Genomic DNA, 144,179 nt, shown 5'->3' on the forward strand with positions numbered 1-144,179 from the left:
AATACAAGTATGAACCTGAAAATGAGCACAATACGGGATCTTTAAACGACTGCAGATGAGGAAGTTGTATTGTTTTTCTCTATATAAATACCATAAAATGAAAAAGATTCACAATTTTTCCTGTGTGAAAGTTTCCACTGTTTGGATATTAGGAATTATTGGTTAATACAATATTATCAAATCATTCACAAGGAGAGTTAATTTATTTCTTAAGGTGTAAGAAGACACAGATTGCATCGTGGGGGATACAAGTAATTAAGGAGTTTAATGAGCTGGAAGCAGTAAGTACAGTAACACTGTGTTTAACAAGTTAATGCCTTGGTTTTATAAAGGTTTTTTGAACATATGTAAACATGTTCTAGTAGAAACATAAAAATACAAGTATGAACCTGAAAATGAGCAGGATATGGGACCTTTAAACCACATCAAATGTGTTGACATCACATGTGCAGTATTTTGATTATCATTCTGTAGTTGCTTATAATATATGTATTTTATTTTGAAGGTTACCAGCGGAAGTGGTCGTCATGTTGCGTCTAGCTGGTGTTGTGAGCTGCCAGGCTGCCTGCAGACTGTCCAGCAGTAACAGCAGTAACAGCATGGCTTACAGTGCGAAGATCGGTCCGTCCATCCTCAGCAGCGACCTGTCCTGTCTGGGCAGCGAGTGCGTGCGGATGATGGAGTCCGGAGCGGATTACCTGCACCTCGACGTCATGGACGGGTCAGTTCATCAGCTAACATAAACCAGCATGCTAACAGGAAGTTCAGTGTGAGAGCTAAAGTTGGCTAACATCAACAAGCTATAAGCTAGCTTTCCATGAAGTTAATACATATTTATGTTACTGGGTTTATCTGGCTTAAGGTTTGCTTTCAAAACCTCAAGGTGTCAAACATTATAAAGTCTTAACACAGCATACTTCCTCCTTCCTGCATTGCCAGTGGAGTCTTTGTTTACCTTCCTCTTGTGCAAGGCGTTTGTTTGTCATGCAAGAAGAGAGAGACAGTTTCACCACAGTTTAGAAAGATAAGTGTCTTGTTTTTGTTTCCTCTTTTTGAAGGCACTTTGTTCCCAACCTCACATTTGGACATCCCATGGTGGAGTGCCTGAGGAAGTCAGTAGGCCAAGACCCTTTCTTTGGTGAGAGAAGAGACACATCCACAAACATTAAGCTAGACTTACCTTAAAGTGGCAGTAGGCTGAATGTTTTTTGGCAAAAAAAATCCATAATAACCTTTCAGCATATTGTAATTTAGGTGTTATTAGCCCCTGTGGCCAATCACAGGTCATTTCAGAGAGAGAAAGTGTTCCTATTGGCTGTTCATTCAACAGAGGCAGCTGTCAATCACAAACTCTGAGAGAAAGTTTGCTCCGTTGTGGGCGGTGCTTGGTATTTCCACAACTGATCTCAACATCAGCGCTGCCTAGTTTGACCGTTTGATCCATGGATGTATTAAGAGAACTGGATACAACGTTGGAGGCGGGGCCCCGGTTATTCCTAGGAGAGTTGCTCATTGGCGCATGACGCCTAAATGGCTCGACTTCCGTCTGGAAAAGTACCCGTATCTTGGCGGATCTTGGGCAACTGGGACATGCGCAGTAGCGTCCGCTCGGTCACATGACTCGGTCACGGGGTCCCAACGTCACGCCGTCGTCACGGCTTGCGCTCCAGCCTCGGTCTGGGTCTCACTCGCATGAACCGAGGAAGGGAAATAACTGGATTCGGCTATTAGTGCATTTTACAACTTTAAAAACTTATTTTTTTAAATAAGGGCTATTAGAGTGTTCGTACTGGGGAGTTGATTCACCTAAAAAAAAAGTATCCGCTGAGTTACAGACGTCTCTTTCCCAATGTAAGTCTATGGGAGAAAGTCTTTTTGGGCCCAACGGCATCACGTGACGGACATGGAAGTGTCAGTACCGCCACCTACCACCAGCGCACTTCCTGGGGGCTTGGTTTGATCGGAGTTCACAAGTGATTAGGCTCGTTCGAGATGAGCTAGGCCTGCGCAGAAACGATCACCGTCGATCGCCGCGCAATGCATGCCGGTTAGATTTGTGTCCGACTTGATGCCGACTTGCTCTGACGTCACGCACAAGTGGGCAACGATAACCTCACGACATCGAGGCGGCCGCAGTTTTTAGAGCCAGGCGCCGCAGTTGCTCTCCAACGACTGCAATACCCCGGGCATTATGGGAAACGCCTGGCTCGCGTCTGATCAAAGAGCTGATTGGCTCTTAGTTTTGACAGCAAACACCACGTGTTGTAGAAAGTCACATCTTTCTGTGTAATTGTAGTATTTAACATTAGATTGTATTAGTCTCATGTTGTGCAATGAAGGTTTCATCTGTTAACAAACATATCTTGTGTGGTTGATAATAATAATAATAATAATTATAATAATGAAGGTTATCTATAAATAACACTTATCAAAACGAGTGCTCATTACAAAGTGCTTTACAAGGCGGACATTAAAAATAATAAAGGATAGTATCCAATGCCAGACACACGCACATTTCCACATATATTTACAAACAAATATAAATAAATCCCAACGGGGTCTGAAAACTACAAGTGGCCTACAGATCGGATCTAACAGGAAGTCACTTTTTCTGTGACTTCCTGTAAATTCCGTGAAGGCTGCTCGAAACGGCTGGAACCTGTCCGACTTGACCGCAGCTTTTTGTCTCCGCCCTCTGCTGCTGCCGCCTGATCTCGTCTACTTTCCAGGCGAGGCGCAGCTCATCTCGAACGAGCCTATTGACAGCTGCTCATAGACGGCAGGCTCCAGCTCAGCTCCGATTGGTTGTTTTCCTCCGGTCTGTGAAATCTTGCAGATGCCATTAGGAGCACCGGAGGACACAGAGGCACATTTTCTTTTCAGATTACCTGTCTCATGCACTACTGTCAGGATATAGTGACCATTTTATAAACTTTTTTTAATCACATGCTCCAATTCTACCAACTGCTGCTTTAACCCAGTTATCCTATATCTTGATCATGAATGCCTCTGCTGCAGTGGAGCAGTATTGTGATCGTGTTAATGTTGCAGACATGCACATGATGGTGTCTCGGCCGGAGCAGTGGGTGAAGCCCATGGCTGCAGCAGGAGCCAACCAGTATACATTCCACATAGAGTCCACCACCAACCCCGGTAACCTCATCAAGGAGATAAGAGAGAGCGGCATGAAGGTGAGAATGCTGCAAAGCAAGAGGCGGAATAGCATTAGTGTGCAAAATATGAAATATTAATGTCAGCTTCAGACATAAGTGCTGAGGTGACTGTATTTTACATGTCTTCATATTAACCCTGTGTGAGTTTTGTAGGTGGGTTTGGCCTTAAAGCCTGGTACTACTGTTGAAGAGCTCGCACCCTGGGCTAACCAGATCGACATGGCTCTGGTCATGACTGTTGAACCTGGCTTTGGAGGGCAAAAGTTCATGGAGGACATGATGCCCAAGGTAAAAGACAAACCACTGGAGCCTTACACACAACCACAACAACACAAACTAGGCTTCAAAGATAACCACACAGTGAATTAAGCACCCCTTTGACACATAATGAGATACATACCGAGCCATAGAGGAGAACTTGCTACTGATTCAACATTGTGCCGCGCAAGAGAGCAGAGATAATCACCAGTATGGCAATATGTTTTTTGCTTTTTCCCTAATGTATACCCTATCACACACAAATTGTCAACAAAATAGCACGTATGAAATGTTCAGCGCATTGACAAAAATAGCACCATTTGCACATTGTGTGTGCTACACTTTTGTGCCTTGTGTAAACAGGGAAAATAACAAGCATGCTATGTAGCATTATGGAGGAAACATAAACAAGTTAACCTTTGTGAAACAAAAATAAATAAACTCCTGTACCAATTCTCTTGGGCATGCAGTTACAGATGCATGCGCCATTCATTGCATATTAAAACAGTTGTTGTTAGGGGAGGGAGATTACATAAGTGCCAGGTAAAGTTTCACTTTCACGGTGAAGCGAGGCTCAAGTTCCATACAAGTTTCTGCGAAACCACAAAACTTTTCAGTGCTGTCTTCTCTCTCGCTTTCTCTCTTTCTGTTTTTAGTAAAAGTGGGGAAGTTGGTTAGATGTCATTTAAATGTCTATAACAAAGTTGTATTTCTGTGCATGTGTCCAGGTGAGCTGGTTGAGGAGTCAGTTCCCTTCATTAGACATCGAAGTAGATGGAGGAGTTGGCCCTGACACCATTCACAAGTGTGCAGAGGTAAAGAGCACAAACACACATATATCACTCTAATAAAATAAACACCTAAAATTCAAATCCAGTTTCTTTTTACAGTAAGTTTATGCTCATGTTTCCTGCAGGCAGGAGCCAACATGATCGTGTCAGGCAGCGCCGTGATCGGCAACGACGACCCCCGTTCCGTCATCGCTCTCCTGCGCACCGTGGTTTCTGAAGCAATCCAGAAACGTTCGCTGGACCGCTGAGACGTCCTCTTTGTTACACCCCCTACCTGCCCGTCCCAGCAACACAACGCAGCAGCCCGTGGAGCAGACTCAATGCGGACATTTTCCGAGGTTGAGGTCATTGGTCACGGTCAGAGCAGGGGGGGGGGGCTGATGGCCAAATCCAGATCACTTTGACGTGAATGAAGCTGCACCGTGCCTCTACTAAACTTTTTGAACTTCATCCTGTCCTGCCACAATCCTCCTCTCTGAACAGTTAACTCAACGCGAGTCTCATCTCAGCATGGGGAAAAGACTGGAGCTGAGGTTATGCTTATTTCACATCTGTAAACATTCCTGAATATTGTTTGACGCTGTTTTAAGTATAAATTAATTATGGGAATAAAAATGGTCCAGGGAGCACTGTGTTTAGCAGATCTTCTGTTTTGCAAGTCATTTTCCGACTTCCTTCTGAAATCATGTTTCATACCTCATTAAACAGTTTTTCACGGTTTTGTTGAAATGAACCATTCACAACTTGCTACACTACTGAGCATAAATAATGTGCGCTTCTAAATTCTATGAGATTTGGTTATGCAAATTAAAAAGACTCCAGTGAAATGAAGTGTGGATTCTCTGCAGTTTGCCCTTGAGTGTGGTTCTTACTATCAAATTGAAAAAAAGTGTTGAGAGACCTGTGAAAGGACTGAATTGAGCCTATTGATCTTTAACATTTAACATCAATGATGTGGTGGTACACTAACTTTTTATTTTGAGATACAAATAAACCTCAATGAAAATATATACCTTGCAATTATGTCTTTAAAAAGGAAAGCAATGTTTTGTGATCATCAAAAACAAAAAACAATTTCAAGACATAACCTGAAGTTAAACCAGAAGATATGTAAGAAAACCGTAAACAGAATTAATATGTAATCTGCATGTATATTCACTGCAGTGGTGGAATGTAACTAAGTACGTTTACTCAAGTATTTAACTTAAATACAATTTTTGAGGTACTTGTACTTAGTATTTTACTATTTAGTACTTTCCATTTTATATTACATTTCAGAGGGAAACATTGTACTTTTAACTTTATTTGACAGCTATAGTAACTAGCTACATAGCAGATTAAGATTTTACGTAGAAAACGGGATTTTAGAAATGATGCGTTGTAGATTAAACTGTAAAACAGTATATTAAGTGTTGAAATTAGTTCCACTTTGACCGAATACATACCAATATCAGCAATAACACTCCAATAATATAATCTATAATATAACATAACACCGCCAGGGGCATTTTATTTGACTTGTAATGATAAGTACATTAAGATCTTAATCCTTCAGTACTTTAATTTAAGACTTTGAATGTTGCAGTTTACTTAAAAGCAGTGTTACTGACTTTTACTCCTCTTTCATACACTAGATGGCGAGTTTGGGTAAAAACCCCTTATAGTTAGGGGGATTCCATGTCAATGTAAAAAAAAAAAATCAATCATTTAATTCAATAATTAAATTGTAAGCATATATTATTAATTTGTAAGCATGAACAAATATTTTACACAACTCTTGATTAGAAACGCAGTGCTGTAATCTATAACGCATTCAATTCCATAGTGTGAACAGCGCCACTAACATCACTGCAAAGAATTGGCTACAGAAATCAAATTATTCACAAATATACTATTGCATATACGCTACAATAAAACCTAACTTAAAATATGATATCTGTTGGCTTACAGATTAAATTGGATAATGAGAAGAAATACCAAAGGCATTTTCAGAACTGTTTTCTCAGCATTAAACTAGCTATGTGCTTAGGCAGGTGTTTAGAGGTGCGCACCTAGACTCACCAGGATGTGGCGGTACACTATAAAAAGTAAGGGTACTCATGTGAACAAAAATCAGAAGTGCCAGTACTCAGTACTGGTGAGTACTGGCCCAATTCAGGCACTGGGTGCCATAGGGTATGAAGTCTGGAGCTGCTCCATAGACAATGAATGGGAGGCTGATTTTGTGGACCCACAGAATGTTTGTTTTCTTTTTTTTTATACTCAAATGAGCTTTATTCTATCGTAGTGTTCTCAGTTGTGAAACAGAAAATGTTCCCATATACTCAGATCATCTTCCCCTATTCATTGTCTATGGAGCAGTTCACTTTCTACCCTATGACATCACAAGTTTGAGTTTTAGCACTAGTTTTTAGATTAGGGAGAGAGTTGTTTATGTTTAGACCAAAGGAATAACATGTATAAATTTTGAAAATGGGTGTAGTTCCCCTTTAACTTTTGCCCCTTTTTCTCAGTAACTCTAACAACGCTGTCAATTTAAATCAATACATTAATAAAGTTGTGCTTTTGTCAGTTTAAGTGAATCATGTAGCGCTGCCACTGACCATTTAATTGTTACAGAAAGAATTGTCTGTGAACAAGATGCGTTTTCAGGAATCAATATGTAATATTGCATTTGTTGAGCCAGACTGAGCTACAGATCCCATTTTCCTGAGGACACCCACAAAGACAAAAGACACGTCTACAGCATCTCTCATCTCTTTGTGTGCTGAAAGAATTCCTCCTGTCAATGAGAATCACCCATGACACACTTCCAACCGCAAGCAGCTCGCTCTTAATAATGCAGCATATGTCTTGGAGGCAATTCACAGACCAGTTGAAATATTGATGCCTGAAATCTGTATTTTCATTTCAACGTCACATATAATGGCAGAAAATGTCATCATTTTTGCTCATCCGATCATTGTGTACGTGTAAGAGAGGTTCGTATAGAGCGTTTGCATGTGACGAGAGAGTTTGTGTATAATACAGGCGTTTTTTCTACAACATGAGGGAATCTCCCGTGACAGACTTGTGTTCTAATAGATGATGACAGCCGTTTTGTACGCCGTTGTCACTGCCAGCTTGCAAAGACAGGGACACAATTCAATGTGAGGGAGCACCTACACAAGCTCCACACTCCTTAAGCCATGTCGCAGTCTCATCATCACTTAATTGACAGCTTCTCTCTCCAGATTACTTTGCACTACATGTTTACTCGCCATTTGTTGATTCATTATGAAACAAGAAATACAGAGAAATATGAGTAGCAGTGACAATGAAAGAGTTACTGAGACGTATCTCACATACGGGGCCCTAACTTATACATCAAAGTCACTCACTGAGAGGCTCTGGTGCCATGGCAACCATAACCACAGGTGCTGTCATTAGCGGTTTAAAAGCAGTAATAGATGGGGGATGGCGGGGATAGAGAGTAGAACGGATCAGATAACCATCAGCACTTGGCCTTTCCTCCTGATCACACGTGCGAATCGCCTACATCTTTCACAGCATGTACGGAAGAAAATTGAGAATACACACACACACACACAAGGTAGAGCGGCAGAGAGAGCAGATATTAAAAGTCCAGAAAAGATTTTACACCAAAATGAGTCAGACAGCCATCATGTGGTGCTTTTGATCTCCAGAACAGTGCCGTCAGTCCTTGGCAGAGGTGCTGCGTGCATGCTTCAACAGAGTACCACAGCTTGTACAACCACGCAGCGAAGGCGGTCAGATCACCAAACAGCAGGTCCCTCCCAAAGGCCGTCATCTTAATGGGCCGCGGGGGCTACTACTCATCCACAGGAACACAAACCACTACAGGGAACAGCTAGATTGAGCAGGTGTAAAATCCACATCTGGATATTTTTACACCAGGGTCTCAAGCAGTCTGCTACCAGTATCTTTAACCATATCCATGATCATGATACAGATACATCGCTGAATGTGGAACCCTTGTACATTATACGCTGTCAAATATTCAACGGGCTCATCCTGTTTGAAGTAGCCGTTTGTCTCGGGGGAACATGGTTTTCTACATTTCCTCCCTTTATTTCTTCTTCTCTTGCACTTATCTGCTGCCATTCATTTTGTCCCATCTATTCTCTACTGCCTTCTCTTCGCCTCCCTGACTCACCCTTCCCCCCTTCTGGGATCATTATATAGTAGAATTATATCTTTCTACTTCTCTCCTCATCTTCAGCACTAAAGGCACATTAGTGAACTCGCTTTGCCTTCTCTCGCTCATTCATAATTACTCGGCTTCCCACAGGAGAACAAGATGCACATCGCTGATTAGCTCGCTGTTGTTACCAGCTTTACTTATGCATAAAGGCCTCATCTGATTGAGTGTGCACAGTCGTATTAACAATTAAAAAACAACTTGCTTGGAATAATATTACAAAAGATCTCTTTGCTTTGCCCTGCAGCGAGAGGGGCTACTGTACAGTATATATACGGTACCTATGACGGATTGACTGAGCTCTGATTCACAGAAGGGGGCACAGTGTCAAAGGGCAGCTACTGTATCTGCCCTGCTGCTTCTCAGCACCCGTTTATTATACTGCTGCGTAAAATGCCTAAAGGCATTTACTGTAGTGCTTATATCGTGAGCTTATCTTTTCTCACAGATGGTAATTATTCATTTGCTTGTATGGATCTCTTACTATATAGCCACAACTCTGCTTAGCAGGTCTAGGATGGATTCAAGGAAATGAAAGTCAGTACTCCATCTTCTTAGATGTACAATACATCAAAGCCAGGTTTTTAACGACGTGGCTCTGGGGAGGGAAATGTTGGTCGGCCCATCACTTTGGTCCAGACTCGAATATCTCAACTATTGGATAGATTGCAATGTTGTGCAGATATTAATGGTTCTCATGGATGTTTTTCTAATGACTTTGATTTTCTCCCTTACTAAAAAGAAGTTTATTCAAGTGCACTATTAGTATACTTCTTTTAAACTTAAAATAAGAGAGTATGCTTTCAGTTTACTTTTTATGTATATACACACATAACAAAATTATACTTAAGTATACTTTGCTTATACTGACAAGTATACAGAAAAGACTAAGTATACTTGGCTTATACTTACTTTTCTTGGTTTATACCTACTTTTTGATAGATAAGCCTATTAGAGTGTGTGAGAGTTTTGTAAACACATGTCTTGATATGAATTTACTTAAATCTATCAAGAATGTTCAATGTTTTTGCAATCTCTGTTCACCCTGCAGGCATGGGAGAAGAAAAAAAAAATCTCATCACAAAACATCAAGTCAAATAGCAAAAGGATGGTAAATGGTAAATGGACTTGGATAGCGCTTTTCTAGTCTTCCGACCACTCAAAGCGCTTTACACTACATGTCAGCATTCACCCATACATTCATACACTGATGGCAGAGGCTGCTAAGGTGCCAACTTTGCCCATCAGGATCTAATCTAAATACTCATTCACACACCGATGGCTATGCCTTCGGGAGCAATTTGGGGTTAAGTGTCTTGCTCAAGGACACATCGACATGTGACCCAGAGCAGCCAGGGATCAAACCACCGACCTTACGATTGGTGGACAACCTGCTCTTCTCTCTGAGCCACAGCCGCCCATCAATCAAGTCTCTTTATGTAATGCATAAATCACTGGCTAAGTACTATAAATCAAAGAATAGTTGCAGGAAAATCTATTAAACTAGTAGTTTAATGGGAATATACTTTAAAGTGTACTTTCATAAACTAAAAAGTGTGCTATAAGTATATAACTAGTAAACTAACATTATACCTATAAGTTTAACCTGTAGTATAGTTCGCTTCATAGTATAGTTGTTTTATAAAATAGATTTAAACTAGTTGTGTACTCAAAGATTAATATTCTTACACTTAAAGTTTCATACTACTGCGCCTGACTTCCGCTGGTGCTCCTGTCATAATTACTTCGGTCGCTGTCGTGTTCTTTTATATCTTCTGCCGTGACCTACCATGAATAACTTAGTAAACGCTAAACATCCATGTTAGCATTGTCATTGCGAACATGCCACCATACCATACTGTTTGCATTAAGCACTGCTGAGCCCGAGTACAGCATCACAGAGTCCGTAGCATGGCTGTTGACTTTAAAAATGCCTCAGGACTAGTATCTTCCCTCCATCTGCTCCTGTGCACTGAAGCTACCTCTGGTAAACCCACCCTTGGATAGTGAAAAGTCCTACATTGCATTGACCGAGTTCGAGATTAGTTTTAGTGGGAAAGGTCAGTAGAAAAATGGCCTTGGCAAAATTTCCCTAATACATTATACATTTTAGCAAGGGCGTCCCACCTATCAGGTATTTAAATGTTCATTTAAATTCTCACTAAAACAAATAAAAGAACAAATGCCTGGCCCAGTTAATTAGCTCTACATCTGAATCTCCAGGCTTTCACGGGGCCTCAGAGAATACAGACTAAATGTAGAGGTCCCCGGGGAGTGCTGCCTTAGTAGCAACCTTAGCATCGGTTTACTCCATCGGAGGCAGAGCCAGTGGAACTACAAACACACAATTTTAGAGTTTATCAATTATGGATGGAGTGAGAATATTTTTCCAGTGTGCTTGTCAGTTTGTGTGTTTGTATATTTGTGCATGTTTGTAATCCATAATGAATGATGTGTGGGACCATCAGCGTTTGTGTTGTTTTCATGTCAGTAGGTGTCTTGTGTGTTTTGCGCTCCACGTGAATCATTTGATTCGGTTTCCAATAGCAAACTCTGAACATTTTTTTTCCCCAATGAACAGCCTTAACTAACAGGCCCATAATACAACTATTGATTATTTTTTTCCCCAGCATATTTCACACAGATGCCCTCGTGATTACCGACTGCTGCTAATACATCAACGGCACATTGCAGTGCCATTTTCAGCAGCGCAGGTGGTACATCTGTTCTTCTGCTTTACTTAGACCAAGCCAGCGCACTACTCGATACTCGTTACAGTTTGTGTATTAACAAGATTACTCGCTGTTCTTATTGACTCATCACAGTGAGTCATACCACACAACGCAATGTGGAATCCTACAAAGGTGAGTGCAACAAGCTGTGCGCAGGCCTCAAAAGACCAGTCACACTCCACAAGCTGTTAATCTTGCCTCCCTTATCTCTTCACCTCCAGGAACAGAACATATCCTGCTCATACATAGCAGATGCTGAGCATTGTGTGCTGTAAAGTCAACATGTTTTGTACACAAGCACTATTCACACCTGTGTGCTGTTCATCTGTAACAATCTTCATGGATTTTTCTCTCTCTCTTGTCCTTATTATGATGCATCCAATCTCGCCACAGTGAAAGCAGGAGACGACATGTCCTGTCCTTGCATCGTCTTCCTCGCTTCCTCGCTTCCTCCCTCACTGGTAATAAATCATAATCTATTTGCCTGACTGCTGCCCTGCTGGTCTGGATCGTTAAGTACTGTCTGCCCATGTGTGCCCTCTGGTGTCTGCATCGGCGTCAGCGAGGAGGACTATGGATTTGTGAGCGTTGCTTACTTTTATGCAAAACAGATCTTTCCTCACAGGGCGTGCGCTTGAGAAAATGGAGACAGAGAACAAAAAAATCGGGGGGGGAAAGTGGGACAGGAAGAAAGTGCTCCAAGGGGGGGAGGATTCAGTGTTTCTTTGCATCCTATGAAGTTGTGACGAAGCCGGCTGACAATAACATCAGCAGTATCAGTGGGCCCGCTATCAGCGCCAGCAGCATCAATAGATCTTTGAATGTGGGGGCTCTTTCAGTCGAGACAGATTGTTTTGTCAAAAGTCGACCAAAAAGCTATTTCAGGGGAACCGGCACGCCTCACAACCCAGAAAACAATCCAGCAACTCCACAAGCAAACACCAAACTATGATTTTTCTTCCACTGAAAGCTGTTTTCCCCTTCGTGGCACCGTGATTTATGGAATGGGTGGCAGCATTATTTGTTCCTGGCTTCATTGGGTATGCGTGCATCAATACGAGTTAATATGAATTCATGGGAGAAGGAGTCAGAGAGCAGTTATGAATGCCCTGGGCTGGTGGAAGACTGCAGTTTACTGCTGGGGAGTTATGTGTGTGTTTAGGAGAGAGAGGAGGAAGAGTGAGCAAGTCCATCTGCATTGGATGAGTTATGAGTGGTGAGATGTGATTTGCTGAGGCTGTCAGAAAAAGTGCCCGGTTAACTTGCATGAGGCTCTCGAAGCATCATTTATCCTCTGACATGCTGACCCAATCCTTCTCTCTCCACCTCTCAAAAACACACGCAGACCCAACTGAACACACGGAGTAAACAAACCCTCATGCTGAGGGGCTCCGAGGTCAAAATTCAACACCAGACTCAACAAGACCCTGCCGCCTGCAGGGCATTAACCTTGAGTTTACGGTTAAAGCAGATAGTTGGGAAGGTGCTGCTAGTATTTCAATACATCGTGGTTGTTGTGTCCAGACAACTGGATCGATATGTTGTTTTAATAACCTAATACTCCTAATACTGCAAAATGCATAAGGAAAACAGGAAGATGCACTGAATGTATTTTATTGCAATAAACTGACAATAGCAAAGTGCCTTTTTAATGGTCACGATGGCAACTATTTGAGTAACAAAAGAAAAAAATAAACAAACCATGGTCATATAAAAATACATCACTGAAAATAAAGCATCACTGGCTGAACTGAAAACATCACCACAAACTATGTTACACCTAAAATCTGGAGCCAGCACACAGCCGTTACATGCAAACGCCCTCAAAACGCAGCTACAACACTGTCAGAACGTTCGGAGGAATCTTGGGGAGGCAGCTATGGATAGTATTAATATTATTATTATAAAAAAAAAAAAAAACACCATTCAGAGTTTGACTGTACAGCCCCCCAATGACGGCGGCAGCGCTTTGACGTCACACGCCACGCCACTGCATTTCCTGACTCAAGTCTAGAGAGAGGAAGATGATTTAAGTGTAGGATTATGTGATTTCCACGCTGAAGCTGAAGCAGCTGTTCAGTGGCACCGTTTACACAACCTGCATCTCTGGGAATGTTCAAGATTTATAAAAGGCAATCATTCAGCCAATAAACACCCTCCTGTAGATCTTTTCTTTTCTTATGAAAAACTGAATTCAGCTCCATACTAGTATTTACTGCCAATGCAAATGCAAGTCAGTAAGACATGCAACCATTACTGTCAAAGCACACAAGTGCGTTCCAGCCGGTCCATCAGTTATTCTTGGTGATACTCGGGCCGGAAAAATGCACAGAATGGCTTTCCTGCAGCTTTGATATACACAGTATACACACTTTGACTTGCACTGGCATCACATCAAATAGCAACAGGAGGCTAAAGACTGTTTATAATGGAAAAAGAGAGGTCGTCCACACACTGAATATTGCATTCTAATGAGGCAATATTTCAACCAAGAAGGTCTTTGTTAGGCAAACACCCATGCGTGAGAAAAACAGGCGATATGCACAAAGGAAATGACAACTCCACCTCCAATGAGGAGATCACGACATATGATCACAAACTAATTTTTCTCATGCAAAATCACAATATTGTACATATTTCTGTAATTGTACATTTGTTAAAAATGTATAATATACAGTATATACCTCTAGGCTATTAGTCAGTTTTAGCATAGTTGCCATTTGAGTTTATGTATATAGTAGGGCTGCCAAAGTTAGCATGATTATAACGATTTGAAGCAAATTCACCATTAATTTCATTAACGTATTAAATTCAATCCATCTTCCGGAAATCAAGAAAACCTAAGAAATCCATTGGTACCAACCATGTCATTATAGCTTGTCGCGAAGGAGGGTAAATAATGCTCCAAACTTGCGTGAAATTTTGCTGAGGAAAAACTGTCAAGGCCATTCTCAAAGGGGTCCCTTAACCTCTGACCTCATTTTCATTCAAGATATGTGAATGAAAATGGGTTCTATGGGTACCCACGAGTCTCCCCTTTACAGACATGCCCACTTTATGATAATCACATGCAGTTTGGGGCAAGTCGTAGTCAAGTCAGCACACTGACACACTGACAGCTGCTGTTGCCTGTTAGGCTTGAGTTTGCCATGTTATGAAGTAAGTATTTGTCAAGTATTTAATACCTGACAAATCTCCCTTTAAGGTACAATTTGAACAGATAAAAAAAAAAACGTATGATTAATTTGCGATTTATCGCAATTAACTATTTGAATCGACTGACAGCCCAAGTATAGAGTGGATCATTTTTTGGCTTGTGAAAATTCTTTTATGTATCATGTGTTCTTGTAGTTCTCATTTTCTGTTTTTCTCTGGATGTTTTGCCCGACTTTGATAGTTGAAATGTTGCTTCATTAAGTACTCGGGAGCATGCATTATCCAGTGTGTGTACTACTTGTCTTTATCCGTTGTGCGCCGCTTTTGTCCGTCACCTTGTACCCCTTGAAGACACTTGTAAACACATGGTTAATAATGAGTGGACTTGCTGGCAGCTAATCGATGGGCCTCTCCTTTGAAGACACTGTCGTAGCTGAATTCGCCGCATCACATTTCTAACTCCCCTGACTAAATAGCACCAGCCTTACCCAGCTTGGTATAGTGTGGTCTACTTGAAATGGACTGGTCACCTTGAAAAACAGCAAAGGAAGCTGAAATCTCATGAACTCGGTTGCTTGTGTCAGTACCAGCTATACGTACTTGTTTTTTTTGGACATAAATCTGTTTAATGAAGTGCTGCATAAAAGCAAAGCATTAAAAAGACAAATATGAGCAATAATATCAAACACAATCTCCACAACACCCATTCTTGAAATAGATTACTTCACAGGTTTCAAAGGGCATCTGGAATATTTGGCAGTCAAATATTGTAGATGGCGAGGGACCGGGGCTTTGTGTTGACTCTTGGCTCAGGAAGTCGGTAGAGGGGTGTGGTGGGGGGGTGGGGGAGGGTTGGGCACTGCTCTGTCACACAAACACAATGCTCAAAGAGTTCAAAGTTTACAAAACATCGAAATTCCTCCTGCAGTATTGTCATGCAATATACATGTTGACACGATTGAGACGACAAGTTTTTCGAGAGTTTTCATGTGTCCAGTCTGGCAGTGAAAGGGTTAGGCCCAGGTTGGGTACCTCTCCTGGCTGTTGCATTTCCAGGGAAGGTGACGCACGTTTGCAACCCTCCTGCCTTGCATCAGGGGAGCCGAGGACGACGCCTCCAGCTAGAATCCATGATTAGACGACGCCTGCAACAGTTCGGCTTCAGCCGTCTTTGATCAAACGTCCTACCTAGGTGTTACATCACATTTTCACTAAATAAACGCGACTCGAGCAAAAAGCATTAAGTGAATTCATTTGTGTGACTCGTCTGTTCAACTATTGTACATGTAAAGCCACGGTTTCAGTATAGCTATAGATATACAGTGTTTTGACACTGAACCAAACTTAACAATCTGGTATGAAATGCTACAAGACTGCAATGCGCAGGACGAATCTAGCATTTCTACATCTACCACATTGCCAACACACAGGCTATTGACATAATCTGCTTGGTGCAGTTGCCTGGCAACACAAGCAGCACAGTTCTTAGAGAATTTCAAAGCAAAAAAGAAAAAATCTTACAAAGCTATGCGAGTAGTACAAAAAACAATAAATAGAAAAATCTTTAAAATAAACACAAAAGTCAAACATTTGCCCCCCGGTCAGCAATTTGTCTTCTTATAATGTGCAGATAACATTTTTAAGTGTTTTACTACACATCTTCAGTGTGTCTCTTAACCAGTCAAAAGTCTTTTTTAAAACAAATACGCATCTTTTGAAGACTGGACGGAGTGGTCAAAATGGGCGACTTAAAGAAATGTGCAAGAATTTAATTTCAGTCAATTCAACTGTTCTAACATGAGTGTAAAAATCGCCCTTTTTGCCCACAAGGCCCATAAACCCACAGCAGGAGGCAAGCAGACATATCTTACAATCTGCTTCAATAAAAACAATCCGACTCTCTTTAAAACTTCAAACATTAGCTGCAGAGAACAGCGTTGGAAATAAGGACGTCTTGGCGCTGAAAAAAAAAATCTCTTATGTCAAAGTATGTATATCCTCAGCAGGAGAGCGCTGTTCATTCACTCCCCGTCCTTTCCGACGTTCCTCCCTCTCGTTCTCTTGTTGGGAGGATAGAGGAGGAGAGCGGAGCAGCCTCTCGCTGAGGCCAGAGTGTCTGGCAGTGTTTAAGTGGCGCGAGAGGACCTGTTTCTGTCTGCCAAGGCAAATTCATTGTGGAGGCAGGTGGGCCAACACACATACATCCTCACTTAGGACACAGACTTGTGTGTCCTTGCCTTTGTCTCTATGCAGGCTGGCAACCAAGTCAGCAGCTACGGACTGAGTCAGTGGGCGCAGAGAATCACTATGGCAACCAACATAGTGGGCCAGGCTGTGGCTGCTCTTGGATCAGTGCAGAGACTTTTTTTTGGCATCCACTCAGTGCCGGAGTCGATTATAGAGTTCCTTCTCTTAAAATGTCCTTCCCAGGAAAGGCCGATGATCTCATGTGCGCAGTTTTTTTTTTCTATCTCTCTTGAAAAATAGACAAATATTCAGAGTAACGAAAAAAAAAAAAATGCAGCTATGAGTTTCACAAAAAATAAAAAATAAAAAAAAATGAGAGAGGCTTGTGATGCTCTCTTGTCCTTCAATTCGCACTCGCACAATTAATCGTGCTAACATGGCACACCCATACTCGCACACACGCACACACACACGCACACACACACACACACACAAACACACAGTTAACGTAAAACAGGCAGCCACCAGGGTAGGGTTTTTTAAACTGATCAACTAATTCAACACAGCAGTGAACGACAGTAAGGTCTGAAGGTGGAGTCCAGATCTGCTCCCTGGCATTGTGTTGGCTGGATCCTCGATGTGCGCGAGGCAGGGGGAGGGGGGGAGGGGCTCACTTAGTCGACAGAGCCGGGGTGCAGGCTGAGCGCAGGTGGGTCCAGACAGGTGGGAGAGTAACTGAGGTGAGGTTCTTTAATCCACAGGAGGGGGGCTCCGTTCTTGCCCTCTTGGCTCTTGCTGTTGCTGCGGCTCTTGTAGCGCACCATCAGCACGGCGATGAGCAGGATGCCGAAGATGGGGAAGGGGTAGAAGAAGACGAAGTAGAAGAGGGAGGACTTGGAGCACACCACTGACTGGACGGTGGACACTGTTGACAGAGAACGGACAAGTCCTTCACAGATGCACAAGTCGTCCTGAAATCACTTAAATTGGACTAAATGAATGCTTACAGTTACACATGATATGCATGTAGTTATTGACACTGGAGAATGAATGTGTTTGACATCTTTAGATCCAAGCGCTGCTTTTGACAACATTCATCACTCAGCTTTAATGCTTAACAGTGGGTGGCCATCTCTGCCTCTGCTTCTAACTGTCCCTATCTTTAAAATAAATGCTGCAAGTGGGGACGCCAGATCATCCAAGGATGACATCTAGAGTACCTGAGAGCTGCTTAATTGGCCCATAATATTCTCTCGTTACGTATACTGTAACACAGAGGACCTATTAGGATTGGGCAATATGACAATATATACTGCGAGACGAAACATCAGAACGGAAGCAGCAGTTAATTACATCTTGTGCCATCAGTGAAGAGGCTCCCCAGTCTTCAATTGCCAGTATAATATTAGAAGACAGCCATTGATACAAGTATAATTTTGTAACAGTGTTCACTGTCACCTGCATTCAGAGAAGCTTAAAGGATTTAGTTAATTAAGGACTTACCTTGCTGCATTACGTTGACGATAGTGAACCCGGAGTTGTTGGTAGCCAGGCGGTACCAGGCATTGCGGGGGTTCAGCAGCCACTCCTCTACGTGGCAGTAGTATCGGCCCACGTCTGTCGGCCGTGCTCCCTGGATAGTCAGGCTGTATTGGTCAGAGGTCATCCTCTCAAACTGCAGGCGGGAATTAGGCCCCGGCTCCTCTCTGGGGCTGCAGTTTCCGTTTCCGAAAACGGCGTCATGGCCGATGGAGAACACGCACTCCTTCTCTCCCTCGCCCTGCTGTTCCTCGTCGTCCTCGTCGTCGTCGTCGGAGCGCTCCACGTACCAGGACACGGAGAAGCGGGAGTCTCGGGACGACTGGGAGGGAATGCTACAGCCCAGTCGGATGGAGGCGGACTCTTCCACCGTCACGTTTGACTCCGATTCCTCCACCTGCAGTCGGATCTCTGCAGGAGGTCAAAGAAGATAAGAAAGGGAAACAGATGGGGGGAGAAAAAGTGGAAATGTATTGAGATGTACAGTATTTCTTGGGGCTTAGCAATAGAGCACCAAATCACTTTTTTTCCACGCTAACTGACGACCCAGAAATACCATGTGATACCAACGTTGTTTTATTATTGGCTCACAAGCCTTGTTAGAAGTGTGAATCAAACATCAGATATCTTCCACAGAGATAAACAAAACATTCATTTTGGACCCGCCAACATTTTTTAAATGATTAATTCACAATCATAATAATTTTCATCTTTCTAAAGGCTCTGTAGATGTATTATTTAAAAAAAAAAATGTGTCTACATAATTCAATAAGACCTTTAACTAGAGCTGAGATGGTTAGTCAATTCATGGATTACTGGATCGGTGAAAAATTAATCTATTTTGATAATCCTTTAATCATTTGAGTCATTTTCAAGCAAAAATGCCAAACATCTGCTCGGTTCAAACTTCTCAAATGGGGGGATTTTTTTTGGTCTTTTATGATAAATGTCTGAACATATCTGTGTTTAAGGCGGTTGACCAGACAAAACAAGCGATTTAAAAGATGTCAACTCGGCCTCTGGGACACCAAACTTTCAAAATGTGCAAACAGACGACAAAAATAAATAAATCCCACAGTGCCGCCCACAGCTATCAGCGGTCTTTCAGCTCTCCAGCAAGGTTAGATCCTGCCCCAAGGCTAGTGTGTCTGTTTGTCTGTCTGTATGGGTATGCTACAACCCTTCAGGGGTGGTACGATGACCCAGTTTCACTGCAGTTAACAAAAAAAAAAAAGACGGCAGTGAAGACCTGGCTTGCTTGGGCTGCTCTCACACACAGTTTGGAGCGGTCCTCTTGTTAAAGCAAAACGAGAAGAAGAAAGGACAGCAGGAGAGCAGAAAAAAAGGCGAGCGCTGGCACATATCTCCCCTCATCTCTCCTCCCGACAGGCTGATTTCTGGACGGCTTCCCGAGGTGAATGCATTTTTTAGCACCTTAATGAATATCCATGATGTTTGTGCAGCATATTCTATTCATCATATATACATCTTTATGTATCCTTAAAAGTAAAAACCTATATATATAATATACTTTACTTTCCTCAGTTAAATATTAACCAAGGTCCCTGGTGAGCTTCCTTAAACAACTAAACTAAAGCATGAAAGGAATCAGTGCCTTACACAACATAAAGTCTAACACGAGGTGCTCATATTCCCAGATCTCTGCATTTGTATGGGTGCTGTAGCTCAATTAATTGTTTGCTTCACCGTCTCCATAAAATAAAAGCCTTTTCCTTGCCCTACTGGCTCGTGACCAGACGTTTTTGATCCTCACGTTCTAGTTGGGCTGATGCCTCATCAGGGATTTCACTCTGCATTATAAACAGGACAGCTGGCAGATGAACGGTGCTCTCAGAGACGTCTGAGAAAAGTCACCTTCAGCTGGTGTGTGGAATAAATTCACACAAAAAAGGGATTATTTATTTGCATTTGGGGGAGTTTGTATGTAAAGGAGAATATTGAATATGGGCAGAATAAGGGGAATTTGAGGACAGGAAAAGAGAGTTCTTAAGATTACTGTCATGAGGTAAGATGTCAGGGTTTGGGTGGCGGTAGGTACATCGTGGCTTTGAGCGCTCTGAAAGTTTTTGAGTACTGGACAGGTGGATTAGGTTCTCCATCTGAGCCAGGCTCTGCCCTCTGGTGTGGTTATGACAGCTGGCACGACTTCAACCCATTGTTTGCCACCTGAGCTCTACCCAGAGCAGGTGTAAGGTCATCAGAGCGAGACGGCCTTGAGGCCTTGGGCAGAGCATGTGGGAGTGGTGAGAGCAGAGCAATTTGGAAAGGGGTGGTGGATTGGGTTAACAACTGGTCTAAAGCAGGTCAGCACGTGGGGCTAAAGTGGCAGCTGCTGCTTCCCTACAGTGGGAATAAATAAGCATTTTGTTTAAAACAACAGTTCTGACTGCTTGCTCACCTGGCTGTCTGACCAGAACCTGCGTGAACCCCGAGGACTCCCGGGAGAGTCGATACCAGGCTCCATCTGGATCACTCAGCCACTCTTCCACAAGGCAGTAGTATGTCCCGGAGTCGCTGTTCTCCGCCCTGTTCAGCGTCAGCGCGTAGAGACGGGGCGACAGCCTCTCGGCCTGCACTCGCCGTCGCAGTCTCTCCTCGTCCGCGTAGGCGCCGTACTCGAAGGCCCCCGAGCGTTCGATTCTCAGCAGGAGCTCGTCGGCTTCTGACCCGGTGGCGCGCCTCACGTACCAGAGCACGGCGTGCTGCGAGTCCTGGCTGGTCTGGGAGCTGATGGAGCAATTGATCCTGACGCGACTATCCTCCAGGTGCACCTGAGACTGGTTGGTCTTTTGCACTCGCAGCTTGCTCTCTGCAAAGAATTAGGAGAGAGAGAAAGGGGGAAAAGAGCAGACAGTCATTCCTTTGGGTGCAGGAGAATGTGAGCACCGGTGACAGGTACACAATGCAATTTCTGTTTTGTGACAGACGACCTGTAGCTGGGTTTATTTCTGGTGGCAGCGGGGCAGGAAAAGATAGTGGTGCGTGGGAGGGTGAAGCAGGTGACAAAGAGAAAGAAAGGGAAAGGGAAAGGAGGAGGAAATGTCAGGCGAGTCAAAGCCGAGGGGATGGTAGGTCTGTTGGTATCAAAGCAGAAATGTAAGATAAGATGCAGAACAGCAGAGGAGACAAGGGTGAAGGAGATGGGGGTGGATTGTAAAGTTAGGTTGTGGATATTATTATGGAAAGAGATACAAGACAAAAGCGGGGCAGGAGGTCTGACAGTCTGCCAGAAAGAGGAGGAAACAGAATGAAGAAGGAACACATTTTATATAAAGTCGAGCGAGGATGGGAAGAGAGCCGATAGGAGAGGGAGGAGATGATAGAGAGGTGTGACTGAGATGTCAGGAAGGAGCTGGGGCTGCCCTGAGTGCTGTGACAGGATTGGTTACAGCGACATCGGTTGTGGGATGGGATTAGCTGCAGGTACATCAGGTGTGACCGCGGCCAGGGCCCCGCTGTCAAATGCTTGGGGGGAGGATTAGTTCAGCACAGAGCATGTAGTAAACACACACACACACACACACAAGAGATGAGATGTATAAAAACATAGGATCACAAAGCAAAAGAGAATTCACAACATGCAATTCTCAAGCATGAGATTCATATATTTGGAATATAACAGTGACAATTTGTCAAACAATTATAATCAAACAAGCAAATATCACGCAGTTTGAATTGAAATGTAGAACAATTCCACACAGGTGTGCATCTCTAACAGCGACTTTAACAATCTATGACCTGAGCAATAACGATTTGATTGGTAGCACTAGTCTTTCCGGTGTTGGCACACTGGCGGCGAGCCAGGAGTTGTTTGTTGGCTGAGTCCAATTTGGGGAAACAAATTCCCTTAATTGATCTCAGCAGCAGACATGCAACTGCAGAACGCCATATTGCTGCCCCTCTCCCCCCCAACATGAGAGAGGAACACCTATTTTTGGATCAGAGCACCGATGTCTGCCAGAATTGTCAAAATAACAACTTTTACGTAAAGTTAAGTACCAAAAGCTTCACCAAATCCGTACTTGGATTCTCTCATTCATGTATTCTTTAATCAGACTGTTTCTGATCAAATGTTTTTTTGTTTTTTTTACCAATGTGTAGATGTTAATGCATTATATTTAGGCAAACTTCTTGCACTGCTTGTGTTTATACAATGTTGACTTCTTTTGCCAAATGAAATACAGGTTTTGTAGCAAAATGTGCTTACATTCCTCAATGTACGATACCAAAAAACAGCCCGTTCTCATTCTCAGGGCGTCAAATAACGACGCTTTGTCACGGCCATTGGCGTTCGATACCAGGCACAAGGCACCTTTGAGCGCCAGTATGAGACCGGGCTTTCCATTAACTACAATGTGAACTAGGGCTGTCAATCGATTAAAATATTTAATTGCGATTAATCAGAGATTAATCATAATTTTTTTATCTGTTCAAATGTACCTTAAAGGGAGATTTGTCAAGTATTTAATACTCTTATCAACATGGGAGTGGACAAATATGCTTGCTTTATGCAAATGTATGTATATATTTATTATTGGAAATCAATTATCAACACAAAACAATGACAAATATTGTCCAGAAACCCTCACAGGTACTGCATTTAGCATAAAAAAATATGCTCAAATCACAACATGGCAAACTCAAGCCCAAAAGGCAACAACAGCTGTCAGTGTGTCAGTGTGCTGACTTGACTATGACTTGCCCCAAACTACATGTGATTATCATAAAGTGGGCATATCTGTGAAGGGGAGACTCATGGGTACCCATATAACCCATTTTCATTCACATATCTTGAGGTCAGAGGTTGGTACCTATGGATTCCTCCGTTTTTTTAGTTTCACATGATACCAGCATCTTCACTCTAGCTTTAAAACTGAGCCCTCTACAACGTATAAATCGCAAGTTGCACTAATATGTTAAAGAAATTAGTGCCGTTAAAACGCATATGCGTTAACGCGTTATTATCGTGTTAACTTTGACAGCCCTAATGTAAACCCATCCACAGCAACAGTAAATGCACAGGGAAAGTGCTGTGGTGACGTCGAAAGAGATGTGGTGGATGGGTCCAACAAACACAAGGCTTTCATCCAGGAGACCGCTGTTTGTGTCCCGTGCGTTAAGTTCCACTTCCACGTTACAATCAGCTTTTCGTTCGTGTCCTGCGTTCACAACGTTCAGTTTCATTTTCACTTGACAAACATAGTAGTTTTAAGCCCAACCATGTAGTTTGTTCCTAAACCTAACTAAGTGGTTTTGTTGCCTAAACATAAAGTGACACAAAGGGGCGTGACAAAGCGGCAGTATGTGATGAGTTGGGATGAGTGTTGCAAAAAAAGTATGGTTTTGGGATTGGTAACGAAATTCAGCTATTGTATTGGTGCGACAATTATCAAACGATATCCAGCCTTGATCAGGAATATGCATTTGTAAATATTGCTTTCTGATTGATTTACTGACACAAATATGGCCCAATATAAAACTTTAATTTTCCTCTCGACGCGTCTCCTGCATTCTTAAACAACCCCCTGCATCTCCAATTCCATGTTCCCATCCCAGCTCACGCTAAGCTTTGCTATGACTGACTGACTGATTGACTGCCTAGGGTCACAGCCATCTGCCCTGAAAACCTCACTAACCTTACCAACAGATTGCTGCGAATGCTCAAATGATAGTGGTTACATCACACTATACATACAGTATGCACACATTTGGTAGCATTCAAAAGATACATGGCCGCAAGGCATCGCCAGACCACCCTGCTCGAGCCAGCGTCTGAAATGAGTCATTATCACTGCCTCGGTAGCCGCTAGAGACTTGGTAGGAAGCCTGACAATCTCCCCATCCGGAATTACTGCCGAGCCCTGCGGAATCCTGGCAATCTTTTTTTTTTTCTTTTTTGCAGGAGAATTACCTCCGAACCTACTGAAGTGGAACCATGCAGGATTGGATTGGCACAGGACAAAGCAATTCTCTGCCGTTCCCATTTGAAGTTTGAATCCGCAGCCAGGAGGAAAAAAAACAGGGGGCTGAAAGCCTGTTGCCGTACATCAGTGTTTACAGAAATGCCTTTTCAAAGCTAAAATAGGCTAATTATTCAAGCCCTATTAGGTAGCATCATGAGCTATTACAAGTTATCATAACTGAGCACTGAGACAGGGGGAGACAAATAAAATAGGAGAGCAATTGGCAGAAAGGAAGAGACTTATGTCCCAGAACAACCTTAAAGTCTTCACTCCCTCCAGAATCCTCTCGCTGTGAAACGCCTCAGTAAGAGAACAGCGACTTCACAGACCAGCCTGTCACATCCTCTGACACGTGTCCACTCCCTCTGAGGTTTTCTTCCTTCAGCTACAGCACACAGCCATCCTCCACTGTTACATCAATGCATCTGCTGACGCAAGCAGCAGAAAACAGGCAAAAATAAAATTCGATATGATGTATTTAATTTTGTATAAGGGGGCACTGATGAGAGCAAGAGACCTGGCGTATAGGAAGCCAGTTCAATCATGCAGCATTCACAAAGCCATTCCTCATGTATGTGCATTCCCTCAACAGCAAGAGGAGCTCTGTGTTCTTGTGTGTCAGGCTGTCAATACCTATTTTAAGTGTGCTTCTTTGCTACTCTGTTTCTGTAATGAGCCTCAAGGGCGCATCCACAAAGTAAGACAAATCCGTAATTGGAAACACTTGTTCTCCTCACTGTTTTGCATTAGTTCATGTGCCAGTCAAACCTGGCACACGAGTGCATGCCCATTATATACGCAACCGCCTTTAACTCCTCTTTTTTTTTGTTTATTTTCTCCACAAGAAAAAAGGGGCAAAACGGTATAATCAAGTAGAAGAAAAAAAACTAATTTTGAAGTTAACCTTGAGCAGAAATGCTGACAGCCTCTCATACGCGTCATCTGCCTCTATGGTTTCCAGGGCAACCTCGTCTCCATGAACAACGTGGCTTGGCTAAGATACGTTCAAGGACCTCGCTGGTGTTATGTTTCAGTCAGAAAGGGCGAACTCAATTAAACAAGGCCATGATTAAATAATTTTAATTAAAAAGCCAGATTCTTGCTCTGCAAAATAATAATGACAATAAATAATAATAATAATAAAAAAGTAATGATATGAGCTGTATCCAGACAGAGTGCCTCTTTCCCCCCTTAACTATCGCAGCTCCACTGGAGGTGCTTGTGTTGCAGCAGTTTGCTGGGCATGTGGTGTCATTACGGTACACACGAACACACCGAGATCCACACAGTACAGTCACTAATTGGCTCATTGAACCCTCGTCTCACCCGCTTCCCATGTGTGCCCAATTTGTCTCGTTTAATAGCTACAGGAGCTGCAGAGTTGAGACAAAGCTGTCTGTATTCCTTTTATTTATCACTGGAGGTAAGCACACAAAGGCTGCAAAACGGCAGCCCAGTTTTGATAAGGAAGACAGCGAACAAAGTGCACCCCCCAAGCCCCAAAAGCTGCGCCGCACAACTATTGTTTATGAAGCGGAGCAGATGAAAACAAGTTTGAGTCCGGGGGGAGGAGGAGTGTACACTAAAGGATGCTACTGTGGCATGTCAGCGCACACTAACTACAACTCTCTCTCTCTCTCTCACATACACACATGCTTGTAATAAAATTTTACTTCAAAGGAGCTCGGAAACTGCTTGGCCGATGGTGTTCAGAGGAGGAGAATACAGCCCGAGATAGTAAATCAAAGAATGTCATCCTTTATTCTTTGTATAGAGAGGAGATTCGATTCATTTCCCATCTCGTATCTCATGCTGCTGCTCCAGGTGAAGTCTTTTAATGCAAGACTGGCTCTAAACGTTCGGGTTGAAATGTCCACTTCACCCTCCACTCTCATTTCCCCCTTCATCACATCACGGTGTTTTGACCGATCATCACTCCCTTTCTGCGTTTCCCAATCTCTCCTGATCACGTCCCGTCTAATCGCCTGACACCGACATGAATATGCAGCGGCCTCACCTGTGGGTTCGTGCATATTTATGAGGCCTAAATTAAGTGCGAACACTAGAGGTGCTGGTGGGGTATCCGCCTAACATTTTGGCTCTTTTTTAAACATGGTCTAATATGCACTTAATGACCACTGAGCTGACATCCTATCCACTGGGCCGCGGATATGTAACGCTTCCACTTAGTTAAAAGGAGGCCAGAGTGGAGAAAAGACAGGGAGAAAAGAGACATAAAGAGATGAGAGGGATGAATAAAAGTAGAAAAAGGTAGACACAGGGAGAGGGATGAGGTTCTTTAAAGGAGACATGATGGGAGAAAAGTAGGGAGAGTTAAGGGATATATCACCGAAACTGAAACGGATATTCACGAGCGTCTACCAACAGCGAGCTGAGGAGTGAGAGAGTGTGCAGAGAGGGGGGGGAAGAGAGCCTGGAAAAGATGAGAGAGATGTAAAAGACAGAAAGTGAGAACATGCTCCTGGAGGGATTTTGGGAAAGCAGCAGGCAGTCTCTCCAGCTCCACTCCAGAGGACTTATAGTCTTAATGGCTGCCTGCTCCGCCTTTAGCGTTAGCATTAGCACAGCCACTGGCTAATCCACGGCCAGGACCCCGAGCATGTCAGGACTGAGGGCTTTAGACACGCCCTGATCCCCTGCAGAACGGCTTACTTTGGCTTGCTGCTCCTTGCAAACCTCTGCAACTACGCACACACAAAACTGTGCACACCACTGGACCTCCGTCACAGGGAGCACAGATCAGAGCACATGCTCGTCAGAGGGCGACGAGGGTTCCCCTGACTGAAAAGTGTCTCCTCTGCTGAACCGGGAGCCTAATTTCCATGCTAATGACTGCGATGTATCTATGATCCCATTGTGTCAGTGGGATATTAGCGCTCCTCATTCCTCCCCCTTTCCAACTCCCACTACAATATCATTAAGACCGGGCTAATTATGGCGATCTGTGCGCGAACCGGCAGCCTTAAACACACCAAAGACAAAAGCCACACACACACACATGCAACCTCCACTCCTCCATCTCTACCATCGAACACACTGATGCACTGACTGCACTTTTCCCTACTTCCTGCCTGTCTGTCTGAGAGAGTGAGTGATCGCTGGACGCCGGTTGGCCCAACGGGGAAAACGGATGCACAAGAGAGGGGTGAGACAGGAGGTCAGGGCAGGGGAACTCTGGGAGATTAATGGCCCTAAAAGAAGCTGGCACGGAGGGGGAGAGCATAAAGACATATCAGATCGAGCCGTGTGTGTGTTTGAAAGAGGGGGTCTGTCAATAAGCATAAAACACATTATGCTCATTAAACCACAGAGAACAGTGGTCATTCAGTTAGTGCAGGCTAGAGGCTGCTTGCTTCTGTGTATTCAGGAGCCGGCACTGCCGAGCCTCTCCTGCTCTGCTCTCTACTATTAGCCGCTGATTTACATGGGGAGCAGCAGCACTGTAGCTAGCTCTGAGTTACGACTTCAATTACAGCAGCAGCAGGACACGTGCACGCGCGTGCCGTGCACGCGCGTGCCGTGCACACGCGCGCACACACACACACAGGTGCTTAAGAGAGACGCAGCACAGAGAATCTCATTGTGTCTTCAGATTGGGCTGGACAAGGAAATGAGGCCCAGATTGAATTGGATTTGACAGAAATATGTGCCTGTGTTCTCGCATCAGAGAGAGAGAGAGAGAGCGTCGGGGTTTGCCCTTGTGAGGAAGAAGAAGACACAGGGAAGGAGCCTGACCTTGAATGTCTGAAACAGGCGTGATTAATCAAAAAATCTTTCACGAAATTATTTTCTGTTTCAGTGCGCCCCTCAAAGGCTCTTCATTCATCACCCATTACGACCCCGTGTGTTCATGTGCGCGTGCAGCAGACAAAAACGCAGCGAGTGCACTCTGTTTTTTTGTATATGCATGTACACTAACTGTATAAATAGGAGGGACGGGGCATGTCTGCAACACACAGAGTGCTGCCTCAGGTGAGCTTGTGGGCAAACCCGAACTATATCCGGCTGCAGCCGAAAAAACAGGGCGCAGAAAAGATTTACAACCCCGACACGAACAATAACACTGTGATAAAGGCGCTATTGTGTGCAAACAAGCACGGCTGCCATATCCCTATTATTTATGAAACACGGACAATGGTGAAGAAGCTATTTGATGAAAAATGTAAACATAATGGAGAGAATTATGAGGGGGAGGAGGAGGAGAGAGGCAGGGAATTATAAAATATTGAAAAATCACAAGAGTGAGAGAGGAGCTGGGGGCGTGCGAGGAGGGAAACATGCAGCTAAGTGAGAGTGAAGGGGAAAGAAGACATTAAAAGAGACTTATGGGGAAGAGCGAGAACAAAATGTAGAAAAGACAGCGTTGGAGCGGGAGCGAGAGAAAAGGAGGACGTGAGGGGCGATAGGACGGGCCTTAATGAAGATAGGCAGCTCCTATCCCTGCGCTGATAAGCAGGAATCTCCAATCGCCGCGGCGACGCCAACGCTATCAATAACGGCTGGGTGGCAAGTACTTCGCTGGCATGAAAGGAGAGCACATGCGGCATCTGCTTGTGCCAGCCCATATTAAATGGGAAGATACCCTCAAGAGCTATCAGAGAGAGACGGCGAGAGCATATGAGGCAGGACAAGATAAAGTAGGAGAAAGTAGGAGGCATATATCCTCTAATTCAAAGAGAGAGAGTGCAAAACAAGAGAGGGGGATAAGAATAACCAAAAAAAAAAAAAGGCATCCATCCCTGCGTCGTGATGTTTGATCATGTGAGCGAAAGGTAGCCAGGCATGCGTAGGTGTGTGAGGATGAGATGAGGAGAAACTCTAAGTGGGACACCCCACCTTCCCCTCCCCTCCATCATCACCACCATCATTCTAGCTCAGCCAATAACCAGACGGTCTTAATATCCCACTCCTCATGCCAGACACACGCGCACAAAATGTGCACGTGCACACACTCGAATGATGAGAAAAATGTCTTGAACTCCCCAAACCATCATTAATCTAAACTCCGGTTCCATTAGGGAGATTCAGCATAATTAGTTTTGCGTGTTTTCTCTCTCTGTGTGTGCGTGTGTGTGTGGTGGAGAAATGATGAGTGTGTGTTTGAGTTATGAGAAGATGATATTAGATTGTGTTGTAGAGACTGAGGCTTCCCTGGTGATCTTCCATGCTGAACATGTGTTTGCCATTATTGCGTTTCAGACGGAGAGACAAAGAGAAAACTCAATCAGGTGAAATCTAATATTATTGCCGCCACCACTGTATGTGGAATTGTATACTACCGCATGTTTATGTTGTTTTTGTGTGCGTTTGTGGGGATCCTCTGCTGTGAGGGATGATATTGAATCGTGTTCTAGCATAAGATAATTACACTTGAGCTCTGGGAGGTAACCCCCCCCCCCTCCAGTGTGTATACACTGCATGTTTGTGTGTACATGATGGTGTTTGTGCATGAAGTCTGTGGTGGATAATTCCAGCACCAGGCTGCCCTCGCAACGAACATAAAAATACTGTATGCGTGTAGATGTAGTGGTGAACTCCTCTAATATGACCCGTGGGACTTGGACACAGACATGCAGGCAGTGTGCTGCTAATGCAATCTGGAACAGGAAGTAGGCCTGGGCTGGGCTGCAGGCACCTCGCTCGTCTGAGGGAACGCTGCGCTGACCGGCCGAGTGCTTCTGTGTGGGTTCGGTCCTGCTTTTATCTGCGTCCAACATCCGACAACTTCGCTTCTGCTAATCTGGGATGCACGGATGTTGGATCAAGGGGCGCTATTTCTGATGCTACTTTTCACTCTCCGCTTTTGAAGTCCTCCAATAATTTAATGAGGAGCCGTACCTTCAGCGAACCTCCTCGTGTTAAGGCACACGCATGCACGTCTTTTCTTCTGAATACAACATGGTGGCGTAATGGACCGTCAGAAAGCTGAGGGGAAAGGGTTCTGCTGTTGAGTCGCCGGGTATGAGGAGCGAGGTATAATATGCACAGTAAGCACATGGAAGCTCTCAGAGGAACGTCACAATAAACACGGCTGCAGCGGCATTCATGCAAGACATGCACACAAGTATGTATGTATGTATGTATGTGCACACGTAATGCTGGCGAGGCAGCTTATGCATATTGAGCAGGTACCTCTGGAAGCACGACTTAAAGCCTCTCAATTATGAATCTGGTCAGATGCCGTGTTTGCTCACACCTCATTACACACACACTCCCCTTTATCCCACTTCTTCTTTGAGAAGAGGGGAGCTGAAAATGCCAGCCACTTATTTAGCCATGAGTGGTTAACATTTAGGAAAACAGAGAGGAAAAAAGCAGATGGGGAAGAGAGGCGTGGGGCAGAGAGGGAGCGAGAGAGAGAGAGAGAGAGAGACGTCCTACATGCTGACAAATGAATCATCAGGCTAAATGAAGGTCTGAATGGTGCACAGCTGAAAAAAAAAAAGGAATAACACAGAAGGTGGAGGAGACGAACGCAGCATGACCGGGACCGAACCGAGATAAAGGAATTACTCACTCGCCCTCCCCTGCGAGATAGTGCCCTTACACGCAGAATGATGGCACCGTTATGGTTACTGATTGGCTCTTGGCCGGCAACTGATCACATCGTCACGGTTACTGATGGCATTACCAAGGTAACTGATCACTTTGTCATGGAGACGCTGCTAGAGACGGGAGTGGGAGGAGGAGAACCGGTGTGTATTCCCCTGCAAAATGTGTGTGCCCTTTTTCGGGTTAAGGATAAACAACGTAAACTGCACACAGGAGGGGGAAAAGGTAAACGAGCATTCAGGGTGATAAGTCGATTTCCAAATAACTCCTGAAGGGCCACGGGGACCCTCTGTGTGTTCTGCGTGAATGGTTAAGGTCAGAGCACAGTCAGTCAAGCAAGCAAGTAAGAGCAATGTCTCTGAACTGGGGGTGCTTCTGTGTGTGTGTGTTTACATCATTCATGTGTTTCTGTATCAATAGCAGCGGGGATTGAGAGACTATCTATACCGTACTTGTGACTACATTCCACCGCCTCACTTTTAAAGTGTTATTGATCACCACCGCAGTCTCAACTCAATACGGCGTCTTACTTATCCCCACCTGAACATGGAAGGCGAAGCTCTCGCACATCTCTATTCATACTCACGGTCACAAATAGAACGTTACCGGAAAAAAACATTTCAGAAGTTGAAAACCTTCCTCTCGTTCCTCCCACGCACCTTGCTCATATTTCCTCCCGCCAAATCCAACAAATCCGGACCCCATTGGCACTTCAGCTACCATAATGCTTTGCTGGACCGCTTTGAAAGCCAGACTACATTGGTGGAGGTTTTTTATTTTTTTTTTGTCTTTTATCAGCGGGATGAATATTTGCCTCAGGCACATTCACCTGAATAAATGAAGCATCATACTGTTGAGGCACACCAGGCTGGGCTAAATTGGGCCAGTGTGAGTGTGTGTGTGTGTGTGTGTGTGTGTGTGTTTGTGTCCGCTTGTGTTTGTTGTTTCGTGTTCAGCCACTAATTGGGCTGTGTCTGAATGGGTTTTTCTCTGCGTATGTGTGTGAGCGCAGAGGGCCAATGAGGGGCGGTGTAGACAGTTTAATGCCTCCGCTGAGGAAAAGAAAGGTTCAAGGACAGATCGCTCACTCTCTTTATCCCACTCTCTCACTCTCTCTGTCTCCGTCCTTTGCTTCCCTTCTCTTTTCTACCTCTTTCACTCAGTTTTCTCTCGCTTCCTGTTGGATGTTTAGCAATCCATTCACTGCGCTCCATTAGGAGACTCCACCCTGCCCTGCACACACACACACACACATGTCCACACACACTCCAATTAGTGTCTAAACCAGAGACTAAGAGCAATTAGAGCAGGCAGACATCCTCTAAGCTCTGCTGAATTCACTAGATGTGTATGTGTGTGTGTCTCAATCGGTGTTTATCCCTGTTTGTGTGCTGGTCTGTGTCCGTTCCAATTAGGTGTGTGTGTGTGTCTGCCTGGCAAGCAGCCATGCAGCTTTACCTGGCTGTAGGACGCTGATGCCGAGCAGGTTTGAAGTGCGGTTGGCCACTCTGCTCCAGCTGTTGTCGTAGTTCCTCCTCCACAGGACGGCGGTGCACTGGTACTTGCCCGCCTCGCGGCGCCCCGCCCGGGTCACCGACAACCGGAAGTTGGTGTTGGAGTGGGAGCGGTCCACCGTGGTGCGGGTGCCCAGCCCCAGCAGCTGCTCGCCCCACTGCAGCGTGCCCTCGCGGGTGAAAGTCACCAGGTCCTTGAACTCGCCCTGATCCTCGTCGCCGACTTCTGCGCTGGCCGGCATGAAGCGCCAGGTGACGGAGGTGGGCACGCGGGGGTTGTGGCGAGGCTTCACCAGGCACAGGAGGTCAAAGGAGTCTCCGAAGGTGACGGACGGCGTCCGCGACGAGGCCGACACCATGAAGGAGGACTCTAGAAAGCGGAAGAAGAGAATGTTAGGAAGTGTTTGACTAATGATGAACCCTTCAAACAGAGTACCGCTGATTGCATGTAACAGCACAACACAGCCTGGGTGTGTGATTGAGTCTGTTCTCCGAAAGCTCAAAGCTCAGCGAATGATGTGGGGATTCATAATCAGTTCCAGGAAGGAACTTTCCTTTTAAGCATAGCTACAGAGAGGAACAAAGCCCCCTGCTGGAACAAATACAGACAGTATTTACTTAAAGTGCACTGACTCTCAACATGCATTTTTCCTCTATCATTAAGCGCCGAAAGACAACGATTTAGCTTATGCATGTGTGTGCATGTGCCACCGTGTGCAAGTATGAGTTTGAGCGCTTGACTGTGTGAGCGCGCCTCAAAATTAATGGGTGATGCAACAAAGAAAAAACCCAGGGGAGAGATTTCCTCTAAGCGCCGATGTTCGATCTACGCCCAACTCCTTGCCAAGTCTAAACTATCCTCATTAAACTAAAAACGTTCACCCAAGTCCATATGTTACTGCCAAGATACATCTACACCAGGGAGCGAGGGAGTCAAGAGAGAGAGACAGACTCCACGGACCTTTAACAACCCGGCCCTGCTGTGCCTATTTCAGGGCATTTCAATGAATGTGAGTGATTGAATATGAGAGATGGTCATACGAGGGAGGTGGAATGTGTTTGATGAAGTCTGATTTCTGCCAGATCTGATCATTCATTTCCTTGAGACTTTGCAGATTTTCTCCATTATGTTCTTGTCAACAGCCACGTCGCTTTCCCCCGCTGTCCCTCACCCTCTCTCTCCCCCCTCTGACAGCCATCACCCCCGGTGTCCTTCAGGGTGTGTAATCGATGGCTCTCTGTCCAGACTTGGGACGGCCGCCTGGGGACATAATTCTCTAATAGACAATAACTCTCCCCTCTCACTCTATATCTCTCATCTCCCTTCTTCCATCCATCCGTTCGCCTCACTGTCTGCCTGCCTCTGTGACAGAAAAGAGGATTTCACGCCGATCCATTTTTCCCCATACAACTCCTCTATCTTTTTGTTTGTGTGAATAAACATGAATGCGTTTGTTTCGTTCACTGTACAAAGTGCTAGTGGCTGAGTGGGGGACTACTATACATTGGTGTGTGTGTGTGTGCGTATATAGGCTTCTCACTTGCACACACCAGACACCCCGAGGGCCCCTTAAGCCAATCAGCTGGAAACAAGACTCTCTACCGAACATATTTGTCTTCACTGTGGCAACAGAAACACAAGTCTCCCAGAAGACATCCCTCTCCCATCCCCTCCAGGTCCTGTTAGCGAGCACAGCGAGTCTATGATCTAAATTAAGATACAGTGACCATATACAGTAAAATATCTTGAGCTTCAAGTCTGTAGAGCAGTACGCTCAGAGGACGGGTCAGTGTGTGAAGCAAAGGAAACTGGAGCACAAGTTTTTTAATTCATTAGGTTTAAGGACTAAAGAAATAAGGCAGAAGTAGCAGAAGATAAGAAAGTTGAAACAAAAAAGTTCTCTATCTGCATGGCAGGTTTAGGTCCAATAACACTGAAGTTGGAAGTTAAAGTGAGAAAAACGAGCACCGAAATCGGAGACGCGGTGAAACGCACACGTTGACCGTCACACAACAGCGCACATTTAGAAAAATCCTTTGATCAACAAGCATGGAGGAGACGTTCGAGGAGCGTAGCCGAAGAGACACGAGCAGCTTCGGACTCCTATTTCCCGATTTGCATAATGCGTCCCTTGTTCCTCAAACTAATGTTTCTGTTGTTGTCCGAACTTAACAAATGGCCACTTAAAAACCGACATCTCTTCTCTGCAGCACCGCTGTGTGCTGCTGCAGGGAGTTAATCCGTTGGTTGTGTGTGTGTGCGTGTGTGTACAGTATATGTGTGTATTGAGCTCCTGGTCTGCCAGCTCCTCACTGCTCCGCTCCAGTGGCTTCCTCAGCCTGTACCGAGGATGTTCAGCTTAACTCAGCACTGACAGAGGAGACCCACAGACTGTGAAACACATTGCCACTGCATTTCCATTCTAATAATTCTGGCTAATCCATATTGGTGTGTGTGCGCCTATGACGGGTGTCACGGAAGCACTGCTCTTGATGTGTGGCAGGTGGTGTGAGTGTGTGTGTTTGTTATAATAGCTCTTTCCCCTGAGCGGTGCATGAATAAACCATGGTGTATTCTACTTTGTGGACTGCGTGTTCTGCCTGTGCCGTTCATCAGTCTTTAGCAAATCACAAACCATATGCCTCTCTCTGATTTAGTGTGCATGTGTGCAGACACACTGTCTCGTAAGAGGGTTTACACACAGGAAGGTATTTTCTTTACTTGCGTTCACATATTAATGTGTAGAAAACATCAGCTGACAGATGTAGTACACTCTTTGCGGTTAAATCTGAACCTTGAGTGGAAATAATATTATGGCAGGATAAACAGTACGGTCCATATGATCAAGGAAACCTGTGACAAGCTCAGCGGCTGCTCATCTTAAACATACAGGCTTAGCATGTGAAGGCTGATTAACACTTACTTACACAGCATGAGAACCGGTGAACCTGGGGATCTACACATAACATAATGTAGTCTGATATCTAATGGATCCCTTTTATCCATATAGCCTATTTTAGTTACTGAGTCATGTTTTGTAGCACCTCTAAACTTTTAGCAGAGACAAAGGGCACGCAGTCATGTCAGGATACTGAATTAGAAAATCATATATGTTTGTCGATTTGTTTTCACATTTGAACCACAACAGAATAATGCATTCACAAGCACATGAACAGAAGCTGTTAAAATTATTTTTTATCAGATATGATTTAAAGTGGCAGCAGGCCGAATGTTTTTGGCATCATTGGGCAAAATAAATCCATAATAACCTTTCAGCATATTGTGATTCAAGTGTTCTGAGAGAAAACTAGACTTCTGAACCTCCTCATGGCTCTGTTTTCAGGATTTCAAAAATCTAGCCCGTGATGGGAGACTTTGGCCAATCACAGGTCATTTCAGAGAAAGAGAGCATTCCTATTGGTTGTTCATTCAACAGAGGCAGCTGTCAAATAACTCGCAAACTTCGATCAAAATGCACTACAAGATGTTTCTAAAAATATTTTATGTGATAAATAGGCATTACAGTAACAGAATATTGATTTATATTTGATCAGCGCTGCCTAGTTTGACCGTTTGATCGGAGTTTGCGAGTGATTGACAGCTGCTCAGAGACAGCAAGGCTTCAGCTTAGCTCTGATTGGTTGTTTTCCTTCGGTCTGTGGAATCTTGCAGATGTCATTAGGAGCACCGGAGGACACAGAGGAACATGATTTTTTTCAGATTACCTGTCTCATGCACTACTGTCAGGATATAGTGACTGTTTTATAAAAATTACTTTTTTTTAAAAATAATTTTGCCCCAATCTTGCCTACTGCTGCTTTAAAAAGGTAAAATTGTATTTCTAATGTGTTTTGCTCTGGCCAGCAGGGGGGGCTGCACCCTCCTCCCCACAATGTGCCTCACTGAATATACACTATATTGAGGTTAGATTAGGTCGCAGTAACTTACCAACAGTCTTGACAGTGACTGTCTTGGTAGCTGACTTCTCTCCTATCTTCTCCCAGTTCAGCTCTGGTTCAGTGCCGGTCTGAAGCCACTCGGTGGCTGTGCAGCGGTACTGTCCCTCATCCCCAGGTAAGGCGTTATACAGGGACAGAGAGAACGTGTCGGCCCGCACCTTCTCCACGCGGATCTCCCCATAGCTGGAGCGCTCTCTGTAGGACGGGCTGTGCCATACGGCGCCTTCCCGATCGACGGAGGCCACCTCCAGGGCCGGTCCAGTCACCTCCTTGTCTATCCACTGCCAGGCGACAGACAGGGGGCCCGTGGTGGAGTAGACCGCGCACGTCAACTGGATCACATCTCCCTCAAGGACCTCCGAAGAGTTGCTGGACAATGACACGGTGATGTTGCTCTCTAAGAGAGGGAAGACAGAAAAGAAAGGGAGACGTGGAGGTCAGCTTGAATAGCGGTGGGACACATGAAAGAAAAAGTTCCTCAAAATCTCAACTCCTTCCCAGAGACAACAAGAATCACACTTTGTGTGTTAAAACATTCAGAGAGTACAGGAGGCCAGGGGCGATAAAACGAGCCCGGTCCCGGGAGTGCAGTATCACACAATCCTGTGCCGAGTTTTCGGATGCTTGTGTGTGTGTGTGTGTGTGTGTGTGTGTGTGTGTGTGTGTGTGTGTGTGTGTGTGTGTGTGTGTGTGTGTGTGTGTGTGTGTGTGTGTGCGCATGCAAAAGCGCGTGTGAGAGCGCGGTTTTGTAACTGGCCTCGGGCACATCAGAGTGACAGCCCGGGAGGAGGCCCTGCTGAGTTAGTGTGGGTTGAGATTCTCTTTCTGAACCCTGTGTGGCTTGTTGACCAAGTCCACACGGGCACAGAAAAGATCACAGCGGCACTTCAGAAGAAGAGGAGGATAAAAGTCTTTACTGTGCTCTTCTCCTCTGTTTTTCTGCCTCATCTCGACTCTCATCACTTCAGCGTCCATCAAACATCATGGAGCTCTGGTTGACCCAAAAGCTCTTTTAGCCCTGCGGGGCCACAGTGCAGCTATCTCTTGGGCGTGTGGCTTAAGGTTTCACACTTCTTTTTTTTTTTTTTTTTTTTCATTTCTGCCCCTCAGGCCAAGCTCTGCTGCTTCCCTCTCAGCTCGTCGGCCCTCCTAATAAGCACGGGCTCTCTGTGAATATATGGAATAAACTGGCTTCTTACTTCCATCACGCTCAAATGAACAAAAGGAAAAAAGCCTTCCTCTTCCTCTTCCTTTCTTTCATTGAAACAGCTTTTCCACACTTAAGAACATATTGTATGCTATCACTTTTTGACATGAAGAGGGGGTTGTTAGACAGTTATAGATACATACATCCTCCTTCCTATAACACTGTCTGTTTTCTGGACAGCTTTGCTTTTCTCTAACGTTCCCTTTCTTTTTAATTTTCACAATTCCCCCACCAGCTCCTTCTTCTTTTTTTTTTTCAACTGCAGTATGCTTTTCCTCTCTATAACAGTATATCCCCTCTCTTTTTTCCACTACCTTTGCACTTGTCCTTTCTCACCTGTATGACAGATTCAGTGTGGCATGTAAGCTCTCCCCCCTTCTCTCATTGCAAAGGTAAACTCATCCATCAACTCTGATTTGTCACAAGTGTTTACCTCTGTTTTTCCCTCGCTGTCACCTCGGCCTGCCTCTGACTCATCAACTCTAACCCCTGTCGCACCTTATTACCGACTCTCACCCAATTCCCCCAATTAGAGTGATGAAGCACATCTTGAAATGGTGTGCGAGTGTGAGAACGCCGGCGTGAGAGGACGGTTTGTGCATCAAATACATGCCTGCCTGACTACTTCTGCTGTATTTCATGGAAGTTCTCCTCCAATAACCACAGCCATTATCCTGTGTAAACCCTATAAACATCCTTTATGGGGCATTAAGGTCTTTTGTTGGAAAAACAAAACCTCCCATACAGAGAGGCTCCCTGGAGACCGCTGCAGGCTCGGGGCCATTGTTTTGGGCTGATTTAGCAGGGGGTGCGGAGCGGTCAGGATAAGGTGGCTGCTGGCTGCTTGAGAGGAGATACTTCTCTCTGGTTATTATGTTTTATTATTGCTGGTAGCAGCTGGCTCCACACACACTGTTCCAGTCCTTTGAGACATGGAGGTACAGAGAGGAAGAGAGAGGGGATGAAGCAGAAGCAACCTGGTGGAATGGGGCATTTTTCTGCTGCCATTGAGATGAAGAAAAATCTGTAAATTTGCATCGATCAGCTGCAAAACCTGACACCGACCCCAGCGGCCGGCCCTGCTTAACCCAGCTGAAGAGGTCTGCCCCAGCAGAGCCCATTCATTTAACCCGGGGAGCCACTTAAAGGGCCCTGAAGAGCCGGGCGCCTTTCTCTGCTTCTTTTCTTTCTCCACGCTTTAATTTCATGGTTGTTAGCTCAGCCTCCTCGAGTCCAGACTCTTCTGCTCTCCATTATCCCACAATAGTGTTACCCCACCCCCACCCCCCACGTCTCCCAGCTAAGCCAAGGAAATGGGAAGGACCATAATGCTGCATTACCATCCCTTAGCAATCCACTCAAGAAACAGAAACTACATCAGGAATAAGAGTAGCATTATCCTTTCCCCTCTTACTCCCAGTTAACAATAGAGGCCATGCAGCTATCTGTTATAGGCCACCTTGGAGAAAGAGAGAGGGGGAGACAGAGAGAGAGAGAAACGCTGGAGAGGAGCACAGCATGGCATGCTCCATATTGCCTGCATGAAGATAAAACGGTTATGATGAGAAGCTCATCGTTCTCAGTGTAATTGACAACTAAGGACAGGACAACTGAGCCAGTGGCCTCGCCGGCAGATTATTACTCACTGAGCGGCTGGACTGTGATCTGGACATTGCGGGACCTCTTGCTGCGGTCGATGAAGTCACCCGTGGGCGTCTTCTCCCGCTCCGTCACGCGGCAGATGTATTTCCCGGCGTCTTCGGGGCGCAGGTGCTGCAGCTTGAGCAAGTGCACGTTGGTGCTCTCTTTGCGCACAGTCATGTGCCCGGCCGCCTCCCGGGTTACGTAATCGGGGCCCAGGACAGGCACGGCACTGGGGCCCACCACGGCCACCGGTGAGCTGCTGAAGACCCACGACACCGAGAAGAAGCGCTCTGGGACGTTCTGGGCCTCGATGGTGCAGCGAAGCTCCAGCGGCTCACCGGCCGTGAAGGACCGTCGCTCTGTGCTCACCTGGATGCTGAAGTCCCGATCTGAGGGGGTGGTAAACAGAGAGAACCATCAAGTAACGTTTAGTAGAACAATCAGAAATGTGGCTGCAAAAAAAAGTAATGTATTGTATAGGAAAAGCTTGGTTTGATAACTCATATATGAAACAAAAAAGGAAATCCCCTTTTGAAATGTTGCACATCATTGTAGCTTAGTAAGATAAGAATTTTATCCACTACCCGTAAACGTACAAAACCCTTGAATACAGCACTAGATTTGAAATAAAAGCAGCAGAATGGAAAGAGCGTAGGTGTGTGGGAGATCTCTCTCTCAAGAAGGTGATATCTGTTATGTTCCCAAACAACTTTTCTCTGATGTTTAAGACAGGACTGATGTCTAAAAGTGGGCTACAATTGAAATGCACAACACTGCTGCCTTTTTCTTAATATCCAATATGTGGTGCTGAACCTGCACGCTGAAGGAGAGAGAGTGAGCAGATTGATGAAGTGGGTGGGTGGTAGAGGTGGGGTTTGAGGTGGTCAGGGAGAGGTGGGAGAGAGAGAAACTAGAGAAGCTCGAGGTCACGCGGTGCATCACTCTGGTGAAACGCTGATCTTTCAGAGAGCTCTTTTCTCTCTACCCCCTTGGTTTCACCTCTGCAATAAAAAAACACATCTAATTAAAATTCTCTTCAGCAGTCTGAACCAGAGTCAGGCGCTCCTCCTCCTCCTCCTCCTCCTCCTCCTCCTCCTCACTCCTCCTCCTCCTCCCTCCTCCTGCACAGAGTCATAACAGGCAAAGTAAACACTGCTAGTGCTAGCTCTTGCACTTGGCCACATTATACTCGGCGCATGTGCGGTTGTACTTGCACGTGTGTGTGTGTGTGTCTGTGTGTGTGTGTGAGGCTGTGAGTTCAGCTTTATTTGCTGTATTAATTTCCAGAAAATAGGCACGGTACGTATCGGAGACTGCTGCTTTGCCCCTCAGTGAGGTGGCAGCCCCGAGCTGTAATTACAAAGACTTTAAACCGACTTCCTGAGAAACACACTCATGTGGAAAAGTTCAAAGCCTGCCGTTGGTATAGAGCTCATTACGCAGGGGAGCATTGTGGTGGGAGGGAGAGGAATATTGTTTACACAAACGTATGAATGCACGTACTAAATATTGACATACACACACACATATAGTGACATACAGACCTGTGAACAGGGATGCTGAGCGTCTTTTATTGAGAGACAAACAGCATATACTTTAAATCATAGTGGTGTATCTAGGAATGTGTAATTTGTGCAGAAAAAATCAATCAACATAAAATAATTAATTTATATATATATTTCTATATTCATTTATTAAATTGATTTGAATATATTTTAATAATTAATTATCATTAATAGTAGTTTATTTAAATTAGGGCTGTCAAAGTTAATGCAATAATAATGCAAATTCGTTTTAACGCCACTGATTTCTTTAATGCATCAATGCAACTTGCAATTTGTAGGTTGCGGCGGGCTCCGTTTTAAAGCTAGAGTGAAGATATGATATGAGTTCATATGAAACTATAAAAACCTAAGGAATCCATTGGTACCAACCATGTCAACTATGGACAATCATGCAATTAAATATTTTAATCAATTGACAGCCGTAATTTAATTATTAATATTTTATAATGTATATAAATAATATTATATACATAATATACATTTATTATTATTATTATTACTATCAGTTTTTATATTGTACTGTAAATGAAATATCTATGGATTTTGGACTGATTAAGTAATAAAAATCACTAGAATAATTGATATAAATAAGCATTATTTGCAGCAGTCGTGCGCGCGCACACACACACACACACACACACACACACACACACACACACACACACACACACACACACACACACACACACACACACACACACACACACACACACACACACACACACACACACACACACACACACACACACACACACACACACACACACACACACACACGTAATGGCATAGGGGTGACGAGAAAGGCCCGCAGACTGCTTGCTGCACCTACAACAAGGACAGCAAGACGTTGCATTATGACATCTGAGTGGGATTAATGGTGAAGGAAGGGTAGCACAGCTAAAAGGGCCGTGACCTGATTTGACAGGGATTGGTCACCACTCAGCATGGAGCTCTATTAAGAGCATTTTTACAGGAAGACTTCAGGATGCAGAGAGTGATGAAAAAAACAAAAACAGCCCCACAGGTCCTGCATGTGTTAGTGTTTAGAGCTAATTAGAGAAAAAAAGAGTACTAAAAGGGCGAGTAACGAAGGGTTAAGGAGGAAGTCTGAGGGACAGAGTAGAAAAAAAATGCAGTGATGAGACATGACTGCAGAAAATGAGAGGTGATGTGAGAGTGGGGAACAAGGGAGGAGGTGAGAGAAGAGAAAAAGATGGTAAAAACTTGAGAGCAACGTGTGCATTAGGATTCTGTCCGTTGCTCCTCTCTCTGAAGCCGGCTGTGGGTTATTAGCTAGTGATGGGGCTGTCTTGAGATCCACTCCATCTTTTATAATCGGAGCCTAATGGAGGAGCTGCTCTCTCTCCGTTTCTAAATTCCTCTCTCCGTCTGTCAGATATGCACATGGGCAGGGTGCAGCATCAAATACACGAGTTCAGCCTAAAGGTATGCAAGTTGTGCTCGCATCAGGCAATAAGTGAGTAGCTACACGAGAAGAAATCAAGTCCACGCACAAGTTGGAGAGCCGCAGCGGCACGACTCTGTCGTATTCTCTTTGTCGCGTAACAACACCTCCATCCATTATAGATTACAGAGAAGACAGAGAGTGACGAAGGGTGCTGAGAGGGGAGCTCTTTATGCCTTTTGTCTCCTCCCCGAAGTAGCGAGGAACTCATCCGACAAACCCCGCTTTACATCTGACTTTCCACTCTCCTTTCTCATTCACCCAGCACTATCTGGGGCACCATCAAGTTGTATTGGTCCAGAGCGGATCTGATGCTTAATGGAGAAAGGCAAAACGATTCCACTTTGAAGTGATTTACTGGCATGAGACACTCGCCACTGCGTGCTGCATTGGTAATTGAGCTAATGTCAAAGCGGTTTATCACCAGTCTCCTTTGGCCCTTTTCTTGGAAGCATACAAAGAGATGCTTTATGTATGCGGAATACAGAGCAGCGGACGTGATGGGGTCACGTCGGCCGGGGGGTTACAAGTACATGCGAGGAGTCGTAAAGTCGTCTTTGTCTCTGCTCCATCAAGTCTTGAGGTTGACAGCTTATTAGATCGTTATCACATGAGGCCTGCTCATCAATGAGCCACCCCAGACAAACCCTTTCTTTCTCCCACATACTTTTATCGTGCGCCCCTTGTTACTTACTCATGTCTCCCCGCCACCCCTCCCTCCCTCGGTTGGTAATTCCCTTCCTCCCTTCCATTACACAATCTCCTCCTTCAGAGTTGGCAACCGCACTAAACCAGCACGGTTTCTCCCACTAATGCACTCCAGCACGAACTAGAATGGTGTAATTGTCGGAGTGATTGAAAGAAACATATTTTGGCTTCTGATCCCCGGGCAACTCGTTGCCAGGAAATTGTACATGTTGAAGCCATAGGTTAGGTCCCCCCCCCGCCGTCAAACACCCACGTTGTTTGGAGCTGGTTAAATTATTGTCGGATGTGCTTGTAATGTTTCCCATCAAACAGACACAAATACAAAAGTGGGGAGTCTGTGGAGGTTTAGTTAAGCCCCTTTTTAGTAAGCTAATGAGCTTAGTGCGAGATACTGATCAGCAATCAGAGGAAGCCGGCCCACGTGCGTGCATGTGCGTCTGTCAAAAAGGACAAGGGGGACCTAAGAGTAGAGCATCTTTACCCTCTCCCCCCACCCTCCCTTTTTTTTTTTTTTCTCTCTTCCCTTTACTCACCAGTGGGCTGAATGCGGAGCTGAGTCTTGTCGCTCTGCTTGCGGGTCATGGCGAACCAGCTGCCGTCTGTGTCCTGAATCCACTCGGCAGCCTGGCAGTACAGCAGGCCCTGGTCCACCGGCTGCAGCTTGTGAATGGTCAGCCTGTAGGACGTGGCGCTGGTTTTATCCAGCCTGAGGTCCCCCGCCGCCATCCTCTGCCGGTACGGTCCCCCGGAGCGCAGGACAAAGTCCCTCGACAAGGTGACCAGCTCCTGAGGCGCTGCGGCCGCGTCCTCTGGGGAGCGCAGGTACCAGCCCACAGACAAGTGAGTGTGCTGCAGGGTGGTCCGAGACACCTCGCAGGTGAGCTGTAGCGTGTCGCCTTCCACCTTGGACAGAGTCTGGGCTGGAGCTGTCACCGTCAACGAGTCAGCGATGACTGCAGAAATAAAGAAAAGAGAAATTTAGCACTCAAAGTCAGAGCATGAACCCTCTACCTGTCTATCAAAACAAATGTAAAATGTGTTGCTGTTGGAGGACTATGCCTACTATTATGGATGTGAAAATAAACAGGCATTCTGCTGTAAGCGGTTCAAAATCTGATTTACTCCCCAGTGTGAGGAAAAGGTGTTAATGTAACCAAGCTTTTTTGTTCTAAGGTGACTGCCCTCTATTTCCTCACCCCATACATGACTTTCACATGTCATCGTACGTTGATGGTATTTTCCTCTATCTCACACAGCCAGACGCCTCCAGAGGCCTCTCTGGCACTTCTTTCAGACTGATTACATCCCACTTGGTTTTGCTATAGCAAACAGAGCAGCTGCAAAACCGGCATCTTACAGCCGCTCTCCCTTTCATTAAACTCTTTTTTGATCACACATACTAAATATACAAGCAGCGAGTTAAGAAAAAAAATTGCTGTAATAAATTCATCCCAGTCCTTCCATCTACAATACAGCCGAGAACAGAGGACGGACTTCAAGCCAGATGGCTGAGAACAGCGCAGATGAAAGACGGGGACAGTCAAGTGCAGGGACGCAAACAGAGACATCAAGATGTGATCATTTCAGAAAGTATGCTGGATACACTCACACACATCGACGGAAATAAACACGTATATAACTCTTAAAAAGGAGCTAAGGGAGTATTTTTGGATATGAATCAGGGCGCCGCTGTGTATGGGTGTTTTTGGAAGAGAGAGACTGATAAATAACACTGACCTAAGATCCCAAAACTTTATGCATTAATGACAATTAAAAGGAAGAAAGGTTGTAAGGTCGTGATTGAAGAAAAAGAAAAAAGTTACAGTATGTTGAGTGTTAGCTCTCTCAGCTGTGTTTGGATGTGTGTGGCTGGCCTTCACAGTCTGCTGCTGTTGAGTCCGTGCACAGCGGTCTGACAGCTCCCCAAAATTGAAGCAAAAACATCTCAATCGCCCCCTGGTGGCTGTTTAGTTTAGGAAGCGCTTAATTTGATATGCAGCTGAGTCTTCTATGAGTGGAGCACGCATTTTAAACGTCAATATCACAATCGATAATGTTCATTTAAAGCTGCAGTGGGTAGAAATGGTGCAAATATGATTAAAAAAAAGTGATGTTTATAAAACCATATCCTGACAGTAGCGCATGAGACCGATAATCGGTATATTCTCCTCATTGCAGGCTTCTAGTGGCGTCTGCAAGATTTCACAGACCAATCAGAGCCGAGCTGGAGCCCTGCCGTCTCTGAGCAGCTGTCAATCACTCACAAACTCCAATCCAAAGGTCAACATAGGCAGCGCTGATCAAATATGAATCAATATTCTGTTACTGTAATGCCTATTTCTCGCATAAAATGTTTTCAGAAACATCTTGCAGTGTACTGTTTAGCTATAAAAATTAGAAAGTTTGTGACCCGGCAATCATGTTGAGATAAGTTGAGGAAATACCAAGCACCGCCCACCACAGCCAATAGGAACGCTCTCTCTCTGAAATGACCTGGGATTGGCCAAAGTGTCCCATCACAGGCTTTTTAAAGCCTAAAAACAGAGTCATGAGGAGGTGTAGAAGTCTAATTTTCTCTCAGAACACTTGATGTACAATATGCTGAAAGGTTATTGTGGAATTTTTTGCCCAATGATGCCAAAAATATTCTGCCTACTGCCACTTTAATTATGATTGCAATTAATATTCGATTAATTGTGCAGCCCCAGCTGGCCTCCCTATCATTCATGTAGTGAGTGACCTCTGTTTGAGGCTGCATTACTTGCTTATGCATGATGTAGCCACACAAAAACACATGTGTACTCACACAATGCGTAAGAAACAGAGAATATATAATCAGTGTTTACAATGGACAGCAGTCAACCATTTAAACTCGGCCGGGATGAAATGAATTGAGCGAATAATGCCGAGAGAAGCTTTCTTGCGTTGCCATGTGGTGACTGTGAGCCCGTCTTCTTTCAGAAGCCAGAAAAAAATGGAAGTGCTTTGTGTGGGTTTACGCTAGTGGAGCGCTTTGTCAAGATATTTGGCTATTCGGGCTCTTAAGGGATTGTTATTGCAAAGACAACAAATCAGCACGCTTGAGGTCTGCGATTCTCCTCAAGTCACCTGCTATGATTAAACATAGATGCGGTGAAAAAAAAAGAAAAGCTTTACTCCTGCCATCATTTGATGAACACAAGTACATGCTACATGCATCCCTGTGTGGGTGCTCATGTGTGTGAGAACATGAGTAAAAGTGAGAGATGGGAGGATTGGGAGAACAGATAGCACTAATGAAACAAACGGGAGAGGGGGTGGGGGGGGAACAAAGGCAGAGAGATCAGAGAAAAGAGATAGAGGAGGCGGAGAGAAGAGGCTTGACATCTGGTTATTGGAGTTTAACAAGACACTCAAAGAAAGAAGCGACGATGAAACAGAAGTGGCAGCGAAAGAAAAGCGAATAATCAGGTGGGTCAGATACAGTGGCAGTCTAATGAGATGGCTGCAATGTGGAGGTACATACTGTATGAATCCAGACAAGAATAAACAGTTTCCTGCAAACAGTTTGAAGCAATCTTGGAAATACTGACAAGGTCTAACTCACTATGCCCTCTAATCCACTTCTGCATTACCTTGAGTGCTTGATAAACAGTCTAGCAGCAAGGGAGGCAAACGGTAGTCAGGGGCAGCAATAAAACTATTCTGCTGATATATTTGTTTGTTGTGATGAAACGACTAACATGGGAGTCTTAGCAGGCCTATATTAGTGTTCATATACCGAACCGTGCAGGTTTAGGGATGAACAATAAGCCCCTGCTAATGGCTGCAGCTGTGATAATTATTCCTCAATATGATCATTTACTAACTTTCATTGGAATCATATTGTGATTTTAATGTTATTGTTCTGTTGTCTGATGTCTGTTGTCAACACCGAGTGAACGAACGGCAGCCTCTCGCGTAGACATGCCGTTACCACAACAACACACCTACGCTACAACCTGCCATCGCCATAGCAACCCTCCCACATGATGCTGGGGGTCTGAGAACAGCCGGGAGTTACTATAACAGCCGCCCCCCAACACCAACCCCTCTGTGGACACACCTTAGGAACAGCGTGAAAACAGCGAGCCGATTCTTCACGTCCCCTCGGCCCGCTTCTTCTTCTTCTATCTGATATTTAACACTTTGACTTCATCTCTAAGTCCTCTGGGCCAATCAGATACCCACACATAGATGTGTCTGGGCGACAGAACCAATGAGATCGCAGCAGCCAATCTCGGCATTTTCCAAGGGTCAGACTGAGGTTGTGAAAACACTGAGATGCTCCAATAGCCCCAGTGACCTCAATCTGGGAAGGATTAAGAACAGGACGAGATGGCATTCTCTGGCACACACACACACAAACACACACAGGCTTGTTTTTTCATCACTTGTGAGGACATTGACTTATTCTTCCTTAACCATAACCGCCTAATTACTCTATTATTATTATCTACTATTATTCGTGTAGGAAATAAATCCTACAAAAAGACAACAATTAATTGATTAAGTGTAGCCAAGACCTCAGTTGTTGTGAAAATATTACAAACACATGAATGAGCCATGCCGTTGCCCTGGGTAACACGTTTCTTCATTCAGATGAACATGTAGCACTGTAGTTTATTTTAAGTCAATCCCATATATACACGATCCTGCTGCAGTAAATACTCACTAGCACACCAAATGTGTATCAATCCGCGCTGAAAATAGTCCCTAACAAAAGCTGTTTTACTCCTGTTTGAGTACCATTTACAAAACAACTATAGTGCCCAGCTGTTCTAGGAAAATACTCAGCCTTTTTAAAAAAATAGAAGTACACATTTTGTGACTGTTTTTTTTTTTTTTTTTATATTTACATCTTCAGTAAGAATGAATGGGTTTAGTGCTGAGTGAGAAGTCACTGGGGAAGTCAGAAAGTGGTGTGAAGGACCAACTAATGCACTGATAGCTTTTGTCTTTTCACGTGATTTGTTGACAGTAAAAAAAACATATGCCCACCCAGTTGCATGCTGGTCCTATACCTGCCAACCTACCTATATAACCACGGGTGCCGACAATTTTACCAAATTCACAAACAAAACAAAAACTAAATATACTAAACAAGAAAAATAATTAAACTAAACCAATAACTAGCAGAAGAAAACATTGAAAAAAATCTAATCTAAATAAAGCCAACATCGAGAAAAATCAAATACTACTAACTAATACTACTTATTATTAGTAAAACAACAACTGAAAACTAAGAAGCTCCTACATTAATAGAAATTTATAAAGAAAAAACATTGATGGTACCAGCCTTTTCTGCCTACACTGAGGGTCAATCACCACAATGTTAACAGATTGTTTTCCATACAATGTGATTAATACAAACACACACACACACACACTCGACTAAAATAAATTGCTGCCACTTTGCCGAGCCAAAAGCAGCTGCAACATCTTTCTAGCTCATCTAAGTGTTATCATAGTGTTACCTAAGAGTAAACACTTAGGTAACTTGGACGTTAAAATTTGTTTCTGAGAGCAAATGCCAGATATTATTAATATCTTTGTAGATCTTATTGAATTTCCTTCACTAACCCTCGCAGATCTGCCAGAGAGAGTCTGTGGAGGTCGATGGGAATGCCTCTTCAGTGCATTTTTAACATATTCAAAAAACATTTAGCACAGTCAGTCATTTCACCATTGCAAAAAAACTGTCTATGTGGTTCAATGCAACTCAATGAGCCAACTCTCTACTACCATGAAATAAATAAATGCATTTGATTTAAGGACTTTGAGGAACTTGGGAGTCATTTCCCTCACTTGTATCACATTTGTAGAGACTGGAATCACGGAAGTACTAGCGATTAAAACATTTCTCACTGATGAATCAGGTAATCTTTCGCATTTTTGAAACGGAGGTTCTCGTGCGTGGATGTGAAGAAAAAAAACATATCTGTGTTATTCGGCTGTTTTTTGACTGACACAGAAGCTGTCAATCCTTTATAAATCTTTAAAACTACTCTCTTCCTGCTCTACCTCATCTGCAATTTTCGCTTTCATCTCCCTCCATTTCCCGATCTTCTCAACCCTCTGAAGTGAGCGGCGGTTGTCATCCTTCTAGCTGGACCTTTTAAGTCCAGTCACACAGGGATAGAAGTCTGCGGGACACGAGGGCACAAAAATCGGAGAAGAGATTTCGCAAAGACGACACGGGGAGGAAAAGATGATAATTTATGAAGCCTGATCTGTACATTTTGCATTCACCCAGACCTTTGACGTCTCTATGAAGTGTGTGCGACGATGGCTACTGAAGTTGTAGAAAAGATTACATACAGAAAAAATAAAATAGCAGTGTTTGTTTGTGCGTACACTATTTTCACGTGAGTGTTTGTGGGAACAGGGTTTTTAAAGATGGAACAAAAAGATCCAACCAGCCGACACTTTAGCAGCTCTCTGTTACTCGTCATGGGAGAAGATGATGACAGGAGGAACGGTAGACACATTCACACTGCCCTCTGGATGTTATCACTGCTGCAAATGTTCTGGCTCGAATAAGCACACTCTCAACAACACATACAGTATATACACCCACACATTTGTCATTTCATTGTGTTTGTATCTGCCTATTTGAAAGTTGTTAAATGCTAGTGTAAAGGCAGCAAGTTTCTGGCTCCATAGTTTACTTCACTGGTGGTAGCTTAGCCTCAGTTGGAAATGTCAAACGTTTGCAACTGGCTGCTGGCCAATCAGAACGAAGGAGTAGATATCAAAACTTGTGTAACGATGGCATTATCCATGATGGAGCTTTTTCTCTAACATAGATTTGAATTTGTTTATGCCTGCCGGTGAATACTGCAACAAACTGTAAGTGAGGCAGTCAGCAGAAACTCCTCTGAGAGCTGGTGGACTGACCCTAGCTACACTACAGGGCCTAAAGGATGTGGACTTCCATAATGCATGTGATTGTTATTCATCTTTACTCCACAGTGTTAATCTGCTGCCATAACATCCTCTGCTCTGCTTTGGAAGGCTTTCCACAAGATTTTGGAAACTGGCTGCAGGGATTTGCTCCAATTCAGCCACAAACGCATTAGTGAGGTTAGGCACTGGTGTTGGGGGGGATAAGGCCTGACTTACAGTTGGTGTTACATCCCAAAGACCTTTCATGGGGGTGAGGTTAGGGCTCTGTGCAGGCCAGTCAAGCTCTTCCACACCAAATCTGGAAACCCCTGGGCTGGGTTCAGACAGACTTGAGCCCACGCTGCGCTGCTGGACTGGGTGCATACATGGGTACATGAATGCCAGGCAGCTTATCTCTGCCAAAATCAACGCAGGGTTGTCCAGCAAAAATGCTGAACTAGGCTCAACTTCTCCGGCAATGTTATCCAGCAGGACGTTGCATTGGCCAATCATGTACACTCAAGCTAATGGATTCCTAATGGATTGCTTTGTAACATGAGTGGCTTATTTCTACTCCTTACCTCACGATCGTCGTGACGAAAGATAAAGTAGTTGCCATTGTGACAGCTTTCCAGAGTTGTAAAACCATGTCTGTTAGTATTACAAACCCCTGTGCAGTGTTTTGGTGTCTGACAAACCTTTAAAGAGGACCTATTATGCTTTTGCACTTTTTCCCTTTCCTTTAGTGTGTTCTATGTTTATATTTTTTGTGCATGTAAAAAGGTCTGCAAAGTTACAAAGTCCCCGCCGAAAGAAACACTGAACAGAAACACTGCTCCTGTAGTCCCACCTTTTCTTCTGTAATGTGGTGACGTCACCAAATAAAACATTTGTATAATCTAGTTTGAGTGGAGCTGAAGCGGAGTCCGAAGAGTTTGGTTCGGTTGACTTATCACAACAGAGTGGGTCAGCTGACCAATCAGAGCAGACTGGGCTTTTTCAAACAGAGTGATTCAGACAGAGGGTATGCACCGGAAAATGAGCATAAAAGGTCCTCTTTAAACATAGTCTGTTACCTCAACTGAACTTCCTGGAACACATTTCATCGTCTCACTGGTAACTTGAACAACACGCCCCCCACCAACGCAGCCCCATGCGTATTTTTAACACAGGGCTGCTTTCTCTCTAAATTCCTGTTTGCTTTGGACCTCACTTTCTACATGAGTGCTTTGTCATGTTGAACAAGGAATGGCCTGAACTGTTTCCAAAAACTTGGAAGCACATTATTGTCTAAAATATCATTGTATAATTGGAACTAAGGGGACAAACCAAAAGCAAGACAAAAAAGCCCAAATCCAAATCCACACAAACTGATATGGACGGGGTGACCACATACTTTTGGCCCTATAGCACAGGCCATTCACAATGCTGCTGCCTAGCACCACAGATGTTCAGCCACAGCTGACATGGTTACCGCTTTTCAGTGTGTTATGGCCATAAGTGTGTGTTTGTGTGCGTGTTGCCGCAAAGCAAATGGCCATTTGGCAAAGCCAGCAGGGTAATTATTGTTAATTACTCAGTGAAACTGAGAGTACTGCTGAGAGCAAAACAGAGCGAGTGGGCGATCTCCAGCTCCACTTCATGTGAGTCCGGCCTCATCGCTAAGCAGACGTCACTTACTGACCCAGGATGCCTGGAACACATGCAGGCGTTCCGGGTCAGGAAGTAACAGAAAGAGAGATAAATACAGAAACTGTGCCTACACCTGTCTTCCCTCATACTTATGATCTATTATCCTGCCCATTCACATCCTCCACTCCTTTGTTCTTCTGTGTGAGAGCTGCTGATGATGAGTCAGAATGAGGGATGAAGTGGTTCAACTGGGAAATATCGGAAAGAGGAGGGTAAAGTAGGAGGACGAAGAACAAGGTGAGGATGATGACAAAGAGGAAAGGGGAGAAAAGATGAAGAGTAAAAAAAAAGACAGCGCTCTTTTGCTTGATGTATCCCTCAACCCAACACACCACGCGCACAAATTCTTCATGATTCCTGTGCAGGAAAGTGCAAAAACTACTTCAGGCGGATTATGATTCTGTTTGTAGCCTATATAGTGTACTTGTCACTCTTACTTCAATACCCTAAAATCATGCACACGAACACAAATCTGCCGAACAACACAGAGCGAGTGCTTTCTCAGGAGACCGGATAATCAAGAAGGTCTTCAAATAAAACACCACGAGCAACCAGTAAAGCAAAGTCTGATGAACCGAGGTCTACGAACCATCCCCGAGAGCCTGAACTGATAATAAGGACAGGATATGGAGTAAAACTAGAAAAAAAAAGGGCAGGGTAAGGATCACGCCTCGGAGCCAGAGAGGAGACATGTGGGAGCCCTCTTTAACAGAGAAGAAAGTGGTGAGCGGAAAAAGAGAAGAAGACTGGAGTTGAAGTGTGCGATGGGGGATCTAGGTCCGCAGCAGGGGGTACATCCATAATAGAACACACACATGATCAGATGAGCGCGGCACCTTATTGAGTCTCAGATATAGAACTCCACTCTTTCATCTGTCTCTCTGCGTGTTTTTGCATATTTATGGTGTTATGTAATAAAGGCTGTTGTGCCTTGTATGGACCCAGGGAAACAATGATGTGTTTATTAGGTACTGATGTCAAAAATGTTGTTTGTTAATATGACGTTCTCCTGTGTGTTGCTACAGTGTCGTTATTAGTAGGGTCTGTTGTTTCTTTCTTTTCCTTTTTAAATCCACAATGTACAGTAGCCAGAGATTTTCCGTTTCCGTTTCCTCAAACGCTGTTGTGTTCCCTTCTGAAAGAAGCTCTGGCCCCTTGTAGTTTACTGTAAACTAGGTCCTGTGGTGACCTCCGCTTAGACAATTCAAAAGCTGCTTTTGCTACGCAGATTTTTTTACTCTTGCATGTCACGGTGGTATGTCACGGTTAGGAGAGCAGGCAGCAGGGGAAGGAGCCAAGCGCAGATGACAATAGGTAGACTTAAAACAAAAAGCAGGGTCAGAGCCGGGTTCAGGTTGGCTGGTATTTGAAGAGCTGGATCTAATCAGAGGAAAATAGGAAGCAGGTGGGTGATGCGTCATCAACGCGTCATATCTTCAGGGCACAACACATGCACAGTAAAATCTGGTCCGCACTAGGGATGTCAGGGTGAAGAAAGTTTCCCACCGGTTAATAAACATGTGATAATACCGGTGTTACCGATTACACCGGACATTTTACAAGGAAAAAATGACGGTCAATATCTGCAGCGCGCATACGTTGATCTTTACCGTCGGGTGGCTGTGTGTCTGGCCGTGTGAGTGAAATACGACACCTGCTACTCTGAGCTGGGACTCCGTATGGAGCAGACACTTTCACTTTTTAGTTTGTAGCATCCGTCGTCCGACCATCTACTGATAACACGGCGCTGATAGGCCAAAATTAACTAAATGGGTTTTATTTCTGTTAAAAAAGCAAAACGTAATGGTAATGTAATCGGTGTGTGCCCGACCACCGTGTAACACCGGTAACACCGACTACCGCGACAAGCGTAGTCTGCACTAGCCGAAACTGAGCCAATCGCAACGCACGACCGTAGCTCCAGTTACACAAGCAGGTGAGTAGGTGGGTGTGGCAGTCAGGTGATGGGAGAGGAAGTCCGAGGACATCTGGTGGGCGGAAAGAAAATGAAGGGGCCTGAGGAATGGACAATGTGATTGAAGAGGAAGGGCAGAGGAACAAACTGTGACATAATAATTGGGTCAAGGGATCCTTGATTTCAGAAAGAGGAAGATTAAAGCATGCTTCTCCTTTCTAGGCAACTTGCTGTAATGTTTTGGGCTTTGGAAAAGCTACAAGAGAGACGAAATCCTTTCAAACTCTTTAAATGCTGTGCGTCGCTCTCACTGGAGCCCCATGAACACCGCTGCGGCGTGTGGAGAAAATCCAAAGCTTGACAGGCCTGCCGTGCCTGGTGATGGTTGCTAAGCTGTGATTGGATAAGGAGAGGTGAAGCAAACTGACAATTATATATAAGTGATTTTTAATACAACTTTCATCCATTGATAATATTCTGAATAAACACCAATAATTCCAGTGATTTGTTTTGAAAAATAAAAAGTGGAGTATCAATTTATTGCATGAAAAGATTCAAATGTAATTACGACACTTTTTAATTGTGGTCCATACGGCGACGTTCTGATGGTAGGCGTGTTGATAACGCCTTGGGACCCCTCGCATTTAATGAGGAAGCACAATGAGAAACGGAACAGTTCATTCATTATGTCTGTTTGTGGATGGCACTGTGGACTCACTTGCAATTAACTAGCTAACAGCTTTCAGTTTGCAAAGCTGTCAGATATTTGACTTTGACACGGCTAATGTCAGAGGCATAAATTGTCACATTGCTGTTTGGAACAACGAGTAAATGTTTCATTAACAAATCACATTAATCTTAAGCAACCAAGGCCTCACGACTTTAACTACCTGCAGAATGTAGGACCTTGATTACATAACTTCTTAGGTCAACAGTCATAATTAGTTGAGATTTGTTTAGTCTCAGATATTGGTCGGGTTTTTCCTCAAATGTTGTTTTCTCTCTGCAGATTAATGCAGCCATGCAGAGGTTAAAATATTGTGCATATTAGAGGACTGAAGCACTTCAGATTTCAGATAGTGTGGCATATCATCCCTTTCCTCTCATATATTTTGTCTGTGTTAACTGTCAACTGTCATATGAAGATAAAAACACTTAAAAAAAAGGCCAAAGCACATCTTTAAATATAAGAATCATGTCAGAGATGTAACTCTCTTTTTACAGTAATAACTAAGTATAAGTATAAGTTACAACCTCCAAAAGACAGAAAAGCAGCCGGGCCCGCTGGAGTTTTAAGGGGTTAACTTTAATGAACTGAATTCCCAGACCGGACAACACCGTGCTAGCGACCTGTCAATCACAAGGTAGCCACGCCTTACAGCATACCCTGCTTTATGGTCTATTTGACTCTAAATGGGACCATAATTTACTAAATGAACATCATTCTGTATTGAAGAAGACTTGAAACTAGCGATTAAGACCATAAACTCACATTTACAATGTTTACTGAGGTAATAAATCAAGTGAGAAGTAGGCTCATTTTCTCATAGACTTTTATACAACCAGACTTCTTTTTGCAACCAGAGGAGTCGCCCCCTACTGGCTGTTAGAGAGAATGCAAGTTCCAGGCACTTTTCAGACCCGGAGGTTGCCCACTGAGTTTTCTACATTTGCTGTAATCTGTAAGCACTTAATTCTGATCATGCCAAAAGAGGCTATAGATGCTTCCTTTCTGAGCTGAGTGTGCAGAATAAATGGGCTCCTTGTACATTATGAATGTATTAACACCTGTTTAATATCTGGATCACAGATTGGAGTTTGTTCTCAATCATATAATCCCATAGCATAAACACCTTGATTTTGAGTAAAACAAACAAATTAAAACGTATTATTTGCTTTTAAAATGAGGCACTATGATGAATTGAATGTCTCAAGCTAAAATCCCATCTGAGGGGCTTCCACACGGTCCTATCATAACACACCACATTCAATCTTCTAAAAAATGTGCAGAGAGATAACATAGAAATAAGGGGGGATATAGGACAGAGGTGAGAGGATATGAGGAGATCTTACAGATGCTGTTATGAGAGTTTCAGATAGGAGCTGTGAGGTCCCCCGCTAATGGAACATCAGTCTGAGTGGGTGTGTGTGGGTGTAAGTGCGTGTCCTGTGCTATAACACAGAGGTCACAGTGACTGAAAGGAAAAGGCCTCTTCATTTAATAAAGGGGTCTCTGAAGCATTCTTCCCTGTCTCCTTACATTCTTCTTCAGGCTCTGTCCCATTTTTTCTCCTCACAATTTTCTCCTCAATCTACGCAATATCCACGCCCCCGTCTCTCTAACCACATTATCTGGTGAGTTTCCTTTTTTTTCCCCGTTAGCTTGTCAGCACCCAATTATCACTTATTCCGTTTTTCTCGGCCTCCTTCCTCCTCCAGCTCGTCCTCTCTCCGTGGCTGGGTTAGAAGAACACAGGCTGGCACGTTTTATCGCGGCCCTGATCACACTCTAACCAGCTTGTTCTCTGCATGTCAGTCAGACAACGACCTCATTGCAAGTTGTTTTCTTTTATCCTAGGGGGTCATAAAACTAGTAAAGGGAGCAACATCTGCTCTGTGTGTGAGAGGGAGAGAGAACCACAGCTAGCCCCCTGTGGCTATTACAGCTCATTATACCTAAAGTTAGAAGGAGAGGCACATCAAAATCTCTCTCTCTCTCTGTCTTACACACCCACCCAAGCACACAAACACACACAGATAGTGAAGCCTGAGGGGACAGCTGCTCTCTGACACACACACAGTAGTAGAAGTGACTGAGGTACTCCCCTCTGCTCACCCAAACATTTCCTCCAGAGCTGTGACTCAGCTGCGTTGGGTCACTGAATCACACACAGTCCTAAGGGGTGTGCTGCTTATTAACTTTAACTTTATTTTTTTGCAGAAGAGCATACAGTGGGCACAGGATGTGTTTATTACTACTATGTGCTGAGCTGCCAAACTACTACTGATTCTAATAAAACAAAATAAAGCAATAGCAGTATGATATATTATATTGAAACTAGGGTCAGTAATGTTGAGAAACTTGCAAGAGTACACTAGAATTTAAAAATGATCCAACCAAAAAAAAAAAACAATGTTGCCAACTCTTTTCGGCAACACTGACAGCCCATCCCTTCAGGCCTCACTCCAAAGCCATCCCCCAAAATTATCATTATGAACGTAAACAACAAACTAGGGCTGCGACTAACCATTATTTTCATTGTTGATTAATCCGTCTATTATTTTTTCAATTAATCGATTAGTTGTTTGGTCTATAAAATGTGAGAAAATGGAATTTCCCAAAGCCCAAGAAGACGTCCCTCAAATGTCTTGTTTTGTCCACAACTCAAAGATATTCAGTTTACTGTCGCAGAGGAGAAAAGAAACCAGAAAATATTCACATTTAAGAAGCTGGAATCAGAGAATTTTTACTTTTTATGTCTCCATGCCAGCAAAAGTCCATCTGTTTGTACGTCTGTACGTCCGTCTGGTCTATTCTTGTTAACGCAGGAACGCCTGCAGGGAATTTTTTCAAATTTGGCACAACATCCACTTGGACTCAAGGATGAACTGATTACAATTTGGTGGTTAGAGATCAAGGTCAAGGATCTCACGTCCGTCCCATTCTCGTGATATCTCAGGAATATCATCAGCAACCATAAGCACATTTTTTTCAAATTTGGCACAAACGTCCACTTGGACTCAAGGATGACTGATTACATTTTGGTGGTCAAAGGTCAAGGTGACGTCACAAAACACATTTTTGGCCATAAATCATGAACTTATATCCTAATTATGACAAAAAAAACAGGATAGATAGATAAAGCGATGATATGATGGACAGACATGGATGTAAACTGCTACTTGACTGGTTGGTGGAGGCATACAACTGCGAGGCGGTAGACTCTAGGGCTGTCCCGAGTGCTATTTTTTTGGCTTCGAAGCTTTGGTGAGAAATTTTCAAAGGTATTCGACGCTTCACGGCGCGGCGGGCTGACATGTTCTCCGGTCTGTCTCCATCTCCCCCGTTACAGTACCGCTGCCGCACTACTGTCCACACACGCACCTCTACACACAACAAACAGCGATATCCGTCTGAGAATAACTAATAATTAATGTTGAATATGAATAATAAATAATGTTATGGGATTATTCCATATTTCATGGGCTATTATGGGATTTATACATTATTTTTACTACATACTTATATAAAAAAATGAAGCATTCAAATACTGATTTGGAAGTCTATTACCATGGCAATGGTCAAAGCTTTGAAGCTTCGAAGCATTCGGGTCAGCCCTAGTAGATTCTAGTTTTTTTCTTAAACAATTATTATCGAAATAGTTGGCGATTACTTTAATAGGTGACTTCTATGCATGGGTCTTGGTTTTCTCACTGGACGACACAAGCAGAGAAGGAGAGGTACATGACAAAAGGGGAAAGTGGGAGAAGAAAAAGAAAAGTAAGATGGGCAGCGAGTGACGGAGTGGGCTTTGTTATTGTAGCGGCAGAATGGTGACGTGGAGTTAAAAGGCTGAATGTTGTGATAAGAGCGGGATCCGTGGTTGAGAAGAAGAAGCTTTCAAATATGAGACGCTGTTTACACAAAGGCAGAAGAGGAGGATTTAACACTACTAACTAAGACGCACGCAAAAACCCACACGGGCGCACCAACGTATATACACAATGTGACACAACCTCTCGCTGAGGCCCAGCCAGGAAATGAGCCTGAGTGAGTGCGTTGGGAAGATGGAGAGTAAGCGGGAGATTATAAGGCAAGGCGTGAGAGGAGGGGTAGTCTGGAGAGAGGTGGGAGTATGAAAGACAAATCTTCCTAAGAGCATTTGAGAAGAGCTGTGTGCAAAGCTATCGTTGACTGAAATCCTTTAGAGCATCAAAGATTTACTCATCATGCCTAAACACATGAAATATTCCTTCCATCCCCCCCCACCACCATCCCCTTCCCTTCCTCTCTCCTTCTTTTCCTACGTTTCTCATCTTCACCAGCTCCACTTTCTCCATCGTTTCATCTGTCACACGCTTACTTTAGCATTTCTTTCCGTCTGCTCGTCTATCCAAATAACATGAATTACGGCGAACACCCTGTGCTCAAGAAGAAGAGAGACATACAGACGCCGCCGCCCCTGTGTTAGTGTCTGTTTGTCTTCTCCATCGCTGCTGTCCTGGAGGTTGTTAGCACATGTGCAGGGTTTTGCTCCGTCTGCCAACATCAGCACAAACACACACCCCAGAGTCATAACCACTTACACACACACACACACACGCCGCCATGCAATAACCCATCTACCTACCATGCAGGCACACGAACACACCATGTGCAATCATTTGCAAACAACACACCTTCCCACTTGTACACTATAAACGGCATTTATCAAGTATATTATGATTCTAATATTACTGGAGGTGCAAGTATTAAAACTAATAAGCTTCATCCCTGTGCTGCACTTACTGTCTCTCCCTTTCCCCCACCCCTCTTTTTTCTCTCTCTCTATACCCCTTACAGGAGCTCCCGCCATCTCCCTTCATCCCTCCATCCATCGCCCCAGCCCCAGATGGTAAAGCACGGTGACCAATTAAAGACTTCCCCGAGGACATAACCAGTTATAGCCCCAGCCATCTGACCATTTCTGTGTGTGTATGTGTGTGTGTGTGTGTGTGTGTGTGTGTCTGCAAGTAAAACATATCACTGTGTTTTAATCAGTACACAAAGACTTGTCTTCTGGCCAGTTCCACATGGCTTCTCCCCTTAAAAAAAAGAAAAGGTACATTGGCATGCATACGAGTCCAGTAACACAGTCACATCTAAAGCCTTTTGTATTATGCATAAACACACGACGACAAGATCTCCAGAGTGCCACTTCGTTAGAGCACATTGCAAGTCTGGGGTTGAGTGGAGCCGAGTGTGGAAGCCGACCAGAGGTGCAGCGTATTAGCAGGTGTGCGTGGGTTGTGTTGGTGTGTGAGAAACAATGTCTTTTGAGGGAGAGAGAGAGAGAGAGAGAGAGAAAACAAAGTGTAACTGAGGGAGGTGGGCAGCACTCAATCACCAGGCACCCATCCAACAGGGCAGCAGATGAGGGAGCAACTGTCTGTCTGAGCTGCCAGCACTGAGGGGAATTAGGCATATGCCAACTCCGCCCCATCCCTCTCTGTCTCTCTCTCACACACACACACACACAATCATTCAACCCACATCCCAAGGTGGCCGCACTGGCACGGGGGGCACAGGTGGCAACATATGTCTGTTGTCTACCCCTCAGTCAACTGAGCAGGAGGGACCGGTCATGCCTCGGTCTGTTTGTGTGTGCACATGTGTGTCTTTACAAAAAAAAAGTCCTTGCTAAAGCTTTATTTGTGTGTGTGTGTGTGTGTGTGTGTGCATCATTGAATTCTATACTCCAGATTTAAGATGACGGCGTGTGTCCCCGAGACACAGCTTGAGGGTCATCAGCTTGCTTGCCTTGTTTTTGCCGCTTCACCGAAACGAGTTTGAGCTTCCCCGGCTTCTCCACTTTTTACTTTTCACTTTCGACACCGACACTCGAAAAAACAGCCCGCGGCTGGCTCTTGCAGCCCACACTCAAATCCATTACATCAGACGTTTTAACTAAACCTCTGTTTCCCATTGCAAATAATGAGGCTGTGATTAGCATGCTAATGAGGTGGGTTGCGATGCTAATCTTTAAACTGGTGTATCAGTAGTAACCTAACTGACAGGTCCCCGTGACAAGAAAATGGACGAGGAGGTGGTGACTTCTCTAAAAGAGTGACTCGACACTGGATCTTGTGTGGAGGGAAAAGCATTGTTGCACTTAACTGAACTATGCGGGATAAAAAAAAGTATATAGCTGTTGAACCTCTGACCACATCTACGATCATAGCTGGGTGTGGTCAGGTGTGGTGTATGGATGTATAAAGAGAACTGGATACAGCGTTGGAGGCGGGGCCATGTTCATTCATATGAAAGTTTCTCAGTGGCGTAATGAAGCCAAAAAAGCTCGACTTCTAAGCAGTGCTTGACGTGGAATAGAATACTCTCCTTATCCACATGTTGGCGTGTGTAACGACCGGTATCTTAATCCTATTTATTCATTATTTCTTTAAGCATGTTATACTGCGTCAGTCATAATCAGTTGTGATTTTATTGCTATGTTATTATTCTTGGGCTATGCATCTTCTATAGTAGGCCTATAACACTCCAATAATATTCCAACTGGAACATAGGGTTAAGGCGGTGTGTACTTAAAGTGCTTTCCTGTGCTATTTATAGTATCACTCTATAATATAATATAGGATGCCTTTAGGCTGGAATCAACACCAGCATGGTATACATGCAGAGCTGAGGTTTGTGAGCTCTTCATTCAGGTTTTAGGAGCAGGATGCTCCTACATATTATACAGAGACACATTATGGATTTCTACAGTGAATAAAAGATACTAGGGGATATTGGGTTTGGGGGTCCTCCCTCAAGAGAATGTGAAGGTTTTTGACTTAAAACTATGCAATTTTCTCATAATTTTGTACCATTATTATTACTAATTAAATTATTATTTGTATTATTTATCACAGCCTTCGTCTGAACATTCAGTCCTTCTGGAAATGTTTGCCCTGTAAAATCATATTCTATAAATCAGAAGAGCAGATTCAGAAACCGATTGAATACTGTTTCATTAGTTATATTTGTTCACAAATTAAAAAAGAAAAGTTATGCGAAAAGTTCACTAATTAATTTACAAAAAGGATGTGAACACTGTATTGATGAATTACATCGACCTTGTTCTCACCCTCCCTCCCCCGTGCCGTGAGTTAGCTCGTCCAGATGCTTATCTCTTCCTAACATACAGCGGCCAAGTGAACTGGTGTGCAAAACTTTGCATAAATAGTTCCGGGAATAGCACTTTTTCAAACAAGCGACACGTCGCTCAGCCTGTTCGTGAAGCACGGAGCAAGTTAGGACATCTTGATTGGGAAAAAACTGAAACAACGTGATGTCCGCTCGTTCCGCTCAAATGCACTGATGCTGCCATTATGAATCTTACAGAGAACCTGATATGGAGAGGGCAGAGAACAGTACCGGCAGCTTGTGAGAAGTTCCGGTGCGCAAGAAAAAGTCACGTCAAGTACACCAAGGAGTACTTTGAGCACTGCTTCCTAGTATAAAATGACCCGGATCTTCTGGCGATCTTCTACATCCATTGAGCCCATAGAGCAGGCGCACTAGCATTTCCTTTAACTCCGCCTCCCATCCCTCTGTCTGGGGCTCATTCACATGAACGGAGGAAAGAGAATAACTCTGGATTCAGCTATTATTTCATTTTACAACCTTTAGGACCTAATGATTTAAATACAGGCTATTCAAGAAGTTAATTTACCTAAAAAAATTACAGACGTCTCTTTCCCAATGTAAGTCTATGGGGAAAAGTCCTTTTGGGCCCAATGGCATCAAGTGACGGACATGCAATTTAAAATTCCACAGTTTGGCCATTATGACAATTTGCTTCAAATCCCGGCACTCTTCCTGGGGGCTTGGGGCGCGCCACCTGCACAGTGTTGGTTTGAGATAAATGGTTATGGTTTCCATTCAACTTCAAAACACCAAACTTGTGCAGCTGGTAAAGAAAATACCAACAGCATTGTGAACAATACATACTAATAGACACATATTTCAATACGGCTCGTTGTCAAAAGAGATAATATTCCGCCGACTGGCCGCCGTTTGATTATCAGACGATAGATATTTAGCATTGTACCTGCTGCCTCATATGGTGCCTGCTCTCCGTTTAATAGGGTTTCCCCGCCCCTGCCACTATGCATCACTCGGCATGCTGGCACGGCCAAATGGAGTGCAGCTTATGTGCTTGTGACCATAGCCAGCTGTGTTGCACAAACAGCTACATCACTGCCAACCACTAGTTGGCATTGCAGAAAACAAAAAAATTGCCAGGGTGCAGTTACTCTTTAACAATGCCAATTCTCTCCATGCACAGGATACATCACTGAAGAGACAGTACGTGTCAGCATCACTAACGTGTCTATAAGTAGCCTGCCTCCAGTGAGGGCATGAGTACCAGTATCTCTGCATGTTCTTGTACATATCAATGTGTGCAAATGGATTCTGATGCCTGTGCGTTGCAGTTGTGTCTGTGTCAAAAGGGGTCATCGGATATATAGCTTGAAACTGGAGAAACCTCCTGTCCCTCTTGTGTGCAGATAAGGCTTCAAAGCACCCGCCGACATCAAACAATGCAGCAGCGTGAGTGTCCTGGACCACACTCACAACCGCGTGGAGTCCTGGAGGCTATTATACTGCGAGCCCCACTCTTTACTAGCACACATCTTAACGAACACAAGAACACAAACACTCGTTAGCAGCACATTCATTCGCATCCATATTCATGCTGAATTCATATTCAAACTGTGGCTGCGTTAATCTCACAGAGAAGAGGCAGCAGGCCCCTGAGGGTTAGCGCTTAGCTAAGCTAATCAAATCAACTAGAGGAACAGTGGCGCATCTTTAGCCCATTATATAAACATTAATAAACATATACTCTCAACACACACACACACGCAGTGTATTTTGTTAGCACATTAAATCCTTTCTCATTAGCCTAGCTCAGTAACGTGGGCGATGAGCTAAATGGAGAGCATCTCTGACATCATTTGTATTTTAATTTTCAAGGGTAACCACCAAAATGTGCACAGCAGTGTATACTTGAAAGTGTGTCTGTGGGCTACGAGAGCATTCAGATTAATTTTAATGGCAACGGCTTCATAATTAGCCCGTCATACTCCTTAGCGGCAATATTTGGAGCAAGAGGCAGGGTTAAAACACTTCCAGAGGTCTTCACGGGTCCAACTATAGTATCCAAAACCTGATCCGGGACCTGAGTTGGGCCAGCTCCAATTCCTATTCAGTGCAATTAGGTCAAGTTTATGGGTGTCAGATAGGTCGGTAGGTTTTTCACAGGTCTTGTGAAGACCTGTAGCTTCATCACCGTGGTCCTCTTTGTCTTTGTACACCGTTAAAATTGTCCAACTAGTGCAGTGCCCTTTCGGAGCGCGTTCCCTTTCGGAGCGTGTTCCCGTTCGGAGAAAGTGGCCATTCGGAGCGCGTGGCCGTTCGGAGCAAGCTGATTGCTTGGCCCCAACGAAGTGCTGCTTGCAGCAGCGTTGATAACCGCTCGGTGCTCGACGACTCCAGGTAAGTGAAGAAGAGTCTGGTTGTAACGTTAGTATATGCAACAGCACAACCTAAATGCACTCAATGAGTACTGGTCTCCCTGCTGCGGACATACTTGCCAACCTTGAGATATTCGAGAGAGACTTCCAGACTTCCTGCATTCTGGTGGCTTTTTAAGAATGAAAATAGCAAAATATTTTTTTAATCTTAAATACCTTTAATTTTACTTTTAATTCTCAGGACAGAAAACTGAATAATTCAGCTTTCTGGCATGAACTTGCATGAATCACTGGCATAAACTAATCCTTTTTTATTCATTCATTAATTTTTTGCCCCTGCTTGAGCATTTCTTTCTCTTAGTACTCTCCATTTCTCTCTCCGTCTCTCAGTCACTGAATGCCCTTTCATACACAACCCTACAACGGCACCACTGCGCTCTGAAACCCATTATTTCCAATGGCTTGCGCCACGCCACGCCACGACGGCTTTTCGCTGCATCAAGCAAAGCCCGATTTCCCGTTTTGCGCGTTGTGATGTGCGGCGAGCACGGCTCAAACAGAGTTGTGTCGCGAGCAGCTCTCTTCTGCCTGTAAACAACATTAAAGTTCCAGAAACAGGTTGTGATAAAACGGAAAAGAAAAAAAATTGTCATAAAACATGGAGAAATACGGGAGAAGTGTGACCCTGGAAGGAAACTGGGAGAGAGCAATGAAAAACGGGAGTCTCCTGGGAAAATCAGGAGGGTTGGCAATTATGGCTGCGGACGACAGGCTCAGTCTCAGTCTGCAGAGCCCTGAAGCTCCACCCCCACTGTTGCACATATATTTATTTAATATTTATTATTATTGAATGTGTCACAGGTCCAAATTGAACCAAATTCGACAAAGCACTCAAGACATACGGAAAGACAGACGGATATTCTTAGCTTTATAGTAAGATATCCAACCTGCCTTCTACCTGAATGTGTTTCTTCAGCGTTTCCAAGTCACCGCAAGTGATGGCAAGACCTAAGAGCCACCCCAGAGTATATAGAGTCAGGGAGCCAGATGTGATTTTGACCATTTTGTGATGAGATTACATGTCGGAAGACAAATTCAAAATGCAGCTGCTCCTTCAAAACTAGTGCCTTGTAATTAGACTACAATTTCTTATCTGATTCACTGCCCCAACTTTGAGTACAGCCTTTGAGAGGCCCTATAGATTAGTGTGACAATTTCAAACTTGGAATACATTTCTTATTATCCACCCACATTTAAGCCCAAACCCGCTTCGGTTGTCGCCCAAACTACACATGTACATGCAGTAGAGTACAGCCTGCCCTACAGGACTACAAAACATCAAGGTGTCTGGTTGGCCCTGTTCAACAGCGCTGTTTTATTCACAGTGCTACATGTTCTATTCAGCAGTTGTATTGTCTACCGCAGCGATCCGCTGGGTTTTTAAAGCCCTCTTCAGTGATGTTTGAGTAGAAAGGATGTCTTCCGATGGGAGCACTACGGCGCCGTCTCTCTCAGACTCAATTATACCGTAGGTGCGACATCTGTCCTGACTGACGGCTCGCTACACTGTGTGACTGTGTTTCTGTGTGTGTGAATGCGTGTGTCCCTGTATAGTGGGGCCCAGTGGCAGTAGTGTTATCGAGCAGGAGGCCCTGTCCGCTAGAGTAGATGAGATGTGCATGGAAATGGCGAGCCAGACATGGTGATAAAAATCTCTTTCCATTTGGAGTCCTGCCTGGTCCGCAGCTTAGAGCCAGTATGTGCTTACACACACGCGCGCGCACGCATACACAAACGCCAGAGAAGGGAATGTAATAGTAAATGAAACGGAGAGGTGATGGTAAGGCCAGAGAGAGGGGGAGCAGAGGAAGTGTCACTGCAAGGAGAGACGAGGGAGATAAAATGCTCCAGTCACACGGGCCTCTGCTCCCAATCAATACCAACAGACAGAGATACAACTCCCCTTGTCTATTCATCTGCACTTTATTTTCCTTCAGCGCATCTAATCTGACTATATCTTTTCTTTGTCAACGCAAGGCTTCACTCACGTGCTCTCTAAAAAAAGATCCTCATCTCTTTTTCCTCCCTCCTCTTGTCTTCATTCAATCACTGCTTCCCCTCCACAATCTGATGTGCTTCAAATCACCCGCGTGCCTTTCTCCCGTGATGAAGCTCAAAGAGCAGCCGTATTGACAAACCCATATACCTGCATGACATGAACGCCAGCTGGGGGCCGAGGAGGTGGAACCAGACTGAATCGACTCCGGGGCTTTTTGGATTGATGGAGCGAGCAGGATTCAGATGATGAGGAGAAGAGGGACATGGGGGGGCGGGGTCCCGGTGTCACCCACTGTAAAAGATGGAATGCGAGATGACATCTCCACATTCGGTCTATCTCATTAAGTGAAGTAGAGGAGTGCAGCTTGGCAGCGCCGGCTCCCTCGTGAAAAGAAAGGCAGGGGAGAGACACAAATCAGACGCACACACACACACACACACACACACACACACTCGCAACGCTGAGCTCAGCAGAAGCGTGATTCAGCCACTCTTACTCTGTATGTATGTTTAGCAGTGCACGGGCTCGGCTGTGCTAAGAAAAATCAACACCCCGGCCCTTTTGCAAACAACTCGTGCATAGAAACACACAAAACCGCATTTTGACCTTGAGTAGGCACAGATTTCCAGCCTACTGTAAGGCCACAGTTTGGTGAACAGGTTCCTTCTTTCCACAAGAAATGAAGCAAATATAAAAAATGTGGGCCATAAATATAACAAGAATGAAAAGTGTGACTGGAGAAATGTGGTATTTTGCCTCGGTTTGTTCTGAAAACGATTCGCGGAAACGGTTTCCCCTCTTCCTTAATTGAAATTCCTAGGTCTCATCTCTTGCCTCTTTCCTTCTGTCTCCTTCGCTCTCAGTCTCCTCAATTTGTGCTGGCTAATTGCATTTAGAACTCGTATGGCGGTTTGTAACTGCATTAACCTCAGGAGTCACATCAGGCAGACACTATTTAAAAACGGCACCCCTATAGCGCGAGTTGTATTGTGGGTAATGCCTCGGGGACGTGTAACCAATCACATTGGAGTCAAGAGGAAGAGCTCATCATTTATTGGTCACACACTCTATTCAGCGTCGCCCCGCCACCCATTTCCAATACTGCCGCTTCTGTCCCCATTCCTCTCTTTTTCAATTTCCTCATCTCTGCCATTTCGCGCCATCCGTCTCCGTTTCTTTTCTTCAAAAGCCGCTCGCTGCCAAACTTAATTTTTTTTCTAGTGTGTGACACATCTGAAGAAGAACGTTTCCTTCCTTTTCTTGTCCGGTGGCAGCGAATAACAGAAGGAATGCTTCAGTTTGAAGATTCACCAGGGCTTTGGTTTCTCCGGCTCTATTGCTATATTACTACAGCACTGGGAATGGGCGACTACTGCCAAATGAGGAGGCTAGGAGCTGTGTATCTGCCAGCATGGTGACTCCTATGGTGCTCTCTAGGACAGCGAGGGTATATGGGAGCTTCAGAAGTAAGAGCAGTGTGATATGCGTCTCAGGCAGCAAGGGCTTGTTGTTCTGCTAGCTGGTTGGACTCGCTCACACACAGGCTGGTGCGTAGGATAAGGAAAACCACGATGGCCATGTCAGGCTGTTGTCCTTTTCTTCTGCAATCTGATGTGTGGGAGGAAGTCAAACACACAGATTCATGTGCAAACAAGCACACAGAAACACACACTCAAATGCAACAGACTGAGCGTAGTCAAAGATCAGAGTACGGAGGTGTGCACAGAGAAACTACAAGTGACCTTTGGCCTCAAACCGCTTAACAACACCCAGGTTAAATGCATGTCTGGTGCACACACTTAACCACCGGCGGCAACTGCTCCAGTGAAAAGACACAATGTATGAGAGTATGAGAAATAATGGCTTTAGAAAAAGACACAGAAATAAAGCTGTTTCAATTGAACTAGATTAATCTACCAAGAGGGACGCTCTTCTCTCTGCGTGGGTCACACAGTCAGCCAGACTGCGGTGCCGCTGCAGCTGATAAAGAGGTTAAAGGATAACGCTGCCACTGTGTTATCATTTTTGATTGCCGTTATCAAAAGACAAAAACAAAACCGCAGTTTGGGATTTATCCAAACGTTTCCTTGAACGACAGTATACTGTAGCTCACACCTCGCTGCTTCAGAACTGTCATTCAAAAACACATCAAATACAGAAAAAAGTGCCACGCTGAGGCATTTTGTGTGACATTTGAGAGACATATTCCTTCATTATAATGAACACTTCAAGTTTGGTTTACTACTCTCAGCTTGTCAATCCAGTGAAGCAGTATCTATAGTAATGTTTGCCTGAACATGAAGCTACTCTCTAGAGCTCCCAAATGCATTAGCGAAGTGGGGCTACGCAGACGCTGTGTTTTTAGGGGCAGTTTGTGCTAAAGTAAAAATTAAGATGTGTTTCTGGCCACCTGATGAATGTAAGTCCAATATTCACCCAACTATAACTCTGTTTTTGGTCTCCACCATAAACTGTAAGTGGACATAGTCACAGTGACGTCAATCACTGGTTTGTGGCCTGCCGTTTTGAAGTTTTTGGCTGTCGCCACCCTGGTTGTTTGCAACCAGAAGTGACACAAGAGGGTGGAACTAAGTACAACTGAATGCTGAATAAGACGTTTTTAGGTGACCAAAAAAGTTATAATTAACTTTCATGAACTGAAAACACACTGTGAAAGGGTTAAAGTTGAAAGGCGAAAACACAGACAACTCCCAGACCAGACAACGCCGTGGTAGCAACCTGTCAATCACAAGGTAGCCACACCATAAAGCATACCCTGCTTTATGGTCTATTTGACTCTAACTTGGACCATAGTTTACTAAATGAACATCAAGCTGTATTGAAGAAGACTTGAAACTAGCGATTGAGACCATAAACTCATGTTTACAATGTTCACTTCTACACAATCAGACTTCTTTTTGTAACCAGAGGAGTCGCCCCCTGTTGGCTGTTAGAAAGAATGCAAGTATAAGGCACTTCCACATTGGCTTCACTTCTCAGACCCAGAGGTTGCCCACTGGTTTTCACCACCTCCTTAGGCAAACATCTTCCTCTTTAGCTGCTAAACGCTCCACTATGTTCACCAGCTAGTCGCCAACTTTCTCCGTCTGCTATTTGGTGCTGAGCAGGTAGCGCACAGTGGGATTTTAGAGTTTTTAAACCGCCTGCAGCTGCTTTAAACAAGGTTGATGAGACCAGTGAGACTGAAGCAAAACAGTTCAGTTGTGGGCTGTAAAACCATGAAGTGAAATACACGATGAATCGCTTCAGAGCTGAGGGGGAAAGGCAGAGTTGGGTGATAATTCTCTGTGGGTTTTGTCACTACGAGATTTTACATTACACGCAGATTAATTCTTAATCTAAAAATATTAGCTATAAATGCTTTAACGGGCCAATATTTCATTTACAGACATCCTTATTAGCCAGTAAGCCACTCGGCCTTCCCACCATTAAAAAAAATAACAATGAAAATGTCAAATTAACCTTTTCTGTCTTAGAAAATAATGATTTCCCTGCATTTCTGTGTCACTCCCTGATTTAGTGGACACAATCCAGCATTTGTGCCATGTTGGGCAATTCTTCTTCTCACATGTGTAATATTACTGCAATGCCTACAGGCAGTATTGGCACTTGGGGGCTGAGCTGAGCTCCATTTCCATTTGATTAATCTAAGTTTAGTATCACAGAGGGTAGAAAAGACACACTTTCTGTCTGCTTATTTTCTTTAAAAAAAAAGAAAAAAGAAAAAAGCGCCCACACAAAGAGAAGATCTTCTTTCCAGGCAATCAACCACATGCGCAGCAGCAGAGGTGTCTGATTCAATTTGACAGGACGATACAACACATGAAAACACAGCGTCAGTATCGGGGAGAACGGTGTCCAGGTGCACTGCAGAAACTGTTCTCCTCCTCAGGCAACGGCTATTAAGTTCCACGATAATAGCCCTCCCCTGCTCTTTGTGCGGAAAAGGTGACAATGGACCACAGAAACACATCCCTGAGTAAGCCTTAATGCAGCACTCAAGACACAGATTACTGCGTGGCCTTCTAGCCCTACAATTAACCCAACACACACTCACACAGACACTTCCGTCTGCCCCTTCTATCTCATATCCTTCCTCCCCATATTTCCTCCACAACAATCCCCTGCTTGTCGTTGTCCTTTGACATCACCCCTTGAAACACATATTCTCAAAGGCAGCATCAGAGCAAGAGCAAATTAGAGAAAGAGGCCAGGGTTGATAAATGGAGACAGACAGATGACAGAATGAAAGACATTAGAACGAGGAAGAGTAGCGGGATAGGAAGGAGGAAAGGGGGGGGAAGGACAAGGTATTATTGTTCGCCCACAATGGTCCAAGGAGGCGTGCAGCTGCTGGCTGGGGGATCAAGGAGGGGCTCAAGAGCACAGCAAAGAAAAGAGGGGGGAGAGACCCTGCCGCGTGCCCCTGAACTCTGAAACTGGGTTAAGAGGTTAGAGACACAGAAAGGCTCAGATAACAGTCCCTCGACACCTCCGCTTGGCTCACACACAGCTCTCTCACATGCATTTCTATAAATACTGTGCGTGCCATCAGCGGTGCTGTTTTACAGTAACCCTGCGCCCGAGCCCTGCCCCACATTCAGATCATACTGCGAATACTAGAGAATACAACTGCTGAGGTCCTGATAATAACACATTCAATAAAAAGCCGAGGCCTATTGATCTGTTGAGCGCATAAGGAACTGTTGAACTGCAGTCCGACCCGAAAGAAAGCGTAACAATACTTGGTAGTTCTCAGTTCACGGTGCCACTCGCTACGTGACACTGGGACACAAATAACTTGGAATTATTTTTCAGCCAGCAAGCGTTTGGTTTGCACTTTGACCCTGAGAGGAAGGTCAGCCACGTCAGGGAGAAAAAGGCACGAAGTTATGAAGGGAATGGAATCTCCATCTATGACAGCTGTGTCTTCAGCTGTGTCTTCAGCACTGTCGGGTAGATCTGTATACGTCTCTGGGAGAGACAGGCAAGAGAGTAGAAGACAGAAACTAATGCTACTGTTTGAAACAGTCACACATCACGCCAACACACCGGATGCGTTACTGAAACAGCTCTGGGCAAGGGAAGAATTCAGTAGGTGTGGGAAGGAGATATGTGAGTGTTTGTGTGAGAATGAGATAGGATCGAGCTCGGTTTTCCCCAGTCAGAACAGAACAGGTGGGACTTTGTGTGAAACTGGAGTGCAACACTTCCTCTCATCACACTCCTTCCAAAGAGTGCACAGATAACAGCTAGTGTTTAGACGGTTATTGATTTCTTATTTGTGACGGTCACTGATCTGATTGTGATACAACTAACGCCTTTGTCTTGGACTTACACAACTCTAACAAGACATCACATTCAAGTTCACAGCACGCAGGCACCAGACTAGCATGGGCCCCAAAGACCTTGAGTTGAAAATGTTATTGTAAATGTGTTTGGAATACGCAACATTGAGGCACAATATGTACTGATACGACTCAAGGCAGGCCCTGCAGTTTTTACTTAATCGCAACCCCTTGTTTTGGGACTCTATGTCAAAATCTAGTTTTGATACCTTTCTAATTTCATTGACATTAAGCTTATATAGTGTACATACCTAAATAAATGTATGTTTAATGGAATTGCTACAAACTAACTGGCACAAGGCAAACCTGGGGCAGGATAGTATTCAAAACTAGAACATTTTGACAGTGTGCCTGTTGCTTGGTGCGCATCTCGCATCAAGAGGTTCGTTTTAGGATAGGGTTAGTCTATGGGGCTCTTATTTTGAAAAGAACAGCCTCATTATGAGTTCCCTATTAAGAAACTGTTACCCTTTAGGGCTTTTATTTTAAAAAATTAAGTCCATCCCTAGTTTCCTGTTAACATACAGTGAGTTTGGGGCTTTTATTTTGAAAAACAAACCTCATCCTGAGGTTCCAGTTGAGATAAAGTTATAATAAGGGGCTTTTGTTCTAAAAAAAAAAACAAGCCTCATTGGCAAAATATAATGAAGCTGCCATGTGTACTCTACAATGTGCACTGTATACCTGAGGGGTACTTAAAGGCACCAAGATACATGCACGATTCAGAGAGTGTGAGGGGTCAACAGGGGTCATAGGTCAATTTCTCCCCCAGGACCTCCTAGCAGGTTAATCCAGCCTTGAAAATAATGTAAAGACCACATGCAACAGAACTTAAATCTCTTAATTGATTTAATAACACTGCTACAAAAGGTGGGTCCTATAACATCAGCACTAGCACTCTGAATTACCTCTGTGTTTGAAAGGTGCTACAGTATACAACTGATCAGTAAACACCCATTTAATTCAATTATACAGCAACCTTTGACTGGTAGTGGCTTTGTGGTTAACACCTGATACATTTACAGCCATATGTGTAGTGCCACATCTGTGATAACATGTGGTTTATCTGTATGTGTGTGTGTTTGTGCTTAGAGACTCACCTGTGAGGTTGGTGCGTGCGCTGTAGGATCCCAGGTATTTCCCGTCTGTATTGGGTGTGTAACACTCAAAGAGACCCTGGTCCCTGGCCTGCACTTTGGTGATGTGGAGCACCGCTGAGTCGCCGCTCAGCCTCTCCACGTAGATCTCTTTACTGTTGACCCTCTGGGAGTACACGGCGTAGGCATAGTTTGACTGAGCCGTGCTCACGATGCGGATCTCCCTGTCCGGCACCGACGGCAGGTACATGGACCACTCAAAGTCCTGCTCAACCCCATCTTTGTAGCCCGTCACGTTGCACAAGATGGTCACGTGAGAGCCCTCAGTCCGTACCAGCGGTCCACTTTGCAGCGTTACCACTCTCTGAGCCACGGCAACACCGGCTACAGGCGGAGGTGGGGTGAGAGAGAGAGAGAGAGGATGGGGTGAGGGCAGGGAGAGAGGAAATAGAGAACATGGGTTACAAATCTGCAGTTTAAATATTTAGCATTGGCAGAGTTTATGCACCCCACATCTCCCAGGAAATACAGAAACAGCGTGACATGTGCAGCTAAGCATTCTGGAGAGTGCTTACCGAGGTTGAGGTGTGCACATACACACATACACACACATTTTTCCGAACACCGCTAACCACTTGAAACATTTACAGCACCTCTTTTGAACAGCTGTCATCCAATCACGCTCACTGCTATTACACACTCACATGTTAACCCTTCACCACACTGCAGCTGTATTACACTGGAGGTGAGAGGCAGCCATCTGGGAGTTAGCAGAGAGGTCAGTGAGAGCTGCTAAAACACAAGTCAGCAGGGCATGTTAACTGTGTCAAGCTGAAGAGGAAAATAAAACCTGTTTTTTTTGCATCCATAATTATTAATAATTACACAGATACATCGGTATCTGTGTATATGGTGGCTGAAATATAAATTTCAGTACAGAAATGACAAATATGCTGCATGTTTGAGATCATTTAGAAAAAAGGTGTTGTCATCACATTCAATGGTTTCTCCACCTGCGAGCACCGACAAGTTTATTTTTCAACCTCAAATTTGTCTCACTCAGTACATATCTTGGTCACAATTCTTTAAGGGATCGTAATTAAAAATGTTTGTTTATCAAAAATGTCAATTGTCATTATCGATTAAATCTTAGCAATTATATGTCCAAGTGGACACACGTTGTTTTCATTCACACGAATGAAATGCCAGTAGGTGCAGTTTAATTACATACATTAAGGCTGTAATGTCAGAGGTCAAATCTGCTCCCTGAAAGAGTTCCCTGTCCTATAGGCCAGAAATACTAATTCAGTTTAGACATTTGCTCCCTAACCTGACCCGCCAGATGGTTTACACAGAACCATATGACAAGCCGACACTGGAAACTGTTTGGGAAAGGGAAGGCACTTTCAAAAAATACTGGGATCTGTCAATCAAAAATCTTGCAGAAGCCAGTCTGGAGAAGAGCGAAAACAACCTTTTCATCGAGCAAAGTGCCGTTCTTTGCTCTTCTTTCAATGAAGAAATACTCTCCAGTCTGGAAACAACTAATGCTCTGCACTAACCTCTTCTCCCGCCATTGTTGTTTAGAACGAACAGAGGCCTCTCCGTATCGTCTCACACATCTAAAAAGGCCCAGACAGACTAACCCGACATCAAAGAACTAGCGGTAACGAAGGCCATCTGTTAAGTCGCCTCACGTCACCTTTGGCTTGACCAAAAAGTTGCACTCGAACACATCGCAAAGACTACAGTCGACGGCCAGTTAGCACGTACGTTCTGCGCCTGCGTGAGATGAAATAAAACTCCCTACCAGCAGGCGGCGGTAGTCTGTATTCGTCATTCAAAAAGGGAATCCGGAAGACCGAAGACGGCGGATATACAAGCCGTTGTTAAGATACATACATGAAATGAATTATTTTCCGATTCAACATGCTGGCTTGTCCAACACAAACTCATTACCTGAAGCCTTACAAGATGGATTTTAATGTGATTTGTGAACCCGCGATTCTCGTGTGATCTCATGACATTGCGAGAATCCAGCTGTCGTGCGTGGTAAATTGCTCCCCGGAAGCATTTTTTTACTCTTCAGATTAGTTTTATGAGGATGTCCTTGTACCAACGTTGCTTTTTTATGTTTATCATTTGTATTTTGCAAATAAAAATTAAGACCATATGAATCGAAGTTCTTCAAAACATTGTTTTTGAAGATTTTATGTGTTAAGGAGGAACAAATAAGAAATCTTCTATTGTCATATGTTGTTCTCATTTAAACAAAAGATTTAATTAGTGGAGTGAACCATGTACTGAGCATCGTAGCAAACAAGCGTTTAGCGTTAAACCCCTAGTGAAGACCGATGGTTACTATTCTATATGTTGCTTTGTAGCCTATATTTAGGTTGACAGCATATGTGAGTCTTGCCTCAACTACTTGCATTGACACACACACCAAACCCACACACACACACACACACAGAGCATTCACCATTCAGGGAACAACTACAAACATCCCTCTCATTGGGGCCGGAGACAACAGAGCACTTACACATACCCCCCAAATCCAGACAGAGCGACAAGTGCGCTGTTTCCTGTCTGCACAAGCAACTGGGGATTGCAGCTGTGTGTGTGTGTGTGTGTGAGAGAGCATGTGTGTGTGTGAGAAAGTCTGTAAGATGCTGTGTCTGTGGGCACAATACTTGGCATTAATAATTCACCAGAACAGCTTTTTAACTTCAACATCCTCTCTCCTCACATAGTAACTTTCCTTTACACTTGCACTACAACCCCCCACCTCTCAATCACTGTTATTAATGCGGTCCATTTACGCCGATGTACGTGTACGACTACGCACGAGTCTGTGGATCATATTTTCCTTCCTGCGCTTCAGATCTTTTGTCTATTGCTTGCTTTTTGAGACACATTCCACTTGAAAGCTGATAAAATCTTAACAAATATATAATTTCTTACATAACGTTACCCGGTGCGTGTGTGCGTGTGTGTGTGTGTGTGTGTGTGGCCTCATTTGGGTGGGATTTGAATTCAGTCACAGTGGCATCCCAAAGGGAAAATTGATTAAAGCTATCATTCCTTATGGCTCGATTTATCCTTAAAAGAACCCCCACAGGAATAACCGGGATATAAATCATGACTCATAAATGCCGCAACTTTAAAATTTAGAGATGTTAACCTTGTTCTTAAATGAAAGGAAAAAGTTTTAATTTCGTTATCTGCAAATCAGCTGCCTCTACGTTACAGCAGGTTGAAATAAGTATGTTATGCTCGCTGCAATCTTGGAACCCATCAGCTATCGGTCTGATGATGGATAAGCCTCCAGGGGAAAGGAGTTATATCATGGATGTATAATAAGACCTTGCTTCCAATTTGTTCCAGTGGCCACTCGCGGTATTGCAACGGAAATCCCCCTGCAGCCCAAAAAGCATTTTCCCCATAGACCACCATTGTAAAAGAGACATCTGTAAAACTGGACATCTTGAGCTGCAAACAAGGTCGATTATGACTCTTTTTATCGTGAATTTATGATCCATGAAGGTTTATACTTGTAAAACTTTCCTCGAGCCGAGAAAAGCGATTTAAACATATGTGATGTCATCGCAGTGTAGAGTCTATGGGCCGAGCAGGAGCTCGCAGACGGGGCCAACGGGAGGAACACTACTGCGCATATTCAGTGGGCCGTATACCCTGGAAGTAAACCTGGAAGCTAGAAAACTATTTGGCTATATGTGCCAGGCGAGCAATTCTCATTGGACTGAATAGGCCGTCTCGGGGCCCGGTATCCAGTTCTTGGGGTTCCGGTTTAGCCGGCGGATATCCGGGCCAAGACTTCCTTTTCCGTGTGCTGCTCAATCTAATTAGCAACTTGAGACGCGAGATTGAAGTTGGAGTTGAGAGACAACGTGTACAACCAGATTGTTTCACAAGTAGCCAGTTTACAAGCTAATGAAAAACTAAATCATCGTCGGACGAGAGCCGGTGGGTTCCCAGATTACATTTCGGCCAATGCGTTCCGACTCTTTTGTTCTCCACACGGACTGTTTACTTTCTTTTAACCAAAGCCTGCTCGAACGCGATTGGTCAATATTACTCGGACTACAAACGGAAACCAGAACACATCCAACTCCAAAATCTTGTCGCATTGCCTACAGTACAGATTCTACATATGAATGCAGAATCTGTTTATAGAGACTGAGCTCACTGTAATGTCACTGAACCCAAACAGATATATCTCTATAGGAATATTATAGGAATACTATATGAGGCTTGAAATGATAAACTGCTCTACTAGTGCTCCGAATGTATTCTTTAATAATTCTGTACCACATGCACACTGCTTACATTTTTCATGCAGTCCTGCTGAATAATATAATGTGTCTCCTTATGCTTTCTTTACCAAAAAATATACATAATACAGACATAATCAATAATAAACTAGAGTATTTTTTTGTACCACACTGCTGTAAAACTAGAGGCCAGAACCTGCAAAACATTTGGCCTCTGCTATTTAAAAAGCCAGTTGATATAGGAAATCCATCCACAGTGAGCAAACACCTACAACTTAAAAACGGAGATTGACAGAAAGTCTATATAGTGAAGTGCACTGACTGACTCTGCCTGAGCATATTATGGGATGCATTAGGTAAGAGAGGCAGCCATCTATTCTGACTCAGACTTTGGTTCCCGTTTTTTTTTTTTTTTTTTTTCCTTCACTGTGATGTCAGTGTGCTAATCTGGCGGCGCCTGGTCTACCCACATCCAGCTCAGATCAGGTCAGAGCTGTACCGCTGCATCACTGCTTCTCATGTTGCAGCTGCTCATCTAGAACTGCTGGTAACATTTATTACTCATACATCCCAAAAGAAAAGCCATACTCATACTGCGTGTGTTGGTGCACTAAGAGCTTTCCTCCGCTCGCCTGTCTCCTGTCATCCTCCTGAAACAAGCTGCCTCCTTACTTCTGATTACTCTCACTCCCTTCCTGCGTGTTTCACCCATCATCAATCCTTCCCTTCGTCCTGCCTCTCTCTCTCTCTCTCCCTCTCTCTCTCTCTCTGTCTCTGTATATTCCTGTCTCTTCTCTGTGACTCGCGGTTCTCTGCATCTTTTCAGACAGGATTTAAGCAGCTCTGTGAAACTTCAAAGTGCCCATCGCTCTGCGGGCTATTTAGAAAGGCTGACAATGACATACCAAACCCTGCAGACCTTCAACTGATCGCTCTATCCCACCACCCTTCCAAAATAATCCTGTGCCCGCAACCTCCCCCCCACTTATTCACCTCTGGCTGCGATGCCTCGATCGCCAGAGTGCCCATATTTGCTCAACAAGGCCTCGGATTTTCTATTATTATTATTAACGCTCATCTCCATCTCTGCATGCCGCGGATGTCTTTCTACCCCTCTTCCCCCCACCCCCTCTCTGGCTTCCCTATTCTGTATCTCTCATCTTCGTTCCCACACAGCTCGTTGACTGGACGCAGGAAAAAACATGCATCCTGTGTCAGATAATGGTGAGTGACCACGGACAAGTTCTCTAACTGACCTTGCTTGTTTGTCGGCTGGAGCATACAGCGCAATGGGAGCAGCAGATGACTCCGAATCACACACACACACACACTCACACACACGGAAAGCTGCAAAGAGGATTATACTAAGTGGAAGGGGGGTTAAATACTAATCCAATCATTTGTGGCCAGTGTCTTATTCTCAGTGGAAACAGCAGGGAGGCCACTAGCATTCATGCCTACTCACACCATCACTCTTCTATGACACATGATAATTATACACCAAGAAAGGTGTATAGAGGACATTCACAGCGGTGTGGAGATGTGCTAATGTGGAGATCTGAGCTGTCCGGAACCTCTTCTCACTTTGCTTTGATTCCTAATTACACACACATACTTTACACGTATGTAAGGATAAAAACAGCAGAGGGTACCTCAAGTATCAGTACTACCAAAACAAAGTCTAATGGGACATGTCCACGGGGGCGTTTTTCATCGCGAGGGATCGCCTCGCTTCCCAGCATTGGACACTTGATGCGCTGCCACTCGACACAAGGCACTCGGCATCTGATTGGACGAACGCTTTCCCTCGTGGGCTGCTGCTCCCAGCTTTCAAACCGGTAAACAACATGGCGTGTCGTTGGGAAACTTTCTTCTCTTATATCACGAAAATAATTCACCGAAATGTGTTTCTGAAAACATTTTAAGCAAGAAATAAGCCATTCAGTTGCTGAATCTGTCTTTATTTTGAATCGACAAGGCTCAGTTTAAAAGTTTCTCTGGAGTTTCCGGAGGCGGCGAGTCGCGTCGGACGACCGTGATTTGCATAAAGAAGCCTAGACCTCAACTTTACGCATGCAGTGGTTACCTCATTATTTCAGAGAAGACAAACACATAGTTACAGTAAACGAAAGAGTAGCATCAGCTGGAGTTTTTTCACATGCATTTGATTGAGTAATTAAAAGGAAATAGTAGAAAGAAATCCTTCATATTTGGCAGATTGATGCATTAATCACCTCATAAATCACATTGCACTGCTTTGACTGATGGGATAGCAGATAAGTCTCTTTTAAAGGCCCTGATCAATGATTTTTCAATCAATCATTTTCTTACTATGAGCGACGGGTCCTACATAAAAACATGAATGTTTCTGCTAAAGGTAGAACCAGAGCTGACCCGAATGCTTTGAAGCTTCGACCGTTGCCATGGTAATCAACCTCCAAATTGTTTTCTATAAAAAAACAATTATTCTTATTAGCATGTGATTATACACTATAGAAAATATAATTATTCATATTATATTCCATTTCTGACAATAGATCCCCCTAATTTGTACACACTGGTTGGTCTTTAAGTATTGCTTAATGAGTGATTAATATTTAATGAAGATAAATATTTTTAATTTTAATTTAAAATTTGAAACCATGATTTTAGGAGCTATAAAATAACGGCCCTGGCATTACTTAATTTCAGATCTAAACCAATTTTTGTGGTATTGCCTACCCCTGATAGTGTGTATGAACTGCTAGTCCTCGTCCTCAAACTTTTCTAAAAAAAACTTTTCGGGGGAAAGTTGAGGAGCAGGGGAACCGAAGCAACTCCAGCCAGTGAAATATGAATTACTTATGAACTTTCTCGCTAGAAGTAAAAAAAAAAAAGAAAAGAGGACCTAGTCAATGTCCTACCTCCCCAAGGGAGGTTCAAACTCATCCCACAGATCTGAAAACTTGTGAAAATCCTCAGACAGCGAGGGAGCGACGAGCAAAGGAAAGGATCACATGGTGTGAAGAGAGGAAAAAGAGGAACAGGGAGGAAGCTAAAGAGAAAAACGACAGCCGCCTCCAGGTTGCTGAGCACCACACAAAATGCACAGAACTAAGTGAATATACAAGCTGACTTATGTGCAGCACATACATGTGTGACGGAGAGAACTAAACGCTGCAGACAGATGAATAACATGAGAGGATTTCCCCCTCTTCATACTTCTCAGCCCTGGTTAACCATTCTCCAAAAATCACTCAGCATTTTCTCTCCCTCTAGGCTCCCGGAAGCATTTGACCCTGTTAACATCATTACCAGAGAGAGCAGCACGAGTGTGAGGGAGACAGAGAGATTCCAAGATGAGGGAAAACTGGAGGGATGAAGATGAAAGCGTTTAGAGAGAGGAAACATTTTCATGCGAGGGAAACATTTATAGAAGGATGTGAACCTGGATGCTACAATACGAGCGACGGTGCCTGAAATCATGCAACAAAATAGTCCTGTATGTGTTTCGTTATGTTGCACCCGAGATTATAATTGCCTTTTCTCTTTCATTTCCTCTCCTCTTCTTCATCTAAATTTGACATGAGAGAATTTGTGCCTATGCTGATGCGGGTGTAAAAACTCACATGAAAGTGAATATTTGGCTGCTCACTCATTGTACACGGCACTGGGGTATAGGCATGTCATCCTAATGTAAACCATGTAATGGAGTGATGAGAATCCCCCACGCTTCCTTCCCTACAGATTCTTGGATCTCTGATTGATGGGGCTCTAGGCTCTGGTATCAAATATTACGATTCAGGCCTCATTCTCTCGCTCTTTTTTCCTCTCCTTGTCCTTCCCGCGGTGATAATCATCATCTGCGTCAGAAATGTAGAACTCAGTGAAGCGGGGGCTGTCATTAATAACCTCTGACCCCTTTTTTTTTTTGCCACGCAGCTTCCAAGAAATCCCACATCCAGTGCTGAGTTATTAACCGGGGGAGTGTTTTATACACAGACTGCATGTTTCTTCTGCGCCGAAGAGGACGCTAAATGATTTTCAGTGTTCAAGGGGAAAACATTGTAGCTTGCCGGAAGCCTGTCAGCTGGTAAGACACTGTTGTGTGTGTGAGTGTCTGACACGGAGAAACGCAGCGAGAAAAGGGAGACATGGCGTTCTAACTTCCATTAGGAGGGCCAGTTAGACAGGCTCGCTCTAACAGCTGACAAACAGTTACAACAACTGCCCATTACATCAACGCAGCTCTAATCAGAGCAAGAACAAGAGTGTCGGATAGTGGGAAGATGAAGTGGATGTACTACTGTATGTCACTATTTTTGTCTTCGTGTGGCTCCAGTACAGAAAGCCAGGTGATGTCAAGTGTGGCGTACTGTATATGAAGGGATTACAAGATAATAACAGTTACATGGAGGGAAAACAAATTCAGTGAGGGAGTTTTTGTAAGCCAGCAGTGTTGAGGAGGACTCTTCATCACACTTTTCACAGCCTTGGAAAGCAGGAAACATAGCCAGAGGCCAAATTGAGAGCCAAACAGACATATACAGCACATGTAAAGTACATGAATGTGCACATTTATGCTCCCTCTGAGACTCCCACTGTCTGTAGATGGAGTGCAAAGAGTTTGCATTCTTTCTTCTTAGTCCTCTTGGCCCCCTTGGGAGCATAGGGCGTCCACCATGGATCTCCACCTCACTCTCTTCTGTGCAGTGGTCTTTGCTTCTTGCCAGGAGGTCCCGATCTTGTTTAACTTGTCAAGCATAGACCGTCTCCAGTTGTTTTTTGGTCTCCCTGGCTTCCTCTTTCCTTGTGGGTTGTAGTCCAGAGATTGTCTTGTTATGTTTGTTTCTTGTTTTCTGAGTGTATGCCCGATCCATCTCCACTTTCTCCTTTTGATTTCTTTGTTGATTTGCTCCTGGTTTGTTTGTTTCCACAGGTCTGTATTTGTAATTTTTCTGGGCCACCATATCCTCAGTATGTATCGGAGGCAGTTGTTGATGAACACTTGCAGTTTGTTGGTGATTGTGTTTGTGGTTTTCCAGGTTTCACAGCCATAGAGAAGGACAGATTTTACATTTGAGTTGAAAATTCAGATTTTTGTGTTTTTGGAGAGCTGGGAAGAGAGCCATACAGGTCGGAGTGTTCTGAAGGCATGTCTTGCTTTGCTGATGCGTAGCTCCACATCCTTATCTGCTCCTCCGTCTGTGCCGATGTTGCTTCCCAGGTAGACAAACTCTGCCACATTTTCTAGGGGTTGCTCCTTGATATTTATTCCTTGGTGGGATTTAGTGTTGATCCTCATGACCTTGGTCTTTCCAACGTTGATCATGAGGCCTAGCTGTTTGCTGTGTTCATGTAATTTGTTTGTCTTCTGTTGCATTTGTGTGTGTGTTCCTGAGATCAGTGCCAAGCCATCTGCAAAATCGAGGTCTTCCAATTGTGTGAAGAGAGTCCACTGTAACCCCGTCCTTTGGCCATCCACTGACTTTTTCATTGTCCAATCGATGGCAACAAGAAAGAGCAGGGGAGACAGAAGACAGCCTTGTCGTACTCCTGTTTTTATTTGGAGGGTGTCTGATAGCTTTCCATTTGAAATGACTTGGCCCGTGAATCCATTGTACATACATTTAATGAGATTGACCAGTTTTATGGGTATTCCGTAATGTCGGAGCAGCTTCCACAGGATGTTTCTGTCTAGGCTGTCGAAGGCTTTTTCAAAGTCAACAAAGTTGATGAACAGTGATGACTGCCATTCGATGCACTGCTCGACAATTATTCTGAGTGATGCAATGTGATCTGTACAGGAGTTGTTCTTCCGGAAACCTGCTTGTTCCTTCCTGAATATCTTGTCCAGTGGTTCTTGCATTCTATCCAAGATGATTCGGCAGAGGATTTTGCTGGGGACTGAGAGAAGCATGATGCCTCTCCAGTTCTTGCATTCACTGAGGTTGCCTTTCTTGGGAATTGTGACAATTAGCCCTTGTTTCCAGTCATTGGGTACCTCCTCTTTTACCCAGATCTCATTTAGAAGCCCGTGGAGGATGTCAGCGGTGGCACTGATGTCTGCTTTCAGTGCATCAGGGGGGATGTTGCATGAGAGTTTGCATGCAAATGCGGTATCTTGCATGAGTTCTTCTCTCTGCCTCTCTTTCGCAACTGGGACAAAAGTGTTTTTTACATACTTTGACATTTTGGGAAATTCACTTTCTTGCTGAGAGTTAGATGAAAAGACTGATACCACTCTGTGTGTGTGTGTGTGTGTGTGTGTGGTAAGTATGAAGTTACAGCCAGAAACTGGTTATCTTAGCTTATTATAAATGGGGGGGAACGGCTCGCTCGGCTCTGTCGAAAGGTAACAAATTCCGCCTTCAAGCGCCTTTAAAGCTCATTAATCACCATATATCTAAACAGAGGGTTGTGCGCTGGACTGTTTCTTGGCTGCGAGCAGTAACTTTCTGAAGTCTTCGCTGTTTGCCTGGCAACCTCACAAGACAACAAGACGTCAGGAAGTTAGTACTCGCGGCCAAGAAATGGTTATACCTTTGGACGGAGACCAGGCTGGCTAGTTTTCCTCTATTTCCAGTCATTTATGCCAAGCTAAGCTCACCGGCTGTAGCCTTATAATCACCATACAGTCAATGGTTTAACTACTGTATGTCTCATGTTAAATACGTTGCTTTCAAATCTCAAGCAGTGGGCAACTCCGCGATCTAAAACCTAAAAAGTGAAGCCGATGCGGGAAGTGCCTTAAACTTGCATTCTTTCTAATAGCCAGCAGGGGGCGACTCCTCTGGTTGCAAAAAGAAGTCTGATTGTATAGAAGTCTATGAGAAAATGAGCCTCAGTTAATTAAAAATATTACCTCAGTAAACACTGTAAACATGAGTTTATGGTCTCAATCGCTAGTTTCAAATCTTCTTCATTACAGCATGATGCTCATTTAGTAAATTATGGTCCCATTTAGAGTCAAATAGACCATAAAGCACGGGATGCTTTAGGGCGTGGCTACCTTGTGATTGACAGGTCGCTACCACGGCGTTGTCTGGTCTGGGAGTTGTACCCTGTTTTTGTCTTACAACTTTAACAGTGTGTTTTCAGTTCCTGAAAGTTAATTATAACTTTTTTGGTGGCCTAAAAATGTCTTATTCAGCGTCCGGTTGCTCCATCCTCGTGTCACTTCTGGTTGCAAAAAGTCAAGTCCGTGTCAACTTGTCTTAAGTCTCCGTTTTTATGATTCAGATCAATGTCTACAGCTCTTAACTGGGACTCCTGCTATGTGTCACACCTGGGTCATGCTGTCCTCTGCTCTCTCTCACTATGCTAACTAGTCCTAATTTATGGGCCCCCTGGGCTACAACAGTCACGACCCCACCTGCGCTGTTGCTCATAACAGCTGGCGAGACCAGGATAGAAGCCATGGGGGGGAGTTTAAGACTAATTCATACGTCTGTGTTACTGTACACTATAGGCGCCTGTGGCCATTACACTATAAATGTATAAGCGTAGGGGCGATGCTTGCTTTGCAGAAATGGGATTTTTTTTTTTTCTCCATATGGGCCGATTCATATTTTCTCCCATCCATTTCCGGTGCTGGCAGTACTTGTCGATAGTGTCAACAACAAGGAGCAGATAATAATCCATCCTTCTCTGTTGAACAGCTGCCTCTTCATCCTCCCGCCTACACGCTCAGCTGCTTCGCCTTCCTGTTTGACCACGATGGAAAAACGGCATTCAAGTTTCATTGTTTCATCCCGAGTGATCATTTGAAACAGATAAATCCACACGCGGTGATTCCACTGAACCTTTTTAAAAATCAGACAATTTAAATCTAAATTCACATAAGTGACGCCAGACTATTACTTCTCATCCGGTAAAGCTACTGTTTATCAAATGTTGCTTTATCGCCATGTGCCTCCACATGAAGGCGAGGGAACGTAAACACGATTACTTTGGAACTTCATTAGAGGATGATTACATGACTCTGCTACTTAGCAGAGCAGCAGAGCAGCACCAGTCAACAGGGAGCTATAACTCAGTTACCATAGTCGCATACGGCAAGATCTTGACATATAAATATAATTAAAGCCTAAAAATTGTGTGTGAAGACAGTTCCTTACCAACTATTATGAATAAATAATTCAGAGAGGCAGCAAGAAAGAAGGCAAGAAGCTGCAGCCGGGTAGCAATGTCTCTTTTTTCATCTGTCCAAAAGGCCACACAGTAAAAAATATTGTGTTTGAGTTCAACTCATTGGACTGTATAACGCCTACAGCTATAAGGCTGAGAAATGGCAGGCTCAGGCAGGTCACACACACACACACACACACACACAAACAAGCCATCACTTATTCATAAATAAAAATAAGGCTCACTATACTGAATACAGGAATTTCGCTCAACCCAGGAGTTACAATGTGAGCCATCAATCAACAGCTGCACATAAAGAAAATACAGTATATGCAGGAAGTAATTACCTTCCATCATTTTCCTCATGAATGCCCCTGTCAACTTGCTTTTAAATTCCAACACACAGATCACTGAATTGAAGGCACTCGACAAAAGGAGTTATTCTCAAACCTACAGTCAATGCTTCTCACTATTTGGGGAATATGAAGTCTAGGAGTGTAAGAAAATACAGAAAATATGGAGTATCGCGATCGATCTTTTGGAGGTTGTAGCAGGCTCAGTTTTAAAGCTAGAGTGAAGATTGGTTTGTATCAAACTAGAAAACCATGTCATAGTAGCTTGTTGTGAAGGAGGCTGAATAACGCTCCAATCTTGCGCTACATTTTGGCGAGGAAAAACTGGCATGGCCATTTTCCCTTGACCTCTGACCTCAACCTACAGTATGTGAATGCAAATGGGTTATGTGGGTACCCGCGAGTCTCCCCTTTACAGACATGCCCACTTTATGATAATAACATGCAGTTTGGGGCAAGTTATAGTCAAGTCAGCACACTGACACACTGACAGCAGTACCTGTGAGGGTTTCTGGATGATATTTGTCATTGTTTTGTTAATTGATTTCCAATAATAAATATATATATATTTACATTAGGCAAGCATATTTACCCACTCCCATGTTGATAAGAGTATTAAATACTTGACATTTCTTTTTAAGGTACACTTTGAACTGATAAAAAAATGTGCGATTAATCACAATTAATCATGGACAATCACGCAATTAAATATTTGAATCGATTGACAGCCTTAGTTTTGGGATACTGTGTAAACTCTCAAAATAACTGTTTTGATGTTTTATTAATAGTTTACATGCAAAGATTGACTCATTCAATATTTTATTTAATTTGCAAAGAGATGCATCCTCTCAGTGTATGTGCCCTCTAAAAATAGTGCTATGATGTTGGATATAACTGTGACTGATAAATGCAAATGCAGAACCCACTGTTCTGATTACACACCTTTTTTGTTTTAACTCAGATTTTATGCATATGGCGGTAGTTCTTTATACTGTCAGTTTTCTTCAAATTAGATAAAAAAATATATATATATATATATATATATATTAGTATCGCAATATATCGCAATATTTTGAATTGTAACCCCTGTTTCATGATACGTATCGTAAGATTCTTGCCAATACACAGCCCTAATCGAGTCATGAACATGGAAGATAAACATAATTAAATAAAAGTTTCAGTGATTTTGCAAATTGTCAACATTTACAGTGTGACAGATGGTTACAGTCAGCGTGTATGTGATGAATAGAAGATGTGGCGGTCTGTGAGACACATGGAAGTGTTTCCGTTAGCGATTAAAAGTGCCAATCATTCTGTCATAGAGAATAGGACCATTATCCCGTCTACTGTTTATAACAGTGTGGGAGACAAAGGGGTTGAGACAGGGGTGGGGACAGAGGCAAATTGTCAAAGTGGTTCATTCATATCAGCCCATACGCACAAACACACACACATCCAGTACATTAAGTGCCTCAATCTACTCCCTTCCAAACCCATTAACTCTATAAGGACACCTGCTACCCCACTAACCTCATCTCCCCAACCCCCCGTCCTAACCAACGTCACACACACACATCCCCCACTCTGTCTGCATGACAAAGCACTGTGGTCTCAAATCTACCCCATACTAAACTTTCACACAGATTATGCAAAAAAAAAAAGCTCAACTCATAATATCCTGTCGACTGTTACAGCAGAGTCGCCTAAATGTTTGCGTTAATTGTTGTAAAAAAGAATGTGAGGACATAAAAACACTCAGCTATCTTCGGTCATTATCCATCTTGCGCTTGTGCACAATTAAGCCCGACAGCTGTATCTACTTTATGTACAGTGGTTGGTTTTTTTGTATGACTGGCAGCTTGCTATCAGTTCCCACGTTTGCGCATTAAGCCGCAGATTGGAAAGGAAACTAATTAACTATTAATTAGTCTACTTCAAACAGACTTTTTTTTCTGCCATTGTCAGTCATTTTGCCTTTCAGGCGGCAAAAGACATGCGCCTGTAAATTCATGCATTTATGCATAAGCAATTAGACACAAACACACACACACATGCATCTCTTTGGTCTTAGGTGTTAAGCGGAAAAAGAAGCGCATTACTAGAACATAATGGCAAAGTGAGTGAAGTGCTCTTCATCATTGCGTAAGGGAGAAAAAAGTAGACATTTATTCACACACACACACACACACACACCTTTGGACGTGCACACCAAGCTGAGCGTGCACCACTAAATATGGATCAGCGCGGTGTGCAGGTGGGGGAGCGGTCGCCATAGTTACGCCGCCTGGTGTGTGTATCCCACCAGCGTGGGATCTGCTCTGGTGGAGGATCAAGCATGGAGCAGGGGAGTGTGGCTGCACCGCAGGACAGCAGCTCGGAGCGCTGTGGGTGCTGGTTGGAGGAGGAGGAAAGTGGAGTTCTCTCGCCGGACAGTCATCATCACAGCAGAAGACGGGGGAGGAGCAGACCGTTATCCCAAGGGGAAGGGGGGCAGGGTTGGGTTGGGTCGTTTAACTGGGCAAAGGAAGATGCTCGTAAAACCAGTCCAAGGTAGATGTGGCTGTTAAAACACAGATTCTTCCTGTGACACTGTAAGGACGATGAACATATCTGGTTTGGATCACCCTTGAGGGCACATTCTAATTAGTTCCCTTTGAAGAGGAGGTGGGCTGGGCATAGTATTGTTTAGAAAAGAGTGGGGGAGGGAGGTCAGGGGCTATTCACTGGAGGAGGAGGAGGAAGAGGAGGAGGAGGAGGCAGCTGGAGTACTGTTTGAGTGAGGAGATACATGCAAATCAGCCCAAAAGAACACTTAAACGGTTTACAAACTGAATGGCTAGCGGGTTGTTGTCGGGTTGTTATCGCAAAACATGAGACACGATCTCAGGCGTGACCAACCGTGCAGGCACATGTGGGACAGTCCTGACGGTAAAGCAGAGATGCTGCTGCAGAGTCAAAATCAAGACACAAAGCAGATGCAGCCTCCCGCTCCAGCCACTTTCCTGATTCACTGTGGCAGGCAGGAAGTCTCCCTCAAGAACTTTTCCTTCACTTCACACACAGTCACTCGTCTCCCCATGTGGATTGGAGAGACACTACAGCTCAGATCTGGGTCACGGGGGAGGATCATCATTAAAAAAAACAAGAGACTGCGTGAGAAGATTAGCTATGATTATTCACAACTCACTTCAACAACTTTTGATTTATTGCTCGGCTGGCAATGAAGTCATTTCAATCTCATATTTTTCCTTGATCTCTTCTGAAAGCTCCGTTGGAGGGAAGAGTTGATTTTCTTCCTTCACTAACTTTCCACCTTTGAGAGGACAGAGAGAGGAGGAAACCTGATAACAGAGGACAGTGGGGTTGTAGTAAAACTGCAGTGGTTGTTGGTTCTGTAACAGACTGTGTGACAAGGCAATTACTTGCCTTGTGGGCAGTAGACACTAGTAACCAGTACTTGCCTTTGGCTGCACCTGATGCAACAAAGCCCGCAAGCACACAATCACACACCCCTCATCCAGTTCTACTGATCCATGACTATAATGGGACATCTCAGTTCTGACACTGACCTACGTACGACCTGCGTTTTCATTACCCGTCCCTTTAATGAATACTTACTGAAGCCTACCACACAGTTTGGTGGATGATAGCCAAGCTGACAAGTCTTGTTTCTGCTTTTTTCTACTGTTTTGTTCTCCGTCAGTTGAGTCAACAATGTTATGATACGAAAAGACAATAGCACAAAAGGCATCTTGTCATGGGTATACACAAAGATGTGGTTTCCAGCGCTTATGATGCAAACAAGCGTGCGTGAGACTACAGAAAATAACAAGGGGAGCAAATCAGACAGCTGCACGAGCCCGTATTTCCCCTAACAGGGAGAAGTGGGTCTTCTGTTTCTGGTGGCAACAACAGGCAAAAAATAATGAGTGACAAAACTTAGGACAATCACATGCGCGCACGGCAAACTTTTCCATAGCATATACATAGCGCTGTATATACACTCAGACAGTGAGTTATTGCATTTTGCCTCACTGTCTAGACTGCATCCTTTCTGTGTTGTGTCAGCTGAGGCTTACAAACCACATGGAAAGCATTCCCAGCGCGGTAACAGCTGACTCGAGATGCACAGAAGACGCATGGCTTGACGACCACACATGAGCTAAAATCCCTGTCATTTTGGGGTGGGAGTCTCCAGCTGTCATTCTTATACGGGTGGGCGTCAGGGTGTGGCGATGCAAACTTTGAATCCTGGCAAAGTTTGAAATGCCTGAGTTGACCTCAACATTCCCATGATGACCATACAAAGTCGAAAAGTCCATGAAAATAACTATGACACATGTATCTTATTTTTTTTAAGCCTTTAAGTAGTTGAAATGCTGTACCTTTATCTTCATGCAAACGATGAAGCGTCCCAACTTTTCCTTAAACTTGCATCTTAAAAGATAACCAATTGTGCTTTTTCCCCTTTCCTTTAGTGTTATATAGTATTTGTGTGCATGTAGAAGGTCTGCAAAGTTACAAAGTCCATGCTAAAGGGAGTTAGTCTCCCACACAGAAACACTGCTCCTGAACTGCTTGAAACGCCTTGCTTGAAGTCCCGCCCTTTCTTCCGTAACTTCGTGATGTCACCACGCAACACATTTTGCCTAGCTGCTAGTTTGGCATGCTCTCAAACAAAGCTAGTTAGAGCAGAGTCTGAACAGTTCGGTTCGGTTGACCAATCACAACAGAGTGGGCCAGCTGACCAATCAGAGTAGACTGGGACATGTTCTAGTAGAAAGCCAAAATACAAGTATATGCCTGAAATTATGCATAATAATAGGTCCTCTTTAAATACTGCAAAACTAGACGGCAACAAAGTGGAGTTCATACAGTTGTCACGTCCATGTCCCAGATTTCCTTCACTGTTAATTATAGACTTTGCTCACATTAACAAATGCACACATTTTAATGAGTACGTCTGAAATAGAAAATGAGATTCTTCAATCTCTCTAACCACTTTCAAGCGTCTGTGACAATCGCCACAGCACCATATGGACAATCAAATCTTAAGTGGCTATAAGTGCTGCCCTTCTTCCGCTGCGCAAAAGTTTAGGGGGAAAAAAAAAACAACACAATAGTTATGCCTAAAATGGAAATGAGTTTTTAAGTACCTTCATGTTGTTTGATTGGGCCAATTATAGAGGGCCGGCTTTATACTCAGAGTTTGATGGCGTTACTTCAACGCCGACTTAGAACTTTCCTCTTTTCAATCAATAGTACTGTAATGAGACGTGATAACAGGCTATTGTTTCAGCGTCTCTTCTGACTTGAAACCACTGATCAAAAATAGCATCAAAAATCTCACTAAAAGACAAGTATGACTGAAAGGACACAAGAAGACATCTACTGATGCACACGGGGAGACAGAAAGGAAATGGGAGGATGAGGGAGAAACAGGATGCTTTTTTTGAATAAAAAGCATGTATACTTTATATTACTGCTGACCTTATCCCATAGTGTTTCAACGTTATGAATGTATATTTCTAACTGTCCAGGTAGCCACTGGTTTTCATTTTTTTCTGTATGGAGTTGTGCATTTCATCACAACACCAAGTCTGCAGCGTCTTTCATTCTATTTTCAGTTCCATTATCGTTGTTCTGTGGTAAGGCTAATTAACTATAGATTGATTTGAAAAGTCTGTGCTGACTTTCTTCATAATAATAAACAAAAATAAAAAAAAGAATGCAGACGCGATGCATGTTTAAAGTCTGCCAATATATTTTCATACCCTATAGAAATAAATGGAAACCAATGGATGTAAGGAAAAATAAAGAAAAAAAACTGAAATACTACAGCAGGGTTCAGACCTGAAGATGCAGCTGTCAGTGTATTATGTGTTATATTATGTTTCTTTTGTATAGGAAGCCACACCCACTGCCACACCCTTTTAGCCAACCCTTTATGAATTATTTATCACATATCCTGCCAGCGACCATCTGACAAAGGTTTTGTGCAAATGCATTCATAACAAGTTCAGATATCGTGTGAACAGGGTGAAAAACAGCACCTGTTTCCCTGAGTTGGCAGAGATAATCAAGCTATATATATATATTAAAAAAAAAAACATCACATCATGACACATGCGTGAAGAACTGCAGGTGGCAGAATATGCATCTTGTCAGACATAAGCTTTAAAAGATTTCCCTCTGTGCGACGCGAAGCTGCTCTGAGACCAGCTTATCAAAACGGAACCAGTGGCAGCTCATCTGAACCTGGGCAACTGGAGGGTTGCTCTCCTGTCAGCCCAGTAAATGGAAAACCACTCAGGCATTTCACAGTTAAACCAGCAAACCTAGCAACATATCACATTTCAATTTAGTTATATAAAGTGGGACGTCTCGGGTACTTTAGTTTGGTTCCCTAGTTTCAAACGCGACGCTTACACAAACAGAAGCACACACACACACCCCCAAAAATGCACACCGCGTTACACCACACAAAGCGCATGACATCTTTCTCACTGTCTGCAGGGGGGGAAGGAAGACAATCCTGCTTGTAAAGCTAATAAATATTCGTTCCTTCAGGCAACTCTTTTTTTATATGCTTTATATCATATACCCCGGTGCCACGAATAAGCGCGCGCACGCCCCCACTCACACCTGGTTGCAAGCTCAGCAGCAGATATAACCCTGATATAAGATTTGCCTTCCACAGAATTGTGTAAGTGGCACCTCCGGGTTTAACAATGACTGATATGGTCTCCGTCTAACACAGCTGTCATCCACCCTTTAGTTTTCTTTCCAAACAAATGCAAGCGCCAACAAAATGTGCCAGCTGACATGATGAGGCAAAATCAGACCACTGAGAACACAGACACAAGCACATCTCAATTAACACAGATGCTTGTACATGCACACTATGGTAGGAGAGGGAGAAATAATTGATATGGCAATATGTTGCCATACATACTGTATATACTTATCGCAAGCACTAATGTTGCATTACTGGAGCACGGTTGTATCCTTCCGTGAGATACTTTAAACCTGTAACTGCTCTGTTTTCTAAATCAGCCTTTTGCAAGGGTGATTTGCTGGTTTTAGTGTGTTAAAGAGGACCCATTATGCTCATTTTTTCATGTTTACATGCTTTAATGTTCAAAAAATGCTTGACTTTTTGCATACCGGCAGTGTTGCCAAACATTCTCAACCCAAACTCGTCAAATACAGCCGCTTGGTCAGTGCCCCTCTCGCGTTACTTTTGGATGTGCCAGGGACGGCGTGTCAATGTACGCTCGCAACATGCATAGTGTCCTTTCAAAATAAACTTCCGTTTTCACAGGAAGTTGGGTTTAGGCAACACAACCACTTAGTTGGGGTTATCAAACGGTGGTTGGCGTTAACTTCACTGACTGCCGGTGATTCACGTGTCACGTGACAAAATAAGTCAACGTTACCTTTAGTTTCACTCAAGACACGAAAACCGGTCTCCTGGTTGAAAGTATTGTGTTCATTTGACGCATTTGACGTGTTCATTTTCCCGCCCGCCGGGAACAGACTCTCACGTCGTTAATACTACGTCACTAGCTCCGACCGTAAAATAACGCCATGGGTGGGTTTACATTGGAGTTATTTGAAAGCCTGGTTCGTCACATACTGTTGCTAAAGGGTTCCTCCATGCATCGGTTTCTGATGCCAAGGGGCACTTACCAAACGGCGGTATTTGACGAGTACGGAGTGAGAACGGGTTGGTGTTGCAAGCATGTTGTTTCACCCTGTCTGAAACACAGATCGATCAACGGAACCAAACTCTTCAGACTTCGCTCCAGCTCCGCTCTGACTAGCTTTGCTTGAGGGCTTGCCAAACTAGCTGTTATGCAAATGTGTTACTTAGTGACATCACCAAGTTACGGAAGAAAGGGCGGGACTTCAAGCAAGGCGTTTCAGGCCGTTCAGGAGCAGTGTTTCTGTGTGGGAGACTAACTCCCTTGAGCGTTGACTTTGTAACTTTGCAGACCTTTTAAATGCACAAAAAAAAAACGTAACACACTAAAGGAAAGGGGAAAAGCACAAAAAAACAATATGTCCTCTTTAAGATGGCACATGGGTGTGTGTTGCCGTATGCGTTACACCCATCGCAAGGTCCCCGAGCCCAGTGTGATGTCTTCAAATGCCTTGTTTTGTCTGACCAACAGTTCAGCCCCCAAAGATAGTCAGTGTATTATCATAAAAGACTTGATTTGAGAAGCTAGAGCCAGAACATCTTGCTGTTTCCCTTCCAAAATGACAAAATGCCAATGTATTTTCTGTCAATCAACTAATGTTTCAGCTCTGTGGGATATCATAGGAGACCAATAATGCTGGCACCATGCAACAGCAAGAGACAGTAATCCCTCTTGTGATTCGTGCCAGCGATCCACATAAAACAACACCTGAATCCTTCACCACCACCTCAAACTCCTTCCCGTTTAACCATATGATTCATGGTTATGTAATATGAAAACCCTCCGTTACCCAGCCTACACTGTTAGATCAGATCTGTATTGTGACGGTGTGCAGTCTTCTCTCAAGGCTACTGTACACGGGACAATCCATTTCACGTTTTCATTGGGAAAAGTCATTTGCAGCCCCCACCAAATCCCAGTGAAAGTGACTTCTGATGAGGGTGCAAGGCTGATAATCCTCTTGGCCAAGAAGTGGGGGCCTCCAGCGGGCTGACTTCCACCCCTCCTCTCCTCTGTCCCCCCGGCAGCGCTGACAGGCCTCCCCAATCCAGGAACAGAAAAGCCATCTGGTGTTTGTTTGGGACAGTTCGCAGGCAGAATGCACCGAGTGTGTGTCAGCAACCGGGCCTGTATGAGTGTCTGTGTGTGTCAGCGGGTGTCATCGGCTGTACTGTACATGCTTGAACTCGCATTTGTGTGTGAAATCCAATAAAATTGCAGGTAAGTTACGAAATGTGTGTGAGAACTAAACACACACCCGAAGGTTGGCTGACTGTACAACAAAGCCGGTACTGAGTGTCTTCACACCCACTGGATGACTTCATAGCCTGGGGGGGGATGTGGGATCCAGGTGTGTCTATGATGTGTGTATATAATATACACTGTAGGCTATGTGTAGGTTACACATAATAATAGCAGGTTGTCTATCAGCTCATGAACACAGGAGGTCAGACTGTACAGGGTTAATCTGTGACTAGAAGTGCAAATATCACATTAACCTAGTTCAGCACACACACACACACACACACACACACACACACACACACAGCTGTTCACAGGCACATCTGTCATTATTGCAGTGATTATCGATGTGCAGCCTACACTTCCACCTGACTCATGATGACTAGTAGGCCTAACATATGTCACACAGGTGTGCCTCTTTAATCTGAAACAGAGAGTATTACAGTATAGATGACTTACCAAGTAGCGCACAGGCAAGAAGAAGGAGCGCACCGGTTGCCATTGTGTGTGTGTGTGTGTGTGTGTGTGTGTGTGTGTGTGTGTGTGTGTGTGTGTGTGTGTGTGTGTTGCCTCGCAGATCCACTTGTAATATTCCCCTTCAGATGATGATGATGATGAGGAGGATGTCTGGTCAGGTTTGTTAACCGCTTGGTGCTTGAAATCTGAAAGAAGATCTACGAAATCCGCGGCTTGTCTTGTCTTGAGAGTCAAATTCACAGTCCGGTTTTGTCCGACTCACCTCTCCGGTGTCCTCCTGATTACAATAAAGCCTCGGGTGTCGCTGCTTTTCCTTTTCTCTCACCTATCTCGCTTTTTATCGCTGACGACGTGTGCGTCTATATATCAGCCAGGCGCCTAGGCGACCCAACCCACTCCTCGTTTACTACGCATCCAGAGACTGCGGAGGCGATCCTTTGGTGAAAGACACAAAAAAAAAAGTCCTTGCGCGTATTTTGGACAAACCCGATCACACAGACAGTCGGTGTATACAAGGGAGATCCGAGGGTGCTGCCGGAGTCGAGCTGTCCTTTTGCTATAATTTTCTTCACTGATGGGGGAAATCGCAGTCCAAAGCAGCAGAAGCAGGCTTTCTCTCTCCTTTCCTTTCCTCCTCCACCGGCAAATCCCGGAGACTATAATCAATCTCTCCACTATCGCTCCGCAGAGAAAGCCCCAATGGGCGGGCGCTCTAGATGGAGCCGACAAGGCTTTGTGCTCTGACACAATAAATCAGATTAATCAATGAAGAGAAACTCCAAACACCGCGTGCTCCACTTGGACTGCGCACCTGAGAGCAAGTGTGTCCAATCAATGCGCAAAAAAAAGCCTATAATAAAAAAAAAAAAAGCTGCTTTACGCATGAGTTCAAACAGCTTTAATTATAATCTGAGAAAAAATGCTGTGATCTGGTCCCAGACAGACAGAAACAGTCCACTGCGTTTTTTTTCTTCTCCCAAGGTTATTTCCCTGCTTCCTGCTTTGGCAAATCACTTTTGTTTGCTTGGCAGTTTGGAAACTTAACAGCATGCTGCCTGTCTGTCTGCATCCACCCTCCTCCTATCAGAGACCACGCCCAGGCTGCGTGGGACACCGTCCACTGTGGTGAGAGAGAGGGCACGATTTGCATTTTGTGGATTTAAATTCTAGGCCAGCCAGGCAGGACGTTGATGGTGGTTTGAATAGGTTAAGCCAAGTGGAGGGTAATTGAAGCTCTCTAAAGCTACCAATTTTCTCAGCTTTTTTTATTTGGCAGGGTAAAGTTGAACCACCTTTTGAGAACCATTAAGGCACAAAAACAAAATCTCACTCATACTGCTTATTAGAATGCATGATGATAGGGATTAAAGCTGCAGTGGGTGTAGAAATGGAGATTAAAAAAAAGTTATTTTTATAAAATGGTCACTATATTCTGACAGTATAGTGCATGAGACAGGTAATCTGAAAAAAAAGAATCATGTGTCCTCCGGTGCTCCTATAATGGCATCTGCAAGATTTCACAGACCGGAGGAAAAATCAGATTCTAGCTGGAGCCTTGCCGTCTCTGAGCCGGCTGTCAATCACTTGCGAACTCCGATCAAACCGTCAAACTAGGCAGCGCTGATCAAATATGAATCAATATTCTGTTGCTGTAATGCCTATTTCTCGCCTCAAATGTTTTCAGAAACATCTTCTAGTGTACTGTTTAGCTGTAAAATGAGAAAGTTTGTGAAGCGGCAGCCATGATGAGGTAAAGTTGAGGAAATACCAAGCACCGCCCACCAGCCGGAGCACAGCCAATAGGAACGCTCTTTCTCTCTCTCTCTCTCTGAAATGACCTGTGATTGGCCAAAGTCTCCCATCACAGGCTAAATTTTAAAGCCTGAAAACAGAGTCATGAGGAGGTGCAGAAGTCTAGTTTTCTCTCAGAACACTTGAATTACAATATGCTGAAAGGTAATTATAGAATTTTTGCCCAATGATGCCAAAGACTTTCTGCCTACTGCAGCTTTAAGGAAACAGAAACAAATCCCTTTTCTAACACCAGACTATTCATTTACGGTACTTGTCTTGTGCTGATCACAAAAGTCACCTCATGCATAATTTACCCAGCAGTCTGTGTGTTATAGACGGAAATTTTTATAACAGTCACACACCAGTATTTTCTCCACACTGCCTCACACACAACTGGCAATCAGCATAATGAGATGCCACTCTGCTCGGGAACTGCAGGAAATATCAGAACAAACACTTTTTTTCTCCCAACCCAACACATTACAATTCACCTTTCAGAGATTGCAAGTTACAAATTCCATCCCTCCTTGATTCAGATCTTAACTAAACCAAGCGTTGCTTTGACATATACGCTGAGGTTTATTGATTTGCGCGACTCTGTGCTGCAATATTAGGAGGATTCTCAAAATAGACAGGGTGAATGGGAGTTTTCAGGAGAAACAATGAGATATAACAATGCTTTGGTGGGAAGCTGTAAAAAAAAAAAAAGGAGCGTTGCTTTCTGGAAAGGACAGAATCCCAAAAGCTCTAACTTAGTGAAACCCAAAAGTACCCTCCTTTGTAATACATAAATAAATGAGCAGGCCTTTGCATGTGCGTACAAAAAAGTACATTGCAATGGACCCATCTGGTATTCTCTTTATCTGCTGGGAATTGCAAGTTCCGAACACCGCCTGAATGCAACATGAATGCCATTTTTGTTGGAAGCAGTAGAAATGATTTTCCTCCCTTTGCTGTGCGCGTGGATTTCAGCTCAGATAAAACTTCCCGAACAACCGGTGAAGTGGGTCTGGAGCCATGAGGCACTAAGAAAGATGTTTACAGAATACAGTAACCGTAGCATCACATCTGAATAACGGCAAACTGTTAATGAAAAAAAAAAAAAAGATCTCTTTGTCCCTCCTTCTGTCATAAAAGGTGTCATGGTATTAAAAGAAAATACAGATAGCTTTTAGCATGTTTATATAGAGAAAACAAAGGCTTCAGCAGACATTGCTGCCAACAAAAAGTAAGCCAGAATGGGATTAGACACTGGTATATGAAGCATGTGGGTTCAGCTTCTCCAAAGGTCTATCCAGGTCCAACGCAGCTGAATTAATACAGAGCCCGCTAGGTAGGCCATGTGCATTACACCTGGTCTACATATTGCTGCACCTAAATTTAGCTCAGTCCTCCACAGAGTCCTTATTGCATGGACGAGTGATGGCACAGTTTGCACAGGCAGGCCGCTAAAAAAAAGGCAGCTGTAGCGTTGTTTCGTGTTAGCACTGAAGATGAGATCACCTTTGACCCCTCACGCCAGTTTTGGCAACTATCCGCAAGTATGTTTGCTTAGAGAGGGAGAAAATGGCTTTAGAGGAATGTTTGCAAATATAGTGGGTGCTGGGGGATCACAATAGGTCTCCATGGAAACAGAGGAGTCTGCATTGTGTGCACTTCATAACAGGGTCCATCACCTAAAGTGCTGATAGCTACAGTTTCTTTTTCTTTTATTTCAGTATTTTTCGTAATTGTTCGGCGCTGTTTCAAGCCCACTTTTGTTAATCTTACTATTTCAGCACCCTTACAGCACTATCTGTTGAGCTGGTGTCAGCAAGGTTACATACCGTAGGATAGCAGAGAGACGCTCGACGTGGAGAGAGAGAGAGAGAGAGAGAGTGAGAGAGATTTGTTCACTTATTTCATCATACATCTTCATAGTAAGTCCCAAAAGTATATCAATGATTTATTGGGTTTCTCTGTGCATTTTTCTCGAGTCTCACATGGATGTCAGTTTTACAGAGCAGTGTGTAGAGACAACTCACCCACATGCACATACATATTCATATGCCTACATTAATGCAAAGCGTGCATACAGATCCCAGTGTCGCTTCAAATGATGTCTGAAAACGTACATGACACCAAGAAAAACATGCATGTGAACCCACTTTTGTTGATGAATCCCAGCTGGCGCACTGAGGTTACTTACACAAATGATGTCTGAAACAAATGAGAAATTTATGAATAAGTAAACAAAAGCTCTTTGTTGGGATGAAGTCAAAAAGCAGTAGAAGAAAAAAAAAACTTTTGAAATTCCTTTCTTTATTCTAAGAGGCTTCCCTAAAAGGAGCGAGAGAGCAAAGCAGAGAGCGATGGGGAAATAATACAGATGGGTAAAGATAAACAGAGAACAGATAAAGTGAAACAGTTCACTGTCAAACAAGAGTTATGTTGCAATAATGTGGTCCATCTGAATTAAACATGAGTACAAGTGGGGTTATAAGTTAAAAGGGTGTGGGCATTGCTTATGGGAAGAAGAACAACGCAATTCATCATCAAGTATGGACACATTCACAATCCTAACATTTCTCCTGTAGCCCACACACATGTGGCTTCTGTTAGAGGACCACGTGGAGAGTGTGTAGTCGCAGGTACCAATCTGACATATTGTAAATACTGTGGGTTTTGACAGTCAGCAGACTGACAGACAGCAGGCAGAAGGCGACGCTCCAGCTGGGACCGACCACGTTCAAGAGTGCCGCTCTTCTATCTAGGATTTAATGCGAGCTGAGTCACTGCACAGTCAAAGTACACACACTCCAATTCCTCACGCCACGCTTCACATCGGCTCGGAAGATTACACACTGCATTGTCAGATAACCTTTGATTATATACAGCTGAGGCTGGTGCAGTCAGAGATGTAATTGTGCCTTTATTTTATAAACCAAGTGTCACACACTGTTTTATTTTTAAAGCTAAAATCAGTTATCCAAACTTCCCACACCAAACCTATGCAAAACACATTCATAGCCACAGACACAAGGGCTTTCTTTTGCATTGCATTAGCCTGCCAGGAGCACAAATCACCACATTTTCCAGCGGATTAATTATTCATCATATGGGCTCTTAATGTAAAGTATTAATATAAAATCACTTTTTTTGCCTCCTATCTGTCAGTGTCTCCTTCCTGATAGAATTTATCTTCCTTTCTTTGTCAGTTCTGTGCTACATACTCCTCAGACCTCATGTTTTTTCTTTCTTTCTTTCCACTTGAAAGCTCTTATGAGTGCTGTATAATTATATGTACTGGTACTTATGTGTGTGTCTGAAAGTATGTTCATTTTTGTAAGTGCATGCATGTGTTTGCACTGTCATTTTTTGCAATTCATTGTCCCTAACCAAAATGAAGTTTATTCAAGTGTGCTATTAATTTACTTACTTAGAGATATACTTAACAAACATATACTTAAGACAAGTATACAGAAAAGTCTAAGTATATTTATCATTTTTTTGCAAGTCCAAGTCCAGCTTCAAGTCTTAAGAGTTACTTTGCAGTGGACCCTAGTTTACATGCATGTGAGCCTATATGTGCAAAGGATTTTAATAACACACAGGTTTTGTAGTAATTACTACACTAGAGTGAAAGTGTCCACTCTTTTCCTTATACCTTTGCAGGTGGTTGTAACTGCATTAATATGCTTATTTAAATCATCTTTGTTCGGAGCTGACGCTGCAACAAGGGCCGAGCGCCACATGTAATTTTCGTAATCATTAGCTGACAGGTGGTTGCGAGAAGTATACTATATTTATTTAATTGCAAATGATTACTTTAGCTGAATGTGACAATTAAAGGCTTTTGAATGAAATGAACGAGCACTTGAGCATCTGAGCAACAATACATCCTTTCATGTAACTTGTCTAGGCTTACTGTGGGTACCATTACACCGTGTTACTGTGTATTAATACACTGTGTTACTCCAGGTGTTAATATACAGAGAGTGTCAGCAGCAGAGCCACCAGGCCACACTTGTTTTTGGCAGCGGCGTGGATAAAATCCTCCTGTGTCATGAAGAAGGACAGCTGTGTGCACTTGTTCTCTCGTTGCAGAACTAATTATCTGGGATCTTCATTAAAAATAATTTTAGCGAGGTTCATGCATTTGTGTTGCATTAATCTCTCCTCTTCTCTCCGTCTTCGTCTCTCTCTCTCTCATCTTGATTATGTGGGTGTTGCCCAACGTGCAAACGCAGCTGAATGTCATACATTATTCATTTGTAATGCACTGGACAAAGCAACACACACACACACACACACATAAACATGCACACACTATGTATTCTCAGGGAACAGCTCATGACGGCGAGGGCATCAAGGTGAGCTTAGACACACTGCAAAGATTGTTCGACTTTACGCCCCAAAACACAAACCACATTACACAACACGCACACATTTCATCATCATCCCTCACAGGTACAGGCTTGTCCTCTTTGCTGTTGGGTAAAAACAACAAAGCAGATGCTATCTATCAACTCCAGGCTGGAAAACATCGTTTTTGCTTTTTTTTCATGGTCACACTTGCTGGAGCTTTTGCTTTGTGTATGCAGAACAAGGTAACTCTAATTCTCACCACACACTCATGTAAATCGGACTCATGACTCACGGCTGGAAGAGGAAGTATGTGGGCAAAAAAGGCTTTTGGAGGCACAGTTACTGTAATACACCACCGGATTACTGAATCACAAGAGCTGCTAACAAAAGAAGGGCACAGCATGTGAAGTGTTATTAATCTTATTACTAATCTTCGATCAAAGTATTTAATCACGATTAATCGCATAATTATCCGTGATAAATCGGGATTAATCACAAATTAATCACAATTTTTTTTAACTGTTGAAAATGTACATTAAAAGGGAGATTTGTCAAGTATTGAATACTCTTTTCAACATGGGAGAGGGCAAATATGCTGCTTTATGCAAATGTATGTATATATGTATTACTAGAAATCAATTAACAACACAAAACAATGACAAATATTGTCCAGAAACCCTCACAGGTACTGCATTTAGCATAAAAAGGCTCAAATCATAACATGGCAAACTGCAGCCCAACAGGCAACAACAGCTGTCAGTGTGTCAGTGTGCTGACTTGACTATGACTTTCCCCCAAACTGCATGGGATTATCATAAAGTGGGCATGTCTGTAAAGGGGAGACTCGTGGGTACCCATAGAACCCATATATATATATATATATATATATATATATATATATATATATATATATCATACATATCTTGAGGTCAGAGGTCAAGGGACCCGTTTGAAAATGGCCATGCCAGTTTTTCCTCGCCAAAATTTAGTGCAAGTTTGGAGCGTTCAAGCTAGTATGAAATGGTTGGTACTAATGGATTCCTCAGGTTTTCTAGGTTCATAAGATGCCAGCTTTAAAACTGATCCCACTACAACTTCCAAAATGTCAATTGCGTTAATACGTTAAAGAAATGAGTGGCGTTAAAGTGAATTTGCGTTAACGTGTTATTATCGCATTAACTTAGACAGCCCTAATCTAATTAGATACATGATAGTACGTACCACGCTGAGTGTTGATGTTAACTTGTATTCACCTATATCCTTTATTTTTATATTGTTTCACTACATAATTTAACTCATTTAAATAATAAACTATTAAGGGATTAATAAACTACTAGGAATATAGCATTACTGTGGTTGGCTGTACAAGGTAGGAGAAACTACAGGGTAGTTGTGACTTTAATAGTAGCAGTTAAAAGGGATTTCAACCAGAAGATCTCAGGTTTATTCCCAGGGAATATGTCTGTTACTCCCCGCTCAGAATAACACAACACAACCACATAACATTTATTATCCGACCTGGGTTCACACACAACCCTGCTCCTGACAAATGTTGAACACAGGTCTGACACTACTAGGTGTTGTATGAAAGGTTTAAACAATAATTATAGGATTACTATATGCTTTTATTATGGGATTACTTTAACCTCAAAGGTAGATTTTGGTGTCAATTTCCAGTCCTCTAAACAAGTATTTTTGCTGCTCTCTTTAACATTATTATAAGTTGTTTCAGTTACATAAGAAGAATCCGCAAGGAAATCTAAATGAACAAGATATATAATATATATATATATATAATGGTCATATTAGACCACTGTATTCATGCTGTCTGTTGTTGTTCAACAACCAATGTTAATTAACTGAAAGTCTGCTCTATTTTGCAAATTTAGGTCTGGTATACTTCTGTGATTTAGCAGTGATGTATATCAAAAAGTGGCCATTAGACTGTTGTCATTAACACATGAGCAGCAGTCTAATTAGTAAATGGGTCAAATCCGTGTCAGACATGGTGTTTGTTTGTGGCAGCAGGGACATTCAGTAGCAATTATCTCATAGAAAACTGGCTCATAATTAATGAAATGGACATTACTACTTACCGTTCTGTCTTATGCAGTGTGCTTTTAGGTCAGTTTTCTTTTCTCCTCTTGCCTAATGTTTGTGTCAGTGTCACGAGGAGCAAGCAGCCTATCCCAACATACACTGGGGGGCAAGCCATAGAAATGATTGATCCATACAAAACCGAAAAACAAAAACAAATGAGATATAATGTGTTAATGTGTGAGCTTTGCTGAGCTATTGATGTGTCCCCCTGCTTCTAGTATTTATGCTAAGCCAACTACCAGCTGGCAGTAGCTTCATACATTACTGTGTGACAGGAGAGTGGTATCAATCTTTTCACCTAATACTCAGTAAGAAAGCAAATAACCGTGTTTCCTAAAATGTCAAACTATTCCATACAACACAAGACTTGAGTTGTATATCCATACACCACAATGCAATATGTAACCGGTTAAGAGCAAGGAGCAATGTAGTTTCCTGCAAATACGTCCTATAGTGTCCTTGAGCAAGCTCTCAAACCTCTGAAAATCTGACAAAATGAATCATCAACTTGTTTGGTTGTGTCTCCACAACTGTGCCGAGAAAACTGTATGACATCATCGCTGGCGGTGAAATCTGAGATGGGACAACTGAGAGTGCCACCGACTCCAGGACACGAGTATTAAATCCTGTTGAAGGTCACATTGAGGTATTGATGGCGACGACGCACGATAAGTCACACAATACATTTGGTTTATACAGCAAGTGAGTAAGATAAGGGCCTGTTATTGTAAGAGCTTATTGTAGTTGTGACAATGTCCCCACCAACACCTTTCTCCTCTACTTTTCACCTGTAATAAGTGTTGAATGGGAGCAATGTAGTAAAATAGTCTATTTTAGACACCCTGGGAAGGGACTGATCTACCTACCTACCTACCTAGTCTGGGAATGACAATGGGCTGATCTACCTACCTACTGTACCTACCTACCTACTGTACCTACCTACCTACCTACCTACCTACCTACTGTATCTACCTACCTACCTACCTACTGTATCTACCTACCTACCTACCTACCTACCTACCTACCTACCTACCTACCTACCTACCTACCTACCTACCTACTGTACCTACCTACCTACCTACCTACCTACCTACCTACCTACCTACCTACCTACCTACTGTACCTACCTACCTACCTACCTACCTACCTACCTACCTACCTACCTACCTACCTACCTACCTACCTACTGTATCTACCTACCTACCTACTTACTGTATCTACCTACCTACCTACCTACCTACCTACTGTATCTACCTACCTACCTACCTACCTACCTACCTACCTACCTACCTACCTACCTACCTACCTACCTACTGTATCTACCTACCTACCTACTTACTGTATCTACCTACCTACCTACCTACCTACCTACTGTATCTACCTACCTACCTACCTACCTACCTACCTACCTACCTACCTACCTACCTACCTACCTACCTACCTACCTACCTACCTACCTACCTACCTACCTACTTACTGTATCTACCTACCTACCTACTGTATCTACCTACCTACCTACTTACTGTATCTACCTACCTACCTACCTACCTACTGTATCTACCTACCTACCTACCTACCTACCTACTGTATCTACCTACCTACCTACCTACCTACCTACCTACCTACCTACCTACCTACCGACCTACCTACCTACCTACTGTACCTACCTACCTACCTACTGTACCTATCTTTCTACCTGCTGTACCTACCTACTGTACCTACCTTCCTACCTACCTACCTACCTACCTACCTACCTACCTACCTACCTACTGTATCTACCTACCTACCTACTTACTGTATCTACCTACCTACCTACCTACCTACCTACCTACCTACCTACCTACCTACCTACCTACCTACTATACCTACCTACCTACCTACCTACCTACCTACCTACCTACCTACCTACCTACCTACCTACCTACCTACCTACCTACCTACCAACTGTACCTACCTACCAACTGTACCTACCTACCTACCTACCTACCTACCTACCTACCTACCTACCTACCTACCTACCTACCTACCTACCTACCTACCTACCTACCTACCTACCTACTGTACCTACCTACCTACCTACTGTACCTATCTTTCTACCTGCTGTACCTACCTACTGTACCTACCTACCTACCTACCTACTATACCTACCTACTATACCTACCTACCTACCTACCTACCTACCTACCTACCTACCTACCTACCTACCTACCTACCTACCTACTTACCTACCTACCTACCTACCTACCTACCTACCTACCTACCTACCTACCTACTTACCTACCTACCTACCTACCTACCTACCTACCTACCTACCTACCTACTGTATCTACCTACCTACCTACTGTATCTACCTACCTACCTACCTACCTACTGTACCTATCTTTCTACCTGCTGTACCTACCTACTGTACCTACCTACCTACCTACCTACTATACCTACCTACTATACCTACCTACCTACCTACCTACCTACCTACCTACCTACTTACCTACCTACCTACCTACCTACCTACCTACCTACCTACCTACCTACTTACCTACCTACCTACCTACCTACCTACCTACCTACCTACCTACTGTATCTACCTACCTACCTACTTACTGTATCTACCTACCTACCTACCTACCTACTGTATCTACCTACCTACCTACCTACCTACTTACCTACCTACCTACCTACCTACCTACTGTACCTACCGACCTACCTACCTACCTACTGTACCTACCTACCGATCCTACTGTACCTATCTTTCTACCTGCTGTACCTACCTACTGTACCTACCTTCCTACCTACTATACCTACCTACCTACCTACCTACCTACCTACCTACCTACCTACCTACCAACTGTACCTACCTACCAACTGTACCTACCTACCTACCTACCTACCTACCTACCTACCTACCTACCTACCTACCTACCTACCTACCTACCTACCTACCTACCTACTGTACCTACCTACCTACCTACCTACCTACTATACCTACCTACCTACCTACCTACCTACCTACCTACCTACCTACCTACCTACCTACCTACCTACCTATGTACCTACCTACCTACCTACTATACCTACCTACCTACCTACCTACCTACCTACCTACCAACTGTACCTACCTACCTACCTACCTACGTACCTACCTACCTACCTACCTACCTACCTACCTACCTACCTACTGTACCTACCTACCTACCTACTATACCTACCTACCTACCTACCTACCTACCTACCAACTGTACCTACCTACCTACCTACCTACCTACCTACTATACCTACCTACCTACCTACCTACCTACCTACCTACCTACCTTGTGTATCGAACACTGATGGTCATGACAAAGCGTCGGTTACTATCTATCTATCTATCTATCTATCTATCTATCTATCTATCTATCTATCTATCTATCTATCTATCTTGCTTCCTACCTACCTACCTATCTACCTGCCTACCTTCCTGCCTACCCACCTTCCTATCTTCTTATCTACCTTCCTTGCTTGTTTTACCTGAGCACTACCACTGAAAATGAAATTGACAATAGAAGATGATATTTCATTGTCTTGATTTAGATCAAGGCGATCTTCACACCGATACTTCATCAAACCATTCAGATGGGAGATGAGAGTTAACAGATAAAGATTTCTGAGCCGGTGTGTGTGAGTGTGTGTGTGTGTGTGTGTGTGTGTGTGTGTGTGTGTGTGTGTGTGTTTTAGTAGAGGTAAAGCCCAGGGCTCCTTAAATGTTGGGTCAGTCCGATCTTATCTCTGCTGCCTGCCAGAACAGAAGAAACATGAGCTGCTGCCTTCCTACCTCGGGCTGAGTCATGCACTTCACTTTCTTAAACAAACACACTTGCATATTCACACACACGCACACACACACACACACGTGCACACAGAGCAGTTTAGGACACACATAGCCTATACACTTGCTATGAAAAACACAGCCTCTGATGCAAATGCTATCTCATGCTAGCAGTCCCATGTAAAAACACTTTGCCTAACGTGCCTTTGAGCCTGCTCTCCTTTTTCATCTCACCAACATTCACGTGGGCTTTTCATGTCCTTGGGCATTCATAGACAGAGCTCCATATCGTTGCCTCTCTGATGACTGACTGTCTCGTTGCAGAAACACTGTTCTATAGAGGGAGAAAAAGCTACAAAACATCAACCTGTGTGAACGTGCAGACGGTCGTGCACGCACACTTCGATCCATCTTGCCCAAACAAACTTTGACACACCTAAGTTTAAAAAAAAAAAAAAAAAAGTGAGCACTTTTGCAATAGAGGACCCTCGATCCTGCAGTACCAATCATAACATGCAACATTTTGCAAGTCTTGACATTCTCATCTCTCATGAAGAAGCTTGAAAATAATTATTGTGGGCCCGTATGGATTTTTTTGGGTTCAACCTTTGGCACCGAAAGCCGTCGAAGAAAAAATAATTACAGTTTGTAATGCTACTTTACTGGAATGAGACTTTCATTAGCGAAAAAGATATAATTTTAAATCAATAGGATATTTGGAGTCAACAAGTCACTACTGTGAATGTTCCAGGGGATATTAGTTCAAGGACTTGTACGTTTAGGGAAATAAATAATCAGATTGTTGACAGATTTGGCTTGGACTGCATGGCTGATGACCATTAGCTGCATCCCGTGATTCAAAACAATCAAAAGTGGATTAAGCCTTTACATTACTACTGTAAAAATCACTGTTTCCTTTTAGTCTTTGTCAGAAGGAAAATATTTCCCCCCCTTTGGCTACAACAAACCTACTTCCCATGCAATCATTTCTCAACATTGCAAATACACTCACGAATAAGTTACAGTTTTTATCATTCGCTTTGGCTCAATTCTTGAATGAGAATATGTTTTTTTCAAAGCAATAATTTTGCTGTTCACAACAGATTTGAATTTCTCATTCATTCAAGCAAATTGCACGTATTTTGGCACATGTGCAAAGTACAATAAGCACTTGCACGTCTCGCTGATCCAAACTGATGAGTTGATTCTCAGTGAAGTTGTCATCCTCTTCCCAACTTCTAACCATTCTTTCATCGTTTGAGCCATCGCAATCAAAATGATCCAATCCAAAATTTCTGTTCACTGTATATGACTTTACATGAAAGATCAAAAGTGAATTTTCTGTTTCCAGTAGATGTAACACATTGCTACACAAATACATTTACTGTATGCATACACATGTGCATATCCTGTTTCTCTGTAGCTACTACAGTACTGACTTTTCCCAGTAAACGTTGACCTACTGTTGAAATGGAAATCTAAAAAGCTCAGCGCGATACACAACAGCATTCTGGCAGACAAAACTGACATTCTTGTATAGTACAGTAAGCAGTCAGTGTAAAAAAGTAGAACAAAACAGAGATTTGTATAAGAAACATTTCCAGGGTTGATTGCCATCATTTGACAAAACTACTTTTCATTTTGGTGGCAATGGCCAATTTACTGACACAATAACTAGGTTTTGAAGCATGAATGAAGTGTTTTGTGTGAGTTACCTTCTGAAAACATGCAATAGAGTTGTGATTTCCCACAAAACAATTGTGACAATTGCACTTACAGTTTAGAGAATGTTAAGACTGTTTCGAAGAAGCGATTGAGAAAAACTGTAAATAGTATATCTGCAAAAAAACACAACAAAACAAAACACTCTATTGGCCCAGTTGGCCCATGCATGCATGGTTTAGGCCCACTGCAATCCAGTTGTAAGCGGCACACGTGAAGTAGAGATAAGGTTGCCGCTCTCACTACTTCCCCAGGCCTCATATCTATGCTCTTCTTGGACCACATTCTTCAAATGACTGTTTGAGAGTGAGAGACGATTGGGGGGTTGGTGGGATGGCAGAATTAGTTTTCCTCTTTCTGAACCGGGCAGGGCTGTTAGCAAAAGAGTTTTAATTGAAGTAGTTGCTGTTGGGAATGCCTCTCACCATTAAAACATGCTTGACACACAGAAATCCAAACAGCTTATTACCACATCAAAGGGGGCAACCGCCCTCTCGCCATTTGTGGAAACCGAACCGCCAATTCTGATGACACAGAGCATTAAAAAAAAAATAATGTTAATTTATGAATTTCCCTTTAGCTGTGTTGAGGTCATCTTATTGAGTATGTTTGGGATAGGCAACAGCCATATTATCCTTTGGGGGGAGGGATTGCAGCTTCACGCTTATCATATGCAGAGAGGTTGAAGGGGAGTACATCATCATAGCAGGGTGCGTGGAGTAAAAAAAACAAACTCTCCCCAACAAAACGTATGATTGGATTTTGTCAGTAAGGCATTGGAGTTTGTTCATCCTCGGAGGTGTTTATCTGAGCGATGTGTCGCTCACTGTACAGGTTCAGTCATGTGTTCTCTGCAGCTCTGATATCAGACAGTCTCATGCACAGCGTGAGGCTCAGCTCTGGGATAAAGAAGCTGCTTACCAACAGAAATACCAATTACTGCACACTGCATCATGAAGCCTAATGGGCCTGCTGTGGCAGAGAGACGCTCAGGATGAAAGACTTGTAAGTTCTGTTACGGTAAAACCTGTATCTCAGCCCTCAGGAGCTTGTTTTAAGACCACAGCTTTTAGGGCCTAATGCTGCACGAGGTTATGATAAAGCTTTATCATTATGTAGCTTTCCTTGCTCAGCTAACAGTGCTAAATATACTGTGTATGGTTCATAAACAGGGCAGCATCTGCTGTTAAGTGACCGTAAACCAGGATCTAAACTCACATAAGCTACTACTTTTTTTTTACACACAGAAAAGCGAGGCTAAGCGTGACAAACATGCTGGCGGGCTACACGCTTGTCTCCTGCTCGAGGTTCACCAGGGGTTTGCCTTTCATGTTAGCTGTGACGGTAGCAGATTTGGCTATCTCTGCTGTAAACAGCTTATTAAATGCGGAGAAAATATTTGTGTTATTAAAGCGTAAAAGAAAAAAAAAAAAAACTATCACCATCCCCAGTAAGTTGTAAACTGTAAATACCTCAATGGTCGGTATATTCTCCATAGACCTATATTCAACTTTGAGTCAGAAAAAAGAGAATTTAAAAGATGACAGCATTTAAATCAGTGTAGGAAATGGTTTAGGACAAGTTTACTGGGCGATCTGGTACTCTAAAGAATACAGCTTTAAAAGATAAATCAGCAGTGGATTACACAGAGTGGAAAACTGCTGCTGAGATGCTCTGTATGGGTGAAACTGTCAAGCATTCCGCACTCTCGGCCACACCCCAATCAGCGATGTTTTCAATCAGCTGCAAAGAAGAAAATCACATGCTTTTACATCTCTGATTGCAGTGTGGCTATAGAGGTGCACAGTGATTTCAACTTGCATTGCACCAGCAATTGTCTGCCCTATTTAAATCAGTGTGGATTTATTCTTTGACTCTAGAAAGCAAGATAAAGAAAGACTGTTGTACATTCACAATAAAGTATTACAGTATATAGTCACCCCCATCATCACTACACCAGTAGCATGCAATTCAAATGCTGCAAAAAAATAATAAATAGGCATATTGTGCTTGTGCCTGCCGGGTAATTTCCATATTCAAGGTTGCAAACCATAAATGAAATAAAAAGAACAGCTTCTGTGATGGCTGCATCTGCACTCTATGTAATTAGGGCGAGACTGGCAGATGATGAATAAAAGAAAACGTCGCATAAAAGTATCATGGGATCTCTCATTACCTCCATCATGACTTTGAATCTGCCTTTGGACTAGGAAAAAAAAAAAAATGACATTACGTACACGTGGACGTGGACCAGACCATTTCTGTGCCCTGGAGGCCTCCTGTGTCACACTAGAAGACCCTGATGATGTGTGACAGGCCTGCCTGCCTGAGTGTCACATCAACCAGCTGCTGAGAAAGAGAGAAGCTGCATGAGAGAGAGAGAGTAAGACACACCGACAGATATAGACTTTAAGTCATTTAGCTTCAAATTTATTCCTATACTTACCATGATGGAACAGATACTGAGTGTCACAGAAGATGCACAAATAAGGATCATAAATTAGATAGAACAAGAGATTAATGTCAGTCATAACTGGTTCATTCACAATTATTTATTTTTTGCTTACTTACTGTGAATACTCTCAAGGTGTTGGTTACCAAGACAGCCACAGGGATCTGAAAGGGGGATGGTAATCAAATCCTCTATTTTAGTTAAGATGATTATGTACACATTAGGCATCTATATACAGTATACAGTGTATATTAGGACTGTCAATCGATTATTTACCCCAATTAATCACATTATTGTCCAATGGCGATTAATCTCAAATGTATTGCACATTTGTTTATCAGTTGAAAATGTACCTTAAAGGGAGATTCATCAAGTATTTAATACTCTTATCAACATGGGAGTGGGTAAATATGCTTCTTTATGCAAATGTATGTATATATTTATTATTAGAAATCAATTAACAACACAAAAAAAATGACAAATATTGTCCAGAAACCCTCACAGGTACTGCATTTAGCATAAAGAAAAATGCTCAAATCATAACATGGCAAACTGCAGCCCAACAGGCAACAACTGCTGTCAGTGTGTCAGTGTGCTGACTTGACTATGACTTGTCCCAAACTGCATGTGATTATCATAAAGTGGGCATGTCTGTAAAGAGGAGACTCGTGGGTACCCATAGAACCCATTTTCATTCACATATCTTGAGGTCAGAGGTCAAGGGACCCCTTTGAAAATGGCCATGCCAGTTTCTTCTTGCTAAAATTAAGCATAAGTTTGGAGCGTTATTTAGCCTCCTTTGCGACAAACTAGTATGACATGGTTGGATTCCTTATGTCTTGTAGTTTCATATGATGGCAGTATATTCCCTCTACCTTTCAAACTGAGCTCGCTATAAAAATCGCAAGTTGCGTTAATGCGTTGAAGGAATTAGTGGCGTTAAAACAAATTTGCTTTACACGTTATTGTCGCGTTAACTTTGACAGCCCTAATAAATTCTATGCTATAACATTATTTCTAATTAGAAGTGTAAAAGAATATGTTTTGGTAAAGGAGGTTGCGCTTCACCAATGGGATTCACAGTGGAGTGCTAGACCCAAAGTCCAATTAGCATAAAAATGTGATAGGGTATCACATTTTAATGCTTAAATGTAAAGGAATGTATTGACTTAAAACGAGCTCGGTGAGTAAAACATGACTCATTAAGTGGACATGTTTGCATTCATGTGAATGTGTGTGCCTTTCATGGCCATATGAATGCTCTGAACTGTGCATATGTATCATAAGGAAGTGCATATTTGCATGTGTGTATGGTTGCAGATGTATACAAACATGAGTGCTGTAAATGAGCCAGGCCCTTGGTTGAACTGTACGGTGTTTGTCAGCTAATTAGCAACATGAGTTAGTGCGACAGCAGTTGGGGGAGCACCTCACACGCAGAGAAAAGCTGATGGGAGCTGATGGGCGCAGCGGAGCGTCGTTGCTGGTGACTGAGGAAGAGGAGGGGGACGCGATGACAGCTTCTAAACCGCTGCTAATGAAGACATCAGCTCACTTGCCGTCAAAACTGGCATTATGGCGTGGAGATTATTGCTCAGACAGTGCAGGAGAATCGTCAGATGTACACATGCCGGTGCAGAGAACAAAAAACATTGGTGCCTGTGAACACACAATTATCTCACTCCAGTAGGGATGCTGGTGTCTTGGTGACATTGCATAGCTATAGTCAAATGTGCAGAACTAAACTAAAGAAAACAGTAAATACAATCAGATTGGCTCTGTTTGTTTGACGGAGCTGTCTGCTTTCATCTGAGTCTTTCTTACTGTATTTGCCGGCTTTATTTGGGCATGCATGCAGGCAAATACGGTAATCCACAAAGGCTGGAATAGAGTGGCTTAAAGCAGCAAAGGCAGCTGAAAGTTTTTACTTGTTTTCAGTTCCAGGTTTTTCTCAGTTTGCATGGTGTTACCATGACAATTTGAAGGCTATAGTGCTGGGAAAAGAACATACATCTCATGTGAGTTTCATAGTGGCGTAGGTGTTTATAATTAAAGAAAATAACCATACATGGCTGAAGAAAAAAAAAAGTTCTGCATGCTAAATAAAGAACGCGAGACTGGTAACAAGAAATATATAATGTAGTATAGAGATAAGTGGCATAGAATTCAATTACACCAGACACTCTGCAAATTAAGTGTGGAGGAAGATGCACAGACACTAGAGATGGATTTTCTAAGTAGCTAACATCAAAACAGTGACAGTAATCTCTGTCTTGGTCTCATTCCTCTCACAAAATGTGCAACAACAAGGTGGTTAAAGCCAAACCGACCGTGACATTTATTCCCCCTCTACCTTCCAGGAAAACATTTTGGATGCGAGACCCTGATGGCCACTGAGTGTGAGGAAAGCCTTCAATGCCACGGGCTGATATATTGGCTGATTAGCAGCTTGCGTGGCCTCTGCTGATAGAGTTCCCTGATAGCTGCAGAACTATATCTGTTGACCGGCTCTGAAATACCCATGAGCAAATGTTTTGGAGGCAGCTGACATTTTCCTCCGCTCCCACATCCCTCAGCTAAGAGGCCTCTTCACTGCAGCGGCTCTGTCTGTATCAAAATCAGATAACGTAAAACTGTACACACACACACAAACACACACACACACCAGCTTAGCTGTTGTTTTCCCTTTTCCTCACCCAGGAAAGTTCACATCAACAGCTTCAGTCAGAAATCACAGTTGTGCTAAATTGAAAAGTCTGACATCTCTGACATCATGCTACTTGTGTCTCCTTGGTGATGCTTGATTCAGATTGCCCTTGCCAGCATGTCATCTGCGAGCCAAGTAGATGCATGGCAACTCCCACAGTGTGAGTTATCTCCCCGCCAGGAGATAATGACAACGGTTGTGTGTGTGCATGAGTGAGTGAGTGAGTGAGTGTGTGCATCTCTGTGTCTGTCCGCGGCTAATCTCGCATACTGCTGCACCGTATTGCATAATATTTCGGGTGCTCATTTATGGGTGCATGCTCAAGGACCGCTTGTAATTGCAGTGACTCACATGTTCTCAAAACACCTTTTACTGCCTGTTTCATACTGCCGTTGACTGACTGCTGACTCCTCACTCACTACTCTTAACTGGCCCTCGGTCGCAAGTGAGACACGCAGCTGAGTGCATCGTCGCTGCTCAGCCAGTGACACAGTGGGAGAAATCTCACTTTTATTCATGTAGACAGTGTGTTTGTCTATGAGCTAACAGCTAACGGGACTACACACAGAGCCGAGTGCATCGCCGCTGCTGCTCTGCGGCCAGAGACGCAGTTATTATGAGCCTTTTTATTGGGCATCAACCTCACGTTATTGTCGAAAAAGTAGACTTGAAGCCTAGAGAAGGAGCTAAGAGGCGCACCTGCACAGAGCCGGTGCAGTCATCTGCATAGATTACAACGACAGCATATCTGTTGTGTGAGACGTGCGAGTGAAAAACACGTCTGATACACTTGAAGTGGTTAGCCAATTGTGGGTTTTATTCATGCAATCAAACATTGCAGCAGTGGTTGTTGCAGACACACCTGCACTCTACGGAGTGCCCCTTTCTAGTTGTATATGCCATCAGTTATTCACACTGGGCACCTGTTTCTGTCACTGTCTCTTTGATATAAATGCCCAATGATTTATTAAAGAGGACTTCTGAATGATTCTAGCATGAATGATGACAGTTATGATAACGAGTAGCTGCGAGGCTCGCACCACAGGAAAGCAGCAGTCTCATATTAAAAGCCCCTGCAGTCCAATAAAGACGCATCAACGTTGTATTTGTTTTATCATTCTATTATCAGCTCTGGAAAGTGTGTTGAATGTAATCCCAGAACGAAAAAATCTATTTCTTGTTTGTCAGTGAGATGGAAATGTCTTTGCTCGCTTGTTAAATGGAGTGGTCTGTGGAGAATAGGAGAGACGGAATGACAAAGGAGAAACACGCTCAATCAAGAGTCAGTCAAGATTCATCGTTGTATTCATGTGTAGCCCACCGGCGCAATAATACTATGTAAAAAAAAAAAGAAAAAAAGAAAAAAGCAGGATTGATTTCATTTTGACACATGAACTTGTCATCATTTTCTGCATTGTTTGGTCTCTCTTCTGTCAGAGGAGACACACAGCACCACTGTAAATATGATTAAAGGCAGCAGCGACAGCACAACACATGCACATGCAGCACACAGACATGAAAGACACATGCATACATCGGTAAGTTACATTATCAAAACAAGAGGCGCGCAGATAAAGCAGCTTTGGGGTGTTCAATCTGTGCAGAGAGCCAGTGTGTGAGAATACAGCTGTGAAAGAAAAAAATGGGAGCTCAGAGTTTGTTGAGAGCTCCCCTGACAGGGAGCAGAACAGGCTATTACTTCATATTGCACCATTTGAGCTGTTTTTATTTTGGACTCTCCAGCTCCTTCTACCAGCCGACGCTGTCTCTGGGGATAACAATCAGGCCTCGACAAGAAAAGGCAGACAGCTCTTAACAATTTAGTGAGTTGTACACAGTTTGTGTGTCTATGTACTTGTGTGTTGGGGTGGGCTCGGATAAATGAGGTAATTCTCTCTTTGTGTTTGCGTCAAGAGACTGTGGCTGTCACTCGTGCACAGATTGCTTCGATTTTTCGCGATCGCTGCTAATCCGGGTCACAGCGAGGTGTCACCCTCTCACCTTCACATCCTCACTGACTTCCAGCCTCTCCACCTGGATGTCCAGCTTTGTAGGCATTTCTGTCCTCTGTTCTCTCACACATAGGCTACAGATTTGCTCACGAAGTTCTGGGTGCTGCACTGACAAGCACTTTGACTCACCCTTTGACTCACCCTTTTCTATATTAACCTGTTGACGACTACATGTCTCTGTCGGTTAGGGTAACAATAGCTCCCTCTAGTGCTGGCAGATGATAAGACTGATGTGGAGAGACAACAGAGAGTAAAACTATGTAGCTCTCAGTTCAAGCGAGGAACAGAAGGCAGTTCTGTCAGGTCCGTGTCCTCTCCATGTGAGAATAAAAGGGAATATCAAAGGCAAGACGAGGTCATGGGAGACTAGAGAGGAGTTGAGGGTATAAGCAAAGAGACTCAGTGAGCTGAGGTGAGAGGAGGCGAGAAGTACTTCAGAGAAGACTTTGCCATTTCAAGAGAGACGTTACGTAATTCGTGCAGATGGTAGTTTGAGTATCTCTCTCCCCTTGTGTCGCCCCTACCTCTGCCAGGACACATTATCCTCTTGTTCAGGAGGGTTGAGGGCCAACTTTGATCACACAGTGAGTGTGTGGGTGTGTATTACTCATGTTGTGGGGATATAAATCTGGTTACACAGTCACGTTGTGGGGACTTGCCATCCATTTGGGGACAAGATGCACATCCCCATAAAGTAAATCATTACATTTCACGGTGAAGACTAGGTTTATGTAACCCTAAACCTAGTTTAAGGTAAGGTAAGGTTAGGTTTAGGTTAAGGTTGGGTTAGTGTGTGTGTAATAGCTTTGACAGTACACTGTTAAATGCACACAAACACCACATATAGAGCCAGTCTTTGTTTCAGACAACAGTAAGAAAAGCAGGATGCATAGTAGACCACAATAGACCTTTTTTTGCAGAAGCGATTTGACTTCTTTAACCCACTGAGACCCACAATAGACCCGTTTTTGTAATTTAGGGGGGTACAGGGGGTGTTTAGGGGAGATAACAGGTCAACAATATATGCCACATAGAAGTGAAGTACATCATCTGAAAGCTGGGAACCTGAAGATTAATTTGAGATGCAGCTCAGATTACATTTGTAAAGTGTGTAAAGTTGTTCTTTTCATGAATCAGAAATAAACATGAATTAATTAATTAATTAATTATTTAAAATGAATTATAAAAGTGTATAAGGGTTTAGAACATTATGCTCGAAGTATGTGATGGCCAGTCCCATGCTCACTTGTGTCTCATAAGTTGTTGCAGCAATTTTTGGGTTGAATTGAACCATTTGTTACACAGATTTGGTGCTAAATTTAACCATTTTTTACTAATCGAGAATTGATAAAAATAATCAATAATCCCTCTAAAAAACCACATTAAGACGCCAAGACCTTGAGGAACATCAAAAAAAAAAGCCATGCTGTGATTTGGTATCAAAACCTTTGACATTTGGAGATTTTTCACACATGGATGGCGAGCACTTCTGTTCTGGAAACTGCTCAGACACCCCCTCCTTGTCAAAATACATAGGAAAGCCATCCATCCTCTGAATGCTCTAGGTCTCTAGTTTGTGGCTGTAAAGTTTCATGAGGTTGTGATTATCTATATATATATATATATTACTGTGAGGTCAATTTTTTTTTTTTAAATGGTCTGGGATTAACATCATCACATATGAATACAATTGGGCTCATTGGATCCACAAGAGTCTCAGCTTTACAGTGATACCCAATTTATGCAATTCCAAGACTGTTTAGGGACCCCAGTATGCAGAAATATTCAAATACACCATTTTTAGAATAGGCGAAAATGACACAAATACTGCATGCTAAAAACTGCATGTGATTATCATAATGTGGGCAATCGCAGGTCTCAGATGGTTAACAAAAATACTTGAAAGTCAGCTGCTAACATGCTGATGTTTAAGCAGATATTTACCATGTTCACCATCTTAGTTTAGTGTGTTAGCATCATGCTAACATTTGCTATTCTGCAATGATGGAAATGTCTTTTCTTGCAAGTATTGGACAAGTTTAAATTTTGACCACATGATGGCGCTAGATAAACAGTCAAGGGATTACCAAAGTTATTGCAATTCTCTCTTAGGGCAACATGAATGTCTGTTCCAAAGTGCATGACAAACCATCAAATAGTTGAGACATTTCACTCTGCACCAAGATTGTCAACCTCATGGTGGCACTAAAGGATAAGTCAGGGGATCATGTAAATTGATTGATTCATGTCCTGGGAACCGCAAATGTCTGCACATAAAGTTGTGCCATCATCAAGCAAATGTTGACATATTTCACTCGATAAGGGGAAAATGTAATGGTGGTAAAAGTCATTAGCATTCATCCTCTGAGCACCATGAATGTCTGGACCAAATGCTATGGCAATTCATCAATAGTTGTCCAGACATTTTACTAAAAAAACAAAAATGCCTTTACACTTCATAGTGAAACTAGAGGGAAAGTTGGAAGACGTGAAACCGATACCATTAATGATGGCAATGTGCCATTTAGGCGTGTTAATAAACCAGATGGACAGCATGCCTAAATGGACTGCACCTGGGATTGACAAGTGAACAGGTAGGCTACTGAAGTCGCTTTTGCTTTCACAGGGCGGCTGTGGCTCAGAGGGTAGAGCAGGTTGTCCACCAATCGGAAGGTCGGTGGTTCGATCCCCGGCTCCTCCGGGTCACATGTCGATGTGTCCTTGAGCAAGACACTTAACCCCAAATTGCTCCCGGAGGCATAGCCATCGGTGTGTGAATGAGTATTTAGATTAGATCCTGATGGGCAAAATTGGCACCTTAGTAGCCTCTGCCATCAGTGTATGAATGTGTGTGTGAATGGGTGAATACTGACATGTAGTGTAAAGCGCTTTGAGTGGTCGGAAGACTAGAAAAGCGCTATATAAGTCCAAGTCCATTAATAACCTTCTTTCAGTTTCACGACAGCTGTTTCTGTAATTCCAGGTACTGCTGTGATGTCGCAATCCACGTGGTATACCTTAATAGCAGTGGTTAAGTACAATCTTCATGCTCCTGTATAGTTCAAGATATATGGAACAATGGCGACATGGTTTTCATAAATCTAGTCCATTCGTGGCACATGAAGGACAGAGGAGCATTATGCCAAATCAGATCTGGAACAAGATCACAGCAATAGAGATAACCGGCTCAAAGCATCCAGCTACATGCTGGCAAACTGGGAACCAAAATGTCCTCTAACACCTATGAGTTTCGGAGATTTGGAAAGAGAAGGATTACAAATTCTGCTTTGCGCTTCATGCACTGCATCCGACGTCAGAAGAGCTGATGAAATGATATGTTAATGTTCAGACTTTATTACGGCAAACAGCATGACGAGGGAGTTGTAGCATGGCTGCCGTTGTGCACTGTAGTTTGTCCCCGTTAAATCTAGTCTTTGCTGCATAGACACAAGCATTGATTTGCCTCCAAAATTCAATGTTTCTTTGTTTGCTCTGACAGGCATTGCCATGGAAACACGAGGCAGTGGAATTACAGTAAAGTTAAGAGGGAGGCTGTAAGACGGAGCCAGTCCACCAGACTGTGAAGGGCTGGTATAATTCAAGACCAAAGACAGCGCTACATGTACATCATCTCTCCGGGGCTGAGCCTGCCTTAAAGGTCCTCAGTGTACTTTTAGTCTCTCCCATCTTTCAGAAAACCACTGTTAGTTTTACCTTAAGTTGTACATAACTGGTGTACACAGTCATCGGGCAAGAGCATTTCTCTGTATGGGAGTAATCTGGTGTCTGTGCCTGTTTCCTCAAAAGTGAAAGCAAGGAATGGATTCTATTCTTGTCTCTTACACAGATGGGGTGTTAAACATTGATAGGGCTGATGCAGGGAGAAAGACAGGGAGAGAGAGAGAGAGGCTACTTTCCTCTCCTTCCTTAGTTTTGATTTGATTACGCTCCAACATCCAATTTTGTTGAGTAGAGACATCTGTTAAAATGCAGCAACTGCATTATGGCAGAATGTATTCATGTGTACACAAGGACAGTCCATCCTGTGTTGGACAGTGACACATTTTTTTTAAGTTAAGTGCTGACTTTAATCTTTAATTGAGGTGCTGTAACTGTAGCCCATTCAATGCGTTATCTGCCAATTTTAGGGGATGATTTAAATATGTAAAATTGGTTGCAAATAATTTACAACCAATGACTAAGTGAGTCTACAACAAGCAACATTTGGTGGTGCTCTACCATAGACTGTATAAGAAGAGGACATAGTCACTACCTCGAGTTCACCAGCTAAGCACAACCGAACACTGAATAAGACATTTTTAGGCCACCAAAGGGTGATAATTAACTTTCATGAACTGAAAACACTGTGAAAGGGTTAAAGTTGTAAGACAAAAACAGGGACAACTCCTTGACCTGACAACGCCGTGGTAGCGACCCGTCAATCACACGGTAGCCACGCCCTAAAGCATACCCTGCTTTATGGTCTATTTGACTCTAAATGGGACCATAGTTTACTTAATGAACATCATGCTGTATTGAAGAAGACTTGAAACTAGCGATTGAGACCATAAACTCATGTTTACAATGTTTACTGAGGTAATAAATCAAGTGAGAAGTAGGCTCATTTTCTCATAGACTTCCTTACAATCAGACTTTTTGCAACCAGAGGAGTCGCTCCCTGCTGGCTATTAGAACGAATGCAAGTTTGACTTCCGAATTGGCTTCACTTTTCAGAACCGGAGGTTGCTTGTTTAGGTTGGTTTTACCACCAGTCTGCTCTTTGAGAAATGAAAGACATGCACACACACTGATTTTAGGTTATTCACATGGATAATCCAGAACATTCCTCGAGCCCCAAATGCTCCGACTGTGTATTTAGAATCTTTGATCGCTGCATTGTCCTACATTGTGGGACCATGTATAAGAAAAGTAACAATTCCTACATTGTTCAACCATTATGGATGTGAAAGACCATTGAAAGTCAGACATTTAAAGGGGACCTATTATGCTTTTTCCCTTTCCTTTAGTGTGTTATATAGTTTTTTGTGCATGTAAAAGGTCTGCAAAGTTGCAAAACCCAAAGTCCAGGCCAAAGGGAGTTACTCTCCCCCACAGAGACACTGCTCCTGAACTGCCTGAAACGCCTTGCTTGAAGTCCTCCCTTTTCTTTCATAACGTGGGGATGTCACCAAGTAACACACTTTGCCTGCTGACCAATTAGAGCAGACTGGGCTTTTCGGGGGAAGGTTCAGGAGCTCAAATAGAGCGTTTCAGACAGAGGGTGAAAAAAGGTGCTGCAGCACAGCCGATATGAGAAAAGTAAAGTGCCTTTTTGGACATTAAAGGATGTAAACATGTTCTAGTACAAACCCAAAATACAAGTATGAACTTGAAAGTAAGCATAATAAGACCTCTTTAATATCATCGTAAATGTTTAACTTCAAATGCAGTGTGATTGAGTAGCCAAAACAATTAAAAACGTTTCAGCGTTTTATTTCACATGGGCTCAGTCAGCAAGCGCACACTCCTTGAAGCACACTCATATATACACACACACACTGTGCACGTCTCATCATTCAGAATCACACACAAATGAAATGTTTGCATTGACAGATTTCTACTTCCTTTGTACGAATGTGACCTCTGTCTGCCCAAATGCTCATCACATCTCAGCAGATTTGCACGACACACAGACGTCATGTGCTCTTGCAGAACCACAGAGCACTTCCCGGTTGATTCATTGCGGTGTTACTCGCAGAGAGAAGTTTCACATCTTACCACATGTCGTGCTGAGCTACTCCCTCAGACATGCTATAGGCTTTGACTTCTCCCCATCAAAGACAGCCTGGTATGTCGCTTCATAAAAAAGAATCTGTCAGTTGCAGGTGTGAAGCCACTAAGTTGATCTCATGCCTCGCTCAACTGTCCATTGTAGGCAGTAAGAAGCTGGTGATTATGCTGGCGATAAATTTTAGCTTTTAAAATGAAAACCGCTTGTTTAATTTTAAAGGTTTAATTAATTTCATTAATTCATAAAGGCAAAATTATTCCCAGCTGCACAGGGAGTAACATTTTTTTTTTATGGAACATTATCAACAGATTCATTTAAATGAGAATTATTGGACTTTAAAAAAATATGTACACTGCAACTTTTTGAATTATAAAGCATTGCATATATTACATGGCACATAAAAAATGTAAATGCATTTTTCCTCTCCTCTCTTCTGGTCTACGAGGTTCAGATCTCTCCGCTGGGTTTGGTGTTCAGAGGGTGCTCCTCTGTCCACAGATCTGGGCCTGACTTTTTTCCTCCTGAGCCTTTGCTCCGGCACATCTTCAGCACCAGGAGGAATACGACCAACAGTGAGCAGATGACTGTAGCTATGAGAATCCCCATCCACATATTCGACTTGCATTCTGGCTCAGAGACGGCTTTAGCATCTCCTGTAAAGAAGAAGACAAAAAAAATGCTTTACTGGCGTCTATGATTTAACATGACTTTCAAACACTAGTATTTGCTGAGAGATTCTGCTATTTACCTTCTGCATAGACATTAACAGTCAAATATCCTGACTTTTCCACTGCAACCATCCTCCACCCACAAGACAGAGATGGGAGCCACTCTTCTACCTCACAGAAATACCGGCCACTATCTTCAGGACTTGGCTTCAAGACTGTGAGGCTGAAGTGGTTGGGTAGAGGGTGGCCAAATCTTAGCTGATCACCCTTCCCAAACCTGTCTTGAAAGGTGGAGTTGCGGTATGCTGTGAATATGGGGCGTTGTTCAGTTTCCGTCTCTTTCTGCCTTAACCACGTGACCTGGAACTCAGATTCCGTGCTGGACTGTTTGCTGATATGACAGGGGATAGGGAGATCCTGGGAGCTGCTCATATTCAACTTCTTTTCTTCCTTCAAAATGGACAGGTTGTTTTCTGTGTAAAAGCATACAGGTAAAAAGACGTAACTCATCAACTCCTCAGTATTTCAACCCTGGCTTTCCTTCCTGTCCTCGCCACATCATTATCTCAACTACAGTAGTAGCTACCCTCAGGCCAAGCTAGTAAGTTAAGTTCTTTTGGCGGGAAAGAATCCAACAGGAAGATTAGGACGCTTTGCAAAGGGCAGAAACCGAAAACACAACAAAATGAATCTGTAATACTAAAAGAGCAGAGCAAGTAGGGCATATGTACATAAAAAAACAACATGCATAAAACCATTAACACCACAAGAGCAAAACACATGAGAGCACCATTAAAGAAGTGGTTATTTTGCTGAGAAACAGATGTGCGGTTGTGCAACACAAGCCATGAAAAATCCCCATGCCAACACCCAGCCACATTTAAAAAAGCTGCCTACAGAGCACACTGAAAGATTTGATCATACCCGTAACGTTTACAGTCAGTGTGATGGGCCCAGTGCTGTCTGAGGCCTTTTGCTGCCAGCGACCTTCATCCAGCTGGTATTGCTCCACCTGGCACTGGTAGGTCCCACTGTCACCCTCACGGGCGCTCTGAATCCCCAGAGAGAAGCTGCTCTGAGTGGGCCTGGAGAGACGAAGCCGGCCCTGCAAGCCTGTGAGCTCTTGGTTCTTTGGGTAACTCAGCAGGCCCCTGTGATCAAGCTCCACCAGGGCTTTTGTGCTTGAAGAATTATGTCCAGCGTAGAGCCAAGTGACTTTGTAGAGAAACGAAGGGCCGGTTGCACCTGAGGTGATGTTACACTTGAGCTCCACCTCGTCTCCCTCCCTGGCAGGCAGCGGCTGTTCTTTGTCTAAACTAAGGTCATTGGCTGGAGAATGAGAGTGGGCAGAGAAAAGACAAATTTACTCAATAAAGACATTAGTATTTTGTCAAATTAATTTTGTTTAAAGCTCCTGAAACTTCTGAAAAAAATCTAAGTAAGAAAAAATCGAAATAAAAGTTAAGGGGCCATATTCAGAAAACAGTCCTAAGAATTTTGGTCAAATAGTAATTCACAAATAACCTGACCCACTAGATGGTTTGTTACACAGAACCATCTGAGAAGCCGTCATTGGAAACTGTTTGGAAAAGGGCAGGCTCTTTCAAAAAATACTTGGCAGGTGATTGGATGAACCATCTGTCAATCAAACTCTGGACACAAACGCATCTTGTAGCCTGACAAGATGGATTTTCGCGTGATCTCGTGATATGGCGAGAATTCAGCTACCGTGCAAAGTAAATTCACAAAGGCTTTCAGCACTAAAAAACATTTGATTTAAAGTGCTGAAAACACACTGAAGACACATTTTTGATTCAAATGTTGCCTAATGATGCAAAGAAATACATCACATTTTTCCAACTGAGCCACTTAAAATCAGCGAGAAAGGAAAGGACAAATAGATAAATACGGAAATATCTCATTTGAAATAAGCAAAACTGTTTGAATTTTGGCAGCACATAGTGTGTTCATGTTGGGCCTTATCGTGTATAGTAAGCAGCTTGTTGAGAAAAGAAGTTTTCAGGGGACTTTAAAATTGTATGCACTTCATGTTGATGATATATGTTAAATTCTTACTAAACTCTGGCTTTAAAACAAACTTACCAGGCTCAATAACTGTTAGCTTTGTGGTTTTGGACACTGGTGAGAGCTGATACCAGTCACCATGAGGATCTTGTAGCCACTCCACCACCTCGCATACGTATGAGCCACCGTCTGAGATCCGAGCTTGCCGAATGTTCAACTCAAAACTAGGGCCCTTAGTGCGCTTCATGCTGATTCGCTGTCTGTGGCTCAGCTGAACCTGGGGTCCGAATGTCACCAGGGCGTCCTGGTCTGAGCTCACAATAGTCTTATTTTCTGCCTGTTGATGGAGCAGCCAGGTAACAGCGTAGCGGGAGGACGCGGAGGGTTCTGAGCTAACTGAGCATTTCATTTCTATGTCAGTGTTGATGTTTCTTGTCAAGGCGGGGGTGGTGGTCAATTTGAGCTTGCTCACTATAGGAGAGGGAGAAAAGTTACGTCATATATGGTGAGCAATAAAGAGAAATAGAATGCACAGCCTGCAGCCTCACAAATCTCAGCAGTAGCCTACCTGGGTCCTGCACCAAAACAGCCAGCAGATTGGACGATGGCAGCTTCTTGTGTACATTCTCCAGGAAGACAGACACACTACACTGGTAGCTTCCTGCCTCCCTGCGGCTTGCGCCGTTGATAATCAGATAGTGAACGACTCCATTCTGATTGTTTTGTACTTTGAGTTGGTAGCGGTGCTGATCTCCAGACCAGCTGATGGCTCCGTCAGAGTACAGCATCAGGATGTTATCTAGGGTCAAGGCATCACGCTGCAGGCTCCAAGTCAGTGTTATTGGCACACGTGGCCCTTTGACCAGGCACATCAACTCCACATCTTCTCCTACAGTCACTACGTTGTTGCGACTTTTCAGAGACAATTTCACAAAGGAATCTGTGACACAAATCCACAATAGTCAGCATTGGCAAGTAAGAAAGCAGAAGTTAGTGATCATACAATCATCATGCGATCATGAATGGTCACAGCAGAAAAGAGATGTGAGTAAAGGAAATTTACAAAATACTGTCTGTCTCCTCACTCAGCTTTTTCTCATACGTACGCATCATTTCTCAATATCATTTCCTTCTTTAAAACAAGTAAAGGTTAATATGCCCATAACCATCTATATATCTATCTACAGAATATCTCTATATATCTCTAGATCTCTATCACTCTCTCTATCTAGATCTCTATATATCTAATCTAGATCTCTCTATATCTAGATCTCTTTATATCTAGATCTATATATCTAGATATAGAGATCGCTATACATCTATCTCTACATACAGTATCTATCTCTATACAGTATATCTAGATCGATAGATAGATGGATATCTATATAAAATGACCATTAATGCATTAAATATCCAGTATGTCTATGTTAACATACTTGTCCTCAGATAAAACTTAGAACTGAAAAATTGATTTTCTACCGCTTAATGTAAAGCATTAAGCGGTAGAAAATCAATTTGTCGTCATTATATGCAAATATATGCAGTGAGGCACTCTAAAGTCTATACTTCAGTGCCATTTCAACAAATGCATGTTGACAAAACTTTAAGTCTAGAGCCCTGGAAGTGAACCCTACAATATCTATTATACCCTACAGCACAAAAAGCGTTGGACAGAACAAAACACATCCTGAAGATTTTGGTTTTTCTTAGACCGTTATGTGAAGTTGGGCTAAAAGTGCAAAGTTTGAGCAGAGTAAAATCCCAAACTAATTTCCTCACAAATGTCACAGTAGTATCTTGTGTGCAAACTTCAAATTTTGACCCGAGGTGGCACAAGAGGGGAGTCCATGTAGTGCTAAAATGGAAAGCGTTCACTCTCTGTGGAGCATGAATGCACTCAGGAATTTTGATATTTCTTGCATACAGACAGACAGACCAACTGGCAGACTGAGCAACATCCACATCCTAAGCTTTGCCATCATTTTGGCATGTTTTCCAATGGGAGTTTCAGATATGTTGAAAATGACTTATTTTAGAGAGTAATCAGACCATCTAATTGATGAGAGGAACCTGTTGTGTTTCATCATTCATTTGTCTTGAATAATATCACACGAAATTGTGTCTTACCTGTAGGAGCCACTGTCACAGCAGCATTCTGTGACTGGCTGCTGGTCTTGCTATTGGCCATCCATTCGGACACAGCACACTGGTAGACGCCTGCATCAGAGAGCGTGACTTCATCGAGCTCCAGGGTGAAGGTGTCAATCGCTGGACGCATTGCCTTCACTTTGCGACTCGTGAACTCCTCCGCTTTCTCCATAACACCCTCCTGACTTAGACTGACGACACTGGTGAACGCAGCCGCGGATGTTGATTTGCGTTGCCAGGCGACGGAGAGCTGACCTCTGACCCCCTGCACTTTACAGGTGAGCTCCAGCCTGTCACCTTCGTTAACACCACTAGTGTTTTGCATTTTAACCGAAAGCCCGCTTTCTGTGACGAGACAAGGCAACAGAAAGATGGCATGAGTGTGTTTGAGAAGAATAGAAAACACAGTCACTTCATTATAAATAATGTCATCTTATTAATATCAATAATAACTCTTCTTTTTTCAAAGAAGCCTCAATTACAAAAGATAAAATTAAGACAATCCTGGGTAAAAATTAGAAAATTAAAGAGGACCTATTATGCTTATATTCAGGTGTATATGTATTTTAGGTTTCTACTAGAACATGTTTACATGCTTTATTGTTCAAAAAATGCTTCACTTTTCTCATACCGCCCAGTCTGCTCTGATTGGTCAGCTAGCCCACTCTGTTGTGATTGGTCAACCGAACCAAACTCTTCAGATTCCACTCCAGCTCCACTCTAACTAGCTTTGTTTGAGGGCGTGCCAAACTAGCTGCTAGGCAGGTATTATGCAAATGTGTTACTTGGTGACATCATCACGTTACGGAAGAAAAGGCGGGACTTCAGGCAAGGCGTTTCAGGCAGTTCAGGAGCAGTGTATCTGTGGGGGAAGAGTAACTCCCTTTGGCGTGGACTTTGTTTATACTTTGCAGACCTTTAACATGCACAAAAAACTATATAACAAACTAAAGGAAAGGAAAAAAGCACAAAAAGATAATAGGTCCTCTTTAAACTCAGTAAACGTCTTTCTGTCTCAGTCAGTATGGGCTCACTTAATGACTGACCTGTGGCTGAGATGCTGACCAGCTGGGAGCTGGAGTCCTGTGCTGCACCCGGTGTAAAGGTCCCATCTTGGCCTCTGTCCTGAAGCCATGCCCTACAGATATACTCTCCTTGGTCCTCGGTTCTGACAGGCTGCAATATGAGACGGTAATCTCCGTCCCCTGTCCTGGCTGCCCTGAGCTCTCCTTCCTTCACTCGCCCGCTGTACTCGGGCCCCGCAGTCAGAATGCCTGTAGGGCCAACGCGGGCCAGTTCTACGCTTCCCCTGAGCCAGGCTACAGAGAAGAACCTCTCCTTCAGGTTCTGCGTGACAACGTTGCATGACAGCGACAGCTCCTGCCCCTCCTGCAGAATTTCCGACTGCGCCGAGACTCTCACCACCAAAGACGAAGTGTCTGTCGCCACCTCTACTCAAGGCAAAAAATAAGCACAGTGAGACACACACATCCTGTTAAGAAGCCACAACAACTGCGTAGAGGAAGAGCAAATGTGTCAACTCATATCAAGATCTGCTAATAGATGATAGCTGTTTCTCACCTCTGGCTTTGACATTCAGGGTAGTTTCCTCAGCATCCTTCTGTGCTATAGTGTACCAGGAGCGGTCGGGATCTTGGATCCACTCCTGAGCCTGGCAGTAGATCCTGCCTTGGTCAGACAGCTCCAGGTGAGCCATGTTTAGCTTGTACGTGGCCTCTCCCGTTTTATCTAACCTTATCTGTCCAGCTTGGTAACGCCCTTCAAACCCAGAGCCTGGATTCAGTGTGAAATCTCTATCCAGAGAAATGATAGGCTGAGCGTTGGCCTTGTCTTCTTTACAGAGATACCAGGTGAGAGACAGGTGGGTGTGCTGGACGGTGTTGCTGGAGGCTTGGCATGTAAACGTGAGAGCATCACCCTCATTATAGCTCAGTGAGGTGGGGGCAGGTGATGAAACGCTGAGGGAGTTGTCAATCACTGCGGCACCACATCAGAAACAGAGACATTAAAGTCACATCTTAAAATACAGCGATGTAGTTACATTGAAAAGTATTAAGTCTTGAAAGTAGAACAGTAGCTGATTACCTTTCACTTTTGTCATAGCGCTGTAGGTTCCATCATAAGCATAATCTGGGGGGTTGATTACAGAACAGTGATATTCCCCTTCATCACCTTTCTCTAGGCTTTTTATCTCAAAGAGGACTGTGTTTGGAGTCAAATGCGTCAGAGTGATACCCTTGTTCCTCACACGCTGTTGGTACCCGGCATAGCCGAAGTTTTGGTTTCCGCTGCTGATGATGTTGATCTCAAAATTTGTATTTGCAGGCTTCATAATGCGGAATTCAATGTCCTTTTGAGTGCTGTTATTGGCGAAGCCGCTCACATTGCAGGAGATGGAGAGCGGAGAGCCCACCATGCGGTACAGAGGCCCAGCCTGCACTTCGGTGTGCACACTGGCTTCTCCTGCAGACAATGTGGAAGTCGGTTGAATAGTGCAACTTAAAGCATCAGTCATGATTTACAGTATATAAGGGTGCTACGCTCCAGGGTCTACTCTTTGTTTTAGTATTGCATGGATACGTAAAGCAACACTCATAGCCTTCAAGTTGCTTTGCAAATTGTAATTTTTTTTTACAGTATATAGTGTGAATTATGTATTCATAAATATTCAATGAGCACCTAAATAGTGAAAAAATGTCAGTACATTTGTATTCATCCAAAAGAAAGGAAGCAATTACTGCTGCTTTTCCAGCTTTCATGAATCAATTGTTATTAAAAAGACAGAGAGAATAACATATGTGAATCATCAATATGAATAATTAAGTTCAACCACAGAAATCTTTGCAAATATAATTATATGAAATCATAAAAATAAGTCACCAAACACAGTGAGTATTTGGGATCTATCAGATAAATCTAGCTCAATATATACACATGTATTAGTGGTTATTATTACTTCTTGTTATTTATTATATTCAAGATGGACATAATGACAGACGCACAAATAACTATGTTCCACTTAAAATGCAACATCAAGTTTCCTGGCTCCACTTATTACCTCCTTACTTTAAAATGATTCTCTCTTTTCTGTTCTTATTTAGATTTTAACAAAATAAATACTAATACTTAACCATATTTCCACTCAGCATGATCACTCACTCACCAGAATACAATCCAAGTGCAAGAATTCAATGTAAGCTACTTACCCCAGTGTAGAAGTAGTCCCAGACAAAAGAGCAAATTGGCTCTCAAAAGAGATTGCAGGGAACACTTCATCCTGAACCTGCCTCAGAAGTAACTCAGTGTTCACACCATAGCAGCTGTGACCAAGCCTTTAGTCAGTCTCCCTGTCCAACAGTTTGTCTGTCTGTCAGAGACAGTAATGTTTCCTGTGGGTAAGAGGAAGTCTGAGATATTTCCTGCATATTACACACACAGCTGCAGCATACTGTACTTGTGAATCTATTATTTACTTCATGTATATGTCTGTGTAGCCTAAATATGGTTTGACACCATTATCAATGTAATACAAAATCAACTGGGCAAAAATGACAGCTTTAACAAACTGAGAGAAACAGTCAGGTGAGCGTTCAACCATACCTGAGATAATGTGAAGTGAGGTGAGATAACGTGATGCTCTCTGCTGCAGGCAGCTGGTGATGCTCTCCATCCTCACAGATTGACGCCCCTCCATGTCTAAAGGTTTTTTTTCACACTGAGAATAAACTACACCAACCATTGTTTGCATTTTGTTTCAAAATAAAATATGATTAACTTCCGTTTTTTTTTTCCAGAATGTGATTATTCATTTACATGATTAACATACAATATAATAATCCAATCATGCATCAACGAGTTGAGGAGATAAAGGACCTGCGATGGAATCATGTTGCTAGGAAACAGCTTGGGTCCTAGTTTGACCTATTTCAGCAAACATATAAAACAGGAAATAAGTTTGGATTCATTTAGATAGAGTTTGAATGGTGTTGTACATCTATGGATGGGACAACAGTGCCACTTATTGGAGAAGATGAAAACATTCATATCTGCTGCAGCTGTGTCTGTCATGAGATAATGTGAAATAGTCTGTATCTGTTCATAAGAGGTAAAGATAAGATATGATAATACTTTATTAATCCCAGAGGAGTCAGAAGCACAGAGACAGACTAAAAGGTCAGGGGGGAAAAAAACAAATAATATTAGAATGAAATAAATACAAATAAAATTGGAAATTAGAGGTATGACATTAAAAATCTACAGATACAAAACATACATTATATACCTATAATAACTTGCACTACATAAGAGAATCATGCAAATATTTGTGCAGAAATCCAGCAGTGCAAATCTGGGAGCCATAATGTGAAAACTATTGATAAGTATAATAACATAATAATACAAAAAAGTATAGTGATATACAGTATATAAATAAAGAGAGAGAGAGATATTATATATATTATATATATATATATATATATATTATATATATCACAGTATGTGTAATATCTATCTATCTGATATATAATAGATAATATAGATATTACACATACCATGATAGATAGATAAATAGATAGATAGATAGATAGATAGATAGATAGATAGATAGATAGATAGATAGATAGATAGATATGCATGCAATATAGGTAATAAACACAGTACACAAAAACAGCTCGTTTGTTTTTATCTAAAGTTTTTACCAGATCCAACAGATTTTAACCTTTGTCTAATATATTCTGATTGCAATCATAACTTACATAGAAACTGTTTACTCTGTGGTGCAGTCTGCCCTTGATGACAGGGTGTAATATTATAGACTGTTTATTATGAAGTCATCTGTAGCCTACTGTGTGATCAAGGGTGGAAACAGATATCCTGCTCCCCCTGCTGTCCGTAACACGCTTGTGAGCGCTAAACCGTGGTATCGCCAGCCGCCGTCTGACTTCTGCTGCACCTAAAGTGATGTTATTATAGTAAGGATTGCCTCTGAGTGAGGCGAAAGGCGTTACCACGCTTTCACACTCGGCAGCACCAATTACCGCAGTCTTGGAAAGTGAGGAGGGAGCGGAGGAGGGGTACTCAGTTGGTTGCAATCTGCAACCACACCACTAGATGCTGCCAAATCCCTCACACCGTACCTTTAAACTACTACTTACATAGCAGTCATAGAAATAGGGAATATTTTATTGATTACATATTGTTGGAGATAGCAGTTAAGAAAAAAACTTTTGCTACAAAATGTGTTTCTTTTTTCTCAACTGTTATCTAGTCTTTGCTTTGACAGTTTTACCTCTTTATGTCATGGTCTCAGGAAATGTCAGAGTTGGATCCAAACACAGATGAAGAGAAGAGAAGACAGTAGGGAGAACTCCAATGATTTAATGACAAATTAGTTTACAACTTGAGTCCAGAATCAGGCAGGTAACTGAAGATAATCCATCACAAACTGGGAAGACTGATAACCAAAACCAAACACTATAGGAGCAGCACTGGACCGTGGAACAAGCAACTAAGGCAGGTGATCTGACATTGAAACAGGGAAGCACACACACTAAATACACAAGGAACTAATTAACTAATGAAACTCAGGTGTGGTGGCAAACAGGCGGGAAAAATGACAAAGACAGAAAGTAAAACACTACATGACACATGGGGAGAGAAACTTTCAAAATAAAACAGGAAACAGATTACACAAAAACCCAAGACACTTGATACCTCAAACAAAATTAAAATAAGACAACCCTTACCAAAATTAAGTTTATTCAAGTGTGCTATTAGTATACTTCTTTTGACTTAAAATACTTACTTTTTATGTACTTATCAGAGATATACTTAACAAAATATACTTAAGTATACTTAGCTCATACTGACAAGTATACTTAAAAGTCTAAGTAAACTTGGTTTATACTGACAAGTATACAGACAAGTTTAAGTATACGTGGCTTATAGGCCTACTATATATTTTGATTAAGGCATACTTAAGAAAAATATAATTAAGTATTCTTGCCTGATAGGCCTACAGAAAAGAATACTTGGCTTGTAGTTGTGCTTACTTGTTGATAGAGTAGCCTATTAAAGTGTGTGAGTTTGTAAAAGAATGTTTTGATATGAATTTACTTCAATTCATCAAGTTTCATCAACTAATTTTATTATTTTTTATAATCTCATCACAAATCATCAAGTCAAATAGCAAAATGGGTAAGTCTCTTTATGTAATACATAAATCATTGGCTAAGTAAGTTAAAACATGCAAAGTATACTTTCATGAACTAAAAAGCGGGGATGCTCACAAGTAATTTTTTTGCAAGTCCAAGTCAAGTTTCAAGTTTTAAAATCTGATTCTATTGCTCTCAATCTAAAGACATAATATGCAACTGTGCAAAGGGGTCACAAGTAGATACCACTTTAAAAGGGTCACAAGCCAATCAGGTCAGGAACTAATGCAGTAGGGATTAAAGGCCTTGTTCAGGGTCACCTCAGTTGCACCTCAGGGCAGCTAGTTCATGTTGACAGCAAATGTATAGATACACAACAACAGATATGTATTCAAGATTTAACACTTCAATGACACTTCCATCCCATGCAAATAAGATGCTGAGTGTTATTTGCAGTAATTGGTGTCATCTGTTGGAGGAGACCAGGCGTCTATGCTTCTGAGCAAAGAGGAAAATTGGGTAACTTAGGGGAAATTTATATTCAGCACAAGAAGAGGAAGTGTTTAGAAACAAGCGTTGCTACATACGTTCCTCACAGAACAGGAATAGGAAGTATGTAGACTACAGGAAAAAACAAATCCCCATCTCAAAGCGACACAACTGTTGCAAGCGGTAACCACAGAGGTCTGTTTAACTAGTGCAGGTGCAACTAAAGCAGCTGCACGCTGCTGTTCTTCAGAGTTTCTGAAGTGCTTCTGGTGTAAGGATGAGTGACGCGCTGGAGAGGACTACAGAATGTCCCTTGCCACTTCTCGCAGATGACTCCAGCCGAGTCGAGGACAGAAACAGCCAGGGATGCTCAAGTGAGTTACGTTGGGAGGATGGAGGTCTACCTGTGGAGCTGCAGAAAGGGATGGAGACCTTACGAGTGAACAAAGAACTGACCGATGTGGTGCTGTGTGTTCAGGGACATGACTTCCCCTGCCATAGAGCCATACTCGCTGCTGCCAGCCAGTACTTCAGGTAAAATACATCCAGTGTTGTTTAACTCCACTGTGAATACTGCTGGTTTTACAGGATTATTTATGTTTTTTCTGTGCAGGGCCATGTTTTGCAGCGGTCTGAAGGAGAGTTATGATGAGCGTGTGGAAATGAAGGGGCTAGACAGTGGCACAATGCACTCTCTGCTGGAGTATACCTACACCAGCCATGCCCTCCTCACACACGCAAACGTCCAGAGAATACTAGAGGCCGCCAGTCAATTTCAGGTAAAATGACAATTAATTACAATGAAAGTCAAAGAGGATACTCGATTAGTACTTTACTTTGCACATTCGTCGCCTAATACATGGAGAGTTCCTTGTGAATCTTGAGCACTTTTTTCACATTTTTTAGCATTACAAATTGACAGTAAAGACAAAAAGTTTTTCCTAAACCAAAACATTTTATAAGATCCTAAATATATCCTCAAAACATAAAGGGTGACTTTGGTGTTTTTCAACTCTATTTCCCCATGTTTTTGTGTCTAAGTGACTAATGGCGACAACAATTTTTTAAACTGATCCAATATTGAGGGATAACACTGTAACCAACAGCCGAAAACAAGCAGGGCAAGTATCAATGTAATGTTATGTCCACTTGAAGTGCTTGTTTTTGCCACTGACCGGTTCAGAATGTTATTATAAGTGTCTGACAACATTATGGAAAGAACCTTACAGAGAAATAAAACGTTTCACTTTCTGTTTGTTATTGTGTAAAATTCCCACTAAAGGAGAAGTCTCGTTGTGAAATCTGAATATCCGTATACTCTTGCTCAAATAAATAACATTTAATTCAAAGACCTCATCCACATTGTAGAAATCAGCAAAATAAATATTCAGCCATGACATTGAAAATATTTTAGATAACACTAAGCTACGCTTTCTATACTCCAACACAACAAACTCTGCCCAGCTGGCAATCACGTTTCCACCATGGATCTATTCAACTATTTTACCGTTTACTTCTGCTAACACGTCACCTAGCCAGATTTCAGAATGAGATTTCTCCTTGAGCGAGACTCTTTCCATAATGTCGGACACTTATAATAACAATCAGAGCCTGTCATGGCAAAAACAAGCACTTTTAGTGGACATAAATGACGGTGCCAGCTTGCCCCAATAGTATTACATTGAAGCCTGTGAGAAGCTACGATCTACAGCACTCTCCCTCAATACTGGATCAAGTTCAGAAATTGTTGTCCCTATTAGTCAGTTGGATACAAAAACATTGGAAAATAGGGTTCAGGTTGAAAAAAAGATCAAACAAAGTTACCTTTTAAATCATCCAGTGAAGAAAAACATATTTTTTTTGTTTAGCTTGGCACATTTTTTACTCGACCCAATTGGGTGTGAAAGGGTTTTTATCAGATGAGTAACACTTTCTCAATCTACACAAGTGTGACCATGCATGATCATGTGGTTCTTCATTGGAAAGAAAAACACGAACTACCAGAATTAGACATGAAGTTCTAAACTAATCTAGTCTACCGTTTATACAAGATAGTCGATATTTATTGCATTTTAATTCAGTGTCATTGAATTATTATCAGATAGTTGGGACACATCAAAGGCATGGCAGGAGACACTACGGAACAGGATTAGCATCAGAAAGCATATTTATTTACATTCAGAAAGACCGGTTCTATTACAGCTTTCTTTTTATCAGCACTGTGAACCTGCTGTAGTTTAGAACTATATTTAAAGTTTCCAAATTGTTCTGATCTTTTCACTTTAGGCCTCTTCTTCCCCCACTCAGTGGAATAAACATCTTACTGAGTAAGAGATGAGTGAAAGAGGGAAGTGAAAGTTGCCCAGTTGTTTACACTCAGGATCAGTTTTCCATATAGGCTTAAATTAACTACGCAGCTGCACCACACAAGGGGGGAGGCAGGGCTTTGTGCTCCTTTACACATTTATATTTGTCACAAACAATTTGAGTTTTTTGAAAATAAAAAAAAAAGTTCAAGCATTCTTGTTAGTACTCACTTCTTAAACGGACTGTTTAAACGGGTTAAGATTGAGGTTAGAATTACAGATTAAGATTTAGGGTACAGTTGGAGGATATGCATGTAATAATAATAACTTTATTTTACGGCTGTCAATCGATTAAAATATTTAATCGCGATTAATCATAAATTAATCAAATTTTTTGTATCTGTTCAAAATGTACCTTAAAGGGAGATTTGTCAAGTATTTAATACTCTTATCAACATGGGAGTGGGCAAATGTGCTTGCTTTATGCAAATGTATGTATATATTTATTATTGTAAATCAATTAAGAACGCAAAACAATGACAAATATTGTCCAGAAACCCTCACAGGTACTGCATTTAGCATAAAACATATGCTCAAATCATAACATGGCAAACTGCAGCCCAACTGGCAATAACAGCTGTCAGTGTCTCAGTGTGATGACTTGACTATGATTTGCCCCAAACTGCATGTGATTATGGTGGGCATGTCTGTAAAGGGGAGACTCGTGGGTACCCATAGAACCCATTTTCATTCACATATCTTGAGGTCAGAGGTCAAGGGACCCCTTTAAAAATGGCCAGTTTTTCCTCGCCAAAATTTGGCACACATTTGGAGCATTATTGAACCTCCTTCGCAACAAGCTAGCATGACTTGGTACCAATAGACTCTTAAGGTTTTCTGGTTTCATATGATACCAGTATCTCCACTCTAGCTTTAAAGCTGAGCCCGCTACAACCTCCGAAAGATCGATTGCGTTAATGCGTTAAAGAAATTAGTGGCCTTAAAACTAATTTGCGTTAACGTGTTATTATCGCGTTAACTTTGACAGCCCTACTTTATTTATAGGCCTATAGCACTTTTCTAAATAGAGTTACAAAGTGCTTATCGGTAAAACAAACACAGTAAACAGTAAGAAATGCGGAAATGATTACAAGAAAAACTGTAAAAGTGGATTGCAAAATAAGTCTGTAAAAAAATTTAATGTTGGTTATTATTAAGGCTTAAGGCAAGAAAACTTTTTCTCGTGAATTCTGGTGCAACTCACTGGTCTTAGAAATGTGGCTTCATCTGCTTATCAGTGACAATATTGAGAAACCCTGTGATGTGCACATCAGAGTGCTTTCTCAATTTTGATCTGAAAAGTGACACTAATGCCTGGCCTCGTCTCTTGCAGTTCCTGCGTGTGGTGGATGCATGTGCCGGCTTTCTGAGCAAGTCTCTGCACCTCGAGAGTTGCATCGGGATCCTGAATCTCGCTGAAAGCCATGCCTTGCCGGCCTTGATGACCGGGGCTCAGGACTACATCACCACTCACTTCTCCCAGGTGGTCCAGCAGCAGGACTTCCTGGAGCTGCCGGTAGAGTCGCTGGAGGCCGTCCTGCTGAGGGACGACCTCGATGTCAAATGTGAGGAGAGTGTTTTTGAAGCCCTCATGAGTTGGGTGAGAGCCCGGCAGGACGAACGCTGTCTTTCACTGGCAAGGTTGCTTTCACATGTGCGGCTGCCACTGTTGGAGCCTGCTTACTTTGTAGAAAAAGTGGAGTCGGATGAACTGATTCGCTGCTGCAGTGAGGCTTTTCCTTTGCTGCAAGAGGCCCGCATCTATCATCTCTCCGGCAGGGAGGTCAGTAGCCGATCAGGGAAGACCAAAAATGTGGTGTTGTGTCTGACATGATCAAATATGAATCAGTATTCTGTTACTGTAATGCCTATTTCTCACCTCAGATATTTTCATAAACATCTTATAGTGTACTGTTTAGCTGTAAAATGAGAAAGTTTGTGACCTGGCCACCATGTTGAGATCAGTTGAGGAAATACCAAGCACCGCCCACCAGCCGGAGCAACGTTATCATTTTACAGCTAAACAGTACACTACAGTACACTGAAAACAGAGCCATGAGGAGGTGCAGGAGTCTAGTTATCTCTCAGAACACTTGAATTACAATATGCTGAAAGGTTATTATGGAAATCTTTGCCCTATGACGCCAAAAACATTCTGCCTACTGCCGCTTTAAAATGTTATAATAAGATAATAATCAATAGTTTTAATGTTGCACAAATAGACAATTTGTAAAAAAAAAAAAAAAAATCACTGCTGTTTAACATGTTTACAGGTGGTCTCTGAACGCACCAAACCACGCTTGCGGCACTTTCTATCAGAGGTGTTCCTGATCATCGGCGGCTGCACTAAAGACGAGCGCTTCATTTCCACTGTCACCTGTTTGGACCCCCTCAGACGCAGCAGGCTGGAGGTCGCCAGGCTGCCAATCACAGAGATGCAGGATGAATCCCAAAACAGGAAATGGGTGGAGTTTGCGTGCATCACCTTCCGCAATGAATTGTACATTTCTGGTGAGCGAAAGACTTAGTTACTGTAATAAGTGTGGGAGATCCCCTACAGTGCAAATGAAAGTGAAATTTTCCCCCGTCTACTGATTATGTATCTGCCAAGCTATGGTTTCTTTAAGGCCTCTCCATTTTTCTTGCATCTTCATCATGTAAACAGGTTGTTATAAATGTTTCTAGGCTTCTCTTATTCAAATATAGTATTATAATCAGTGAATTCATAGTTTGCGACTGAACAAAACAACAGGATATCATCTGCAGTTAGAGTTTCTGTGGGTTTAGGTGTTTCCCAACTCAGGAACTGACACCCCAGCAGTGGTTACTTGCAGCAGCCCAGCAACACGTACGTTGTGAAAGTTCAGACTAGGTCGTGGGAGTTCATCTCAGAATGATGTGTGTGGCCAAATGTAGAACACAGACTAAAGGTTCAGTGACACGTCAATGTTTGGGGATGAAAGTCTTTACATCAGGTGACCATTTTTTCTTTAATGCTCCTGTTTGTTGCAGGAGGTAAAGAGACTCAGCATGATGTGTGGAAATATAATGGCGCCCTGGACAAGTGGATCCAGATCGAGCCCCTGACAACCGGGCGCTGGAGACACAAGATGGCAGTTCATGGGGGAAAGGTGTACGCGCTGGGTGGATTTGATGGAGTTCAGAGACTGGATAGCGTGGAGGCCTATGATCCCTTTCACAATCGCTGGGCACAGGTACACATACAAGACTTCTGTATAATAGTGCTTTTGGGAAATTTTGCACCATATGTTCCTTAAGGCCAATAGAAATGTATTTTTTATAATAACAATGACTACATGGATGTGAAAGGTGTTGCTCATAGTGACAAACCCACAGAGTATTATCCCCTGATTCTGCATGTTTAAACATACATGTAGTGGAGCATTTAGCAGCTAGTAAGTCAGATACTTTCCTCAGAAGACCCAAAACAGAGCTAAAAGGAGAATAAATATTGGACTTAAATTTATCAGGCGGCCAGAAACACAACTCCATAAGAATCCTAATTTTGGGCTCCTAGTTTGCTAACATGCTCACAATATCAACTTCAAAAGTTTACAGTTTGGTTCTGCTGCCCCCAAGTTGCAAAAAATAAAAATAAAAAAATTCATGCAGGGTTTAATGATATCATTCCACCAAAAATCACACACCAGATTGGGGCGATAATTTATGGAACCCGTAAATGTTCAATATTAAATGAATAATAAAAGGCATTATGAAATAAATGCAGAAATAAATTGTGTAAAATATATAAATAGACTAACGAAGAAGAAATCATTAAAACTCAACTCATTATTAAGAAATGTTACTTCATTCTTCATTTTCATAATAACAAAATTGCATTCGATATAATTTATATTTCATTATACCCATTCTACTTCAAAATGCCCTTTTTTTTGCCCAAAAGTCACATTCATTAGCAGCAGCTATATAATTGATTCAGAATGACTTTGTTGTTGAAGCTAACAGGATCTTACTGGATAATTCTGGTAGCAGTTGTTGAGAGGCAGGAGACACGTGATTGGCTGAAAAATCAGGAAATTGAACATTATGAAATAATGAGTTGTGTGAAATAAAATGTGACATTACGAAATAAAAGCAGACTTTTGAAAAAGGGCATTTTGAAAGAAAGATGAGCTGAGGTTTAATATTTTCTATCTATAGGCTATTTTCTATAATTTATTCTTGTGATTGTTTATTTCTTAAATATGTATTTATTTATTTAATATTGAACACTTTGGAGCTCCATAATTACCGTTAATTGCTATACTATTATTGCGTAAATTAAGTGTTAAATACTGTTCATCTGACAGTCCATACTGCTTTTAAACAATATATCTCACATGTTTACTTCTACACCTGTTTGGCTGTACTCCATTACATGAGATGCCCTTTTGGCTGTGTTTGCAGGTGACACCTCTTGCAGTAGGTGTGAGCTCCTTTGCTGCTGCAAGCTATGACAGATGGATCTATGTGATCGGTGGAGGGCCCAATGGAAAGTTGGCGACTGATAAGGTTCAGTGCTGGGAACCTGGGACAGACTGCTGGGAGCTGCGGGCGCCCATTCCCATCGAAACCAAATGCACTAATGCAGTCACATTCAAGAACTGCATCTATATAGTTGGTAAGTTGGCAGTGCTGGATGGTAACTAAGTGCATTTATCTAGCTTCACCTTGACCAACTAAACAGTGAAATGATATTAACACAATAATATGTAGTAGTAAAATATTCACAGGGGACATTTTTCTGTAATATGAGTATTTTTTTTTATATTTTAAATATATTTTGCCAATAAGACTTTAGTTTAAATGGCATTTTCAATGCATTTATATTTGTATTGGAGTATTTTTTTATATTGGAGTATTGCTACACTGTAAAAAAAAACATTTTTTTAAATTTTTTGTCTGTATTTCAAAATGACAGAATTTTTTTTTAAAATGACATGTTTCATTTGTGATTTATATGTAAATGGTCTTAGATTTACAGTATTTTTTTGTAATCACAATCGTAATTACCAGTATTTAAGCTTTTCTTGATCATTTTTAAAGATAATTATTCTGTTTTTTTAGAGGTTTATGACTTTATTTTAACAATTAATTTATTTTAGAGTGAAAAGGATCTCATGGAATTCTAAAAATATTTCTTGTAAAAATACAGATTTTTTTTTGCAAATCTGCTGAGTTAATGTAAATTTGGACTTTTGCAACGTAAAATTACATGTTTCATTTGTGATTTATATGTAAATGGTCTTATATTTACAGTGTATTACTCTATCCTAACAATAAATATATGTTAAAAGTAAAATATTTCTTGTAAAATTACAGTAACGAAGGCTAATTATATAAAGATAATTACTGTTTTTTACATTTTCTGGCGCCCCTGCTGCCGGAAAAACATTTTTTTTTTACAGTGTATCTTTAAAGTAAAGGATCTAAATACTTCCTCCAACATTGCAAGTTGGTGGCTTTAAATCTGGATTATGTGTATACATGTGTCTATTATCAATGATATATATAAAGAAAAGTAAGTAGTGTAAACACTACTTTTCCCACATTGTTGAGATGACCACAATGTGGGAAAAACAGCTCAAAACTTGTTCAAATAATTGTTGTTTTTTTCAAGAATGAGGTCATCTGTGTCTGGTTAATTGTGTGAGAAATGGATGTGCAAATGTGTGTATATATATTTATGAACTTTAATATGGTTTCTGTGTCTTGCTCCCAGGTGGTGCCATGCATGCCATGTACTGCTACTCACCTGTGTCAGACTCCTGGACCCTCGTGACCCGTCTGGGTGAGAGGGCGAGCTGTGCCATCGCTGCCTGCAACAACAAACTCTTCATCACTGGGGGACGGGATAACAAGAACCAAGTCATCTCCACGGTGATGTGCTGGGACGTTGACCGAGGGGTGTTGACAGAGGAGTGTGTGTTACCTTTGGGAGTGTCGCACCACGGAAGCGTGACACTCATGAAGTCCTACACACACATACACAGAATAGCACCTGTTTCAGAGTGCCAATGACACAAGACTTCTGTGAACAGGACATGGAGAGGAACACAAAGGAAAAAAGGAGATCATTTGTTGCGTGCATTACTGTTCATTTGAAGTCAATTTATGCCACTTTGAAATACTAGGAGTCAATCACTATCTAACCTTTAACAGTATAATGTTATGTAACAGCAGTAATTGTTGAAACTTGATTTGATACTGATTAAAAATGAATGTACAACAGTAATAACAGATGACTTTTAATACCAAGAAATACATTGTTTCATGGCTTTTACAGTTAACTTAAAGATTGCAGAAGCATGCAAGCTGTTGACAATAATGCTTATTAATAACTAGAAATATGCATATAAACATGAGGTGTGACTTTCATTAAGGAACCAAACCCAAAGCCCTATCACCTGATGTTTTTGTAATTCACACACACAGTCTGTGATACTGTTTTGTGCCTATATCTTCCTGTGAACACTGACATCTAGTGGTCTAAGATCTAGTTTACATCTAGTAAACTAAGAGGTTTGTTTTAAACAAACGAAAAAAAGCAGATTGTCTTATTTGCACACTGCAAACGTGTTTTAGAAAATGGCAAACCTTTGTGTGGAACAAAACCACTGAAGGCCCATAGGCTATTTTTGTCCAGGTACTGCATTCATTGAATTCCTGAGAATTTCTTCCTGGAAGAAATCTGGCGTCAACCTATGGCATCAATGGTCATTTGTCTAACAAATCAGTCAAACTTCCGGTATATTTCAAACTAAAATGCACTAACATGAAAAGCTGACAAGTCCAGCAACAAGTCATATAAAATCGGAAAATGAGGAAACACAAACTTTCTAAGAAATAGTGACAACACAAAACTATGCTACACAAAAAGCAGTTAAGCTTTTCAGTTCAGACTGCTCCATGACATGGAAGGGATACGTGGAAATACAGAATATGTAATATACATAATTGGCTTTCTGTCGGCCTACAGAAAAAGAAGTTTGTTCAAGTGTGTTATTTGTACGTCTCATAAACTTAAAATAAGACAGTATACTTTCAGTTTACTTTTCATGTACTTATCAGAGATATACTTAACAAAAGTATACATAAGTATAATGGCACATACTGACAAGAATACATACAATTCTAAGTATACTTGATTTATACTGACAAGTATACATCAAATTCTAAGTATACTTGACTCATAGTGACAAGTACACAGAACAGTCTAAGTATACTTGGCTCATACTGACAAGTATACAGAAAGTGTACTTAAGTATTAAGTATGTTTGCCTTATAGGCCTACAGAAAGGTATACTTGGCTTGTGCTTACTTTTTGATAGAATAGCCTATTAAAGTGTATGAGCATGAACATGTAGCCTAGACTACTAATGTAAAATAGTATAACATATTTTAATATATTTCAGTGTTTAAGGACATAGGCCTAGAGTATTTTATTTATTCATTTACAAGCTGCCAAGTCCAGTGTCATTGTTAGCTACTGATGTGCATAAATGGTCGACCTTATTGTGAAGGTCTGGTAAATCAAGAGACCGGAAACTCTCAGCTGCGGACCTGAAGCACCTCAGTTCACGCCCATCTACGTCACGCCCCACCTGGGTAAAACACCTATTCTATTATCTTCGCAGGTACTTTCTCCTAGTTTTGTTTTGTTTTAAGCCTGTCCCAACTTGTTCGAGGACAGAAAACAACTCATGAAATTGTCGACTTACTATATCAGGAAGGCAGACAGTGAACCTGTTGATACCTGAGAGACTTGACGAGAAGTGAAAGTAAAAGACGGTGATTGTTGTCTGCTCTGCTCCTCTGAAATGGCTCCTCGGTGTTTTCTGGCCTTTTTCATTTTAACCTCGTCTCTAGGTGAGTTTGTCTGTGGATTATGATTGTGATTTTCTAAGCTTTGCAATTTTGTGTCGACATGAAAAGTACAGTGCAGAGTTCACACCTCCTCTCAGGTCAGACAGGACAACGCAGGGCAAGTTAATGATTTATCTAAAGTTGAGTTGCTACAATAGTTTAATATTTTACTGCAGGTAGCCTAATACTCATTTGTCCGTGGTGGTATAGGCTGTATTAGTATTGACCTAACTCCTTTGGTGAAAAAAAAAAATCGAATTAATAGTTGTAAGGTATAATATGCAGGAATTATACATATATATATATATATACTATGTATATATATATATATATGTCAAAGTCAATGTAGGCTAAATATTGTGCATACTAGTTATAACAAATTGAAACAGGTGTATTGATATTCCCTTCAGAAACAATGCAGTATTCCTACAAACATTAGGCTATAATGGGCCTATAATTAGGCTACTACTCGAGACTGAAAAATATATGGATATGGATATATACATATCCATATATATATATATAAAAAAAATTATAGACTGATTAAAAAATAATCCTAATAATAACCTAATAATCATGTGTCCGTGGTGGTATTGGCTGTATTAGTATTAACCTAACTCCTTTGGTAAAATAAAAAAAATCGAATTAATAGTTGTAAGGTATAATGTGCAGGAATTATACATATATATATATATATGTGTCAAAGTCAATGCAGGTTAAATATTGTACATACATAGTTATAACAAATTGAAACAGGTGTATTTCTTGATATTCCCTTCAGAAGCAATGCTGTATTCCTACAAACATTAGGCTATAATGGGCCTATAATTAGGCTACTATTCGAGACTGAAAAATATATGTATATATATATCCATATATATATCTATAAATAAAATGTATAGACTGATTAAAAAATAATCCCTCCCATTATAGCCTAATTATTGTAGGAATACAGCATTGCTTCTGAAGGTAATAACAAGAAATACACCTGTTTAAATTTGTTATAACTATGTATGTACAATATTTAGTCTACATTGACTTTGCACCTTTAGTTACACCTGTATAGGGATGCACTGATCCGACTTTTTCAGTCTCGATACCGATAGCGATATCTGAGCTTTGGGTATCGGCCGATACCGAGTACCGATCCGATTCCAGTGTTTAATTAATAAGCTGTATGCCTCACTGTTTGGAAGAGACTGGACTCATTCTTTCATATATAAGGCCACATCAGGCTTGACCTAAACATTGCTTTCCTAACTTTGTAAAACAAAATGTAACAAATAAATACATCGATAACAATGTTACAAATATACTTCCACTCATACTGCTGCATGTTTCTATACGTCTCTATTCACCTAGTTGCTGGACAGTCTCCAAAATATGCACTCAAGGGGGGAAAGGTCTCCTTGAAGCCTAACATCGCTGGACTACCTGATGGGATACTGTGGAAACATAAGGGCAACAAAGTGGTGGAGTTTAATGGCAAAGAGGAACAGGTGTACAGCCCATTTGACAAAAGGATCACTCTTGGCTGGGTTTCTGCAGAACTCCAAATC

General features: G+C 42.8%; 5 protein-coding genes across 6 annotated transcripts in view; 3 read left to right on the plus strand and 2 right to left on the minus strand.

The window, feature by feature from the left end:
- Positions 1–526: 526 nt before the first annotated feature.
- rpe (ribulose-5-phosphate-3-epimerase) lies at positions 527–5,053 on the plus strand. The gene is made up of 6 exons (XM_074659126.1): positions 527–721; positions 1,059–1,138; positions 3,052–3,191; positions 3,327–3,461; positions 4,160–4,246; positions 4,348–5,053. Exons 1-6 carry the CDS (start codon positions 528–530, stop codon positions 4,468–4,470), a joined length of 759 nt encoding a protein of 252 aa, XP_074515227.1. The 5' UTR covers position 527; the 3' UTR covers positions 4,471–5,053.
- Positions 5,054–12,774: 7,721 nt separating this feature from the next.
- igsf3 (immunoglobulin superfamily, member 3) lies at positions 12,775–95,199 on the minus strand. Of its 2 annotated transcripts, none has more exons than XM_074659125.1 (10): positions 94,209–95,199; positions 94,120–94,162; positions 71,959–72,339; positions 43,212–43,631; positions 38,943–39,329; positions 36,079–36,486; positions 32,074–32,499; positions 20,478–20,888; positions 18,023–18,469; positions 12,775–17,444 (listed from the first exon to the last, which is right to left on the minus strand). In XM_074659125.1, exons 2-10 carry the CDS (start codon positions 94,160–94,162, stop codon positions 17,194–17,196), a joined length of 3,174 nt encoding a protein of 1,057 aa, XP_074515226.1. In that variant the 5' UTR covers positions 94,209–95,199; the 3' UTR covers positions 12,775–17,193. The 2 variants fall into 2 exon arrangements, with proteins under 2 accessions (XP_074515226.1, XP_074515225.1); XM_074659124.1 differs by having other exon boundaries at positions 94,205–95,199.
- Positions 95,200–120,550: 25,351 nt separating this feature from the next.
- On the minus strand, positions 120,551–129,615 carry LOC141782582 (immunoglobulin superfamily member 3-like). The gene is made up of 11 exons (XM_074659123.1): positions 129,327–129,615; positions 128,933–129,115; positions 127,812–128,189; positions 127,287–127,703; positions 126,752–127,156; positions 125,685–126,050; positions 124,126–124,497; positions 123,636–124,028; positions 122,457–122,861; positions 121,613–122,005; positions 120,551–121,517 (listed from the first exon to the last, which is right to left on the minus strand). Exons 2-11 carry the CDS (start codon positions 129,000–129,002, stop codon positions 121,312–121,314), a joined length of 3,405 nt encoding a protein of 1,134 aa, XP_074515224.1. The 5' UTR covers positions 129,003–129,115; positions 129,327–129,615; the 3' UTR covers positions 120,551–121,311.
- Positions 129,616–132,472: 2,857 nt separating this feature from the next.
- Positions 132,473–140,989, plus strand: klhl6 (kelch-like family member 6). The gene is made up of 7 exons (XM_074659130.1): positions 132,473–132,901; positions 132,981–133,146; positions 136,067–136,516; positions 137,007–137,244; positions 137,746–137,948; positions 139,162–139,375; positions 140,477–140,989. Exons 1-7 carry the CDS (start codon positions 132,645–132,647, stop codon positions 140,773–140,775), a joined length of 1,827 nt encoding a protein of 608 aa, XP_074515231.1. The 5' UTR covers positions 132,473–132,644; the 3' UTR covers positions 140,776–140,989.
- A 1,510-nt stretch (positions 140,990–142,499) lies between these two features.
- Positions 142,500–144,179, plus strand: part of LOC141782103 (lymphocyte function-associated antigen 3-like) — a 6,082-nt gene continuing 4,402 nt past the window's right edge. Inside the window, exons 1-2 of the mRNA XM_074658148.1 lie at positions 142,500–142,619; positions 143,979–144,179. The exon at positions 143,979–144,179 is cut by the window's right edge and continues 94 nt beyond it. Coding sequence (XP_074514249.1) covers positions 142,575–142,619; positions 143,979–144,179 — 246 coding nt within the window. The 5' untranslated portion in view covers positions 142,500–142,574. The remainder of the gene's footprint in view (positions 142,620–143,978) is intronic.

Source organism: Sebastes fasciatus, chromosome 14, assembly GCF_043250625.1.
Source record: "Sebastes fasciatus isolate fSebFas1 chromosome 14, fSebFas1.pri, whole genome shotgun sequence".
Taxonomy (NCBI): domain Eukaryota; kingdom Metazoa; phylum Chordata; class Actinopteri; order Perciformes; family Sebastidae; genus Sebastes; species Sebastes fasciatus.

Bases quoted from the DNA above. Each gene is read 5' to 3' on its own strand.
- rpe (XM_074659126.1), top strand. From the start codon at position 528: ATGTTGCGTCTAGCTGGTGTTGTGAGCTGCCAGGCTGCCTGCAGACTG. The intron at 722-1,058 runs GTCAGTTCATCA...CTCTTTTTGAAG, and splicing joins CACCTCGACGTCATGGACGG to GCACTTTGTTCCCAACCTCA. The intron at 4,247-4,347 runs GTAAAGAGCACA...TGTTTCCTGCAG, and splicing joins CCATTCACAAGTGTGCAGAG to GCAGGAGCCAACATGATCGT.
- igsf3 (XM_074659125.1), bottom strand. From the start codon at position 94,162: ATGGCAACCGGTGCGCTCCTTCTTCTTGCCTGTGCGCTACTTG. The intron at 32,500-36,078 runs GTAAGTTACTGC...TCCGCTTTCTAG, and splicing joins AGTCACTGTCAAGACTGTTG to AGTCCTCCTTCATGGTGTCG. The intron at 18,470-20,477 runs GTGAGCAAGCAG...GACCTCCTGCAG, and splicing joins GGTTCTGGTCAGACAGCCAG to AGATCCGACTGCAGGTGGAG.
- LOC141782582 (XM_074659123.1), bottom strand. From the start codon at position 129,002: ATGAAGTGTTCCCTGCAATCTCTTTTGAGAGCCAATTTGCTCTTTTGT. The intron at 127,704-127,811 runs GTAATCAGCTAC...GTGGTGCCGCAG, and splicing joins CGCTATGACAAAAGTGAAAG to TGATTGACAACTCCCTCAGC. The intron at 121,518-121,612 runs GTAAATAGCAGA...TCTTCTTTACAG, and splicing joins TGTTAATGTCTATGCAGAAG to GAGATGCTAAAGCCGTCTCT.
- klhl6 (XM_074659130.1), top strand. From the start codon at position 132,645: ATGAGTGACGCGCTGGAGAGGACTACAGAATGTCCCTTGCCACTTCTC. The intron at 137,245-137,745 runs GTGAGCGAAAGA...TGTTTGTTGCAG, and splicing joins CAATGAATTGTACATTTCTG to GAGGTAAAGAGACTCAGCAT. The intron at 137,949-139,161 runs GTACACATACAA...CTGTGTTTGCAG, and splicing joins TTCACAATCGCTGGGCACAG to GTGACACCTCTTGCAGTAGG.